The sequence below is a fragment of the Anabrus simplex genome, chromosome 1 (genome assembly GCF_040414725.1).
Source record: "Anabrus simplex isolate iqAnaSimp1 chromosome 1, ASM4041472v1, whole genome shotgun sequence".
Classification (NCBI taxonomy): Eukaryota; Metazoa; Arthropoda; class Insecta; order Orthoptera; family Tettigoniidae; genus Anabrus; species Anabrus simplex.
The window spans coordinates 898,499,366-898,619,430 of record NC_090265.1 but is presented as its reverse complement, the minus strand read 5'-3'; the positions used below and the strand labels follow the sequence as shown (position 1 = coordinate 898,619,430).

The following is a 120,065-nucleotide window of genomic DNA, read 5'->3' as shown; positions in this document are numbered from 1 at the left end:
ATTTTTCCCAACACAGTTATCAGCATGCATCCTTTTATCCTATTGTGTGAGAGACAATCTTGAGAGTGAAGGGCATGCTCACCAGTGCAGTTTACATGCGCAGAAGAATTTATCATATCCAGAGTCAAGGAGAAAGTTTAGAACCACAGATTCCCCTAAATTCTCAACACTCCTTTGCCCAAGAAACCAATATTGCACAGATTCTACCAAAGCACTTATTTCTCCTGTAATTAGATCCATCTAGACAACACTGACCACTTCCAGCTGTAAAGCACAGAGACTTCTCAAAATAAAGCCCTGCATAAGGACTTCTGCCTTCCACAAAGCACTTAACAAGATATTGCTGAACGTGTATTGGAAAAACAGCTCCTTAACAGGCAGGGCTGGAAAAACTTCCCAAGCAAAATGACCACAATGGGAAGCAATGATATTCACCTGGAGTACTTCTCCAATAAGGAGTGTTGCTTTGTGCATGGATGGAGCAGTTGCGTTTTGCACTTCGCTGCCGACACTGGCAAGTAGGTGTTGCGACGTATTCAAACTGTGTTATAAATTAAAGAAAGTGCTATGGAATCAGTACCTAAGTAGACAAATTTTTTGAGAAGACTTTGTGTAATTGTAACGTAAAGGCAATATTGGAATATTTAGAGTAACGTTCTTCTTCTTGTTTCCGAATTTGGCCGCCTATGGACCGCATTGAACTTAAGGCTTTCTCTTCTTCTTCTTCTTCTTCTCCTCCTCCCAGAACCTCTTCATTCTTTCACTTCTGATCTTCCTTTCTTTCTCAGATATGACCAGTTTGGGTCTACATTTTGGTGGTTTCTCCTGGAAGGTTTTGATGCTGTCCACTCGACTTCTAAATTCTTTTCTGTTGTGAACCATATCCACTGTAAGTTCACTTTCTATTGCGTCTCTTTTTTCCTCTTCCACCCACTTCGTCGAAGCTTTTAGTCCAGTGATGTACTTGAATATTTTCTTAGTTAGCCGTTTCTCATCCACTCTTTCTAGATGCCCATAGAATTTTAGCCTTCGCTTTCTCATGGTGACAGTGATTTTTTCGGTGTATTTATAGAGGTCATCATTTTTCCTATTCCTCCACTCCCCATCGGCATTTTTCTGTGGTCCTAAAATTTTCCTTAAGATTCTCCTCTCCTTTTTTTCGAGATCTTGAATTTATTTGCAGCCAATGTATATGTATTATATTAATTTTAGACTCTAAACAAATTGTATTGTACAATTCCTGTATATGAGCCTTTAGCTCGTTGAATTTAATTAATAAAGTACATTTCTAAAATGCTGCAGTCGAGAGCAGTCTCTCCATGATGATGTCACGTGCGTGAGCTCAACAACACTGAAAACTATGGATTCGACACTAACATCGATCGTTTTCGGTGTCTTACCCCCACAATATTTTTTCCAGATATTAAGTAATGTGTACCATGTTTGGTTAAGAGCTTGCTGGTACATGCACATGTTCATCTATAATCTCAGCCATTGTGTACATTCTTTTTCATCTTTTGTCCACCCCCATGCTGTTGGAGGATGAACATGGACTTTTAAACAGCATCTGAGTGTCACTGTTATTCTCAGCGACCCCAACAGCTATGGATTCTACATTAATTTGTGCTGTTATCTATTTTATAGGTCACCCTCTTCCCAACCCTGCCCCTAGGGCTGCTAGTGGTATCTTACCACCACAGTATTTTTACCATGTAGTTAGTCACAAACTTACATACTTAATTTCAGTCATTTTGGACAGTCTTTTTCACCTCTTCTCAATCTCCATTCGGACAGGGACTGAATAGTGACACTCCAGATGTCGTTGAAGTCCAAGTTCAGCTTCATCGGCATGTGAATGAGAAGGGGTGAAAAAGAAATTGTTCAGAATGACAGAGATTACGCCTGAATGTGTTTATGTTCCAGCATAGCTCTGAACCATTCCTGGCACACACATGAATTACCATCTGGAAAAATGACTCTGGGGGGAAGACACCTCTAGCACGCCTAGAGAAGAGCGTGAAGTATAAAAAAATAACTGAAAAATGACTAATATTAATGTCGAATCCATTGTTTTCGGGATCGGTGAGAGGCACTGTGACATGGATGCCATTTAAGTCATTGTTCAGGCGTAATCTCTGTCATTCCGAACAATTTATTTTTCACCCCTTCTCACTCACACGCCGATGAAGCTGAACTTGGAATTCAACGACATCTGGAGTGTCACTATTCATCTCTGCGACCCCCAAAACTATGGATTCTACATTAATATCAGTCGTTTTCTATTATTTTTATTCTTCACTCCATTTCCATCCCCCTAAAAATGGTACTTACCCCCTCAATATACTTTTTCCAGGTAGTAAGTCATATGTGTACCAGTTTTGGTTGACAGCTGTGCTGGAACATTATTATTTTTATACTTCACCTACTTTCCATTCCTGCACAAAGGGGTGTTACGGGTGTCTTACCCCTATAATATATATTTATTTTTTTCCTAATAGTAAGTCATAGTACCAAGTTTGGTTGACAGCTATGCTACTGTAGAATCTTGCTACTGTAGAATCCTTGAGTTGATGTTGCCATGGTTACGGCCGGTGTTTCTTCATTCGATTCCTAGAGCAGGGTTTGCGTGGTGCTAATATCTCCATAACGGTTGGGTTTAGGGCCTTAAAACATTGTTTTCGGGCCCATTACAGAGTTTTGTTCTTCAGGTCATGAGACTTACAATGACCTTTGTCTCATCCTTGTGCGACAAATCCAATATTTTGCCTATGTTAGCTATCTATGTTGATGTTCCAGAGGGCCCAGATACAGGGAATGGAGAAGGCTGCAGGGTCCTAAAAAGTAAGTATACAAAATCTGGGTCAGACTGGTGAAACAGTGTGGATTTATATAAGGAACAGACAGATAACCAACCATTCTGCTTTATATACAAGGTGGCGCAAAAGCCACTACACACTACACTTAAGTTCAACATGATACATAATATATTCCTACCAATGAATTGCAGTACACATCACTTCTTTTTATATTCAAACTGTCTCCCTTCTTCATCAATACACCATTGATGTCTACTCTGACACACATGCACACACAGCTGAATAATGTTGTCCAGATTGTGCAAGGCGTCCTCAATGTAACCAATCTGTTTTTCATAAGTTCATAGTTTCATTCCATAGACTTCGTCTTTAACCATATCCCAAAGGAAGAGATCCATTGGGGTAATATCGGGGATCTCTAGTGATAGGCAGTCTGAGACAGGGTCTGAGATTTCTCGAGACTAGTGCAGGCACTGTTTCTCGTGAGACATTTTGAGAGATCTTGAGAGCGTTGTCCCCGCTTTCTGTGACGAGCAGCGTTGTACGCCTACAAGTAAATGGAGCTGAATTTTGTTTGTGCCGAGTAAGCGAATAGCCAATCATGGGCCTTCTCCATTCCGTAAATATGTGTCAACAACTGGCTAGGACGTTCATTTGTACCGAGGTCTATTTTGACGCAGTATGACATAATTATAAAGGATACGCATTCCGGCATTGTATGCAGCGGTAAGTACACGAATGAGTAGGTTAAGTACAGAAACTGACAGTTACTGTAGGTACACTTACCTAGAGGCGGCGGTGGTGGTGGTGGTGATTATTATTTAGAGAGGAAGTACAACTAGGCAACCATTCTCTATATAACACTATTTAGAGGGAAAAAATGGAAGGGACCCGACACTTCGAAAAATGAAGATATCGGCCAAAGGAAGACAAGCGCCACAAAGGGCGTGAAAATGAAAGACTCCCCAGCCCTCGCAAACCTAATAGCATCAGGGTCGGAAAAGAACAAGAGTTGACCAAGAGAGGTCGGATAGGATAGATGAAAGTGAGGAGCCTGACAGAAGTAAGTGAAAGCAATGCCAAGACTCAGATAAGGACCCTGTGGTCGCCAACCCACGCTCCGTAGTTCAGAGCCCCTGAGGCACATTTAAGTCGCCTCTTACGACAGGCAGGGGATACCGTGGGTGTTATTCTACCGCCCCCACCCTCAGGGGGACACATACTTAGATACTAGAGGCATGCATTATTTGAACTCGAGACGGGGCAAGATGCTCCTTGCTGCATATGCGGCCACCATTACGTGTTAGTTGAATGTGTAATCTAAAATGCCTGAGTTTGCTCCAATTCTTTCGACAGGTAGGTGTACATCATTATCAGACCCCACATTCAATATCATATGACCACTGCTTGTGTTTACCGATATCTTGGTGGCGAAGTAAATAATTCCTTACAATGTTATAGAGTATTTGCGTCATAATTACTGTGTGGCGATGAGAAGAATACAAGAACGAGGAATGTGCCTACAAGCATGAACTTCCTGTTCTGCTCAGACAGCTCGGCTCTTATCTGCTACAGGAAAATACATACCCTTATCAGACCCCAGACTCTCACTCTGCAGTGTTCAGCGTCTTGCCTGATCTAATCAGATACGTGAACACTGATGAATATGGACGAATCTATCTGAATTTTTCACTTAGTTGGTTCATATATTACTTAGCTACAACTGGTATTGCTCGCACATATCAAATCACAGCATCAATAAGAACAAAAGTCTGCAATATTACTGACTAAAGCGTCTGCAAGCATTATTTCAGCATGCTATGAAAAACCCAGATTATTGTCTCAAAAAATTTACAGCGACAAAGTTGGAGATAAAGGTTCAAAGTTTATATTATATCAAATCTCATGTTGATAGTGCTATTAGTTCATGGGTAAGGGTATGTATTTTGAGCTGGGTGCCACTGCTTCTATGTGTTTGGGTTTCTAGCGAAAGAATTACTCTTAGCAATGATAAAGCATGCCAAATGTATGGTGAAACATAATTTAGGTACACACTTCGTGTTCCAGCAGGCCTATTTTGATTTGTGTCAGCTTTTTCATTTCACTGATGTCTCATTATCCTCTGCGTAACTCTCGTCCGTTAAGAAATCAATTGTTTTTAATCTCTTCAGCATCATATTTATCTATCATAGCAATGAATCCATATTAATTTTAATAAAAAACATTGTCATAAATTAGATTGGCCTACATGATATTATACTTTATGGAAGTATATATACAGTGTACTTATTCTTAATTTATTTCATTCAGGTTGTTTAATGAAATGATGTATTAATTCCTATTTATAATTCTTATAGCTTTTCTGGTGCAACATAAACAATGAAATTTAGTAGACATTGTAGCTATACCTATTTTGAAACTTCTCTTGAGATGGGAATAATAATAATAATAATAATAATAATAATAATAATAATAATAATAATAATAATAATAATTGTACCGGAAGGTACACCTCAACGCCACACATTCAAAATAAGTGCCTTAATAACTCCTCTATCGGTCAAAAAGTGAAACTGATAACATAACAAGTTGGAACTTTAATCAGATGTCACCACTGAAATATTAACTGTTTTGTTGTGAAGTTTCCTAAACTGACTAAATTTATCCTTGTTTTGTTTTGATATACATCAAGAAGCTTGAACATTTTTTCTACAGATGCTCTACTAAAAACTATGATCATGCACTCTGGTTCAAGGTGGAAGAACTTATAATTTAAAGAAGTTTCATATTCCTTGGTTTTCCATAACTGATCTATGTTCATTTATTTTTGGGTTGGCAATACTTCCTTTTCTTTCCGCCAGTTTTGAATCTAGCCAATCATGAATTTTTGTAATTAATTTTCAACCAATCCAGCATTTCTTGTTCACTGAATCTGCCAATAAAAATTAAGAGGGTGTGTCCTGATTAGTCTTGAATGTACTCGAACCTTCCCTAAGGGTATATAAACTGCGGCTTTTCATGTTTCCTTGTCAATTGATCGTCGTCTTTCTAAGTGCGTTAAGGCGTCGGCAGCCAGAACATCTACAAGGTAATGGCCACATAATTCCATCTTTCTTGCTGTATCCACAAATTTTTCCAAGGGGAAGGGCCGAAACTTTACTATGTAACCTACTTTTCTAAAATGTAACTGTTCTTTCGACTAATGTAAAAACTTCATAAAATTTTCAATTGTAAAGTGGGGATAGAGAGTGAGTTACCCTCTCGAGCTCCCCTCATCTTGGTTTGAGGTGTCTGCGATTTTGCAACCTTTTGTAATGGATTACAGTAATTTCTATGCGAGCCACCTCAGTAGTTTGTGAATAGCCCCTGTTTCATTGGCCTAGAGCCCTGTAGGTTTCTAAGTTTTCATTATCTTGGAGCGCAGTGTGCGCCTCCATTCATTTTGTGTTTGGGCCAGTTATCTAACTTGTTCTTTTTCCATGAAGGCCCAGTAGGTTGGGTATTAAATACCACTGTAAAAGTAAGTTCAATTTTCAAATGGTGGCTTGAGAGGCCAGAGATTGTAAATTCTGATGTAATGTTGCCTTGAGTGGGCAGTAAGAAACTGAGAGCCTGTTTGCTCTTTTTCAAAGTTTTTGTAAGTTTAACGAGTTCCTCTGGGAGGCTAGATATTGTATTTTGGGAGTAAGTGCTCTTGAATGAGGGGATTTCTGGCCTTAACTAAATAATTCCTTGTTTTTAATTAAAGTTTTGTGAACTGGATCCGGTATCTCTGGAATTGTAAAACTAGGGGCTTGAAGCCCATAATCTGTAAAATTCACAGTCTTGGATCTTCCTTGTCTTGTTTCAAGGTTGCTTTTGTACCCGACATGTTGTTATGTGGAAATTTGTTGAGTTGTCGGTTTTGAAGAAATATAACCTTCAGTTGAAGTTTTAAATTATTTTGTTATTGTAGATAGACCCATTCACCCCGGCACCTTCTTTAACCTCTTTCTGCTCCACAGGTAACCCCAGAACAAGTGGTAGCAGAGCGTGGTTGAATGGGTCTAAAGTAAGCCCTTTTGTCGGCTAGAATAAAAGCTATCTGAACTCTAGGAATTTTCTCGGTCGTTGAGAGTTTTGTTTCTAATTTGTAAATTTTTTATCATCATGTCTGGCCCTCGCAAAGTCCTCCATCCCGGGTAATTGCGCAAGGAGGAATTAATTTATGAATTACACATTAGAAATGTTCAGTCTGGAGGCACTGCCAAACTTAAAGAATCCCTAGAATTGCCCATTTGTATCCCAATTTTGGGAGAAAAGGAAATTGATGAGACTCTCTCCACTATCACTGACAACACCACCGAGATAGCATCTGTAGTAAGTTTTTTTGAAGTGAGTGATCCTTCTGCTAACCAACTTAAAAGAGTGCAGGCTAGACTGTTCCATTTTTATCACATGGTTAGGGACCTATTGTCTCTCAAATTAAAAGAAGATCATGCTAAGGAAGCGAGTAATTTAGTTGACCATCTATCAAAAATGTCAAATAGAGTCAATCAATTGTTGTCTGAGGCAGCTGCTCCCAAAACCGACCAAGCCACTGTGATAAACACTGCGAGTGAGGAAGATTCTTCCAAGATGGTAGAAAGTAGAAAATCTGTGGCAACGCAACAAACATCAGCCCCATTAGAAAATGAGCCTGATCATCATACACAAATTCCACCTTTCTTTTTAAATAATGCTGTGGTAGAGACTTCTCAACCTTCTAGGCCATTATCTATTATGTCACCTGGGTTGAGTCGTTTGCCTCATCCATTGGCTATGTTGCTTAAGGGAATTTCATTCTGTAAATTCTACTAACGATGTCATTTCCTTTCTAAGGTTCTTAGTTGCATTTCAAGATCACGCTCTAGTGTTTTCTCTCTCTCATTCCCAAATTCTTCAAATTATTTACCCTTACTCCATAGGTGTCCTCTCGGACAAAATAGTTAAAGCAATAGCTGAGGGATCGTCCATAGAAGATTTCCACGCCCATCTGCTAGCTAACTTCATTCTGGCTCGAGCCATGTCATCATTAATCCAAAGGTACTATTTCAAAGTATAGCGATTGGATTAAAATCTTGCAGACTTCATCCAAGATATTAAGTTTTACACCAGGGTATTCGCTCTTCATTTCCCTGAAGATCAAATTGAGCAGACAATTGTTGAAGGCATTTCCCCACCCTTAGGTCGTATCTGTGTTTCGCGTCGCGTCTTCAAAATTTTGCAGAATTAGAGGCTGTGGCGGTCTCAGCCGAAGGAGTTAGGTATGCCGACACTTTACGAGTCGCTAAGGAGCCCCCTCAATCTTCTAGTAGTCTTCAGCTTCCTCCTCGCCGAACTTTTACCACCTGCAAATGCTATGTTTGTGGGTCTACAGAACATCTCCGTAACAAGTGCCCATTGATCAAATCCAGTGGGACAAAGAATAGGGCAGGGTCATCTCAAGGATGTTTCAAATATGGTTCGTTTACCCACTTTGCCAAAAATTGCCCTAATGCCAACAGCACCCCCTCCTGCTCAACTTCTGGTGCAACCTCCGCGAACTCCAATAATATAAAGTGACTAGTGTCGTCGGATGAGTCGGCATGTTCATCTTCCCAGGGCTCAGTCCCTGTTAAACCCAACGAAAGCTTGGGTAAGTGTAAAAGCTCTTCTTATCTATCATTTGAAGGTCCTAAAGAATGCCTCAGGATTGCGGCGGAGACCCCCGCACTTGTACCTTTTCTTAAATTGTATTGAATAGTGAACCGGTCACTGCTCTATTAGACTCTGGGAGTGTTTGTTCTATTATTTTGGCTGAATGGTATTCCAAATTAAAGACTGTTTGTAAGTTTCCTGAATATTGTTCATCTTCGGTACAATGCATTTCGGCTAATTCCTCTCCATTTGAAGTTTTAGGTTTCATCCTTGCCAAAATTCGTATTTCTAAATTTACTTGGAAAATAAAAATTGTTTGTGGCTAAGCACTTGACTTGCCCCGTAATACTGGGAGCGGATTTCAGGTCTTCTACTGGTCTGGTGCTCGATATCCAGAGCAAGTCATGCACCTTCAAATTTGCTAATGATTGTAAAATTCCTTTTCTAAAATGTAATTCTGTGTCATGTTCATCTGTTTTGCCTACCCAGGAGGAGATGTTGTTAGACCTTAGACATCTACCTGAGGAGCAGGCTGAAAGTATTCGTAAATTGTGTCAGTCATTTCCTGATGTATTTTCCGATACTCTTGGTGTTACTGACCTTATCGAGTACAAGATTGAGGTTACGGATTCGATCCCAGTTGGGTTTCCACCTTACAGGCTGTCTCCACCCAAAATGAAGGCTCTTAAAGAGATCATCGACCAAATCCTAAAAGATGGTATAATTCGACCTTCTATGTCGGCGTATTCATCGCCCATTTTCCTGGTTCCGAAACCCCAAGGTGGCTTCAGACCTGTGATTGATTATAGGGCTCTAAATTATAAGGTGGTGTTACAATCTGTGCCTCTTCCTGACCTTCATTCTTGTTTTTCATGGTTTCGGAAAGCCAAGTTCTTTACCATCTTAGACCTTAATCAGGCGTACAACCAGATCCCTCTAGCGGAAGAATCGAAACATCTAACTGCTTTTGCCATGGGTTGGAACTTGTATGAGTACAACCACGTGCCTTTTGGGATCCCCATGGGGGCAGCTGTGCTCACTAGACTGCTAGATAGGGTCTTCTCTGACATCAAATTTGAATATTTGTATCACTATCTTGATGATGTCGTTGTATTTTCCGAGACCTTTGAAGAACACCTAGATCATCTAAAGGAGGTACTCAATTGCCTTCGTAAGGCCAGGTTGACTGTCAAGTTGTCCAAGGTAGCGTTTGCTAAACATTCTATGTCATTCCTAGGGCATATTGTCTCGCCCGATGGGGTTTCTATTGATCATTCTAGAACACAGGCCATCCGTGATTTCAAACCCCCTAAGGACATCAAAGGTATTGCCAAATTCATCAGCATGGTGAATTTCTTCAGAAAATTTATTCCTAACTTCGCTAACAGAGCGGTGCCCTTGAACTTACTCCATAGGAAAGGCGTCAAATTCGAGTGGGGACCGTCTCAACAAACCGCTTTTCAAGATCTGAAATTAGCTCTTTGTAATGCCCCGGTTCTTGCAATGCCTGATTTTTCTAAGAAATTCATTGTCCAAACTGACGCCTTATCATCGGCGGTGGCTGCTGTCCTTCTTCAGGAAACTGAACTCGGAAGATGACCCATAGCTTATGCGTCTAGGACATTATGGGCTCAAGAAGCCAAATATTCCATCTATGAACTTGAGGGTTTGGCAGTCTTATTTGCACTACAGAAGTTCCGACTCTATCTGGAACATGTTAAGTTTGACCTGGAAACAGATAATCAAGCCTTAAGCTGGGTATTAGCTAGGCCGCTTTGTACTGGTCGTATAGCCTGTTGGGCCATCAGGATTTCTGCATTCCAGTTTGATGTGAGACGTATCAGAGGATCTGAAAATGTTGTTGCGGATGGACTAAGCCGCATGTTTTCTCATGATGTGGAGACCACCAAACAGGAAGATAGCTCTTCTCTTCCTGTGCCCATACCTTCGGGTCTTAATGCCATTCTAACTGATGCCCCCATGCTGTTTCGGGATATTGAAAAATATCAACGTGAAGATCCTGTGCTGGCCCCTATTACTGAAACCCTTTCTTCTGGGGAACAGGTCATGCCTTATGTATTGAGGAACGGGGTTTTGTGTTGCCCGTCGAGGCATGATCAAAAGTGAAAGTAGTGGTTCCAGCCGTGCTTGTACCTATGATCTTCAAGTACTATCACGAGACCCCATTAGGGGGGAATTTAGGGACCTTCAAAACTCGGGAAAAGATCCGAGAGATGTTCATTTGGAAAGGTATGGATTGTGAAATTCGTGAATTGGTAAAAGCTTGTAAATCTTGTTTGCTTAGTAAACCCACCTTGTCCACTAACTTGGATCTATTATCATCTCACCAAGTGTTGCACCCCATGGAACGCCTCTACATAGACTATGTCGAACCCTTCCCCCAATCAAAGGGGAATGCCAACAAATTCATTCTAGTGTGTGTAGACAATTTCACTAGATTTTCATGGTTATTTCCGACTAAGCTGGCAACCACTCAGTCCACCATTTCTTGTTTAAATACCATATTTGCTTCTTTTGGTCCCTGTCAATATATAGTTTCTGATAATGCTAAAGCCTTTACATCCAACCTCTTCCGTAAATTCTGTTTTGATCTGTCTGTATCACATGTAACTACTTCAGCGTATTATCCTCAACCATCTCTGGCTGAGCGGGTCAATCGTGATCGTAGATCGGCTCTCATCGCATTTCATCATGAAGATCATTCCAGGTGGGATACGTCCCTGCATTGGTTGGCCTTTGCTTTAAATTCGGCGGTTCATGAGTCCCATAAGTTTACTCCAGCTTCTCTTATGTTTAAATTTGTTCCTACCATGCCACTCTCTAACCTTTGGTCACTTAATGATATTTTACCGGAGACAATAGATTCCGATAATATTAAGGATCTATGGAAGAAGGTTAAGCACAACTTGAAGGTTTCCCACGAAAAGGTTAGGGAAAGATATGATCGTGGACGGAGGCCCACCAATTTAAAAGTCGGAGATGGTTAGAAATTTTATTCCTGCGGGCAAACTTGCCCCCAAGATTTCATGGGCCATGCGTCATTTTAGATATTTTGACTCCTGTTACATTATTGGTAAGCAATCCAGCCACAGAGAGGATCTTTAGAGTGTACCTCTCCCAGGTGAAACCAGTATAATTGCAGTACTTTTTTATGCCACTAAAATTTGGCAGGAGTATAAGGTTATGTTTCTTCAATTTGAGGCCTTCTGCCCTAATGGGTTTATTAAAAATTGGTATATGACCTGTATGCACAATCTTCCCTTCTGTTTTGCCTGCTGTCAATCCCTGGTGGCCATTACCAAGCCCCCGTCTCTTGCATCCATGCACTATTGGCACACAAGCACTTTAAACGCCGCCCACCCCTCTGCATCACCAATAAAGAACGTACTCTCCTATTTCAAGCAACAACACTTCTCTGTCGCCTAGATCTTACAGTTTCAGTGCCCCATCAGCTGTCTGCCGCCGTACTGTAACATATTGTTAGGAATACGGGAGGACAAAGGGCCCACACTGCTCTAGTAAGGCCTCTTTTGAACGGCGCGCCGGAGTCCATCTTCCCGGCAAAGGCTGGAGTGCGGTGAACCTACCGCTAATTCATCGGGGGACTGCAAATCAACATCTCATCTGCGGCGACCATCACCACGACTACCCCTCTCATAGTAGCAGGAGGGTGTATCTGAGGGTACTTGGGGGTTCCGGGCGACCTCAGCTGGGTATCGGCAGTGGCGACAGGTCTTGCCGTCTAATCTAATCAGCATGTAATGAACTTCTACGACCTCAAGGACATGCTAAATTTGAATCTACACATTTTTTCCCTATTAATCTACTTCAAGAAACTTAGGAATTTTTTTTTCTCAATTGGAAATGTTTTCTCAAAATTCTCCTGTGTCACCCCAAGGAAGGACATTTGGTGGGGGGAGGTCTGTACTGGAAGGTACACCTCAACGCTGCGCATTCAAAATAAGCGCCTTAATGAACTCCTCTATCGGTCAAAAAGTGAAACTGATAACAAGTTGGAACTTTAATCAGATGATGTCACCACTGAAATATTAAGTAACTGTTTTGTTGTGAAGTTTCCTAAACTGACTGAATTTCTCCTTGTTTTGTTTTGATATACATCAAGAAGCTTGAACATTTTTCTACAGATGACTCTACTAAAAACTATGATCATGCACTCTGGTTCAAGGTGGAAGAACTTATAATTTAAAGAAGTTTCATATTCCTTGGTTTTCCATAACTGATCTATGTTCAATTATTTTTGGGTTGGCAATACTTTATTTTCTTTCCGTCAGTTTTGAATCTAGCCAATCACGATTTTTTGTAATTAATTTTCAACCAATCCAGCATTTCTTGTTCACTGAATCTGCCAATAAAAATTAAGAGGGTGTGTCCTGATTAGTCTTGAATGTACTCGAACCTTCCCTGAGGGTATATAAACTGCGGCTTTTCATGTTTCCTTGTCAATTGATCGTCGTCTTTCTAAGTGCATTAAGGCGTCAGCAGCCAGAACATCTACAAAGTAATGGCCACATAATTCCATCTTTCTTGCTGTATCCACAAATTTTTCCGAGGGGAAGGTCCCAATCTTTACTATGTAACCTACTTTTCTAAAATGTACCTGTTCTTTCGGCTAATTTAAAAACTTCATAAAATCTTTAATTGTAAAGTGGGGACAGAGAGTGAGTTATCTTCTCGAGCTCCCCTTTATCTTGGTTTGAGGTGTCTGATTTCTCAACCTTACAGTAATTTCTATGCGAGCCACACAGTAGTTTGGGAATAGCACGTTTCATCGGCCTAGAGCCCTTGGAGCGCAGTGTGCGCCTCCATTCATTTTGTGTTTGGGCCAGTTATCTAACTTGTTCTTTTTCCATGAAGGCCCAGTAGGTTGGGTATTAAATACCCCTGTAAAAGTAAGTTCAATTTGTAAATGGTGGCTTGAGGGCCAGAGATTGTAAATTCTGATGTAATGTTGCCTTGAGTGGGCAGTAAGAAACTGAGAGCCTGTTTGCTCTTTTTCAAAGTTTTTGTAAGTTTAACGAGTTCCTCTGGAAGGCTAGATATTGTATTTTGGGAGTAAGTGCTCTTGAATGAGGGGATTTCTGGCCTTAACTAAATAATTCCTTGTTTTTAATTAAAGTTTTGTGAACTGGATCCGGTATCTCTGGAATTGTAAAACTAGGGGCTTGAAGCCCATATCTGTAAAATTCACAGTCTTGGATCTTCCTTGTCTTGTTTCAAGGTTGCTTTTGTACCCGACATGTTGTTATGTGGAAATTTGTTGAGTTGTCGGTTTTGAAGAAATATAACCTTCAGTTGAAGTTTTAAATTATTTTGTTATTGTAGATAGACCCATTCACCCTGGCACCTTCTTTAACCTCTTTCTGCTCCACGGGTAACCTCGGAATAATAATAATAATAATAATAATAATACCGGGCGAGTTGGCCGTGTGCGTAGAGGCGCGCGGCTGTGAGCTTGCATCCGGGAGATAGTAGGTTCGAATCCCACTATCGGCAGCCCTGAAAATGGTTTTCCGTGGTTTCCCATTTTCACACCAGGCAAATGCTGGGGCTGTACCTTAATTAAGGCCACGGCCGCTTCCTTCCAATCCTAGGCCTTTCCTATCCCATCGTCGCCATAAGACCTATCTGTGTCGGCGCGACGTAAAGCCCCAGGCAAAAAAAAAATATAATAATAATAATAATAATAATAATAATAATAATAATAATAATAAATGTCCGGAAATTTCATCAAAATGAATCTTTCAAAGTTTAATAAAGCATGACAATTCTCTCTTTTCTCTCAGGACATCTTAAGATCACCTTTATAGGGCTTATCTAACAGTTTGAAAACGACTAAAAGGGTAGGGAACTGCACCTTGGTTGTATACATTCCAACTGACTTGAAATCAGCCCGCTGTTTCCTATTATAATATGTGCACACGTAAGCGTTTCATCAGTTCATACAAGTATCTTATAAACAATCATACGGTAATAATGAACCTTACACAAATAAACCAAAGACTAGAAGATTTCCCACAAACAATTGAACATACTATATATTATAAAGATAAAAGTACATGCAAAAACATGGTTCCTCTTCTTAATACATTTTTTCTAGTCCGTAATTAGAACACAATTTCCAAATGTTGCACATTTATATGTAAAGATATCCACTACGAAAAACCTCCCAGCTTCTACATCTAACATATCAAAACAATTAATTCTGAATTGTAATAATATGCCTCAGCGTTGTGATATCTGTCTCAGTACAATAACATAGTTTGTAAGTATCACTTTACAATACACACACACTCTGTGAATAATAAACCTTTTGCACTTTCTATCAGATATTTCAAATAAATAAGTGCAAATTATTAGAGTAGGGTACCGCAGTATAAAGGTTATCAATATGGTGCTCAGAAAAATGCTTTGAAGTTTATACAAACATATGAACGATTAAGTTAATTGAACAAACAGTTTGAGACTGAATAAATAGCATAAAATACCGTACTCCACACCAGACTATTTGTTGTATCATCAGGGAATGTAAGATTCGAGCCTATCACGGTGATGAAGATGACTTCCTGCTGATATCTCCAGATGCTGTACGTTGGATTGAAAAACTTGATATTCAATTTTGAAGCACAAATTACTTTGTTTCTCAGCTGTAAATATGTATATATATATATATATATATATTACTGATATTGTCTGTATAAGCCATACACTAAATAATAATACTGTACTGAGGAAGAAATTAAAATGAGATATACAGCTGTAATTAGCAGCCCGCAAGTTACTCTTTGTTACCAAGTGTGTAGCTTCCTCATCACATTGGTTTGTAATATTCCTGATCATTTCTCTAGCTTCTCTGTGAACTGTCTTTTCCTTCTTACGTACAACAGACATTACGCAGTGTTTACAAAACAGTTACACAGAAATAATAAGAGAAATGAAGAGCAAGAACAATAACAACGGATAAATAGCAACAACTGAGAAAGGAATACGAACGCAGAACAATGCAATAGCAACAGCTGGATTACAACGACAAGAGCAAAGGGCTGCCAGTAAAGCTACGTATTCCTAGAAGTGACTCCAGCTATAATCACTCAGCGATCTTCATGAAGGATTCCCATTTTGAGTTTGCATGTTATCAGTTTCCTATAAGCGATAATCGCTGAGCGACTATAGCGGGAGTCTCTTCTAGGAAAATGTACTTTAAAAGGTAAATATAAAGTTGCCTGGGTAGTAGCGAGGTTGCTATGGTAACGATTACGTCACTGGCTCTGCTGGCAAAAATCCCTTCACCCCATGCCTCACCGGGCAAGTGCATTCTTCTGATCTCCGAATAGGTACTTCGGTGTATGACGGTGCAATGTGTATTTGTGTCTAATTTTAACTTTAACACGATGTCCGAAACACAACATAAGTCGTGGATGTCGGTTATTTTGAAGAGATACCAACATAGCCCACTGTGTTATTTATTCAAAAGAAGTAAGTAGGAGTCAGTAGAAATACTTCTGGGATGAGCACTGCCCATCACTACCCTGTCAAAAGAATTGGAGCAAACTCAAGCATTTTAGATTACACATTCCACTCATGCATAATGGTGGTTCCATATGCAGCAAGGTGTATCTTGCCCCGTATCATGTTTGAATAATGCACGCCTCTAGAATCCAGGTAGGTGTACATCTTATTTATAGTTATTCACAAATTATGCAGGGTTATTCAGCTAAGATGTTCATCTCAAATAAGTCATGAAGCGCTTAAGTTTCACTTTCGTAAATAGTGTTAAGAGGGTCTTAGTTGAACATACAGTACTTTTTTCAGGCTTTTAGCAAAATTTATTGGCACACACATTTCTATATGAGAACGCTATTTCACGCAATAACTGCTGATATACTATCAAGCTTACGTTGCACAGGAGAATCGGTCTCGAGAGTCTCATAAGAGTCACAAGATCTGTAATGTCAGTCTCGAGAGAGAGCGTTGCCCATCACTAGGGGATCGTGGTGGGAATTCAATTGCAGCACGACGTCCAAGCACCCTTCCTTTGAAAACGTTATCAAGGTACGCCCTACAAGCTAATGCATAACGTGCAGGAGCTCCATCATGCTGGAAGTAGAATTGATCGAAGTTGTCCATATGCATGATTCCTGGTGTAACCCTTTTAAGTACTCATCTCTAGTGAGAGTTCCCTCAATAAAATAAGGTCCAATAACACCACATGTCGATAAGTGCCCCACACATTTACACCGGGTTGATTTAGCAGTTGCTCCAAAACAACATGCTGGTTTTCCGTGTACCAATACATGCAGTTATATTGATTTACATGTCCTGACAACAAGAATGTGACCTCTTCAGACCACAAAATGTTCAGATATAAATTCTGGTCAACTCGATACTGATCAAGCATAATTTCACAAAACTGTAGCTGCCTGTCTGGATCATCTTCCACCAAACCGTGTATCAGGCGTGGAATGTACACTTTCATGTTTGCCGATGTAATATCCTTTGGATTGACCCACGTGATATGTCTGGGAACTCTGCCGCTAATCGTCTTGTGCACTTCTTTGGACTAATTGTAACAGCCAAACGGATGTTACATTCATAACATCAGTTTGTGTTGTCCTAGGTCACCCATTTCAAGGTGTATCCAAAACTGAACTTTCAGTTTCCAGTTTATGAATTACATTTAAACAGCCTTACATGTTGGTGGATTTGACTCCAAATGTTCTCCCCATTCCTTCAGCACAGCACTTATACCGCTTTGGTAAGTAGTCTTCAAACCAAAACTTCTCTCTTCTTTCGTAAACAGAGTCTTGACAACACAACACAAATAACAGCAAACATCATTGTTAGCATGGTTACAATTCATTTGTTAACAAGACGTGTCATTTCCTGTTTCTTACCAGCCATTCCATATGTAGTACCAACCTAGATAACATTCCCCGAGTCTGTAGTGAATTTTGCGCATGTATTATGTTTAACTTAAGTGAAGTGTGTAGTGACTTTTGTGCCACAGGCTACATATAGATAGATGTATATGCCTTATACATATTAAAAAATATTTCTTGCAAATATTCAATTAAAAATAAATCCAAAGGGATTAGCATGTAGGTAGTATTTTCTGACTATGTACATTTTACATTTCTTCATTCAGAAGTGAGAATGTATTCAAATTGTGAATGCAATGAAACAGGTAAATGTCAATAAAATTATCCAACATAAATATTAGAATTTTTTCAAAAGTCTTGTGAGCAGTTTTTTCTTGCACATATTCAATTTAACTTCATCAATCCATTACTGGGTCCACTGGAACTGGTTTCGCACTTAGAGCTTTAGAAATCTCATCTTTTGACATCAATCCAAGATGGTTTAAAGTATGAAGAAGTTGTTGACGTGAATTCCCAACGAAAGCATTCGTTAGAAAAGTTGGGAATCCTCTGTAACCATCACCCATTGTGTATAAAGGAACACGAAGAAGACCCATAACCTGAAAAAATAAAAAATAAAAATTGTATAAGACATCATAAGACAAAGCAAATAAAAATTCATAAATATGTTTACCACAATGGAGTGCTTTCAACAGACCATATTTAGCCAGCATGAAATTTTGAATAGTATGTAAAATTCACAGCATATTATCTAACACTTGCTATGTGGAGGATGATCTTCAATGAGTGTAAACACCTGCACCCTGAGGAAACTGGGAAGCAGAAACAAGCATACTGAGCAATGAGAGGATTTTTTAACCTAAATTCAGTAAAAGCAATGTGTAATAATTATATATAATTGAGGCCCTCTCAGCGAGCAGTGTGCTTTATCCAAAAACTTTCCATTTGCCTCTCCATGAACACAGTCCTGAAATAGTGTTTGGTGACAATGGACCTAGCATCGGCAGTCTAGATAAGTACAGAAGTTTTTCATTATATTAATACATGTACATTTATTTTTGTCATTACTGGTTCATATTATTACTAAACTCTCTATCATTGACAAGTTTACGCAATGTAAACAATACTGTACATATGTATGTATGTATGCATGCTGGGTATTCAGCCCGAAGGCTGGTTGAATCCTCAACAGGTTCACCATTAGCTGTCATAGATGGCCTAGATGTCACTGAAGAGGCATACTAGGGAAATGAGGAGTGATGTATTTTCCTGTTGCTTTCCTCACTGAGCCTGAAGTTGCTATTGCACATCAGTCTGCCAAGCCCACAGATATATAAGCATGTTTTAAGTGATTTGATAAAATCCGAGGATGTTCTTGTAGAACGAAACATGTCATTCTTTGTGCAATAGTGTGTATTTTTACAGTGTGTATCTTTTTTTAACAGATATGTTTAAAGTGTTATAATTTATATTGTAAATGCAGTGTGTTTGACAGACTGAAAAGTTTTTTTTTACATTTAACTTCTGTAAGCTGTACTGGGGTAGAGGAGACTTGACTTTGAAAACACCATGGTGACAATTCAAGGATTCTGGCAAGCAGCTGTTCTTTGAATATGCAACCTCATTTCCTATAACTGAAAGTCATTCTGAACAAGGTCTGTCTGCTCTCAAACCTTTTCTCCAAAAGAACCAAGAAGTGCTTGAATCTCAATTCTTAAAAAACAGTAATTTGGAGAACATATAACTGTTCAGTAGTCCTATTTTTAGATTTTCGGCACTCTTTAATTCTATACTGTCTCCCAAAGAATACAAACAAGGAATGATCACAATGATTTTTACTTATAATAATATGATAGGAGGAAAGTATCAAAGAAGGGTCCAAAACCAGATTAATGCTGTAAGTGAGAAGATTAAACAATAACTGGGCAAGAGGATCAGTGTGGAGAAAAGTAAGAATGTGGTGGTGAGAGACAAGTGATGAAGTTGAATATTGGGGGGGGGGGGGGGGGGGGGGTGAGCAAGAAAGATTGAGTATTTTAAATAAATTCATAAAGAAAGAATACCAAAATAAAATATGGAATTATAAATTAAAGAAAAAAATAGGCTTGAAGGATCAGAGATACAAGAGATGGAGAGCAATATGAGACAATAGAATCTTGATCGGGACTTTGATGGATAAGAAATACCAGAGAGATAGACTAAAATGGAGTACACTTAGATTCAAAGTAGTGATGGGACATTCGATTCATTTTACTGAATCGATTCATTTGATTCCGTTCACTTTACTGAATCGATACAGTGATCCGATTCACGGCTCATTGGTCACCGCTCCTACTGCATCTGTGTAGTATGTGCTGGTAAGACAGCAGCAACAGCATTCAGTGCTCGGAGCTGCCATCTGGTCTTCATACTATGAACTCCTTTCTTAGAAAAAATGCTAGTTACTCTAATACATCGAAGGTTTTCTTTTTTTTCCTAGGGGCTTTACGTCGCGCCGACACAGATAGGTCTTATGGCGACGATCCGAAGGTTTTCGGCGACGCAGGGTGGGAAAGGTTAGGATTAGGAAGGCAACAGCCATGACCTGAATTAAGGTACAGTCCCAGCATTTCCTGGCGTGAAAATGGGGAAACTACGGAAAAACCATCTTAACGGCTGCCGACGGTGGGATTCGAACCCACCATCCCCCGAATGCAAGCGCATAGCCACGCGATATTAACCGCACGACAACTCGCTCAGTCATTTTTAAAAAAAAGTATTTTTCTATCAGCTGAGGATTTTTTTTAATAGTCATATTTTGTATAGGCTACCTGGGATGTACAGTAGCCCGCTGGTTTTCTGATTCAACATACTGTTATTGCGTCTGTCCACATATGATTGAAGTCTTGTGCAACGATGTGACATATGAACTGAGAGAATACTGAGCCGTTCTTCCCAATATAAAACAGGTACTTTTGAGTGGTCATGAGCATGACTCATAGTCATACGGCAGGCTAGAGTCAAGTTTAATTGTCAAATGTCAACTAAGTTATAATACTTTCATTAAACTAATAAATAGTATAACCTAATAGCCTACCTACTTACTAGCTACTTCAGAATTATGTTGTGACTACCTTTTTAACAATGCAAATAAATCCATCTATTATTTAAACCTCCCTGTAAGAAGAGGACAGTGAATGCAAATGGGTATTATTTTCAAATGAGCTGAGCTCGAGAGTCCATTATAGCATACGATTCTCAGTGTAGCATGGCTCACTGTATGTCTCGCTGCAGTGAGCCGATAAGGAGCCGTGTGTATCATGTGCCTCACTGAGCCGCGCTCGTTCACGATCCTTTCGATGTGCCATGATTCACTGTCTCGCTGCAGCGGAAGCTCGGCTCCCCGTCATTGTCCAGCGAGTGCGCCACTCAGCACTGTCCGCTAGGAGTAAGCTGAATCGTGTGCCGTGAGCTCGCCGTTCCTGTGAATCGATTCACTCGGACACTTGAATGAATCGATACACTGCTTCGAATCATACATTCAGTAGCCAACACTAATTCAAAGCAGTGTGCACGAAAATGGCTTGTCATATCCAGTCCATTGTAGATGGCATCAAAGAGAATATTCAAAAAGTTGCCAACATTGTTCACATGAATCAAAATATTGTCTCCAGGTTGTGGAAAAAGTAACAAGACACTCATTCAGTAGCAGATCGACATCGCATGGGCTGTCCGCACAAAATGAGGAGTTCAAGACTGGTATGTATGCATATCTGCATGTAGATACCCTACACGTACAGCTACTACTCCACACTACAAGATTTGAGACACCAAAATAGTTACTGTAAGTACCCAAACTGTACATAACAAACTCTATACTGTATTTAAGAAGAACCCTTAGGCATCCTGCACATCAATATCACAGGGTGACTCACGTTTGATTGGCTAGAGCACACCTGTCTTGGACACAAGATCAATGGTCCAGAAGATTATTCACTGATGAAATGTTAATTGGTTTACACCCTGATGATACCTTTCTGCGCATATGAAGAGCAATTACAATGAATCATTCTCAGGATTCTCAGCTTGGAGGTTCAGCACTATTCTGGACAGGCATCATGTTCAGCCACCACTGATTTATATTTACGGAAGCATGATGGCCGCAGTGTGCGAGCATTCTCCGATCCGTAGTAGGTGGTTTTGCACAGTGGGAGATGGGTTTACTCTACAGGAATATAACACTCGTCCACATTGTGCAGCTGCTGTGCATGGATATCAGGAGGTGCATAGGATCTGCAGAATGGACTGGCCAGTGTCTTCCTTAGATAACTCCATAGAGCATGTACGGGACCTTTCTGACAAGAGCAATTTCCAACTGTCAATATCCATCGCCAAAGATTCTGGCCCTAAAAATGCTGCCATCGAGGAGTGAGACCATTTGCCTCATGAAATGCTTAATGATTTGGTACTGAGCATGCCCCGATGCATCGAAGAGTGCCTGACTGTGGAGGACCATGAAATTCTTAACGTTAAATACTGAGCATGCCCCGATGCATCGAAGAGTGCCTGACTGTGGAGGACCAACATGTTATTGACTAATGTGACAATTGAAAACTGTCTTTAATTTGTGATGTTCTAACTGAGGAAGTTCCTTAATTTGTTTCTTTTAGTCACATACCAAGAGTTTTTCTTTTCATAGTGGGTCCAAAGTTACTGAGAATGTTTACATTTTATTTACAATTCTGAGTTTCACATTAAATAATATGATATCAGTTCCACCTCAACACAACAGCATCTAGTGTTTACAGTGCACTATGTCTTCTAGTATGAGCTAGAACAAATTTCTTACTTTCATTATCCTGTCTAAGTCCAATCCTTGGCTTTGATGATATGAAAGTGACAGAGGTATGAGCAATGCTAGTAATGCCATTCCCAATGCAGCTGGTCCTTGTTATGAATGGTGTGATAATGTCGTTCATAGAGTCAGTTGGTATGGGCATTTCAGTGGGCTTGGCAGGCTGAAATGTAATAGCAACTTCTGGCTCAGTGAGGAAAGCAATGGGAAACCACCTCACTCTCATTTCCCCAATATGCCTCTTCAGTGATGCCTGGGCGGCTTAAGGTGAAGCTGTTGAGGTTCAGACCAGCCTCCGGGCTGAGCACTCAACATATTTATAATAATGTTACCGGTATGCAATTCCATGTTAACTGCCAATGGAAAAAAAAATAAAGGGTAAATTTGTAATTAACTGGAGAGTAATCAGTTTTAGTCTTTTTCTTCTAAGTCTAGTAGTATTTGATGGGATCATTGCAAAAAACAGCCCTTGTCAAAATCAGCAATTTTTCAGGAGAATGATAGGAGTATTCCATAGCCTACAATAATTAGCTTATCCAGATAATATTTTCCACGTTGTTTCTTCCAAATGTGTGGCATATACTGTATACGTATAAGTAATGCATTTAGATTTAAATATTTAGGGAAAAATAGGAAAGAATTTTTGGGTGCATATGACATAGGCAATATTTGTCTAAAATATATTACTTTGATAGATTAATGGAATTATAGTTACATACCTAGTCTATTTATAAATACAGTATTAATCATTTTAACAACCCAATAAAACTTCAATTTTGATTAGTAAATAAGTATACTGATCCTAAACAACTATTCAAAATATTCAATTTAACCACTTTCAGTTCTGAGATGCTGACCTTCAGAGCCCTGTAAATTAGAGCCATGCACACATTTCACAATAAAATATTTGTAATCTCTCCCGAATATTTCTAGCTCCTCTGTGGATGGCTGATGTAATGAACATATACATTACCTTTAAACATTGCTTATCGTCTTGGAAGTCACAGCCCTTCCCACAAGATTTAGTTTCCTTGCCTTGAACTTTCAATTTCTTTATAACACTGTAAACCTCAGTTGGGTTGCCGGTTATTCCCTAAGCCATGTCTGAGCGAGTGGATGGGCCCATATGGTTTGCCCTTGCCCAGTGATGTCATGATCTCAGCTAGTCTGTGCTAAGCTACAGTACAGCATACACAGTGATTGCTTTTTACACAAAAGTAACAGACTGGTTCAGTGAATTTCAAGGCTTCTGAATTAAGTGCTGAACAGTGTATTTTTGTGTACTGTAGATTTTTACATGCAATTTGCACCAAAATATGAAGATTCATGTGACTGAATTGCATAAAGTGAACTATAATATCATCACAAACTACAATGCTTGTCTACAGGCTGAGGGACAGCATTATCAACATTTACTGTAATATGGTAAGTTTAACTGATTCTATGTGTTTTTTTCAATCTGAGTATCCATTCATTAAAGATGAATTTTCTATAGATGTAAGGGAACGGTGCATGGGTGACTGTGCTCGTTTACCGACATGCAGCATGCAGCAAGGACGGTAACCCTTCCCGGCCTCACCTGTAGCTTCCTTTCTTTCTAGTTTCTTCCTCTTTTGTTTTGGAAATGAAGTAGTTTAAACACAAAAATTTGTCATTATTTACAAAAGAATACAACAATAATTAACAATACAAAAGTTCCATTGTATGAGATAACAGTTGCTAACAGCGCTGTCTATGTTTGACAAAAAGAGCCCATATATCTGACAACAGCAGTTAAGAGATTTAAACAACAGAGACAAGGGTTATTATTGCAAAACTGGTGATCCATTCAAGAGTCAACAAACATGTTGTGGTTTTGAAGAATTACCTAATATAGGTCCTTAACCACAAAATAGCATACTAATTTGCATTAAAAACCGACAAGAGCTATGTTTGTTACAAACCCCTAGTTTGTAGTAGCACAAATTAATTTTGTCTAATACGGAACTCTATGGGACCTATTTGGTTTTAATAAACTAAGCCACACTGAACAGTGCCTCAAGATATTTTTTCAAATACAATGCAGCTAAATATTCAATATATCAAAAATATTAACAAGGATTTCTACATAGATAAAAGAAAGAGCGAAACAAATAGTTGTTGAATCCAAAAAGAAGTCATACGAAGATTTTGGTAATAACCTGGAAAGGCTAGGTCAAGCAGCAGGGAAACCTTTCTGGACAGTAATAAAGAATCTTAGGAAGGAAGGGGAAAAGGAAATGAACAGTGTTTTGAGTAATTCAGGTGAACTCATAATAGATTCCAGGGAATCACTGGAGAGGTGGAGGGAATATTTTGAACATCTTCTCAACGTGAAAGGAAATCTTCCTGGTGGTGTTGCGAACAGCCAAGCTCATGGGGAGGAGGAAAATGATGATGGTGAAATTACGCTTGAGGAAGTGGAAAGGATGGTAAATAAACTCCATTGTCATAAAGCAGCAGGAGTAGATGAAATTAGCCCTGAAATGGTGAAGTATAGTGGGAAGGCAGGGATGAAATGGCTTCATAGATTAGTAAGATTAGCGTGGAGTGTTGGTAAGATACCTTCAGATTGGACAAAAGCAGTAATTGCACCTATCTATAAGCAAGGAAACAGGAAGGATTGCAACAACTATCGAGGTATCTCATTGATTAGTATACCAGGCCAAGTATTCACTGGCAACTTGGAAGGAAAGGTGCGATCAGTAGTTGAGAGGAAGTTGGATGAAAACCAGTGTGATTTCAGACCACAGAGGGGCTGTCAGGATCAGAAAAATGCTACGAGAGGAATAGGCAGTTGTGTTTATGTTTCATAGATCTAGAGAAAGCGTATGGCAGGGTACTGAGGGAGAAGATGTTCGCTATACTGGGGAACTATGGAATTAAAGGTAGATTATTAACATCAATCAAAGGCATTTATGTTGACAATTGGGCTTCAGTGAGAATTGATGGTAGAATGAGTTCTTGGTTCAGAGTACTTACAGGGGTTAGACAAGGCTGTAATCTTTAATCTTTGCTGTTTGTAGTTTACATGGATCATCTGCTGAAAGGTATAAAATGGCAGGGAGGGATTCAGTTAGGTAGAAATGAAGTATGCAGTCTGGCCTATGCTGACGACTTGGTCTTAATGGCAGATTGTGCCCAAAGCCTGCAATCTAATATCTTGGAACTTGCAAATAGGTGCAATGAGTATGGTATGAAAATTAGCTTTTCAAAGACTAAATTGATATCAGTAGGTAAGAAATTCAACAGAACTGAATGTCAGATTGGTGATACAAAGCTAGAACAGGTTGAAAATTTCAAGTATTTAGGGTGTGTATTCTCCCAGGATGGTAATATAGCAAGTGAGATTGAATCAAGGTGTAGTAAAGCTAATGCAGTGAGCTCGCAGTTGCGATCAATAGTATTCTGTAAGAAGCAAGTCAGCTCCCAGACGAAACTATCTTTACATCGGTCTGTTTTCAGACCAACTTTGCTTTACGGGAGCGAAAGCTGGGTTGACTCAGGATATCTTATTCATAAGTTACAAGTAACAGACATGAAAATAGCGAGAATGATTGCTGGTACAAACAGTTGGGAACAATAGCAGGAGGGTACTCAGAATGTGGAGATAAAGGCTAATTTAGGAATGAACTCGATGGATGAAGCTGTACGCATAAACCGGCTTCGACAGTGGGAACATGTGGGGCGAATGGTGGAGGATAGGTTACCTCAGAGAATAATGGACTCTGTTATGGAGGGTAAGAGAAGTAGAGGGAGACCAAGACGACGATGGTTAGATTCAGTCTCTAACGATTTAAAAATAAGAGGTATAGAACTAAACGAGTCCACAGCACTAGTTGCAAATAGAGGATTGTGGCGACGTATAGTGAATTCACAGAGGCTTGCAGACTGAACGCTGAAAGGCATAACAGTCTATAATGATAATGTATGTATATATTAACTACTAACTACATAACATGACAAAAACATTACAAGAATGTATCTATATCCTCCCATAGTGAAAAGTAAAACACATGGTACTTAAAAAATACTTACAAACAGCATTAATAATAATTAAAACAATTAATATTCAAACATGTTACATTTTTCAAGCATATTATGTGAATTATACAGTACCTGATTCATTCAGCTTTAGAGCTAACATGCTGATATATATTTTAATGCAACAATAAGTAGTTAGTACTGTACTAGCAATACAGTGAGAGAGTAGGGGGGGAAAAAAGAACAAAAACACGCAAACACACACTCACTCTGCATCGCCAAAAATCTCAGGACACCGCACAGAACATGCTCTGTGCAATGTCCGACTATGCAGGAACAATGCGTCAACATCACAGACGTACAGTATTTTCTGTCAGAATGAGTCAATGTAGAGAATTGAGAGAGTTTGAACGGGGCATGATTGTAGGGACCCACAAGTTCAGACATTCCATCAGACATTTAATAGAAGTTACAAGTGTCCAGATCCACTGTTAGCGATGTTATTGTGAAGTGGAAACATCAGGGAAGCACTGAACCCAATCATCAGTCTGGTAAGCTTAAGAAATTAACTGATAGAGACCTCCGAACTCTAAAGCGAACTGTACAAACCAGTGATAAATTTACTGCACTGAATAAACAGGAGACAAAGAATCTGCCTTGTCAATACTAAGAAAAAAGTGATGTAATATACATTAATTACTCGTGCATGTTTCAAGAACATATTGTTTTCTTTTTCAGCGAAAGTATTTCACAATTTCAATGACTTGATTAAAATAAACAGATGTTCAATAATTATCATAAAATTACTTAAAACAATTGAAATATAGCTATTACATAATGTCTATATATTTTCATATTAAAAAACTTGAAGTAATAAAATGGTCCACTGAGATAACACGGAATACATGTTCTTCTAAGACTGCAAATGCAAATCAGCTGTGGTAACCAATGTAATAGGATTGTGACTTCTTAACTCTTATTGGAAGATATTTTGTCCTGAACCCTGATGGGGATGCAGGTCATAAATTCATTACTATTTAACTTTCTTCTCTTTTTTTAACGCACAAGTTTGCAAATTTAAACAATCCTTAGAATAAACAAGAGTGTTGGTTGCATTTATGCAACAACCTGGCAACAACTATTCACCATGCTTCAGGAAGAATGGAAACAAATTCCACCAAGAGCTTATCAGGACTTCTGCAAAGATTAAACACTCTGATAGTAGCAAAATAAGGTCCTACATGCTATTAGTTGCATTGTTGGTGTCTTTAGAACAAAGAGCAAGGGGTGTCCGGAGATTTTTGGCCATATAGTATGTGTAGTGTATATACAAGGTCATCGGAAACAACGTGAAAGTGGTAAACGAGCATTAGAGGGTCGGTTGTACAGAAATATAATTTGAAAAATATACAGTGTAACCTGGATAATTTGAACGCTTTTTATTCTAATTCATCAATAATTCAAACTCTTTATGTGGTCCCTTGAATTTCCTATTAACATAATGTTAAAATATTGTCTCTAGTTCAAATTTATATTGGATAATTTGAACTCAAAAACTCAAAAATTCTAAAAAGGTTTTTATTTCTGAATAGTTTTTGTTTACTTAAATAGTCTGGTTCTTTTTTTCGAACACCACGTTGGCACCGGTCACTGAATCTCTGGCTGGCACCGAATGTCTGTGCTCAACGTTCTCAAGGTCGCTTCAACGGTTAATCACACTGCACTCACAACAGTCAGTCTTCTTGCAGACGTGTAAGGTCGGCGTCTTCTCAAGTCTTTTCAATGTACTCGTCTAGTTTTGTGTTCTACTGAGTACTGTATGGTATCATGGCTCTTTCCAAGCCCTCGTGTGTTCAGTACAAATCGTTGACTCTAGCCAAAAAAAATTACAGTTATTGAAGAAGTGGAAAAAGGAGTTAAAAAGGGCATCAGACATCGCTAAAGAATTCGGGATATCGGCCAATAGTTGTCAACGTTTCTGATGAATACAGATAAAATTTTAAACAGTGCAGGAATTAGTACAAGAAAAAGAATGTGTAGATCAGAAAATCCAGACATTAATGAATGTACTTTATATTAAAGTGATTCAAGCAAGCGAGAGGTAAAATAATTCCCATCAGTGGGCCTGTATTGCATGCGAAAACAGAAGAGTTTGCTTCAGCCTTGGGGAAAATAAGTATTCAAGGCTTGATGGTTTTAAAGACAGAAATAAAATTTGGTTCAAAAATGTTTGTGGGGAAAGTGGATCCGTAGATAGGGTCACTGCAGATTCATGGAAAAACAATTTGGTACAGATGATTCATGATAGAGATCAAAAAGACATTTTTAACATTGAGGAAACGGGTTTGTTTTTGAAATGCACTCCAGACAAGACACTGGCATTTACTGTCAAGAACTGCAGTGGAGGGAAACTCAGTAAAGAGTGGGTTACACTTTTGTTAGGTGCTAATAAAGACGGTTCGAGAAACTACCATTTTTTTATTATAGGCAAGTCACGTAATCCATCGTGTTTCAAAAATGTGAAAACTAAACCTGTGGAGTACAAATCAAATAAGAAAGCCTGGATGACAAGTGAGATTTTTGAAAAATGCCTCTTGAAATTTGATAAGAAATTTAAAAAACAACAAAGAGCAATAATCCAATTTATTGACAACTGCACTGCACACAACTCGACTCCCCTTATGGAAAACATTAAAGGTGCAACTGAAGATGATGAAGTGGAGGAATCAGAACTTCCTGAAATGCCAGTCATAACAGCTATTCAAGCTTCAAACTACGTTCAGGAATTAAGGCAATTTGCTGAGGGGCAGCAAAATGTAAGTAAAGACATTTTTAAGGCCCTTAATTCACTTGAAGACCTCACTACTGTTCAGTGTATTAAATAAAATAAAAACAATAAAAATCTCCCACTTTTTTAAACAGCTATGAAAACACTAGATGTAAATGGTATGTGCTCTTTATTTTCATGTTTTATTGTACAGTACTGTTCAATTATTGTTGTGTTCAAAGTCCTGTAATTTTACACCATATACAGTATCTCATTATTACCATCCAATTTCAATAAATTGCCTTTTTTCTTGCTGTACTCAGTTTAGACCGAGGTGGTTTTTTTCCTCATTCGAATTTTCGATAAATCAAATTTTTATTGTGGTCCCTTCAGCTTTGAATTATCCAAGTAACGCTGTAATTTTACATCTTACGCCATTATCATTTTATCAGCTGCTGAAGTTAGCAAATTATATAGCTTCACGGTCAAATTCAAATGGGTTTTGCGAGGTGATGCGACAAAATCTGCACGTGGCTTAAGACTGAGAAATCAGCATCAAATACAAAAACACTGTGGGTTTCAGCCAGTGTCATCATAGGGTACTTGCTATGGCACAATCCTGTGAGCTCGGAGCTCCATGTTCAAATCTTTCCCTCGACAAAGATTTTGTTTCTTCGATTGGTGCTGTCGAGCTGGTCTAAGTCACTTGCAGATTTAGTAATTCCATCTTGCAAAGCCCATTTGAATTTTCCCACAAAACGATCTAATTGGCTAACTTCAGCAGCTGATAAAATGACAAGGGCACGATATATTGAATTATTGTTTCAAATTATTTATCAGTACGACCAACACTCTTAAGATCATATACTTGGTTCACATTTCCAACTACCCTGTATAATATACATTTTTTTCAAGAATCCTATAGCATCTACCAATTTTAAAAATGTATTACCTCTGAACCATAATCATCAGCTAAGAGTGAATTCTGCTCAATCTGCTTAAAATCCTCCAAAGAGACTTCACGAGCATAAAAATGGAGGCTTAACTGTTGTTTAGAATTCCAATGGGATACAATATAATGCTCTTCTTGAACTGGAACTTTCTCGATATCTAAATTTATTTCCTCTACTAGCTCACGGTTTAAACCATGAACTAGATCCTCTCCTTCATCTATCAATCCTCCAGGAAAACCAATATAGCCATCAAACCGCATCTGCATCTAGAAAGGAAAGATATCACCAATCATAAACAAAATATACATTTCATAACTGATGGTAATACCTTTTATTGATTTTCTGATCCTCTAAGCTGAAGCTCATATTGGGATAGTACAATAATACTCATTCTACCCGGTTCGCTGGAAGGAATTCACAATGATGATGATAACAATAATACAATTCAATAAGGCTTACAGTAAATATTGTCACATGTCAGCCCCGTGGTAGCCCCTTTCGGAACTTCCAGGAAGGGGCTAGTGAGTCAGATGACCAGGGATCTCCCAGCTGGCCTCTCCGTGTATTGTTCTCATTGGCTGGTTTACCTGTGAGTTTCTGGGAAATGCAATGAGAATGTTCCTTCTCTAGCCACGTCACGAATATTCTGGTACACATCATCCGAGCTATAAAAAGGGAGGCTAGCCACGGACAGTCAGTCAGTGTTGGTGCTGTACTTGTGGTCAGTGTGGGACTCGGTGCTGGAGTCAGTGTGAGACTCAGTGTGTTGGAGATCGGTGGCTGGGCTGAGGGCTGTCAGTAGTGTCCCATCGAGGCCTGAATGAGGAGTTGTGGTGGTTGTGTCAGAGTGTCAAGCGAGTAGCTGGACTGCAGACGACATACAGGACAGAAGACTGTATACTGTATACAGTGGATTGAGGACCGCCATGAGTCAGCAATTGAAGCAGTTATTGTGAGTGTGAGGGTAATAGGACCTGTGTTAATATTCGCTGTTTTGAGTATCACCCTGCTTTTGAATACCATTGAGCTGCTGCTGTTTAGTTGTTCACTGCATGTGACTGTGTGAATTACTGGACTATCTCTGGAGTCAAACCAAGGAATAGTTATCATGTGTTGCATAGGCAGTAGCACGTGTTCAAACCCAGCGGTCTGCAAACAGCTGCTGTATGGGGTGACTGGACTTGGAGAAGTGAAAGTAAGGATCACAGCCTTCCCCAGGTAATACTGACGGGCCGGACTGCCTGCTGTGTAAAAAGAAGAGACACTCGTAAATAGACAGCAATTAGTGAGTGTGGTCATTCATGGCTGAATAGAATTCTGTGTGTGCATTTATTGGGTCAACCTGAAATAAATTAGAGTAATAAAATAGACACTGTTTTATTCGTAACAATATTATGGTAAGAGGATTACAATCTTAATTGATGACTTGCATGATGAGAGGGCATGACACCTAAGTAGTATTGTCACTGCCTTCTCACCAAGGTGGCCGTGATTCAAATGCCGGCCAATACATGTGGTTACATCTCTGTGGTTTGAATATCACATAAAACTGGAGGTTCTGTGGTTATCCTCAAGATATCATCATTGAAAAGTACAACTTTCAACATCAAATTACTGTTGTCAGCTCCTAAGTACAGAGCATTGTTTATATGCTAATGTCGCCCACAATAAAAGATACACTTGTTGGGCTCCATTTCAAGAATTCTGTCATGTTCAGGATGGATGCTTTTTCTATAAATTGAACTTTTTGTCCAAAAATGCACACAGCCCAAATAGAGCAAAGTAGGCTTGACTGCAACAACTCTTAGCACTGTTAGTATGCAGAAGCAATATCAAATGAATACCTAATAGATGTCTAATAGGGTTTATATGGTATTAATTTTATGCATCCTATTTCATCATTGCACTAACACACAGAAATATCACCAATGTTGGAATGGGAAAGGACTAGGACTGGGTAGATAGCAGCAGTGTGTTTAGTCAATATACAGCTCTGTCATTTGTCTACTGTGAAAATAAGAAATCAGAGAAAACCATCTGTGGGGCCACAAGCAGTAAGTTCATATCCACCATCTCTTGAAGGCAAGCTAACAACTACATAACCCTCACTGCATAACCATCTTGCTTGGTTATGATTCCATTATTTATTGCCAAAGGGTTTTACATGGTCTTAACTAATGTGTCATCTATCCTAAAGAATAAGATATAGAGGTTACTGTCCTGTCTTTTCTAGGTTAGGGTAAGATAGTACTGAAACATACATTAAAGGTAAGAGTTCACACCAGCTTTGCACAGGCTCCAACTATTCTCATATGTTGCCATATCTTGGCAATTATCAGTATTATAATTTTAATTACCTATTTGCTATTTTGGTTCGTGGTCTGGGTTACTGTAGTCACGTCCCAGTTCATAAACCATGGGCAACACTTCAATGGCCTAATAAGAGATCCTGAGAGTCGGGATACCAGTTGCTATAGAAGAGGAGTGCGTATCTCAGACATACTCTGAGTCATGGCCCTCTTTGCGCTCAGGCGGCTAGGACAGTACAATTCTTTGGGACTCCCCAAACCATTAGAGGAGACATTCTCACTTGGACTATGTTTAAAAAGGGTACCATTCAACTACACAGAAATTACCGAGATCAAAATATTTGAACCGTGGACTGTGTGCGCCATTCTGTATCACATTACACGTTTGGACTGCACAACGTACTTTGCCAAGTTTCTCGGACATTATGTTCATTTTATCATTTTGTAGGTTATAAAAATTAATTAAAATAATTTAATGATGTAGTGTTTATTATAAAGAAACAAAATTATATAAAATGTATGCATGGAAAATATTTTAGAGAACACACAGACAGGAGTCAAGAAATTCAAACACGGAACTGCACTACATACAAATATGGAACAAAATAGTAAATAACTGTTCACAAGGAAATGAAGCAAATTTGGTTTTTGCCTTCAGCTTCTTGACTGCACTGTTCACAAGTAACTTGATGTTGACTGTGATTGCTCAATACATCTCCTTTGATCCCTGAAGCAAAAAAAAACACATAACTATTTTCCATATACATATAATGCTTTATACCTGCAGCAAATACATATATAATGTATCCATTCTATTAGTTACTAAAACTTTATCGAAGAAACATTGTTACAGAGGAAATAATGTATGATACTGCTTGGAACTGCAAACATAAGCCCAAATATATACTTACATTTCTGTGCACATTGTGGTGTTAGGACTGCTCTCAACAAGCTGAAAGGTGGACACTGTCTTCACGACTGTTCCCACGCTGAACCACAGAAACGCACAACACACCAATAATGCTATCTGATGCTTAAAAGAGTAAGCAAAGATTAGCAATGCACCTAATCAAGCTGGGCACACTTTAACAAATAATACAACTAAAAAATTGAAAAATGCAGTCCAAACACTGCCTACGCTCACAGTCCAGGGTTGATTAAGCAAGCCTCAGCCTTATGGGAGTGATGGATTCCCACTTATATCTGACAGGCCAGGGACTCCGTGAAAGCAACTTGGCGAAAGAAATGGAATTTGGTGGGGTTCTATCAATGTTAATGGAGCTTATGAAGAAGAAAGTAAAAATGATTGAGTCAGCAAAGATGTGTCTGGATGTGTTAGGAGTTAATGATATATGGGTAAGGGGAAGTACTGAGGAAGGAATAGGATTTATACTCTTAAAACAGATGTTAAAAAGAGAAGGGCAGTGTGTGGGGTAGAACTGTTCATCAGGAACACCATGATGCACAACATTCAAAATACAGCATAGTCGAGCAGCTCATTTCCTTACTTCCAAGTCTTCCTAGCCCAAAGTTCACAACATTTTCAAACACTATTTTAAATAGTTTTTAATGAGTTTGTACTAGTCAGTACAGGAATAAACAGCACCTATTATGGTCAAATTTATCAACACTACTCCTTTATTGGAAATTACCCATAACAAATCGCGCTACTTTCCGTTGGATCTTCTCCAATTCTCCAATTAAGTAATCCTGGTGTGGGCCCCATACACTAGAACCATACTCTAACTGGGATCTTACCAGAGACTTAATACACCCTCTCCTTTAAACCTTACAACAACACTAAATACCCCCATAAGCACATAAAGATATCTGTAACCCTTATTTACAACTCTGTTGATCTGATTACTCCAATGAAGATCTTTCCTTACATTAACACCTAAGTACTTACAGTGATCCCCATGAGGTACTTTCACCCCATCAACACAGTAATTAAAACTGAGAGGACTTTACTTCTTGTTGAAACTAACAACCTGGCTTTCCATACCATTGTCTGCTGTCCATCTCACAACATTGTCGAGGTCGTTTTTGTACAATCGCTCACAATCCTGTAACTAACTTACTACTTCATATAGTATAACATCATCTACAAGGAACCCTTATCTGCAATTGCAGTTCTTTACTCATATCATTTATATATATAAATCCAATAATACTACCCCACGAGTCACCCCTTGTAATCGTTGGAAGATTAGATAAGGCTTCACCTACTCAAATCCTCTGAGTTATATTTTCTCAAAATGTAGCCACTCATTCAACCATGCTTTTGTCTAGTGCAATAGCCGTCATTTTCATCAGCAGTCTCCCATAATCTACACTATCAAAAGCATTGGGTAGGTCAATAGCAATACAGACCATTTGACCTCCAGAATCTAAAATATCTGCTATATCTTGCTGGAATCCTACAAGATGAGCCTCAGTGGAATAACCTTTACTAAACCCGAACTGCCTTCCATCAAACCAGTTGATAATTTTGCAAATGTGTCTAATATAATAAAAAAGAATGGTTCCCCAATGCTTACAAACAAAACATGTCAAGCTGACAGGTATGGAACTACTGCTTTATGTTTAATCACCCTTCCCCTAGTACACTGGAGAAATTATTGCAACTCTCTATTCATTTGGTATAGATCCTTGTAATGAAAAGTAATCAAATATATATTTCAGATAAGGCACTATATCTCAACACATTGTCTTTAGTAAACCCCCAGAAATCTTATCAAGCCCAGTTGTCTTTCTAGCTTTCAACATTTGTATCTTTCTGTAAATATAATTATTAAGCCTCAAAGTGGCAGTCATTTATCCTGTAGTGGCAGGGATATTTTTCTGGCGTTGCAGACTTTTAGTATAAATTGTGCCAAAAATTGTTGGCATGTTTTACATACACAAAACAGTACACCCTTTTATACACAAGGAATAGGGAATAAGAAGAGAATACTAAAGCAGTTATTTATCATCGAAAAAAGTAGTACCAAAAAAATATTGAATTTGTTTATATTATTTACTTTTTGCAAAATGTTTGCTAGATATTAATATGTTTATATGTAGGAAAATTTAAAAAAATGAGATATACAAAAAGCCAGTTCATAATACATAATTACATATAGGTATACAGTAAACTTAGTAGTTTATAGTATTGTTCTGAGCTGGAAACGATATACAATTGTGCGCTACAACTTGTACATTTCATTCAATCACATGGGTCGGTCTTTCATTTTACTCCACAGTTGTCAGGCCTCCAGAGGTGCACCAGTTTATAACACCCCTAGTGAATTCCACCATTACATCCTGGACACCAGTATGTAGACTTCTACTTCTTTTCTTCCAAGCACACAACACATAGGTGACTGTTATCCTGTGGCAATTTTCTGAGGGCATGAGGGGGGTCTCCTGCATGACCTTTTGGCCCCACAACTGGAAGTGGGAATATTTCATTTAGCAATCCTCTAACTACTCTGACCATGAAGTATCGTCTTGGTAAAGGCTTATCAGTGTTCTTCATGTACAGGATTTATACATCACATAATGCAGTATCTACAAGATTTGAACAAATTTGCTTCCAGTATCTTCTGGTCAGTCTAGAATACGTGGCATGGTAAATGTGCTTATCTTTATTATCTACACCTCTCATAAAGATATTGTACTTGTGAATCGGTAGTGGTTTCGAACCTTCATTTCCCTTTCGGCTACTTACAACACTGAGCTCAGTGTGACATCCAGTTGTGTGACAATAAACTGGTTTCCATGTTTTCTACTCAAAACAGGAAATATTTCAATACTGCTGACATGAGTGCATATCAACACTTCAGGTTGATATCAGAAGGAAAACTGGCAACTAAATGTAGCTGAAACATATGCGGTGCTGGCCACTGAGTATGTATCAGCTAGCACAAGACTTATGATGTTATGATGATGCTACAGTATATTACATGTTACAAATCTCATTCTGTATTAACGGTTATCACTTTACAAATAAAAAAGTCTTATATTATCCTCCTTTTCAATACAAAAAACCATCTATATTAGATGGGATAATACCTATACATGTTTCAGCTTATCTAAAGGCCACCCTCAGTAGAAGCTCAAATATTACATTTATGAAATAAATGAAAATACTAATAAAATATGTGGAATTAAAAGACAATGATCATGATTAACATATTAAAAACATAATAAACACATGTTGAGATAGAAAAAATCCTCTCGCCTAAAAACTCATTTGGTTGACATGTATGTATGTATGTATGTATGTATGTATGTATGTTTAGTCATCAGCCCGAAGGCTGGTTGGATCCTCAACAGTTCCGCCATGAGCTGTCATAGATGGCCTAGGCATCACTGAAGAGGCGTACTAGGGAAATGAGAAGTGAGGTAGTTTCCCGTTGCTTTCCTCACCGAGCCTGAAGTTGCTATTACATATCAGTCTGCCAACCCCACCGAAATGCATGCACCAACCGACCCTATGAGCAACAGTTTCGCACCATTCATAGCAGGGACTGGAACTTGCTAATCCTTTTAAAAGTGGAAATTTGTGTTGCTCAGTGTAGTGAGACCATCAATAAGGGGATAATGAGTGTGCATCATCTTCAATGGGGAAAAAAGGAATGAATGGATGAAACAAAAAACCAAAAATATTGCGTGAAAAGAAAAGACTCAATCAACTTACTCATTAGAAGGTTGTCGTCTTGAGTGGTCATTTAATCTTCTTATATTATTATTATATTATATTATATTTGCCTTTATTTGTAGTGGCGAAGTTAGGACTCATGGTCCTCTCTTACACTTAACCACACTTCATTAACATTGTACATCTGAGAGCAATATTCATAATCTTATCTTAAAACTACCATTACAAACTAGAAACAAAATATGAAACAAAATAACATAAACTCTATAAATATTCTTAGTCATGTCTTAAACTATCATTACAGATTAAAAGTTGATTGACACTAAATACCCTAAGCACAGTAAACGTACATTCATACACACATTCACTCTACCAGATTCATTCAGCCTGGCGGCACACATCGAGGAGATGCTCACGGCAAGACAACTTGAAGGAATTTAAGGATTGTATGGCTCTAATGTTGTGAGGGAGAGAATTCCATATTCTAGCTCCATTTACAACAAAGGAACGGCTGAATGCTGCTGACCTGCTGAGAGGGATAGCAAGTGTACTGCCAGAGCGTGTGTTATGCTGGTGGAAAGAGGATAGGAAATTGAGTTGTGAAGATAAGTAGTATGGGATATTCTCTTTTATTACTCGAAAGATTAATACTGCCACGTGGAGGTTTCTATATTGTTCAAATTTTAGAAGGGAAAGTTGTCGATAATAAGGGGTAACATGAACATCATAGCGTAAGGAAAAAATAAATCTAATACACAAGTTCATAGCACGTTGTAATCGGTTTAGTTGTTCTCTCGTGGCATCAATTAGTACTACGTCACAGTAGGAAAATATAGGGATGATAAGAGTATTTATAAGCCTAATTCTCATGTTTTAGTGGCAGCATATTTTGATGATATTTTAATGCTATTTTTATACTTTCTCTCAAAGCATTGATACTTTGTCTATATATGAATTTTTCATCTAAACAGTGTTTGTGGCTGAAGAAACATGTACCACTTTTAACCAATAAGTTGCCATAAGCAATAAATGTATCAACAAGGTGGGAAAAAAAAAAAAAAAAAAAAAAACTTAGTTGTGAATCTGGTAGACCTTGTCGGTCTCATGTCTCTATTAACACCAAATGTGTGTGTAGCTGGCAGTGGGCCAGAGCTGATATGGTTTGGTGGGGAAGCTGAAGGGGGAAGGAGGAGGGGTAAGGTACGGGAAGGGGATGTTGAGGGAAAGGCGGGTCTAGTTCTGGAATGTCGACGGTTAAACTCATTTTTATTAACAAACTGTTGACAGATGAGCGAGACAAAGGTTTCCAGCAAAACATTTTTCTTATCATTGATTTCATTTGATGATGATGATGATGATGATGATGATGATGATGATGATGCTTGTTGTTTAAAGGGCCCTAACATCTAGGTCATTGGCCACTAATGGTACGAAATGTAATGGCAATTTAAAAGTCCAAAATCATCCACTGACCAGAATTCAAAACATGAGGACGAAGAATGATGGATGGATATGAATTTAAAACACTCAGTGGATCCGACCTGCAATGCTCCACATTCCCAGAAACTAACGTTAAACAATAGTATTACAGACCAAGGGACTGCTTCTAAAGCACAATACTGAATCGATGATGCTTGTACTGTAGTCTAAAGGGGTCCAAAATGCAAGTCATCTGCCCCTCATAATGGTACTTATCACTAGGAAAGCAGAACCATGGTATTTGACATGTTGCGATACTAATCAAAAGTAGTGTAGACTCGCGGTATTCTACACATTATGGTAACTACAGTACTCACAGGTAATGTTAACACAGACCTATGGTGTTCCCATATTGGGGCAACATTTACAGGCAACGCAAACCTATGGTGTTCATCATATACTGTAAGTGTACTAACCACAGGGACTCGTAGTATCCTGTGGTGTTCCTCACATAGTGGGTACTAATCACAGGTACTGTAAAAGCCGCAAGCACACACTGTCGCTACTAATCACAAACCTATTATGTACCTAACATAGTGGTACTAAGTGCAAGTAAAAGTGATCCACGGTGTTCCCTGCGTGATGTTACTAATTACAAGTAGTCTCATGGTTCTAATTCAATCATCCCTTGGATGCCCCTTTTAGTCTCCTCTTATGACAGGCAGGGGATAGCATTGGTGTATTCTTTGTCTGCGTCCCCCACCCACAGGGGGTTGATTTCAATTAAGTTGTGTGAGGAATTGTATTGTTCAATATCAATATTCTCAATTATATTAAGTTCGGGACCTTTCTGTTCATAATGTAAAATCTTTAAATCCTGGTCAATTGTTGTCTATTTATGATTTAGTTCCTTCCAATGTTCACTCATGGCTGAGTAGCAGGTATACTTCAAGGTGTTAAGATGTTCGGTGTATCTTATATTGAAACTACGGCTTGTCTGTCCTAGATGTACGTTGAAAAACAAGACCGGCACTTTAATTTGTATACTCCAGAGTTCATAAATTTGCTGTTATCATTGACGGTGTGGGAATTAAAAACTATTTTAGCATTGGTGTGAGTGGTTTTGAAAGCTGTTTTCAACTTGTGCTTTTTAAAAATATTAGAAATTGGATATATGTTGTTATTATTGAAGGTAAATGTGGTAAACTTCTCTTTAGGGGGAGGTTCTTTTTCCAAGGCGGTCTTGGGTTTACCCCTAAATTTATTAAGAATTTTGTTGACAAAGGCTTTATTGAAACCATTACTTTCAGCTATTTTATAAATGGTGTTGATTTCTGTTTTTTTAAAATTTTTATGAGATAAAGGAACAGTAAGTGCTCTGAAAATCATGCTGTTAAAAGCTGCCTTCTTCTGCATCCCAGGGTGTGGAGAAGTCTGGTGAATTGAGTTAAATGTGTGAGTGGGTTTCCTCTAAATATCATAGGAAAGGGTTTTATTATCATTGGGATTAATAGTTAAAGAGAGTTATTGTTTTCAAACTCTATCGTGAACTTTATATGAGGGTAAAAAGTATTAAGTAATTCAAGTACTGTATTGCTATCTATAGTATGAGAATCTAGAATAATGAAATTGTCATCGAAGTAGCGTGTCCAGTGTTTGATACCATTAATTTTTCCTATGATATGAACATGTTCAAGAAAATCGATGTAAATGTCAGCAAGGATTCCCGAGGCCAGTGACCCCATGGGAAGACTCTTCTGTTGGTATACAGTATTATTAAAAGTGAAGAAATTATTATTTAACATGAATCTGAGGATCTCAAGAAACTAGTCTATCTCACCTACACTCAATTTACTAAATTTGGAAAGATCAGTTTTTACTAATAATGGTTTTCTTAATAGGTACATTCGTGTACATATTAACAATATCAAAAGAGTGAAGGGTGTAATGTTTTGGTAAAGTAAGATCTTTAATTCTATTACAAAGTTCAAAGAAATTTTTAAGTGACATATTAGCCTGGAAAAAATAATGTATTTTGAGAAAGCCGTGAATGTACTGAGATAGTTTGTACATCGGACTATTTGTGAAATTAATAACGGACCTAATGAGGACTTCGGCCTTGTGAATCTTCGGTAATACTTTCGCCATAGGTAATTTGGGGTTCATGAATAATAATTTGCGTTTCTCAAGGTCATTAAACAAAAATAAGAGGTTTTTAATTAAAGATTTCAGTTTTCTTCGAATTCTGTTCATGGGATCTTTTTTTGACTACTTAAAATTATTGTGAGTAAAAAAGGAGTGTGTTTTGTTTACGTAGCCCCTTTTTTCCATTACTACAGTTGCGTTGCCTTTATCTGCCTTGGTTAATATTAAATCATTATCTTTAATTTTCCATTTGCCTTTATCTGCCTTAGTTAATATTAAATCATTATCTTTAATTTTCCTCTTGAGATTGCGTATAATGGTGACCTGTTTCTTAGTAGGTTTGCTAATATATTTCTGATTGAAAGAAGAAAGTAACTTCTATTTTACTTCATATCTAACCTCATCTTGAAAGTCTGTAGGCAACCTATTAACAGTTAATTCAAACTCAGCCAATGTAGAGATTAAATTGTTGTGATTGGAGGAAGTGCTCCAGTTAACAGTAATGAAATGTCAGACTACACATTTAAAATTAATACTAAAATGACACATTAAAACTGTTGTGACTGCTCTTGGATTATGCCAATGTTTTTATACTTGGTTATTGAACTTTTCTTTACCATTTTAGATTAAGATTTTACTTAAGATGTACCAATAGGTAATTTTTTATTGGTGGTTATATGCATGCATGTACTGTATTTCTAATTTGATCATAGCTGAAGATGACCTAATGTAGCAAGGTTGAAACTAGTACCAAATACAACCGGTGACAATAAAGTTCGGTAAATGAAGTCAGAACGGTTGATCCGGCAACACTGGCGACACACAACGCTGCATCTGCGTAGCAACAGGTTTTGACCACCTGCTACCAACGTTGCACAGTGCGTGTTTAGCGCGTTGGTTCTGAACTGGGAACAGGAACATGAACGATCAAAAGATCAATGTACAATATTATTTAAAGTTTGGCAAGACACTGAAAGAAACGCATGCGATGCTGATTCGTGTTTGTGAAGATCAAGCACTGTCCTTGAAGTGTGTGTACAAGTGGTTCACCCGTTTTCGAGGAGGCCGGGAAGGTGTTTCTTACAACCCCCGTAGCGGAAGATCAGCGACCGCAGTCAGTGACGAAAACATTGAGAAGGTGAGGACATTAATCATGAACAATCGGTGATTAACTGTGCGCATGATAGTGAATGAACTGCAGATTAACCGTGATTCCGTGCGACAAATTGCTACACAGAAGTTAGGGCAGAGGAAAATGTGTTCTTGTCTTCTGCCCCACCACTTGACTGACAATCAGAAGCAGGCACGTTTAGAGGCTTCACAGGATTTTGTCGAAACGATGGATGCAACACCAAATTTCTTGAAATGTATTGTCACTGAGGATGAAACCAGGTGTCTCAGGTACGACCCTGAAATGAAACGGCAAAGCATGGAATGGCGTTCTCCAGGATCCCCTCATCGGAAACAGGTCAGAGCCGAAAAGTCTTGCATCAAAACGATGCTAATCACCTTTTTCGATAGTCAAGGCATTATCCACAAGGAATTTCTACCTGAGGGTACGACGTTGAATGCTGCACGGTACAGTGAAATTCTGACCCGTTTCGTGAAACGTCTACGCAGGGTACGATCCAAGTATGCATAGCAAGGTTCATGGTTTTTTGTCCATGACAACGCTCGCCTACACACAGCCAATATCGTCAAACAGTTCATGACAAAAAAGGGGGTGGTGCAACTTGAACATCCCCCATACTTGCCAGATCTCAATCCTCCAGACTACTACCTATTCGCACGACTCAAACTCGCTTTGAAAGGAAAGAGATTTGACGATATTCCTGACATCTAATGAAATGTAATGAGGCTTTTGAACACCATCCCAAAGGAAGTCCTTTTTTCTTTTTCTTTTTTTTCTTTACATCGCACCGACACAGATAAGTCTTATGGCGATGATGAGATAGCAAAGGCCTAGGAATTGGTAGGAAGTGGCCGTGGCCTTAATTAAGGTACAGCCCCGGCATTTGCCTGGTGTGAAAATGGGAAACCACGGAAAACCATCTGCAGGGCTGCCGACAGTGGGGCTCGAACTCACTATCTCCTGATTACTGGATACTGGCCGCACTTAAGCGACTGCAGCTATCGAGCTCGGTAAAGGAAGTCTTCTTGCAAAGTTTCCAGGACATGTATCGCCAATCTCAGCAGGGTATAGTTATGGGAGGGGACTATTTCGAAGGACAGTAAGGTCACTAGCGTGCATTGTTCATTTATGTTGATAGTACAGGACTATTCACCAAACTTTATTGTCAGAGGTTGTATGTAAGTATAACATTAATCTAATGGTATTGAATAGGTGGACTTTTCTCTACCATTTGATAGTGACTTGTAATTAGCACATTTCGATAAATAATAATTTGATTGTGAAAACAAAATAAAGAGCATGTCAAAACGTCTGATATCAGGCACTGCCACTGGGCAAACAGATAAAACGCCTGATATCAGGTGTTTGCCAGTTGGAGGGTTAACATCATAGGAAAAATTCAGAATTTTGCCTGTATTAGTAACCTCCTCTACCTAGACATTATCCCTTTATTCATCTATCTCAACATACTGCTGCTGACTGTAAGTCCTCATATATACATTCTCCTTGTTCATTATGATCCCTGGAATGTCCTTTCTGGAACCTGTTTCTGCCTTCAAGAACCTAAATATACCTTTCCATTTTCCCCTAAAATTCATATGACTGCCAATTATGTCTGAAATCGTGTTATTCTTAGCTACCTTTTTGCTAAATTCACTTTCCTAGTAAGGTCCTTCAATCTCTCCTTACTTATACAACCATTCCTAATTCTATCTTTCTAACCTGCACTTCCTTCTTAATCTCTCTATTTCTCTGCTATAATTTATAATATAGTAAGTCTTCCCCATTCCTTGTTGTTGTTGTTGTTGTTGGAGTCATCACTCCATTGACTGGTTTGATGAAGCTCCCTATGCCATCCTATCCTGTGCTAACCTTTTTATTTCTACATAACTTTCGCATTTTACATCAGCTCTAAATTGCTTGTCATATTCATACCTTGGTCTACCCCTACCATTTTTAGCACCTACACTTCTCCAAAAAACCAACAGAACAAGTCCTGGGTGTCTTAAGGTGTGTCCTATAGTTCTATCTCTTCTTCTCATCAAATTTAGCCACATCGATCTCTCACCAATTCGATTCAGTATCTCTTTATTCATGATTTGATCTATCCATCTCACCTTCAGCATTCTTCTGTAACACCACATTTCAAAAGCTTCGATTCTTATTCTTTCTGAGCTAGTTATCGTCCATGTTTCACTTCAATACAATGTCACACTCCAGGTGAAAGTCTTCAAAAACATCTAATTCCTATATCAGTGTTCGAAGTGAGCAAATTTATTTTCTAAAGAGAGGCCTTCCTAGCTTGTGCTCAAGGCCAACAAGAAAGACAGGCCTTGGTGCGAGATTATCACGTGATCAAGCCAGTCTCCAATATGGCGAACGTTCATGTTGTCTTGTGTATGTCTATTGCTACAAGATCATATATATTTTAATATTCAAGTAAAATTTCAATTACATTCTATAAGTAATTTTGTTGAGAAGAAAGTTTCCTTTGCAAGTGTAACATTATTTGTTAATAAATATGTGTACGTGTGAACTTATGGTGTAGGTAAATTTAGTTATCATTTGCGCAGTATAAACATTTCAGAAGCACGTGCAAGATCTGTAACTTGAAAGGTACCATAAATGGGATGTTCAGCCAGGTGTCCGGATACTTTTGATCACATAGTGTATGTTTGTTCTTTCTGATGAGATATTTAGTAACACTCGTGTACACTTATCCGTGCAATATGTTATAAATTCCAATGAATTACTGTCTCAGTTAATGCTGAGATTGTGTGACCTAACCTGCAATGCAGCATGCCTCATCACTGTAGCGTGAGAGGGTGCAAGTACAATTACACCCCGGGAGAAGCAGCTACGCTTTCTCTTCCCAAGGATGAAATTTTTAAGGTTCAGTGGCTAAGAAAAATCCCAACCAATTTCAGTGGTTTAAAACCCTGTTTGTATGTATCAGACATTTTACAGAAAGTGATAGTATTAGAGTTGACAAGTGCATTGTTAAAAGTGAATTAAAGGAATTTCCTCAAAAAATTCCAAAACTAACAGAAGGTGCAATTCCTTGTGTTTTTCAAAATGTGCCAAAGTATCTCAGTGAAATAAGAAGTGTACCAAAAGGGTTAGCAGATGTAGAGGAAGAACAACTCCTCAATGTGGCAACTGCAGTGAGCCTCAAGGCAAAAAAAAAAAAAAAAAAAAAAAAAAAAATTATTACAGGTAAGCTGATTTCTAGTGCTGATGATGTTGTTTCTCATTATCATAAAAATCTGTCTGGAAAAGAATGGACAATACAAGTTCATGATGGAACAGTTTATTTGCTTTTAATAGATTTAACTGCAGTGCCAGGTCCACTATTTCAGCTTCTATAGTTATCGGTGGCAACCTCGCATGTAATGTGGTTATAACATAAAAGAAGTTTGAGTTAGATAAGATTCCCAAGCATTTACATAAATGTGGATGTACTTGATGAGCTTGGTGAGTTTATAAAAAGGAATACAGTAATAGGTGTTAACAGAGGCAATGTAATAGATCATTTGGTTAAAACATTATCTGAAATTGGTAGCAACTGTGAAACTTTAGATTTCCTGAAAGAGCAGTTGGTTTTATGGAAAACTTCTGCCAACAATAGGTGATATATAGGCCACATAATGTTACTTGTATGTTCTCTTTTCCTTCATTCAACAGCTGCTTATATCGCACTGTACGATAGCAAATTGCTACTTTTGCCCCACCCGAAGAACATTAGGAAACTGATAAGCGCGTTTTCTCTGATTGACTGGAGTACTGAAGGTAGCATCAATTACTTAAAGAGTTAATTGTGAACGTACATATTGATGAGGTACACTGAGTGGCCAAAAGTCATGGGAAGGCACTGAATGTGATGTTAATAATGAATTGCTCCTCCGCAAGCCCTCAAAATGGCAGCAATACGGCAAAGCATCGACTCTGCAAGGTGCTGGAATTGTTCAGAAGGGATCTGGAGCCACGCATCTTGCACTGCTACCCACAATTGGTCTTAAGCCACGCATCTTGCACTGCTACCCACAATTGGTCTTAAGTAGTTGGTGCGGAGTTCATGGGTCGTACACCAGCATCGACAGCGTTCCAAAAATGCTCGACTAGATTAAGATCGGGGGATCTGGAGGGCCAATCCAGGATCGTAATTCACTGGAGTGCCCCTTCAACCATCTGCGTGCCACCACAAAGCAGTGACATGGCGCACTGTCCTGCTGAAACATGGCATCTTCATCAGAGTACTCTGAGGCCAGAAAGGGATGCAGATGGTTTGAAAGAATGTCCACATAACTTTCACCTGTCAGCGCTCACTGCAGCCGGACAATGGGGCCTAACTGTGACCATGAGAACGCTGCCCAGACCAGGACTGAGCCACCTCCTGTATGGACACAACCATGCTGACGCACAGGATCCACAGCTTCATGGGGCATACGCCACACTCTCGCGCATCCATCAGCTCAATACACGCCGCCACTGTTCCATGGTCCATTGCCAATGTTCGTGGGCCCATGCACGTCACTGAGCTATTTTCAAGGTGTCAGAAAAGGAACATGAGTTGGTCATTGGCTGGTGAAGCGTATGCAGTGCAGTTGCCTCCTTACAGCCCTGGCACAAATGGGTTCCTGACTCCCAACATTTAACTGGGCAGTGATCTGACACACAGTAGCCCGTCGAGTTCCCAGTATGGCTCTGCAGAGGCAAGGTGATATCCGTTCGTTAAACACCTGTGGTCTTCCCGTGCTGCATTTTACGCAGGTGGTAGCATTCTCTCTGAGATATTGAAAATCTACCTTCGATACTGTTGACGTCGGAAATCAGAATTCGTATGTAATCTCTGTAATGCTGCAACCCATGCGCATTCGTACAAAGTTCAAAGTTGGTTAACTTGCGACCTGTTGCCATCATCACGACACTGGTGTCTGTGACAGACTGCTCAGCTACGCTGCAACGCTCACGGGTTATACAAGGTACATTTTATAATGGGACACCCCTTCCCGTGACCTCTGGACACTCAGCGTATATGTAAATCTTCGACTTAATTTTAAAGTAGGCACAATTTTCAGGTGCACTTAAGACAATCCAACCTGTGTAGCTAAAAGTGCATAAGTATGCACGTTATCTGGTGTGATTTCAAATTATAAAGATGTAGTGACAATTGTACCTGTTAGTCACATGACAGCGTTGCAATTGTGCAGTTTGTTTGTAAAGGTTATACAAGAAGTTGAGCGCATAGGATTCAGGGCAATAGTTTTAGTTTCTGACAATAACTGCATCTATAAGAAGGCTTTTGAGCACTTTTCTGTCAGTCAGTCCCAGCTGTAGTTCCTCATCCCTGTGAAAGTGACAGGAAACACTTTTTTATATTTCATGATGTGCACATATATAACTGTATTAGGAACAACTGGATAAGTAAAAGAAATGTGAGTGATTGGCTTACATTTCCAGATTTAATAATTTTGATGCAACTTCTGAAGCCAAAATCAAACATTTGGAAACAATCTATCAAAATGAAAAGAATGCACTTGTAAAGTTAGGACCAAAAAGAGAAGTAGGACAATGGAAAACTGGGGTAAGTTGGTAAGTTACATTTTGTTTTCTCGTGCAGTAACAATTGTGAAGGAAGTGTACTGTCTGAAATGAATTTAATTAATTAATCTAATCAATAAATGTAAAATTACTAATAAAGTAAAATTTCCAATCACGAAGAATTGCACTGATTATTTGATTAAAATTAAAATGTCTAGAGATACCTTTCAATCCTCACATTAAGCTGTTTATTTCCCTTGCATTTTCATGAAGATTCCTTTTTTTTCAGTCGCTTGTGATTCATAATGTAGCTGGGCGTGTAAGGTGCAGAGATTGCTGTTACAGTGTACGAATGCTTGTAAAATAAAACAAGCTAGTTTATTCATGTGAGCCAATCCAAGGATCATTTAAGTGCAGTTGTTTGGCAAAGACTGGATGGATCATGTGACTTTGATCACTCGTGCGTATGCCCGGGCCTGTCTTTCTTGTTGGCCTTGCTTGTGCTAGTCTGCATTTTACGTCCTCCTTACTTCTGCCATTGTTAATTATTTTACTACCCAAGTAACAATATTCATCTACTTCTTTAAGACTTCATTTCCTAATCTAATAATACCTGCATCACCTAACTTCATTCGACTGCACTCCATTACTTTTGTTTTGGACTTATTTATTTTCATCTTTTACTAATTCCCCAAGACTCTGTCCATACCATTCAGCATTTTCTCCAGATCTTCTGCAGTCTCAGATAAAATAACAATATCATTGGTAAATCTCAGGGTTTTGATTTCTTCTCCTTGGATTGTGATTCCCTTTCCAAATTCCTCTTTGATTTCCTTTACTGCCTGTGAAAAGGAGGGGAGACAAACTGGAGCCATGCCTCACTCCTTTTTGGATTGCCGCTTCTTTTTCAAAGCCCTTGATTCTTATTACTACAGACTGATTTTTATACAGATTGTACATAATTCTTCAATCTCAGTATCTAATCCTGATCATCTTCAGGATACAGACAGAAGCCAATTGGCGGAACCTGTGTGACGCCGTCGTCGTGGTCCAGGTTGAAGGCGTCCAGTATTCGGCGAGGGTGGCCTCCAAGGTTGGCACAGGTGCGTAGGCGACGTACTCCCTGGCCGTAGGTGAGGGGGCCCGCTCTATACAGTATGGCTTGGGTCCGACCAGGGAATCAGGGGCTGCACGGGTCATATATGACCTCAGTGCACGGACCCCATGTATTGAGCATCCTCACTTTTCACTCAAAAGCCCAGTGCAGGCGCTTGCTTCTATCCCTCCTCACCATCTTGCATGCAAGCTCGACCGTGTTCGGATTTCTATCAAATTCCTATTGCTCGCCATACTCGCCACCTGTATGGTATTCTTTACCAAGGGCGGCGGTATCGGTGGACCTGACTACTGATGGGGCATAGCCTAGCCCCATCCATCATGCAACGCTGGGCCGTAGCTGTGCAGGAAATTCTGTCCCAGGAGTTTGGCGTCCAGATGATCCCCTATCTGGACATCTGGCTCATCCACAGCCCCAATCTCTCATCCGACGTGATGCACCAGATTGACATCTTCCTCACTCACATTTTAGGGATTACCATCAATTATGCTAAGTCGGTCCTGCACCAGACCCCCATCTGCACCTATCTCGGGGTGTTCATTTATATCGCAGCTCAGGAAATCACCATGCATCATGTCACCCAGCAGCGTGCCCTCTCCCTTATGCACACGCTGCCCACCTTCTCCCATTATCAACTCCAACAGGCAGTGGGATACTTCTCCTGGCTCACCTGGGTCATGGGTTGGCCCGCCTTCCTGAGTAAACACACCCTTGCAGGTGAATTCTTCTGGGTTCGGCGCTTGCTCACCCCCGACTTCTGTCTCGAAGTCCAGGGCCATGCTTCCTGGCCACCGCAACGTAGACATCTACACCGACGCCACACCCTGGTCCATAGAGCCCTTTCAGCCCCAGATCGCACATTTGTGAGAGTTCGGCTTTATTTTTATAACTGCTAAACTAAGTCCCTTCTGTGCTTCAAACCAGACTACAATGATTGTGCGGGTTCCACACTACATCATTCAATTGTTTTTCGTTTTTCTACTTGTCTCCAGGAAGCAGCAGTGACTGGTAAACAATGGTGTTAAAAAAACTGACCATGTGCTCTCAAGGTAAGTGCTTTATATTTAAAAAAATACGATGTTATTGGGCTATATTTGGGAATGTGACATTTGTAGACATTACAACTATTGATTTTATGAGCATTAGTTAGTTGTAATAACAATAATATTAATTTATACTTGCATCAAAGTTCAACTAGCATGATTGTGGCAGTCAGGTTTTGCTTCAGGCCGGTGGGAATTCTAACCTCAAATTGAAATATCACTTTGTAAGCAGTACTTTTGAATTAATTCATATTTATAGAATAACTGTACAATATTTATGCCCAGTTCCATATTATTTACCCTTACAGGTTTATCTGAGGACCAGATATTACATTGTTTGGACAACTCTGATATTTGTGATTTGTCAAGTGATGAAGATTAAAAATTAAATAATTGAAGTTCAGCCAATTCAATACATAAAAGAAAGAAATGTAGTAATTACATTCTTATTTAAATGGGACCGGTTTCGACCCTAGTCCAGGTCATCGTCAGCCGTAAAAACAAGTAGGCGAAATCACACAATGTTTATGAATATTGGAGAAATGGGCCAGTTTCACACTCTGTCAGGCACAAAGTCACAACACTATCAAATAATATATGAAGATTATAAATAAACTTGAAGTCGCAGACGAATAGATTTGTAGAAGCAAATCGCCAGTTCCCGGTGATCAGCGCGGCACATTCAAGGTCATGCGCTGCGGTCTCGAACGCCAAAGTAGAGTGATGAAGATGACTGGGTAACCACGGCGTCAACACCTATTCATGAATATTTGCATTCTGACAATGCCACTGTAGTTGTAGAATGGAAAGACTCTCAAAGAGTTGTTGTTGCTTCTACTTGTGCTGGGATTGAACCCTTAGCCAAGATAAGGTGGTGGTCAAAAAATGAACACAAATATATTGAATTCGACTGCCCTTTTTTGATTAAGGATTACAATGAGCGCATGGGGGGAGAGGAGTAGATATTTGCAATCAACAATTAGAATGCTTCCGAACATGGTTCAGGACAAAGAAATGGACCTTGAAAATTATTCTCCACTTCCTTGATACGAGTACTGTTAATAGTTGGCTACAGTACCGGGAGGACTGTCGAGCAAACAAAGTTCCCAAAAGTAAGAATCTCGATCTTCTCAATTTTCGAATGGCAGTAGGGCAAGCATTGGTAGCATCTCCAGACAGAGAGAGAAGAAAAGAAGATGAGGATGAACAAGCTGAAGACCATCCTGCAAGAAAGAAGACAAAGATCTACACACCATCTCCTAAGCCTGTCTACGAAAAGAGATGTGACGGGTATGACTACTGGCCCAATGTTGATAACATAGCTTCACACGTTCTTGTCAGTGCGAAACTTGTAAAAGTAGAACCAGAACCCATTGCCTTAAATGTGATTTATGTCTGTGTATTTCAAAGGATAAACATAAGGAAAAGGTTGAAGAATGTTAGAAAGATATTTTTGTGTTTGTGTCTAGGGGGTGGTTTATCATTATCACTGCTGCATATTTTTCATGTAAATTTTACTTTTCAATCATTTCCAAACTTGTACGTAATGTTATTGCTTGTATTTTGACTGTCAACTTTGTAAATATGATGTAACACCTAACTAGGCTAAGCAGGTTAAGTAATATTAAATAAAACCTAATCAGCACAAACGTGCTAGTTAAGTTTTGAAAAAAGTATCAATTTTGGAATTTTTAAAAATATTTTTCCCTGATTCTGCATGACAAACAAAGGGTATAAACATGCATTGCACAGAAAAATTCAGGAAAAAAAAATCTCTCAGGGCTGAAAGGGATAGCAGAGGTGGCCCCTTCGATCCAGCAGGCGTGGGTGCAGGGCTTCGCATCCACAGCCTGGATCAACGTGGTGGAGACCGCAGCAGCCATCTTGGGCCCTCTACACTTTCTCCAAGACTCCTGGGACCTTCTTGTTAACTCTATTCATGTATATACAGAGAGCTCCGTCGCCCGGTACACTCTCCAGGCCAGGCGCGGAGCTGTTCTCCATGCGACCAACTTCGTACTTTTATTATATACAGAACTAATAAAGCTAGCAGCGCAGAGGGGGGTAACCCTCTCGCGATGCCCAACTGCCTCTGCCGATAACCCGGCGGATGCTCCTTCGCGGGAAGTGCTCTCTATGGTACACGCAAGCCTCCAAACAGGATAAAAGGGGGGGCTCGCCCAGGGAAGGAGGTCAGTCGGCGAAGGCAGGGCGATGAGACATCACCTTCCGGGTTGATCAGCCATGTCCTGTGAAGCAGTGAGGTCGATATGTGATCTGGTAAGCCAGCCTGGTGCAGGAGTGACTGCGGAGATAATGGAGGCTGTCGAAGTTTGCTTCGATCACGATTTCCCGGTAGAGGTTCCTTTGGCTTTCTTAAAATAAGTTTGAACACTTTGTTGCCTAGACATTTCACTCCCCTGCCACCAGCAGACTGCTCGCCAGGCCGCATCCACCCTGGGCTGAAGTACCTTTCTTCTGAAGCCAAACTGATCTTCTCCAAACTCAGTTTCATCTTGTCTCTAGATTCTTCTGTAAATAATATGTGTTAAAATTTTGCAGGCATGAGCCACTATACTAATGGTGTGGTCAATTTAAACTTGTCAGCACCGGCTTTCTTGGGAATAAGTATAACAACATTCTGCCAAAAAATCAGATGGCACTTCTCCTGTCTCATACTGTATGTCTTACACACTAAGTGGAACAACCTCGAAATTCTGGTTTTTCCTAAGGCAGTCAGTAATTCTGAAGGAATGTCATCAATTCCAATTTTCCAGTTGCCTTGTTTCTGTTTAGGTCTACCGGGTGAGTTGGCCGCGCGGCTGTGAGCTTGCATCCGGGAGATAGTGGGTTCGAATCCCACTGTCGGCAGCCCTGAAGATGGTTTTCCGTGGTTTCCCATTTTCACACCAGACAAATGCTGGGGCTGTACCTTAATTAAGGCCACGGCTGCTTCCTTCCAACTCCTAGGCCTTTCCTATCCCATCGTCACCACAAGACCTATCTGTATTGGTGCGACGTAAAGCCACTAGCAATAAAACCTATTTAGGTCCATCAAAGCTCTGTCAAATTCTGACATCAAAATTGGGTCTCCAATTTCATCAGCATTAACAGACTCTTCTTGTTCCAGAACTATGTCATCTATGCCTTTACCTTGATACAACTGTTGGATATGTTCCTGCCATCTTTCTGCCTTGTCTTCTTTCCCTTGAAGTGGTTTTCCATCTGAATTCTTAATATTCATACACCTAGTTTTCTTTTCTCCAAAGGTTTCCTTGATTTTCCTGTATGCAGCATCTACCTTTCCTAGGACCATATAACCTTCAACATCCTTGTACTTCTCCTTCAACCATTCTTCCTTATCTGTCCTCCTCTTTCATTTCTTTGTTCTAATCCAAATTCTCCTACTGTATTACCTTCTCTTCCTTGGCCTACCACTGCATTCCAGTCTCCCATTACAAGTATGTCACCTTTTACATATTGTATTAAATCTTCTCTCCACGGGCGAGTTGGCCATGCGATTAGGGGCACGTGGCTGTGAGCTTGCATCCGGGAGATAGTGGGTTTGAATCCCACTGTCGGCCGCCCTGAAGATGGTTTTCCACGGTTTCCCATTTTCATACCAGGCAAGTGCTGGGGCTGTACCTTAATTAAGGCCATGGCCACTTCCTTCCAACTCCTAGGCCTTTCTTATCCCATCGTCTCCATAAGACCTATCTGTGTCGGTGTGCGACATAAAGCCACTAGCAAAAAAAAACTCTCTCTTCATATATTTGATTTCTTCGTCATCTGCTGAACTAGTAGGCATATAGGCATATAGACCTGCACTACTGTGGTGGGCATTAGTTTAGTGCCTATCTTGACACAAATAATCCTTTCAGGTGGTTGTGATTTTTGTTTTAAGAGGAAGTAGGCACACAATTTTCATCCCTGTGCTTAATATGGCCATACCAGAGCAATTCTTGGACCTTTCTAGATATTTCAGTCACTTTAATGCTGCCTCATATAAAGGTGTTCTTGATGTGGTCTTTCCTCTTAACCCCACACATCCATCTCAGCATCTTCATTTCAGATACTTCCACCCGCTTACATTGTGTTTGCACTGTTGGCCAAGTTTCTGCACCATACAACATTGCAGGTCTCAATGCACATTTATAGGCTTTTCCCTTTGTTTGAATATTTAGTCTACTGTCACAAAGGATACCAAACAACTTTTTCCAGTTAGACCAAGCAGCCTGTATTCAGCGGCTAATTTCTAGATCTAGACTGCCATTGAAGGAATTGAAAAAATGACAGTCGCACTCACTGAAGATTAAAATCAAATGGGAGCAATTACTTCGTAATCACATGTAGTCGAAAGTACAATGGATCTGTGATACTGTTACATTTCAGTGGTACTGGTACTACACGTGCCCTTTGTTATTATATGTTATTATTAAAGTTTTAATAATACAGGGCTTAGTCCTTTAAAACTTATAAATCTTGCATTTGTGCAGGTGTTTAAAATATTGTGTTAGCCTTTGAACTTGAAATGCAATAAGAAACTCATGCATATTACATGTAGCTCTGTAAAAAATTTGGGCTAAGTTGATGAATTTGATTCATGGCTGAAGTCGCTTAACACATTATACCAGCAGTCTCCCATGAGGCTACAAAAGGAAACACATGCCTAAAATACAACTGTTTCTTCAATAATCGGCACAGGAGTTCAGGCTTCCAATATGTCAGCAAGAGAGGCTGTAAATGAACTTAAATCTGAAGTTAGAAATGTAGCAGTTGCAGTAGGCCTTACAATCAAGTAAAATTCAAAGAAGAGTGGTATAAGGAACTGCCTTGACTAGTGTTCGATAAAACTACAGGTATGGCTCAATTTTAAACTTTTTATTTATTTATTTTCCAAATTTTTCAGATCAGTCTTTGAAAGTAGTAACAGGTTGTACAGGACCATTTAAACTCGATAGATTTGTGTGCGTGCATATGAAAAGGGACCACATGTCAGGTATTGAGATAAAGGTACTGTCATGTTCCATAATATGTAACTAATATCATGTAATTGAATTGAATGCCTCCAAAAGAAACTAAGGCCTTAAATTAGCATGTAATGTTACAACATAAGATTTCAAGACTTTTCAGCAGAGCTGTTTAAAAATTTGGTTACTTTGTAACACAAATAACTTCTAAACTATTTGGAAGTTACGCTGGCGTTTATATTTTCATGTTCACCAGTTTTCTGACATGGAATTTTTTTAACGAAAATTACCAACAGATATTATTTACGGTCTAATTTTTTCACGGAGATCTACCTATAGACTCTGAGGTTTTATGACTTGCAGGTCACTGAAGACAACTAATTGCAACACTATTGCACTTTAAAAAATTATCGCATACCTTAATAATCGTTAATTACAGCCAGCATAAGACAGGAATATCAGTTATTCATGCTGAAGCTTGCGTTTTGGAACTTGTTTTGCCAGTCATGAGTAGAAATTGTTACATTTTCGGATTCTGTGCCAACAGCGACAGGAATAATAGAGCTAGAAACCTGACAAGTTTTACGGGCGACATTAATTACATTTTCAATCATTTCACTTTCACCGTCTGGCCCCGATGTCCTGTCTCTCCACAGTAGCTGCAGGTGGGTCAAGACCTCTTCTTTGGGGAGAATTTTGTTGGAGTTGGTGGTTTTCTCTTCTGAGCCTTACTTGTTTTTTTAGGTGTTACACTTTTTGAAGAAAACTAAAGTATTTGGAAGTTACGCTGGCATTTATATTTTCATGTTCACCAGTATTCTGACATAGAATTTTTTTAACGAAAATTACCAACAGATATTATTTACGGTCTAATTTTTTTACGGAGATCTACCTATAGACTCTGAGGTTTTATGACTTGCAGGTCACTGAAGACAACTAATTGCAACACTACTGCACTTTACAAAAATTATCGCATACCTTAATAATCATTAATTACAGCCAGCATAAGACAGGAATATCAGTTATTCATGCTGAAGCTTGTGTTTTGGAACTTGTTTTGCCAGTCATGAGTAGAAATTATTGGCAGAGGAGGAGAAACAGAAGCTGGCTCCGTAAGATTTTCACTTGAGGTGGTTGGTGGCGGCTTTGTTGGAGCAGGGAAAGATGTTACAGCAGGGCATAGTATATCTTTCTCATCTTCTGATACGAAGGGTCTAATTTTTTCATGGATATACATCTGTCTATCGATGCTAATTCCTTGAGGTTTGATGACTTGCGGAAGGTCAGTGAAGTCAGGCAGAGAATCTTCTGGAAGGATGGTGTAGGGTACTTCGTCAAAAACCATGGATTTCTTTGTCACCACTACACCAGCATGCTCTTTCATATACACAAAGGAATGTATCTGGGTTATTTGTGGAATGCTTTTCATTCCAGCACAGAACTTGTTTTGCCAGTCATGAGTAGGAATTGTTAGATTTTCGGATTCTGTGCCAACAGCAACAGGAATAATAGAGCTAGAAACCTGACAAGTTTTACGGGCGACATTAATTACATCTTCAATCATTTCACTTTCATTTTTCCGGAATGTTCTCTTGAAACAACCAAAATACACATCGGGTTGAAATTTCCTGTGTCCACTGGCAAAAATGAAATTTTTCAACTGCTGTTCTTTCCTGTCATAACTCTCCATATGAGGTATCTCATTAAGATATTTTTATTTTGCCCAGCACAGTTATCAGCATAGAATTCTAAATGCTCCTCACATACTGAAAATTTTTCCAAGAAATGATGTACAAGAGATAAGACAGTATTTACTCCTTTACCTGCAATACTCGCTTCTGGAATAATGTGCAAAAAAAATCTTGTTAAGTGGTTCACAAGATACATCAAAGAGACCCACTTTGTAGCCTGTAAGAAAGAAAATGGGTCCAACTTGTTGCAGATTGTATGGTAAGTGCACCTTTTGGGCGAAATCAAAACTATAATGAACTGTGCCTTATGGAGTTTCCAGTTGTCTAATCCCTTGTCTACAATTGTCTGTGGTGTTTTTATAAACAGTCCGCTCTACTTGGACGTGATTAAGATGTTGTATAGCCTTCCCCATCAGATTTCTTTTTCCCTTCTCATCCATAATTGACAGTTTCCCTATTACAGTTTAATTGCTTCTACAGGTCATACAAACATCAGTCTTGGGTTTCTGAACTACTATGTCACAGCAAAATGTACGCCAGATGGGATACCAGGACGAGAGTGATACAGGAATACTCTCTAATGATTTACAAATGTCAGAGTATAATGTATGAACGTACTTCTTAGACATGCTGTTTGGGAGAAGCATGAGATCACTTCTTCGTTTGGTAGGGATCCGGCCTGGCATGACAAATGCATTTTCTTCAGTGAAATTATTCATAAAGTCGACTGCATGTTTACGAACATCAAAAGGAATAGATTTTATATGAGAGGTCTTTAATACATTTCGGTGAATTTTTAGGCTGCACCCCTTCTTTCTTGAATTGTTCCCTTAAATTTTTTAGCCTTTTTTTTCTTTTCTATTTGTTTTACGTTGCACCGACACAGATATGTCTAATTAGAATAATAACAGTAAGTTATATTAAATTGACCACCTAATCAATACAATAAGTCATTGCCTTGGATGATTTACATTGATCTATTAACTAAAAATGGTACATATTTCGCCTAGTATGAAGGCATTATCAGCCATTGTCTTAATCTCGGAATAAAAATAAGCATTTGATTAACATATAATAAGATGAAATAAATTTAAAAAATCTTGAAGAGACTTAAACTAATTAACATTAAAAATAACAATGTTGGTTTAAAAAAATTTTTACAATGTGAAGAATAACAAAGGTGAAAGTATTAAAATGATTGACATTAAAAGGCTACTATTACAAGTAAATTTTTTTTTTTTTTTTTTTTTTTTTTTTTTTTGCTAGTTGCTTTACGTCGCACCGACACAGATAGGTCTTATGGCGACGATGGGACGGGAAAGGGCTAGGAGTTGGAAGGAAGCGGCCGTGGCCTTACTTAAGGTACAGCCCCAGCATTTGCCTGGTGTGAAAATGGGAAACCACGGAAAACCATTTACAAGTAAAATGGACAAGGAAACAGACTGTGATGAACAAGTAGTAAGATTGCTGTAAAATTAAATTGAGCGATTGGCAGTTACAATTAGACTCTGACAAGAATGACGATCAGTCATATTTATTCAAAAAGTAATATTGAGAAAATAATGTTGAAGGTTAGTGAAGAGATCACTACATTCGTTTCTAGGAGACAAAAGACGAAAGTCATAGGCATATTGTAGAAATGTAGAACACATTGATGAGAAGATAAAAGTTGTAGATTAAATTGGACCTCTGTGGACCATCTCAATTTGAAGCAATGTTAAAATGTTGTCAAGAATATGAGTTTAAGGAAACCAGAAACAAGGTACTAATTGTGTGAAAAGATTTTTTAAAAGTTTTATTTTATTTTTAATGTTTTGGATTGTATGTGCCACTATAATTTTACGGTTTTGGGGGACGCCAAGGTGCTGAAATTTTGTCCCTCAGGATTTCTTTTACATGCCAGTAAATCTAGCGACAGGAGGCTCACTTATTTGAGCACCTCCAAATACCACCGGACTGAGTCAGGATCAAATCAGCGAAGTTGGGCTCAGAAATCCAGCAGTTTACTGTCCGTGGTACTCAGCCTGGCAAACCTGTTTTCTTTTTTTTAAATTAGCATATAAGTAGGAAAACGCTAGAAATGAAATGACAGTTGTATTTGAGTCGGCCAGTTGGAAAACCCGTTATGTGCAAACAAATTTTTCAGGAAGCGCAAAAAACTGTCATTTGTTATGCAACAAAGATAGGAGGTTGAAATTTTGTAATTAAAAAGTAAGCGTTCATCTTCATCATACTGCAAAATCTCCACAAAATATAACTTATAAAACCCATGTTATTTGCAAAAAACATTTGGACATAATGAGTTTTGCAGCAGTTTTGTGGAGATAAGAGGTATGCGCAGCATTATATGGAATAGTGTGTGCAGATTTATGGTGAACATATTTTATTGCCTACGTTTGAAAGTATTACACTATGAAAATAGCATGAATGGAATCCATTTTAAGGTTAGGATATAATGTTTTGATATCTAATCTCCGCTCTTTGATTTTATGATTAGGCCTACATCAAGAAATCATAATTCATTCAAAACGTTTTATAAGTTCTTTAACATTTCGTACAGTTATATTAACAATCCATTATTGTCTTCCACAAAATCTCCCACATCAGTGTCATAGTCTGGCATTTCACGGTTTAAAGTTTGCCGCTGGTCAAACAGTGTCTTGTAGAACGTGAGGTCATCATTCCTTTTCGACACTTTCCCATAATGTTTGGTCAGCAGCGTGTTCAGGTCGTTCAGTTTTTCTTTCTCAAGAGGAACCCCTTCCTCCACTGGTACTGGCACATTAGCAGAAAAGGGTTTCTCACGCTTCACCACAATCACTCTTATAGTTTACTTCACTTCTTATCACACAATTGCCTGATTTTGTTAGTGTAAGTATATTCCTCTCACAGGGTTCTGGGATATAACGAGTTTTGCTGCATAACACATACTGGACATACCGTAACGACTTCTGCAGCAGTTCCGGTTAACTGTCACCTTTAAACGTATGGATTAAATGGACTTTGCTCAAGTATTACATTACTGGACTGTGTATTTTGATGAGCTGCATCAACGTTCAACACAATAGGGGAAAAGCAAACCAACTGCGGTATTCTACCAAAGAGAATGTATTCTACTGGCCATAACATACGCGAATTTAAAAAACTGGTACTGCATATGACGTTTCAAAATAAAACAATTCTGACGTAGGGAAACTTGGTCACATTAATACGTACCAGAACAGCGGCTCTTGGATGATAAATTCCGAACACTTTGTCGGTATGTCTTGAATAAATCATACAGTGACATGCTTGCGTACTTTTCTTATATTGAGGGAGATTCAAATCTTCCTTCGAAATTATCACATAATCCGAATTCAAACATGATCTGCCGAAACACTCCGTATCCGCTAAATGTCCCCAGGATCGGTCGCCCGTTTCAGACATGACAAATTGCTACGTCAAGTTCTGCAAAATACAAAGAGAATGTGTGGCACTACTGGTACTCGAGAAAGAAATCCTTTTATCACTCATTACACACACCGACATCAAGGTTACGCAACGTCGGCAAAAAACATGGTTATAATCGACAGATATCAAGGAAGAAAAAAAAGACATTATTTCTTTGACATGAGTCGTTTGTCGTTATTTTGTCTTTGGCAGACATGTTAGCCACTCTGACTCTATAGTTTTGTTTGTAGGACTAATTGAGGACCATTCAATTAGTTGAGGATTAATAATATAATTTGTTGAATTGTCTATTAGGGAAGTTGTGAGATAGATGATACGCTATGTATACAAGGGTAATGTACGTACATTCGAATTAAAAGAATGCGCGTTTGGTTTTTAGTTTAATTATAATGGGGTTGGCTCTACTTTTCAAACAATGCATGTGTGAATTGCGTAACGTGTTCTGGTGTTCTGTTTATAAGTTTCTATAGTGCATTTTTAGGCTTTTAAATTTTTCAGTTTCTCGTCATATGTTGTACGCCCGGGGCTTTTAAAATAATATGTCATGCTATAAAATTTATCTACAACAAGTACTAATCAAACTGCTTTCATTTATAGCTAGCGGTGATAATTTTTCATTACTTTGCTCTCAAAATTGACCTTGATAACCTTACTGTTTCCGTATTTTAGAAATTACTTCAGTATGGTAAGTGTTCGGATATTGTTCATCTTGGCTTTGAAGTTGCATTCATTTAAAGCAACTTTAATGAACAGTTTGTCTGAAGGTCAGGTCATTCATACCCCAGAAGACTGTGGCTGTAACTTGGTTAACAGGAAGTCTTCAGAAGAACAGACAGACTTACCAGTATTAGAAGAGAAATTAGATATGGCTAGAAGAAGTGAAAAGTACTCTTCAGCAGCTAATGTCTTGAGTAGCTTCCCAAGAACTAATCAAATGACTTTTATTGAAGGAGGAACTTTTCAGATGGGAACAAATGAACCTGTATTTGTTGCTGATGGGGAAGGGCCAGTTAGGGAAGTAATACTTGATAGTTTTTTCATGGATATTCATGAAGTGAGTAATTCGGAATTTGAGCTTTTCACTAACATCACAGGGTACATAACAGAAGCCGAATCATTTGGCGATTCATTTGTCTTTGAATCCCTTTTAAGCAAAGAAACGAAAGCGACAGTAACGCAAGCTGTAGCTGCTGCACCTTGGTGGGTACCAGTCAAGGGCTGTAATTGGCGCCACCCTGAAGGGCCAGATTCTAATATTAAAGGTATGAATTTTTCCTGAGCATTTTAAAACATTTATTTTCTTGAGATTCACAAGTTCCATAATAAAATGGTCTGTTGAGGCATTTTCCATAAATGAAACTAGGCCCTACTTATTTGAATTGTTGTAGGTCGAATGGACCATCCTGTTATTCATGTTTCCTGGAATGATGCTGTGAAGTACTGTGAATGGGCAGGAAAACGTTTGCCAACTGAAGCAGAGTGGGAATTTGCTTGTCGAGCTGGTCTTATTGGTCGTCTCTTTCCATGGGGCAATAAATTGACTCCTCGAGGAGAGCATTGGTACGTGTTAAGAAAAAAATTTGGCAGATTTTTCTCAAGTATCTACGTGATGTAAAATCACTGTATAATTTTTTTTCTTTTATCATTTGCTCAGTGCAAGAGATATCCATAAAATTACTTTCAGGAATAACCTGTTTTAGAATGCAGATATTCTAACACTGTACATAATTTTAGATAGGTCTTGGTGTTAAGGACCAAAGACTCAAACTGTCAGGTGCAAATCTTAGAGCACTTATTGGTTTTCCATTAACCTTTGTTCCCACTTCTACATCTGCTAGTGTTCTCTTAAATATTGCATCTGAGTAGAGATTGAACATTAAAGAACCGATCGAGTTGGCCGTGTGGGTCGCATAGCTGTGAATTTGCATTTGGCTGATATTGGGTTGCATTTGAATTGGAGGTACTAGTGGTGAGGGGAAGGGAGGGGAGTGTATTAGCTGTAGAAGAGGTGGGAACGCAAATTGATGTGAGGTTGAAGATTTTTAAGAATATATATGTTCCCACCTCCTCTACAGCTAATACACTCCCCTCCCTTCCTCTCACCACTAGCAACCAGTAAACCCATAGCCACACCCACTGTAACATCGCTCCCTCCAATGGCCTTACACCGATACAACACGCACAGTAATACACTCTCCTCCTTCCCTCCCACTAGCAGCAGCCCCCCTCCAACACAAACCTTCAGCTATAACACACGTTGTAAGAAGTCTACTGTTGCAAATACTTCTAACTCATAACGTTACAAGTTATCTTCGTCATCGTCAAATGGTAAGTGTACACGATTCTACTTCAATATTTTTAAAACATCTTTTCACACAATTAACTCTACGTTTCTTGTTTCCTTTTACAGATTCCACTATTATATGCCTTTTCAACTAGAATATCAACAAACTCACATTTTTGCAACATTTGAGCATTGCTTCAAATTTGAGATGGTCCATAGAGATCCAATTTAAAACTGTTCTTCAACTTCTATTCTACAACTTCATATCCTCGATGTGTTCTACAACCATATGCCTCTGATTTTCATCTTTTATCTTCAAGATTAACTTCGGATCTCTCGACCAACCTTCGACTTTTATTCTCTCTTCTTTATTTTGAATATATACGATTTTTTGCCATCATCTAATTGTAACCGCCAGACAGTCAACTTTATTTTTATAGCAATCTTACTACTTGTTGTATAACAGTCTGTTGTTTTATCCATTGTACTTATTATAGCAGCCTCCTAATGTTAATTTTGTTAATACTTCCACCATTGTAACTCATCACATTGTATATTTTAAACCATCATTGTTATTTTTAATATTATTTTACTTCAAATCTCTTCAAGATTTTTAATATTCATTTCATTATTATATGTTAATTAGATGCTTATTTTCAATCTAAGGTTAAGACAATGGCTGATGATGCATTCATACAAGGTGAAACATGTATCACTATTATTTAACAAATCTATGTAAATCATCCAAGACTAGACTGTGTATTGATTAGGTGGTCTATTTAATAAATAACTTACTGTTATTATTCCAATCAAATATCATCAATACGGACCAAAAATGATATTTATTATTACATGTAACATACCACTTAGTCGAGCAGCTCTCCTTCTTTCTCTCAATTCTACCCAGCCCAAACTTTGCAACATTTTAGTAACGCTACTCTTTTGTTGGAAATCACCCAGAACAAATCGAGCTGCTTATCTTTGGATTTTTTCCAGTTCTTGAATCAGGTAATCCTGGTGAGGGTCCCATACACTGGAACCATACTCTAGTTGGGGTCTTACCAGAGACTTACATGCCCTCTCCTTTACATCCTTACTACAACCCCTAAACACCCTCATAACCATGTGCAGAGATCTGTACCCTTTATTTACAATCCCATTTATGTGATTACCCCAATGAAGATCTTTCCGTATATTAACACCTAAATACTTACAATGATCCCCAAAAGGAACTTTCACCCCATCAACGCAGTAATTAAAACTGAGAGGACTTTTCCTATTTGTGAAACTCACAACCTGACTTTTAACCCCGTTTATCAACATACCATTGCCTGCTGTCCATCTCACATTTTCAAGGTCACGTTGCAGTTGCTCATAATCTTGTAACTTATTTATTACTCTACAGAGAATAACATCATCCGCAAAAAGCCTTACCTCTGATTCCACTCCTTTACTCATATCATTTATATATAAGAAAACATAAAGGTCCGATAATACTGCCTTGAGGAATTCCCCTCTTAATTATTACAGGGTCAGATAAAGCTTCACCTACTCTAATTCTCTGAGATCTATTTTCTAGAAATGTAGCAACCCATTCAATCACTATTTTGTCTAGTCCAATTGCACTCATTTTTACCAGTAGTCTCCCCTGATCCACCCTATCAAATGCTTTAGACAGGTGAATCGCGATACAGTCCATTTGACCTCCTGAATCCAAGATATCTGCTATATCTTGCTGGAATCCTACAAGTTGAGCTTCAGTGGAATAACCTTTCCTAAAATTGAACTGCCTTCTATCGAACCAGTTATTAATTTCACAAACATGTCTAATATAATCAGAAAGAATGCCTTCCCAAAGCTTATATACAATGCATGTCAAACTTACTGGCCTGTAATTTTCAGCTTTATGTCTATCACCCTTTCCTTTATACACAGGGGCTACTATAGCAACTCCCCATTCATTTGGTATAGTTCCTTCTTGCAAACAATAATCAAATAAGTACTTCAGATATAGTAATATATCCCAACTCATTGTCTGTAGTATATCCCCTGAAACCTTATCAATTCCAGCTGCTTTTCTAGTTTTCAACTTTTGTCACTTACTGTAAATGCCATTGTTGTCGTAGGTAAATTTCAATACTTCTTTAGTATTAGTCACCTCCACCCTCTGGACATTATCCTTGTAACCAACAATCTTTACATACTGCTGACTGAATACTTCTGCCTTTTGAAGATCCTCACATAGGCTACACACTCCCCTTGTTCATTAATTATTCCTGTAATGTCCTTCTTGGAACCTGTTTCTGCCTTAAAAATACCTATACATACCCTTCCATTTTTTCACTAAAATGTGTATGACTGCCAATTATGCTTGCCATCATGTTATCCTTAGCTGCCTACTTTGCTAGATTCAATTTTCTAGTAAGTTCCTTCAATTTCTCCTTACTTCCACAACCATTTCTAACTCTACTTCGTTACAACCTGCACCTCCTTAGTCTCTTTACATCTCTGTTATAATATAGTGGATCTTTACCATTCCTTACCTCCCTTAAAGGTACAAACCTGTTTTCAAATTCCTCAACAATTTCTTTAAACCCATCCCAGAGTCTGTTTACATTTTTATTTACCGTTTTCCACCGATCATAGTTACTTTTTAGAAACTGCCTCGTACCTGCTTTATCAGCCATATGGTACTGCCTAATAGTTCTACTTTTAAGACCTTCCTTTCTATCACATTTATTTGTAACTACAACAAAAACAGCTTCATGATCACTAATACCATCTATTACATCAGTTTCTCTATAGAGCTCATCTGGTTTATCAGCACCACATCCAGGATATTTTTCCCTCTGGTTGGTTCGATCACTTTCTGAATCAGCTGTCCTTCCCATATTAACTTATTTGCCATTTGTTGGTCATGCTTCCTGTCGTTCGCATTTCCTTCCCAATTGACATCTGGTAAATTCAGATCTCCTACTACAATCACATTTCTTTCCTTGTCGTTTCATACATAGCATATTATCTTATCAAATAATTCTGAATACGTGTCATTGCTACCCTTTCCCGGTCTGTACACTCCAAATATATTAAGTTGCCTATTATCTTTAGAAATGAGCCTTACACCTAGAATTTCATGTGTCTTATCTTTAACTTTTTCGTAGCTTACAAATTCTTCTTTCACCAGAATGAATACTCCCCCTCCCACCATTCCTATCCTATCTCTGCGATACACACTCCAGTTCCGTGAGAAAATTTCTGCATCCATTATATCATTTCTCCTATCACAACATCTGGTAAATATATATCTATTAAATTACTCATTTCTATTCCTTTCTTTACAATACTTCTACAGTTCAACACTAACAATTTTATGTCATCCCTACTTGATTTCCAGTTCCCTGTTCCCTTATCACCGCTCCCTAGGCCACCCTGTTTCCCTGAATGTACCTCCCTATTACCCTTCCAAACAAATTTCCTAACTTATACGTACCACTGCCGTTTAAGTGAAGGCCATCTGAGCGCAGATCCCTATCTCCTACCCACCCATTAGGATCTAGAAATTTCACTCCCAGTTTCCCACATACCCACTCCATAGTCTCATTTAAATCCCCAATCATCCTCCAGTCATTATCCCTCCTACACAGTATTCCACTAATAACAATCTCCGCTTTCTTAAACTTCACCCGTGCTACATTTACCAGATCTCACACATCTCCAACTATGTTGGTACTTATATCAGCTTGCCTTACGTTGTTGGTACCAACGTGAAACACTACCACCTTCTCCTTCCCCTCCTCCCTCTCTTCTACTTTCCTCAACATCTGCCTCAACCTAATTCGGGGATAACATTCTACCCTGGTTCCCTTTCTTCCACACACTTTCCCCATGTGTCTAATGATGGAATCCCCCATGACCAGAGCCTCAACCCTAGCCACCTCATTTGATCCCCTCTCCTCCTGGTCAGCCCTATCTTTCCTGATAGCTGCAGAAGCTACTTCCTCCTCCCTTTTCTCCTTCCCATGACCCTGTTCCACCTGTCTTTTCCTATCCTCTACTCTACATTTCCCTTTCCTGCCTTTTCCCTCCCTCCTACTTCCACACATCTCAGCAACAGTTCCCTGTCCCTCATCTTTCCTCTGTTGTTCTACCTGGAGTGACTCGTACTGATTTCGCACAGACACCTGTCATGAATTCTGATCCTGAATGGAGCCCTTAGCCTGCAATCTCCTTCCCCTTAGAACATTAGACCACCTGTCTTCTACAACTCCCCCCTTTCCTTCCCCCCCCTCTTGTACACCTACTGTAACCTGTACATTGTTTGAGGGAGTCCTATCTTTCTTCCTGTCTTCTGTGAGAATCCTAATTATCTCCCTCAAACACTCCAACTCCTCCCTCATACCCCTCAATGCCTCGCCACACCCACAGTTCGTACACTCGCGCTCCTAAGCCATTCTTTACGGAAAAAATGAAAATAAAATAACTTATTTGCAAAAAATAAATGAACGGAGGGATATATTGTCTGGGATAGTACTGAAAGATCACACAACAATAAGGTAATTAACATACGACTCTATTTTTTATCCTACAACCCCTAACAGGATAAAAATTGCTGTGACAATTCCAAACTGCAATTAAGCCTATCCTAATTACAACAACAGAATTTTAGTAAGAGTTTCTACGGATACCTCTACTACACCAGTACTACAGAAATATTTTACAATAATAAAATAAGCACACTAAATTCTGATAGGATATTAGGCTACTCGTATACTACTGTACAGTACTCTACAGTAATTTTTAAACTACTTTCAGACTATCCTAGTTAGAATACAGGTACCGTAGGTCACTACTAAGCACAAACAGAAATGAAATTTGCAAGAACTACTCTACTCAAAGATTACCAACAAAGCTAAATGCTAAGACAAATATAGCAGGCAAGATACAGCACTATCTAAATATACTGTATCTACACTACTATTTTCAGCTGAAGTGTGGTTATATGAACTTTTACCACTGGGGTATTAGTATTATTTTCCCTACTGCGCGGGACGAGAATAAAAGTGTCCTTAAATGCTGTGAATAAGAGGTTGTCTACTATAATTTCTGTCAAAACCACGCCGGGGGCTTGAAATGCAATATTATTGGGATATAGGAATTTGATTATTAACTTTTACTCTATGAATAAACGAAGGTGGAAAGTACAAAGTATGCAGGAACTAAGACTACAAATTATGGGAATAATGAATCAGCTGACTTTGTATTTATTTACACAACTATCATGTGCATGTAGCAACAATCGTCAACAATCCAAAAAATTGTTAAGTACCGTAATTATCCAGTGAAATTACCCTGAATTCTCTTTAACTTCTCTTTAAAGTGATGTTTACAGGCTTACAGGATTTGTTTGAATATAATCTATCTTCACCACAGCCTTCTGTTTCCAGCAGAGATTTTCAATAATTTGTATGTCTTTTCCATCGGTTCCAGTTTGATACAGTAACCGAATGAGCTCTGTGAAATAAGCATATACATCTTTATGTTGTTCCCAGTAACTTATTCCTCTAAAAAGGTTGTCATACAAAAGAGGGCCTTTCAAGTTCCAAATTCATTTCTGAATCCAGTTGATTTGGTACTCAATTTCGAGCACATTAGATTTTTATCTATAAGCCAGTGGTGAAGCTATTTGTTGCTGAATGGGTAGACACGAAATATTAAAGTTTCTTCTAGAGTAGTTCCAAACGTCAAGTTTTCTTGGTTGCAAAATGGTTAATCACACGGTCCTTCAATAGTTCATCACTCATCAATTCATTCACCGGCTTTTTCTTGATAGAAATAGTTCTAGAAATTGTTCATTTTATTACTCAAGCATGTTTTTATCCTCTTCAGAGTACTCATACTCCTTTCAGAGGAAGCCGTGGTCACAGGAAATGTTAATATTAAGCAAATCAATTTTGATACTTCAACATACACTGGTTTGCGGTCATATAATGTAAAAGCTTTTGAGGGGACAAATATTTTTCTATATCAGAATAAATGTTTATCATTTCATTTTCCAGTACTGTATTTCTGTATTTAAAAAAGGATTTTATGTTCATAAGATTGTTCAGTTTAAAAGCAGGGAATCTCTCTTTGTAAACCATGAAGCGAGTTGGATCCAAAAACTCAACAAGCTGAATGGTTTCAAAATCGTCAAACCGTATTTCCATTTGCATAATTAAGATGTGAAGGACTTCATTGTTAACATTTTTTTAGCGTTAGGAATGTCCTGTCATCTACATCTTGCTGTTTATTTTATGACATTTTTCAACGCAAGAGGATACTATGTTTTCTGATCGCATATCCTTGAGGATACCAGTGATTTTCCTAATTTCAGTATTGCACAGAATTACATCAGATGTGGTTTTATGTTGCAGTTGAACAAGGAGATGGTCTGTATAAATAAATAAATCAAAATTATTCCCTATAGAGACAGAGCAAATAAATGAATTAGGCCTTCCTGAGTATGTTAAGCATCCCAACAGCAGAATTGTACGAGTCACTGTCCCAACCCTTAGTATTTTGTGCAATATCTTCAAAAACTGTCTTAAATCATCATAGAGTGAGAATGTTGTTGTGTACTGCTTTGGAATGAAAACTTCAACGGGTAGTATATGCTTATGGAAGTCTGAATCCTTTGGATTCCAGAAGATGAGCTCTCTTTGAGGATCTACTAAAATATGAATGAAACGCTGTCAGCTTATGAATGTAGAGCTTGACTGATTTAATTGTTTCGGAGCAATGGAACAAGGTTTAATTGGTGGGCATAGCAGTGTAGAAACATTGCCCATCGGCAAATTTGTTTAACGTAATGCTGAATAACCCCATGCTTTCCTGCCATTGTGGAGCACGTCATATATTTGATATATGATTTTATCAATTACTCCTCACTTTCGCAGAATATCGACAATTAATTCTGATAAGCCCGATGCAGTCTTATCAATCGAAACATCATAGAAGCCTATGAATCTTTCTTTGGTATCCTGTTTTGAGCATAACCGGAATATCACACCAGTTTGAGATCTTATAAATCTAAGGTCTCATCTGCTTGAATACCAATGAAATCACAAGAATCTAACTCTGCTTTGATCATCTCCTGAATTATAGTAGTTACGCAAGGGGAAACTACCTCACTCCTCACTTCCCTAGTACGCCTCTTCAGTGATACCTAGGCCATCTATGACAGCTGATGGCAGAGCTGTTGAGGATCCAACCAGCCTTAAGGCTGAAGACTGAACATACATACAGACTCAATTAATTAATTCTGTATTTCACTTGATGTGCCTTTAAAGCCCAACGTGCCAGGCTGAGTGGCTCAGACGGTTGAGGCGCTGATCTTCTGACCGCAACTTGGCAGGTTCAATCCTGGCTCAGTGCAGTTATATTTGAAGGTGCTCAGATACATCAGCCTCGTGTCGGTAGATTTACTGGCACGCAGAAGAACTCCTGGGGGACTAAACTCCGGCACCTCGCTCTCTCCGAAAACCATAAAGTAGTTAATGGGATGTAAAGCAAATAACATTTATTATTATTATTATTATTATTATTATTATTATTATTATTATTATTATTATTATTATTATTATTATTAAAAGCCTGGCGTAGACTGGAGATGATCTCAAATGTACTGTTGCTGTTTGGAAAGAAGATCTAACAACTCTAGGTAATTGCTCCTGTTGATCTAGCCTTCCCCTTCAAAACGACCTCGAAATCCAAGCTCCTGTTTCCCAAGAAAACACACAATATCAAGGCTCTCAACAACAAGCTGATTTTGTTTTAAGATTTCGTTATGTTTAATAGCTTGAATTCTTGCACCTTCAGATTATTCTATTACACCGTGCCCCAGTAAACAGAATTTCTCTTCATTCTGAATATGTTTATTTCAATTTTGATGGTTCTCCGCTTTTCTAAGAGCGTTGCTATAACAGTTACCCACATTTAAAGTCCATTCCTTTTCACTATCAAACAAAACCCACATAGACCCTATAACAAAACCACAAATATCATGTATACCAAGAAAATTGAAGTTTTCTAGCTACTTTACCGTCAAAATAATATCTAAATTAGGCATACATCTTTTGTTTTGGGCTTCACACTTCTCTTTGTAAGTCCATTTTAAAGAGTTCAAAAGACTTGTTAAGTTCCCGAAAGTGCCTGCTTAACTCATTATTTAAACGCGAGTTTCAACCAGATGATGTCAGTCTTGTTTTACACAACAGAAACTCAGAATTTGAATTGGTTGTTTCCATGTCTGAAATGTCACCAATATTGCCAATAATGCACTGATGGCCTACTAACTCAAAAGAATAGTGTGCGCACTTACACAATTAACAATACGTACTTTATTGTCGCCTTTGCGCTAGGAATTTCTACATACTCAAATAGCAGAAGAGGCATGCCTCAATGGGCCCTAGACCTTGCAAAGAGAGGGGCGTGGGCGGTCACCTAATTTTCCTCCACTACCCCGTTTACAATCGTCAAGCTGGCGAAACGCCAGCAAAACATAAAGTCCTGGGTGAGTCAAATTATTTCCTGTCTCCCTACAGAACAAGTAGTCCGCTGTTGCCATCTAGCGGGCGATCAGCGAGGCACATAGCCTGCTGTCAACTATGTAGTACATATTAAATAGACATTATTGTAGATTTTTTTCTTTACGTCGCACCGACACAGATTGGTCTTTGCCTGGTGTGAAAATGGGAAACCACGGAAAACCACCTTCAGGGCTGCCGACAGTGGGGGTCGAACCCACTATCTCCTGGATGCAAGCTCACAGCTGCGCACCCCTAACCGCATGGCCAACTCACCCAGTATATTGTAGTTTTAGCACAGTAACAGCAGCAGATAAATTTGTTACTATATTTATATCATTTAATCGTATTTCTTAGGGTAGGCATTGCCTCAAATGACTCAAAGTAGTTTTGCCACTGCTATAAGTTACCTTTGTTATTTTTCAGTATATTATTACATCCTTTAGGTACACATTGTCACTTCTGTACATAATCTCAGTCTGTTTCAACTGCCTTACACTACCTCGAAACAAGCGTACGTATCCCTGCTAGGCAAAAGTATGATCCAGCAAGTCTGAGCCACTGTGTATCAGCTGTCATGATGAGCCATTATCTTCAGACCTTTTTCTGCAAAGCGAGTCCTTCAGTTTACCAAAGAGGTGGTACATAGGGTGCCAAATCAGGGTTGTAAGGCAGGTGTGGCAGTGTTTTCCATACTCGTTTTTGGATAGCACCCATAATTTTTTGCCAGTTGTGTGATTGAGCGTTGGCAGCAGCAGAACTTACTGCTTAAGTCGATGGGGTCGAATAGAGTATCATAGTGTGAAATTTCTTTATGGTTGCCACATATGCATCATAATATGCTGTGGCGAATAGAAATAGTATGTGGTATCAATAAATGATATATTTATAGGAATGACAAAAACGATGTAAATCACAGCACAGATAATGAAAAGTGATCGACTCACAGCACAAAGGATCATCAAGCCATATATATTTCGAGCTACTCAGCACCTAAGGAAGGCAGGTATCATTTCACTGGTGGGAACTTATCAGACCACGGAAGGGCATATGTCAGATACCGAAAACCATAAATCTCGTTAGGTTACGGCAACACAAAAATTAATGTGTTAGACATGACGTTTATCAATCAGCAGAGTCAGTGGAGCTTCAGCGGGCCGACCAAAAGGGCCATCCGTGGTAAGTGCAAAGTCAAAAAAAAAAAAAAAAAGAGAGAGAGAGAACAGAGGGGAGGGAGCACGCAACAAACAAGAATTAAAGAAAAGGTAATCAATTCAAGTAAGTTATATTTCAGCCATAAATGACTAGAACAGGCAGAGTGCAACAAACCAAGAATAGGAATCACACAGATATTAATAAGGGCTCGGCCCTTTTTACATTAGAATGCGATCAAGAGAGATCTTGATAAAAAATTCTTACGAACAACACCAAGAAGTTTCTGCAAAAACCCAAGTCCCGTAATCGGGAGAGAACCACAATTACTATATATATTTTTTTTGAAAATGACACTGATTAAGAATGAAGGGGGGTGGGGATATTAATACAATTTGACAATAGTGATTAAAGGCCACACTTACAATCAAATATCAAACCCAAAAAGGGGTAAGTAAAATAGAGAGTTAATACCGTGGAAAGAAAAGAAAGGAGACAGGCTGAGAAGGGAAGGAAAGCAGGGTGGGGGGGATTTTTCCAGGCTTCTTAAACCCTATCAGTTAGTAGTGTGAGCAGCCGCTCCGGCTTCAAGAAAAGTTCAGGATGTGGCAACACTTCTAACATTTGTCCAGATGTAGTTCACCATGTAAAGTTGAAGATTAATAAAGATATCAGTCTGAAGGACTCTGTTAGAATGAAAGCCAGAAGGGCATAGAATAATCAATAGTTCAGTCTTCAAGTCTTGATGGAAACACGAAAGATGAAAAAGTTATAACAGTTGCTCACCCAGTCTGTATGAAGATTTTCAGTGCAGCTTTTCTCAGAATAAAAATTTAAAACATCACAACGGACCAGGAGCCTGCGAAATATTCTGCTCTTTCCACTTAGGAATAATTTCACTCGATGTCTGACCCGCGAAATGAAGTAATAGCACGCTTATATAGGTGGTGAGGCGAGTCCAGAAATTACTCGAAGAAAAATACGTAAGCGTGACGTCACAGCGGAGCAGCAGCAGTGGAGTGGAACAGGCCAGTTAGTGAACAGCTGGGTGGGCAAGTAGATGGTGAGAATATGGAGGCAGTAGAATGCGACGGATGGCAGACAGTAAGAAGAAAAAATCTTGATGTAGTAGAGAGGCCGTAACAACGCAAATGATACCTTTCGTGGCTGAGCCATTCCTTATGACATTCCTGATGATAGTTGCAGAAGAAAGCAATCTTGAGGAAGATCAAGGAGGACCTTTCTGAAATAGATACAGGATGACATAATAGGAAGATCCCATAAAGAAATGAAAAGAGCTGACCGTGACCATGGAAAACGGCATCATTTCGTGATAACGGATCAGTCCCCGGACTGATTGCTAGGTGATGATGATGATGACATGCATTGGAATTAACGGTGGTTCCTTGAGACACGATGTCTACAAGCAGGAGTTCCTCCAAATTCCAGAAGCCATTACTTTTCCAGCTGTTGGTGCCACTTTGAATTATTTTCTTTGAGCAAATTCATGTGCACCACTCCATTGATTACCTCTTCATCTCTGGTTCGAAATGGTGCAGCTTTGTTTCATCTCTACCGAGCTCGATAGCTGCAGTCGCTTAAGTGCGGCCAGTATCCAATATTCGGTAGATAGTGGGTTCGAACCCCACTGTCGGCAGCTCTGAAAATGGTTTTCCGTGGTTTCCCATTTTCACACCAGGCAAATGCCGGGGCTGTACCTTAATTAAGGCCACGGCCACTTCCTTCCCAGTCCTAGCCCTTTCCTGTCCCATCGTCGCCATAAGACCTATCTGTGTCGGTGCGACGTAAAGCAAATAGCAAAAAAAAAAAAGTTTCATCTCTCGTCACAATTGTTGAAATGAAGTCACCAATATTATTCTCATATAGTGTCAAGAGTACTTTGTCATGTTTCTTTATACACAGCTGTCAACATCCTCGGAACTACCCTGAGGAAACCTTTTCCAACCCCATCTGTTTTGGTATTCTGCATACACTTGCTTCCTCAGGTACCAGTTGGTGTGACAGTTCGCTTGGAATTACACGTTCATTGCCCATTTTGCGGCGCAAGGTCTGCCACTGGGAGGAGAATCTTGATATGCCAATTGTTACCTGATTATCTGTAATCAGCATTGTCATCTCCATATAACTGTTTCAACATCTTGTGAATATTTCCCATTGGTTCATTTTCACAATAGAAACTATAACTGCACGTTGCTCATGACGGACATCAGCCGCAGCGACCATCTTGAACAAGTGCTATGACTGGAATACGTCTGGCAAATGTTTGCATTAAATTTAAGTACAATAAGAAAGGGTGCTTTTTATGTAGGCCTACTCCATAAATGGCAAAGGTGTAGGAAAAAATCAGCTCTGTAAGAAAATGTGGTGTATTAGTTTTGGAGTGACCCTCGTATTAATTCTCTCTAATGAATTGTTGTAACAGCATTCTGGAAACATGTTTGCAAGAAGATATTCAGATGGAGCTTATTGGATTTACTGAAATCCGCTATACCACAGAAAATTGTATAGCCTGCATACCTGATGGTTTGTTTGTATGCAATAAGGTGGAAGTTCCATAGATCTACCTGTTATATTGGAGTAGAAGATTAGTTAGCAATGAAGAGGAGTTTCATTTAATACATTCAGGTTTTGTACTTAAAATTTCTACCAATCACTCTGGTCTGGCGATTTATGAGGTTTTCCAAAACATTCTAGCCTATCTCTGCAACCAGCATTGCATTAGATTTGGCTGACTTTTTATTTTAATTTGGTATATAATATGAAAAGTAGCTTGCACAGGTTATTTTCATATTTCTTGAAACAATGACCATGATTTGCCTTAAATAAAAAAATCTTACATTGGGTGTGATACATAATTTTGGTTGCAAAAAGTAAAAGTAGGAGGTTAAATAGAAATGAATAACATCACAGTAAATATTTACTATTATTATGCTGTAAGGATTTTTATGGGTGAAAAAACTTCCCATAGTATTTACAAGCAAAATTTATTTTTTTGTGAGTAATTTCTACTACAGTTTCATGTGTTGTAAATATTTATGTGATTTGAAACATTTGAAATTGTACTATATCTGATGATATAGTTGTTGATTTAAAACTCCTTGAGAATCACTAATGTCGCACAAAATGTCCAAAATAAGACTTGTCCAGCACATCTCCATTTCACGCAGCTGTGTTTAGAGAATGATTACGAGAAAACCTGCAGGATGCAAACTCTCGTAAACTATCACACGGATATTGGCTAGGGAGCCAGTACTGACAATTAGCAAAATGTTATTCACACTAATGCTTCAAGGAACGTTATACAAGAATCTAAAGTCATGCATAGTTTGCCCCTGATTTTTAATACCTTGCTAAATTCTACCACTGGCTGTGCCTGTCGTTAGACCAGGAACGCAATTTCAGCCAGGACAGGCTGTGTTAAATATTGGGGTCCAATCGGCCTGCTTCTCCCATGATAATACATGGTATAGAGAAGATATGTGTTGCCAACATCACCATTCTGAAGCAGAAAAGAGTGCACTGGTATTAACATTGTACCAGTGGGATATTTTTATGTTGTGGTGTTGTCTTGATTTTGTAATGTAACTTATTCTGGGTAAACACCTATGGCGCTACGTGAGTGCCCAACAACATCAGTGTTAAGGACTGTCTTCTGTATGCCCTTAGCTTCATGGAAATGAAAGCCAATAGAAAAGTCACTACCCCCCCTGCAGGCACTCATCTGGCTGTGTGATTTAGCGATCCTGTGGCAAATATTTTCCGTATCAGAGCTAGGTGGTTTCTGGAGCTGGCAAAGTAAAAGAAATAAGAACCTAAACAGTCAGAATTGTCTCTTGGAATATGAGATTAATTACTGGTAAGAGTTTGGATCTGGAGGAAGCCATGAAACACAGACAAACTAATATTGTGTGTCCGGGAAACAAAATGGCAAAATCATGGCAGCAAAGCGAGATTTCTAGATTACAAAACCAAGCAAGGCTTTTGAACTTCACTATCATGGGGTTAAAAACAGCAGGAACAGTGTAGGCACAATTGTTTCAAGTAAAATGCATAAGAACATCAGCATTCACAAGGTGAGTGACCAGTTAATGGGTATCGTTGTAGTGATATAACAACAAATATGAAACACTGTCGGTGCATATTTTTTATTTACACAGAAAAGTGCATAGTGTGCAGGGGTATAAACTTAATCACTACAAAGTTTTGTCAAAGAACACGGACTCTTTGGGCACTCCAGCGCGTGGTAACGACCACAGAACTTCTCACACCGTCGACATACACAGTCATGGTTCGGATCGTGAAATCTAGGTACAACACATGCTTTATGATGGAAACCATGGACAGCTGCATGGATCACTGTATGTCTGAGGTCAGAGCAACTCTGACACCAATTGACTGTTGTCATTGCATCTGTTATATAGAAATCACTTCAAATTTTTGTCTTCTTTAATTTTAATTCATGTAAGAGCTCTTGATATGCCTTTGTTGATTGTAGAGTCATTGTATGCCGCAAGTCCTCAATGTAGAAAGGTTCTCAGGTCAGTTCATACACAAGTCTAGAGGGTGTGTATTCAGATACGCATAGGGCTCTTTTAAGGAAAGTTGCTTTCACCCTTTCTATGTCTTTTAGATATTTCTTTTTCAGGAAGGTCCAAATTGTTTCAATGCCGTAAGTTACAGTTGGAGTAACTTTGAGGCGGAAAAGTTTCAAGGCCGTTTTGATTGACAGTTGACTAAGGTGAGCTATGTCATTTATTGCTATGATTGCAGCCGGAGTCCTTTCCTTTATGTGAGCTGTAAATGTGGTTCCAGTTGTCTGAAAAGTCATTCCGAGATACTTGAATGTATTGACAATCCTTAAAGGCGAACCTTTGTAGTGTAATATGTCTGATGCTGCTCTTCTTCCTCCCCTTGTAAAAACCATGACTACTGTCTTCTGATCATTAATTTCTAAATTGTTTTTTCTTGACCAATTTGTCAGATTGGCAACTGCTTTTTTTAGTTCATCTCGATATGGCAATACCCCAAATCGGATGGAACACTGCTGAGGAGGAGGCTTTCTGGGTTGATGTGCAGATGCTGCTCAAGGGAATCCTCAGAGGGCATGTTGGACGATGACATTGTGAAGATAAGAGGTGGCACGGTAGCTGTAGTTTGAGAGAAAGAAACCAGGAGGGAGAAGAGATTATCCAGTTTGCCAAAGCTCATAATTTTATCATCCTGAATACGTGCTTCAAGAAACAACCTTGACACGTGGAACCAGCTGCAACCAACATTGATTCTAGTTGACTGAAAATTGCATGAAATACTATGCATAGCAAACAGACAGGTCAGTCAGAGTGGACAAGATCAACTGCTTCAAGTTCTGAAAGCCAGAAAGTGCACAGTTCGTGGACATAGTACTGAAATATTTTGACTGTTGTATTGAGGTTGCCAACAAATTGATTGTGGACCATCTGTGAGACACATTCAGGACCTACTGTTTGCTAAAGGCCAGAGAACAGCTTGATATTTCCAAGGGCCATCTAAACATCAGAAAAGAGGCATGGTTCTGAAATGACACTGTAAAGGAAACAGTTCGGGAGAAGAAACGGGTGTGTCATGCATGGACATTGTGTGGCCCATGCTTCATGGAGGAAAGAGCAAGCTGAAAAATGCGTATCCCCGAAGAAGTAGGCAGCAGCAAAAGCAGTGGCACAAGCTTGGAAACTCCAGAGGGTCAGAAGAGGCTCTACAAGATTGCAGCTCAAAGATGCAACAACATGAAGGACATCTTGGCATCAAAGTTCATCAATGATCAAGACAGGCTTGTTCTCAAGGACGCTGACATCAAAGAAGGCTTGAGAAACTGCTAAATGAAGAGTTCCCACAGAACAAAATTCCTGGTGTTACCCCAGTTAACTCAAGATGCTTTTGGTGATATCGCTTTTGAAGAAGTTGAGGAAGCGGTGTGCCAAATGAAGAATGGAAAAGCAGTAGGCCCCAGCAGAGTTGTGAAAGAGATATGGTCACTGGAATATTTGCATATTGTAATTTGTTCACCAAGATCAAAAATGGTGACCCAGTGCCAAACATGTTCTGGCAGAGTTTCTTGTTGCCATTTTACAAGAACAAAGGTGACTCAGAGTGTAAACTAAGAGAGGCATTAAACTCATGCCACAAGTAATCACATAAGCAAGTTCATTCAGATGAAGATACATGCTAACCCATGTGGATTTCTGCTGGGAAAGTCCACTGTAGATGCAATTCAGGCCATGAGGATTCTGATGGAACATAGAGATGCCATAGTGGACCTGCACTTATTTTACATTGGTCTTTAGAAGGCATTCGACAGATAACCAAGGGATGTAATTTGGGCAGCATTACAAACTCGTGCCTTGGGTTTTCCACATGTTGAAGCAATTGAAATGTGCTCTCAGAGGCCAACAATCCACATGGGACAATGACATGGAGGCATCATTTCAACAATGATTCCTGCAGCAGTTTGGAGACTTCTTCCACAGAGATATTCTTTGCATATATCACTATGCGATAGGTGCTTCAATAGGTTTGGCAATGACGTGTAGCTGAGGTTAGTGTACTTTTCTACCAGGTGTTTGGTTTTTAAATGACTTACTCACATAATTAAAAATCGTACCTGAATAGAATCCTGCGATGTCTTATCTGAATGCTGAATAAATTCTACAGTTATGCTTCTTCAGCATAATATTTAACAACACATTTTTAACCAGGAAATATGGTGTGTGAGCAAAGATAACAGATTCCTTTCTGGAAGCAATATTTAGGATGAAGAATTCTGACTTCTGTTAGTACTTTACCCTTTGTATGGTATGGAGGATTCGTTCTGTTGAGAACTGAATTTGCAACTAATGAGACAGTGAAATTACCAAAAAATGAAATGTTATTGTAGTCATCTTCTCTTCTTCCCAGGACCAATATATGGCAAGGTGATTTCCCTGGAGAGAACACAGGAGAAGATGGTTATGTATCTACTGCTCCAGTCACAGCTTTTCCTGTTAATGGATATGGGCTGCGAAATATGATAGGCAACGTATGGGAATGGACTGCTGACTGGTGGCATACATCCCACTCTACAGGGAGAACAAAAAATCCGGTAGGCCTAAATTTATATACTTGAATGGTATCACTGTTGATACTCAATGGTGGACTGATAAGAGGAATAGGTCCAATCTGTTTGCCAATAGTCAACTTCCTCAGTTAGTAACATCAACAGTTAGGTTATATTATAACCATATGTCATCTGCCTTCCAAACATGTTTCTCTTAATTTAAGACAACATCTCATATTTCTTCTTTCATTTTGTCACCGGTGGTGAGTTGATAGTCGGCGGAATCATTTTTGACTTGACAAAAGAAACTAAGGAACTAACATTTTTTGAAGAATTCGACTAAATTTTTGTTGTTGTAAAAATTATGTAAAAATTTGTGTGTTTTATTTTTGATGAAGTTGTATTTTAAAGTATTTTCAGGACTCACTGAAGAGACAATTATTTTCTTAATCATTGACATTGATATTGGAGATCTCCAGTAATATGTTTTTTTTGTAACCCATTTTTTGTATCACCCTGTAGTGCCACGTGGAGGCTTCGATTACGAAATCGCTGAGTTTCGCAATCGAAATCTCTAGAATGAATTTCCCACATTACCATATTTGGTGCTATAATTCTATTGGTGAAAATAACACTAATTGGTATTGGTCAAACTTCGGATCGAAACATAGGTAGCTTCCCTGACTGGCTGTTTGAGTATTTCCCAATTTCCGGCCTTTTGGCTCCTTAGCAAGAGCAAGGCTCTGTTCAGCGTCTTTGGTTTTCGTACGTCGTAACGATCGGACGCACCTTGTAAGGTGGTCCGCTCACCGGCTCCAGCCATCCCGGGGTAAGCATGTTTTCTATTTTCAAGTGTTAACGTAACCTGTAAATTCATTCGTTCGGAGTTTGCCTTAGACCCTGGTTTTCACCGCTTTTGATTTGTAATGCCGTAGTTCGTAAACTAGGCATACCCTTTATTTTGGAGGCAATTCATTTTATTAATCTTTTGTGAATATGTAAACTTTAATTTTTTTTCTTCCCAGTTGCCTCCAGTAATTCCGTATCAATTTAGTGCACACCTGTTGAGCTTTGCGTCCCTCACTGATGTGTATTAGGAGAGTACTGTTTCTCTATAGGCCTCTGCGCTAAATTTAATTTCTGTTGTTCCCTTCCCTTGTAACATTTTTCAACTTGCCTTATATGATGTTTGTAATTAGGTCATTGTTCCCTTTAAATTTTCATTCTAAATTTCAACATCGAAATTATGCTCACTTATTTAAATGTCATTGTAACTTTGTGTAAACATTCACTTTCCTGAGAGAAACATTGATAGGAACCTCATGGTTCGATTTGATTTTAAAAAATTAATAATGTTATCTAACCTTGTGCACTTCATACCTTGAATCAGTTCTATATGTTAAATAAATTAGACAAAGGGTTAATGTTCTCGCGTTTCTTTCCCTACAACGTCGCGTAAGGTCTCGTCCTCTAGGGTTTCCCGGCCTGCTTCCCATACTTCCTTTCTCTAGTTGTCATGTTGGTTATCCTGCGAAGCCACGTGTTTGTAAAAGGTAAAATGTTTTCCTGTTTGATCATCGGCTGATGTCGTTCTGTAAGGTTTGTTATTTTGCATTATCAAATAATTACGTGTTTTATATGTATCTTGTATTATGTGCTTCCTTCTGTTTAACTAGAGAAAGGAAGTATGGGAAGCAGGCCGGGAAACCCTAGAGGACGAGACCTTACGCGACGTTGTAGGGAAAGAAACGCGAGAACATTAACCCTTTGTCTAATTTATTTAACATATAGAATTGAATCAAGGTATGAAGTGCACAAGGTTAGATAACATTATTAATTTTAAAAAATCAAATCAAACCACGAGGTTCCTATCAATGTTTCTCTCAGGAAAGTGAATGTTTACACAAAGTTACAATGACATTTAAATAAGTGAGCATAATTTCGATGTTGTAATTTAGAATGAAAATTTAAAGGGAACAATGACCTAATTACAAACATCATATAAGGCAAGTTGAAAAATGTTACAAGGGAAGGGAACAACAGAAATTAAATTTAGCGCAGAGGCCTATAGAGAAACAGTCCTCTCCTAATACACATCAGTGAGGGACGCAAAGCTCAACAGGTGTGCACTAAATTGATACGGAATTACTGGAGGCAACTGGGAAGAAAAAAAATTAAAGTTTACATATTCACAAAAGATTAATAAAATGAATTGCCTCCAAAATAAAGGGTATGCCTAGTTTACGAACTACGGCATTACAAATCAAAAGCGGTGAAAACCAGGGTCTAAGGCAAACTCCGAACGAATGAATTTACAGGTTAAGTTAACACTTGAAAATAGAAAACATGCTTACCCCGGGATGGCTGGAGCCGGTGAGCGGACCACCTTACAAGGTACGTCCGATCGTTACGACGTACGAAAACCAAAGACGCTGAACAGAGCCTTGCTCTTGCTAAGGAGCCAAAAGGCTGGAAATTGGGAAATACTCAAACAGCCAATCAGGGAAGCTACCTATGTTTTGATCCGAAGTTTGACCAATACCAATTAGTGTTATTTTCACCAATAGAATTATAGCACCAAATATGGTAATGTGGGAAATTCATTCTAGAGATTTCGATTGCGAAACTCAGCGATTTCGTGATCGAAGCCTCCACGTGGCACTACAGGGTGATACAAAAAATGGGTTACAAAAAAACATATTACTGGAGATCTCCAGTATCAATGTCAATGATTAAGAAAATAATTGTCTCTTCAGTGAGTCCTGAAAATACTTTAAAATACAACTTCATCAAAAATAAAACACAAATTTTTACATAATTTTTACAACAACAAAAATTTAGTCGAATTCTTCAAAAAATGTTAGTTTCTTAGTTTCTTTTGTCAAGTCAAAAATGATTCCGCCGACTATCAACTCACCACCACTTTATTAACAACTAGCTGATGTACCCGTGCTTCGCAACGGGATTCTATACTGTATACATAATTCTAGGTTAAGTAGTGTACATATTGTGAGTAAGATTATATTAAATTGTATAGCTCTTAACGTTACCCCAGAAACGCGATGGAGAAGTCACCATACGTCTTATCTCATGTGACGCGTGGGATAGGGAATTTTTGTTGTAACGGCAGGCCATCTTGCCTACTGTCAGTCACAAGTTGGGGAGTTTTATTTATGATGGCATACCCACTTGCCTACTACCAGTCAGTTGAGTTGGGCAGTTTTCATTAGAATGGCAGACATTCACTCTCCACCTGCCTTTTTACATCCTCAGAAAGACTGTCTTTGTGGTTTTCCCAACTGAAATCAACATAGGTCATTACAATGAAGTCAGTAGAACTCTCCCTATATTCAAGATCGTCGTTACTCTTTAACGAGTCCATTATTTGATGTTCTACATTACATACAATTTTCTAGTTTTATTGCTAGCGCGTGAATATTGACTAGCTTAACTTGTACTTTCTTTCTGGCATCAAGATTGTGCCTCTCCTATGGAATTCGCGTCATATGTCAACCTTAGTTTGTTCGTTGTTATGTGCCTTTTGACTGGTTCAACTTGGACTCACGATAATTCAATGAACTCTATTTTAACTCTTGTTTTTACGTATTTCGAAGGAATTCCATCCTCACAATAATTAATCCACACTTCACGCATTGATGTATATTTTAATGTCCACAATGTCTATTGTCATACTTTAACAACCCCATGATTGTTTTTAATTTCACAGATTGCCGTCGTTAATGCATTTCATGACAAATACTTGTTTTTAACTTGCACATATTTTGTTACAATCTCAAGTCTGTTATATTGTGTTGATAGTTGATTATCACTTTTTTATTATGACATGGTTACTCTTTTGATATGAGGATACTATTTTGATCATTTTTAAGCTCAGGGCCCTGACCTAGTCTTTGTGCATTAACGGCTGATGATGTTCGCTATGCCAAACGAAACATGTCCCATTATTTAATACACTTCATGATTATACAATAATTCAATGAGTGTATTGTAACGTATTGAATAGGTGGTTGTAAATAAAAGAATTTTATAATTTTAACATACCACTTAGTCGAGCAGCTCATGTCCTCTCTCCTAAGTCTTCCCAGCCCAAACTTTACAACATTTCTGTAATGGTTACTCTTTTGTTAGAAATCACTGAGCTGCTTTTCTTTGGATTTTTTCCAGTTCTTGAATCAAGTAATCCTGGTGAGGGTCCCATGTGCTGGAACCATATTCTAGTTGGGGTCTTACCAGAGACTTCAGTGCCCTATCCTTTACATCCTTGCTACAACCCCTAAATACCCTCATAACCATGTGCAGAGATCTGTACCCTTTACTGTATTTACAATCACATTTATGTGATTACCCCAATAAGATCTTTCCTGGGCCGATGACCTCGATGTTAGGCCCCTTTAAACAACAATCATCATCATCATCATCAAGATCTTTTCTTATATTAACACCTCGTTACTTACAATGATCCCCAAAAGGAACTTTCACCCCATCAACACAGTAATTAAAACTGAGAGGACTTATCCTATTTGTGAAACTCACAACCTGACTTTTAACCCCGTTTTATCATCATACCATTGCCTACTGTCCATCTCACAACAGTATCAAGGTCATTTTGCAATTGCTTACAATCTTGTAACTTATTTGTAACTCTGTACAGAATAACATCATCTGCAAAAAGCCTTATCTCTGATTCCACTTCTTTACACATATCATTAATATATATAAGAAAACATAAAGGTCCAATAATACTGCTTTGAGGAATTCCCCTCTTAATTATTACAGGGACAGATAAGCTTTGCCTACTCTAATTCTCTGAGTTCTGTTTTCTAGAAATATAGCCACCTATTCAGTCACTCTTTTGTCTATTCCAATTGCACTCATTTTTGCCAGTAGTCTCCCATGGTCTACCCTAGCAATTGTCTTAGATAGGTCAGTCGCGATACAGTCCATTTGACCTCCTGAATCCAGGATATCTGCTATATCTTGCTGGAATCCTACAAGTTGAGCTTCTGTGGAATAACCTTTCCTAAATCCAAACTGCCTTCTGTCAAACCGGTTACTAATTTTGCAAACATGCCTAGTATATCAGAAAGAATACCTTCCCAAAGCTTACATGCAATGCATGTCAAACTGACTGGCCTGTAATTTTCAGCTTTATATCTATCACCCTTTCCTTTATGTATCGGGGCTACTATAGCAACTCTCCATTCATTTGGTATAGCTCCTTCATGCAAATAATAATCAAATAAGTACTTCATATATGGTACTATATCCTGACCCGTTGTCTTTAGTATATCCCCAGAAATCTTTTCAATTCCAGCTGCTTTTCTAGTTTTCAACTTTTGTATCTTACTGTAAATGTCATTGTTACAGTATTATGGTTAAGTTTGAATACTTCTTCAGTATTGGTCACCTCCTCTATGTGGACATTATCCTTATAACCAGCTATCTTTACATATTGCTGACTGAATACTTCTGCCTTTTGAAGATCCTCGCATACACACTCCCTTTGTTCATTAATGATTCCTGGCATGTCCTTTTTGGAACCTGTTTCTGTCTTAAAGTACCTATACATACTCTTCCATTTTTCACTAAAATTTGTATTACTGCCCATTATTACTACGTAACAATAGTCCTAATTTTAAGACCTTTCTTTCTTTCACATTTATTTTTAACTACAACAAAAACAGCTTCGTGATCACTAATACCATCTATTACTTCGGTTTCTCTATAGAGCTCATCTGGTTTTACCAGCAGCACATCCACAATATTCTTCCTTCTAGTTGGTTCCATCACTTTCTGAATCAGCTGCCCTTCCCATATTAACTTACTTGCCATTTGTTGGTCACGCTTCCTGTCGTTTGCATTACCTTACCAATTGATATTTGGTAAACTGAGATCACCCGCTACTATCATGTTCCTTTCCATATCATTTCCCACATAGCTGATTATCTTATCAAATAATTCTGAATCAAAGTCAGCACTACCCTTTCCTGGTCTGTACATTCCAAAGACATCAAGTTGCCTATTATCTTAGAGATGAGCCATACACCTAGAACTTCATGTTTATCATCTTTAACTGTGTCGTAGCTTACAAATTCTTCTTTCACCAGAATGAACACTCCCCCTCGTACCATTCCTATCCTGTCTCTACGATACACACTCCAGTTCTGTGAGAATATTTGTGCATCCATTATATTATTTCTCAGCTATGATTCAATTCCTATTTCAATATCTGGTGAGTACATATCTATTAAATTACTTACAGTAATTCTATTCCTTTCTTTACAATACTTCTACAGTTGAGCACTAACATTTTTATGTCATCCCTACTTGACTTACAGTTCCCTATACCCTTATTACCGCTCCCTAGGCCACCCCATTTCCCTGAATGTACCTTCCTATAACCCTTCTAAACAAATTTCCTAACTTATATGTACCACTGCGGTTTAAGTGAAGGCCATCTGAGCGCAGATCCCTATTTTCTATCCTTGTCACTACATCAAGGGCTTTGCGGCAGTGACTTTCAAATTCGTCTAAAATACTGCCGGTGGGTTCTGCAGCAAGGCCATGACATAATGCGTAGAGTACTGTTTACCAGTGAAGCCAAGTTTACAACCCATGGGGCCGTCAACTTACACAATATGCCTTATTGGGCAATGGAAAACCCACATTGGCTTCGTCAGGTAGATGATCATCATCAGTGGAGCATCAATGTATGGTGTGGTATTGTAGGACAACACATCATTGGCCCGTATTTCATTGATGGCACTCCTATCGGGCGAAAGTACAAACACTTCTTGAGATGTACCTTACCTGTACTAATGGGAGGCCTACCTCTGAATTTGCGTTAAATAATCAGCACGATGGATGTCCTGCGCATAATGCCATAGTGGCAAGAAATACACTAAACCAACAATTCCCAAATCGATGGATAGGATCCAGCGCGATTGCCAGACTTCACTTCATTAGAGTTTTTTCTTTGGAGACATGTGAAAAATGTGGCGTATCGGCAGGTTCCAACAACAATGGACATCATGAAAGACCGTATTACTGCTGCATGTGCTGCAATAACACCAGAAACACTGATAGCAGTGAGTCGATCAGTGTTGGAGCGTGCACAGCGATGTTGCCACGTAAATGACAATCTCTTCGAACATGCTTTGTAGAGTTTCTGCCGTACTACTGTACAAACATTATATCATCACTTCACCCTGTGCAAAATTTCAGTTGTTATGTAGTAATTAAAAATGTTCAGTAACATGTCCTGTACTTGTCATGAAACATTATGTAATTGTCGTATAACTACATACAGTAAACCAGCATTTCCCCCCTCTGCTAGATCCTTGGTCAGCCATTGATTATGTAATACCCTGACCTGTGATACCGTATTCAATTTCGTTACCGTTATGTCCATTCTAGTGCTGTACAGTAGTAGAGATCAATAGAACACGAACGAGTAAACCCTTTCTTTATTGTCCATTGTGTGTGACTGGAAATCGGTTGTTCCAAGCCCTCTTCATAATAGTGCAAATAACATTAAGTACAGCGCTTGTCGCATCGTAGTACATCCATCACATCGCGATTAAGAGGAACGTGAGGTTCGCGTTTGGATCTCGGGATGTGCAACTGCTTTTATTATAAGCTATACATTTTTTGTTCCATATTGAAGTGCAATTATAAGAAGTAAATTGATAAGAGGGGTCCACTTTTTCAATACAATATATCAAGTAAATAATATTACATCAGTCTTGAGACTAGTTTCAGCTACTTAGTGGTCATCTTCAGCTGAATAAAAATTAAACAGATGTGATAACTTAAACATATGTATACCAGACAAGGACAATGTTGCAGGAATAATTATATTATTAAAATACATATACTGTAATAACAAAATTATGGTTGTGATCATCTTGTCATAATATGATGTCTTTAAGTTGACTTAGGACCTCAGGCAAAGAAGTAAATCTGGAAATGATAGCCAGAATTAAGAATGAATAAACATACAGAAAATAAATTAAAAAGGCAAAAAAATATCTGAAACTCACCTCTATAGTGAAACGTGAAATGTACAGTATATCTAATGTCTGATGTAGAACAACCACTGACATGCTAGGGGAAGCAGGCAGGCCATTTAAACAAAGGATTGGATAGTCAGTGCTTGTTCCCTATTCAGCTGAGTGGCAACGTGTGTTAATGTGCTATGGCTATAGAGCCAAGCTCTGCATTTGGGAGACTGGTGGGGTCAATCCAAACCATCAGTTGTCCTGAGAATGATGTTCTGTGCTTTCCCATTTTCACTCTGAGGCAAATGCCAGGACATTTCTATTCCAGTTTCTTCCACTTCATTGCCCGATTTCATTCACCATCATTCAGCTCTTCTTTATTGGCTCCTCAGTTGAAGTTGGCATCAGGAAGGGTATCCTTGTATCAGGAAACGGGTCTAAGGTGTAAGATATACATACAACTACCTTATGTACTATACCCATCTGTGAGGTTCCTGATTTGCTGGTACTTCAGGGTTAATAACAAGAGAATCATCTGCAGGTGTGGAATTCGTATGGGTTAGGACGGGCATGTTCATTAATCAACTTGGCGCATGCCATCAATGGATGTTAAGACTGTAATATGATTCCTTGGTGTTAATAAACCACATCTGTTGACTTGCTAGGAACCAAACCCCATGGCACTTAATGCCCTTGAAAGGGCTCTGGCCTGCCCAGCGACTGCTGCTCAGCCCGAAGACCTGCAGATTACGAGGAGCCGTGTGGTCAGCACGATGCATCCTCTCGGCCGTTATTCTGGGCTTTCGAGACTGGGGCCTCCATCTCACCAGCTCCTCGATTCTAATCACGTAGGCTGAGTGGACCTCGAACCCGCCCTCAGGTCGAGAGAAAAATCCCTGACCAGGCCGGGAATCGAACCCGGGGCCTCCGGGCAAGAGGCAGGCATGCTACCCCTACACCACGGGACTGGTGACTTGCTATGAAGGACTTGATTATTCGTTTAAAAAAAAATTTTAAAAACTAGTATGAAATGAAAAGAAAGTTTTAATAATAAATAATTATATATATTCTATCTCATGAATCGCTACATAACAAAGGTTACATGATTAAATATTTTCACATTTGGTATAGATGATATTTTGAAGAAATATAAGTCACTCGTCTCATATGACATTCCTATCAGCTTTGAAAGTTATGAAGTAGTCAATTATACTCAGCTTAATTAAGTTCCATTCGTTTATTTAAGTTTACATATCCCTGCCATTCATCAGCAAGTATAACCCAAGATGTAAGACATGAAATTAAACTTAATATTTTAAAGTGTTTAGCCATTTAGGTACAAATGCGACATGTGAAATTTATTATTTTCTGTTATGATGAAAGAAATCTTCTCTTAATTCTCGGTTCCCCTTTATACATAACTTGAATTTTCACGACCACATTGTAATCTAAAGCGACTTTCAACCCATTAGGTCGTGTTACGTACATTTAGTACGTGTTGAAGAGATGTTAAGTACAGAACAAAAATGGCCAACCAGACACCAGTGAGATCCGAACCCACAACCTCCCGATTTTGCGTCGGTTGCTCTACCAATTGAGCTATGGTGGCAACCGACACGAAATCGGGAGGTTGTGGGTTCGGATCTCACTGGTGTCTGGTTGGCCATTTTTGTTCTGTACTTAACATCTCTTCAACACGTACTAAATGTACGTAACACGACCTAATAGGTTGAAAGTCGCTTTCGATTATCTTTAAATATAATTCAACTGCTGTACATTAAATACACTGCAGTCCAAAAAAGTATCCCCACCCTCGTTTTGCTCTGTAATGAACAGGTAAGCTACATTTAATACAACATTGGTGGTGATAATAAGTTTTATTGAATGAAATTAACATTTGGTACAATGAAATTAATTTACCTCACAAATAATTCAATGTACTTCCCACAGGCTTTCTTGAGAGACTGAATCCTCCTTGGCATTGAGTGAACCAAACTTTCACACAAAATAGGCTCAATTTCATGGTACCCCAGACATGAACGATCTTCTTATTCCTGCAACATTGTCCTTGTCTGGTATACATATGTTTTAGTTATTACATCTGTTTAATTTTTATTCAGCTGAAGATGGCCACTAAGTAGCTGAAACTAGTCTCTATCAGCTCAGTTTTGGATGCACAGGAATACCGACTAAGCTTATTTGACATTATTGACCAGAGATTCTCAATTGGGTTCAAGTCTGGGGAGTTTGCTGGTCACCATAGTCACTGAAAATCAAACATTGTTGTGCAACCCTTGATCGGTGGCAACTGGCCTTGTCGTCTTGAAAAATAAACGGTCCAAGGTTTTTACCTCTGAAATGATCCTTAGCTTTCTTCATTACTTCCTTTTTAATGATTTTGCAGTATTCTACACCATTGACTGTACCGGTACCTGTACATATCTTGATCCTTCCAATTCCTTTTGAACAAACAGCACCTCACACCATAACACTTTCAGAAAACTTTTTAGTTTGAATAAAACACTCCTTGTTCAATTCGTCCCCTGTCTGAAACCAATCAATCATCAATCACTATTGATCTGCATTTAGGGCAGTCGTCCAGGTGGCAGATTCCCTATCTGTTGTTTTTCTAGCCTTTTCTTAAATGATTGGAAAGAAATTGGAAATTTATTGAACATCTCCCTTGGTAAGTTATTCCAATCCCGAACTCCCCTTCCTATAAACTAATATTTGCCCCAATTTGTCCTCTTGAATTCCAACTTTATCTTCATATTGTGATCTTTCCTACTTTTAAAGACACCATCCAAACTTATTCGTCTACTGATGTCCTCCCATGCCATCTGTCCACTGACAGCTCGGAACATACTACTTAGTCGAGCAGCTCGTCTCCTTTCTACCAAGTCTTCCCAGCCCAAACTTTGCAACATTTTTGTAACGCTACTCTTTTGTCGGAAATCGCCCAGAACAAATCGAGCTGCTTTTCTTTGGATTTTTTCCAGTTCCTGAATCAAGTAATCCTGGTAAGGGTCCCATACACTGGAACCATACTCAAGTTGAGGTCTCACCAGAGACAAATATGCTCTCTCCTTTACATCCTTACTACAACCCTTAAATACTCTCATAACCATGTGCAGAGATCTGTACCCTTTATTTACAATCATATTTATGTGATTACCCCAATGAAGATCTCTCCTTATATTTATACCTAGGTATTTACAATGATCCCCAAAGGGAACTCTCACCCCATCAACGCAGTAATTAAAACTGAGAGGACTTTTCCTATGTGTGAAACTCACAACCTGACTTTTATCCCAATTAATCATCTGTCCATCTCACAACATTATCGAGGTCATTTTGCAGTTGCTCACAATCTTGTAACTTATTTATTACTCTGTTCAGAATAACATCATCCGCAAAAAGCCTTATCTCTGATTCCACTTCTTTACACAAGCCTGAATCACTATCATACACATTAAACTTCTTTACGTCAGAAAATATCACCCTGTCCCACTCTTCTGCAGTTCAGTCCTCGTACATGTTTACAAACTGAATTCTGTCTGTGATGTGTTTCTTAGTCAGCATACCTTCTTGGGAGTCGTCTTCTTGATATTCATCTCTGAAAGTCATCTGAACACTGTTTGATGTGAAATACTCTGCCGAAAGTCTAGTTAAAGTTTGGAAGCAATCTGACATGAACTCATCTTCCTTTCTCACTTTGCCAGTAGTTTTATTGACCTGCATTGTCGGGGACTTGTGCTCTTCTTACGACCACATCAGTGTCGTAAGCTTGACACTCCAGACTCGCTCTGCTTTTTTAAAAATGTTTCCCACTGTTTTGTGGTCAATGAACAATTTTCTCACAATTTCTTGATTTGATATTCCTTCGTTTTTGAAGGCTAAAACCATTCCCTGCTTTCTTGGTGAAATATCCTTCTTTCTTCCCATAACCTAACCTAAAATGGAAATTTTGTGCAGAAACTGTTTACAAGTATTTGAAACCATAGCGACGTAAGAACAATGCTTTTTAACAACAATTAACATTTTAAAAGTTTTGCTCTATACTCACGGTCAATTGTTGTCACTCTTGACCAAGAAAATAAGTCCTTCAAGTTCTTTCCACACTACAGCAATTGCTAGCAGACACAAAATGGCACAAGAGAGTACTTGTATGCTATCTAGCGGTATAATGATAAGTTACAGGCAAAGGCTCTCTTTTAATCAACTAAACTGGTCTTGTCAACCAAATTTTTTTATTGTGTTGAGTTCACTGTGTATACCGTATTTACTCTTGTATTAGACCCCCTCGCGTATTAGACCCCCCACCCTGGCTTTTCGAGACGAAGAAAATGAAAACAATAAATCTTGCCTATAAGACCTCCCAGCATAATTCGTCAGAGAACGACGACGATTCCGCTTCGAAGCGGGTACAAGTCTTATTGCAACTCTGATAACATCACACACATTTGCGAATAATTTCGTCCGTACGACCTACGCAATGAAAAACTCGTTGAATCCATGCGGTACATCTGTGTTTCGTAGTTAAGAAATGTCCGCCTCTGTAGCATAGCTCTACTGCAGATCTGATGACGTCGCAAAAATAGATGAATAGACCTAGCTTCGTGTCCAACCCGCGCATTGCAAGCGTGCATCAGTCATGCTATATGTCTGTGTTTTGTAGTTAAAATTGTCCGCCAGCGTAATGGTTAGCACAATTAGTTGCTGTTTTCAGCGGTCTGACTTCGATTCCCCATACCGTACTGCCAGAGATTTACGAATGGCAGGAAGGTTGATATGCGGTAAAAACTGTACATGTAACTCCCCTCCACTGGGGGGTGTGTCTAAAAAAGAGCTGTACCACCTCGGGATGAGGAAACGAGTTTACTTTAGTTGAGAAATATTCGCGGTTGTTGCTATTTATACAGCAGGCGACATCATTAACAAAGTGGTCGTTTAATATCTCGTAACTCGGGCCAGTATAGGTATATATTTGGAGAGAAGTAAGTTTAAAAATGATAAAAGCTATCCACTTAAAACGATTGTTTTACTCGCCAACCTACCTAACAAATAATAATAATAATAATAATAATAAGTTTATGTCCCCACGTACTTTGAACGATTTTCGGAGATGCCAAACAAAACATACTAGGGTATGCGTTAATTAAAAAAAAGACAACGAACGTACAAAATTAAACATTAAACATTATGATAATAATAAATGTGGTATATTTTCCTGTTATTTATTTTTATTTTGTCCGTCGAACTTTTGGCACTATCAATGCGATAATATACCTAATCTAAAAAATGTGGTCTGTCTTATCTCATGGACAGCTGTTTACGCAAATCCTGCTGTGATAAATGTAGAGAACAAGCATGAAATATACTTAAAAATAAGGGTCTGTGTTTCAACAGCCGCAGTTATCAAAGGCATGTTTCCAGTTACTATGTATTACATTTGGAAGTACAACTCGTAACATACGCTAGTTATCAGCTGATGGTTTGGCATGCCTTCTACAGCACAGCTTCGTTTGGAAGGAGTGGTTTCTGCTACATATACACCAACTGGGAATATCAGAGACCAGCTGGGAATACACTAGATTTACACTGTTTAGTCTCTATAGTCGGGAACAAAATTATTTTTAAAAGGTTCAAAAAGACGGGACCTCGTATGCTCTTGATTGCAGTGCATGGCTCAAAGAGAATGAAGCATGGCTGATGCGACTGACGAGAGATAGCAGTGAAGATGACGTCACTTAGAATGCCGACACGCCAGTAGCAAGGCAGGGAAGTTGGCGGTGCAAGGCGATAATTCAGATGAAAGCAGTGATCAGGTTTACTGTGTGGTAGCCCTGCTGCTGAACTGACAGAGACAAATGACTGGCCATTAAGTTCTTTTGTATCAATACTTAATTATATGATAACACGATACCCTTATCCCTTTCTTCTACGGGATCGAGTATGAAGTGAGACGAATCTTTGTAGCGAGTTTTTACGGCCGTATGCCCTTCCTGACGTCAACCTCACCAGAGGAATCGATGAGATGTAACGAATAACGTGATATGAGTAACTAAAACAGACTTTTAAATGTTCTGTAGGCCTAAAAGTCGTGTTCACCAATTATTATCTTTTTACGTTTAGAAATACTGCCTTCCGACGAAAATAGGCAGTATAACTTAAATACATTCTAAGTCTGTTAAATAATAGTATAGAATGTTTTCACGTACAATTTATAGCTCTTTATAACCTAGAAATCATGTGTTCGCTGCACAAAATTTTGAGGTAATCGCATATTGGACCCCTCTTTATTATTTTTGGCTGTAAACGTGGGGGAAAAAAGGGGGTCTAATACGCGAGTAAATACAATATATTTTTAAATCCAGCATACTAAATTCTCTTAAGAAAAAATATTTGAAATAATTTGATAAATGCTTTTGACTAGTATACAGTAGAGTGGTACAAATCTGAATAATCAAGTAAAACTCTTAAGTACATCAAAGTGAAACATGAAAATCTTAGGATACAACTAAGTGGGCATATCTTTTTGGACCGCAGTGTAAAATAAATCCTAATACTCGGGATTAGTATGAGTAAAAGGTATTTGTCCATAACTGTGGGCATATATCAGAGTTAGTGTCTGTTCTCCATGTTAGGAGCGGCTACGAAAGGCGTCTGCTATCCATGTTAGGGGCGACCTAAATTCCTGCTGGCAGTAGCTCTGAAATATCCGACGCCAGGCTGTGGATCATGTCTACGTCAATTTTGTCGGATAATGCTAGGACGTCCCCCAGAAGGGACGTATGTTGGCCTCGCCTGGCCGCCATGACAAATGGACAAGGTTTCTGTTTCAAAGGCGAAACCAGCTAAAGAAGCTAGCTCAACGCAAACAACATTTATGCATCACCACGCTCAACATTGGGAATCGTACTGGACACAGTCGCGAACTAGCAGTGATGCTGTAAGAATGGAAAGTGGACATTGCATGTGTGCAAGTAACACCTCGGAAAGGCCAGAAATCTTGTGACATCGGAGATGGCTATAAACTGATCTACCATGGTACATCCAACAGGAATGGTGTTGCCATCATCTTCTGCACCAGCCTGCGAGATCGAGTTCCTGAGGTTCAGCGCTATTCAGACCGCCTTATGTCAGTTACCATCGACACTCTGTCTTCTCGACTCCGTGTCTTCTCTGCATATGCACTACAATCTGGCTGTAGTGACGTAGAAAAGGAACAGTTTTGTCAGGAACTCCAAGACAATGTTTCAGCGTGTCCTCAAGATGAGTTTCTACTTCTCTGTAGTGATCTTAATGGTCATGTTGGTCACACCAAGGATGGTTATTGACGTCCGAAACGGGGGAGGAGCTTACCGTCAGCTGTTTCCAATATGGCGGCGAGATAGTGACGGGATGTAAACACGACAGTGATCGGGTGTGCGTCTGTAGGATTTATTAAGTGTTCAAAATGTCTTTGGTGTCGTATGCGCAACTGTTGAGAGTTGTCGGAGATTTCATGCGTCCATTAGTGGAAGGGGAAGAAATATTCAAGCGTAATTACTTGATATGTGTAGGTAAAAAGTTTGAAACAGAAGATGAAACTGGTTGTGTTTACAATCATCCCACATCGATTCAAAACAGCACAAAGTTAATGTTGTCTTGAACAAGGGGGTGAAAATGTGAAGTGCAAGTGTATATGTAAAGCGGGTTTGTCAGAGAAATGTTACCGCTGACACGCTAATTCACCTTAACAGTTAAGCTACTGTAATTTTCCACTATTAGAGGTTATGGAGTAATTTCTTAGCCAGGTGACAGGGGAGTTACCTGTTTTGTAAACTGTAATCTTGGGGAAGAAAGAAAATAATAATTCTATTAAGTAAATGTTGTAAAGCAAATAAATCTAGGCTTTATACAGGCTTGTGTTGGAACAGCCCACATAAACTTAAATGTTCTTCCATTTTTACCATCAGCACAAAAGTTAGAACTTAGAACCGACAATAATAAGTATAAAAAAATTATAAGTACCTACAGAATATGCAGAGCAAAGTTGGAAAATTATAATTTAAGAGTACTATAACCTCTACAGTCACAGCTGTTTGGGGTTGAAGAATACTTGCTTCGTTCAATTCTACCAAATAATTAGGTTATGGCTTCTAATTTATGATGACCGGGCGAGTTGGCCGTGCGGTTAGGAGCGTGCGGCTGTGAGCTCGCATCGGGGAGATAGTGGGTTCGAACCCCACTGTCGGCAGCCCTGAAGATGGTTTTCCGTGGTATCCCATTTTCTCACCAGGCAAATGCTGGGGCTGTACCTTAATTAAGGCCACGGCCGCTTCCTTCCCATTCCTAGACCTTTCCCGTCACATCGTCGCCATAAGACCTCTCTGTGTCGGTGTAACGTAAAACAAATAGCAAAAAAAGCTAATTTATGACGGCAAAATACTACATATTTTCTTTCATTGATAGAAGTATTATATAGGCAGTTTAAATTCAGTGCTTAATTACTATCAGTTAAAGATATTACTCACATGTAGATAGTTAATTTACTGTCTGCTGTTACACATATGAAGAAGTTTACAAAGAGCGGATAACATTCTATGTGCGGCACAGAAGTATTAGGCTACAAGTTTATCAGTATTTTTGATGTAGCTAAATCTTTGTGAATACAAATTAGAGATAATAACTATCAATGAGTACAATAAACAGTACCGGTACCTACGCTGTGGAAAGAAGTCGTTTTCACGAGAATGCAGACTGCGCACTGTCATGTATCGCGCAACGCGTTTTCCAATTGACAGCGCAAAAACCCATCTTTCTCTCTGAACTTTTGGTACAGGAAAGTAGTGACCAGATTTTGCATCCGTTTTATACGATTTGCAACCTTATACAGAGCAGTACCTCCTCAAATTTGACAATTTTCTTTCTGTTTCCATCACGACGTCAATGTTTCGCCATGTAAATATACCTCACCAGTCACTATGTTGCAGCTTCAACATTCTACCGCGTGGCTGCGCCATCCAACTTTTCTGACGTCAATAGCTGCCATGGTGGTAATGGCTACGGTATCCCAAATGATGATGGTACTCAAATTTTGGATTTTGCTCAGGCAAATTACTTCGTTATTGATAACACATTTTTCAAAAAGCGCATCAACCACCTCATCACCTACCCTAATGGTGACTATAGCAGCCAAATTGACTGTATCCTTGTTTGATGTTGTGATCTCAGACTAGTATGAGATGTGAAGGTCATAACCATCTGACTGTGTAGCCCCTCAACATAAGCTGCTCACGGCAGGCTTACGGATCTGTAAACATCGTAGAAGTGGAGAGATAAATGCCCCCAAAAAGATCAAGTGGTGGAAGCTTAAAGACCAAATGGAGACCCTAGCAAGCCGTGTAAATTTTCCTCCCATTGACCTAAATGCGGTTGACAACGCGTGGACCACATTCTGCAAGTCTGTCACTGCAACCGCCACAGCAGCCTTGGGTACAACAAAACCTAGTTCCCACAGTATTGACAAGCAAACGTAGTTATGGACAGCCCAAGTTCAAAAAAAGGTGCATGAAAAGAAGGCATATAGAAACTGGGTTTCACAAAAAACTCCAGAGAACAAGGAAAGGTATGTCATAGCCAAACGTGAGGCCAAGAAAGAGGTTGCTGAAGCTAGACGCAGTCACTATAATTACTGTCCCCATTGCTCTTTGTTCTCGTCATGGACTCAGTTACATGGGACATGCAGAGGAGTGTCCCTTGGACTCTCTTATACGCAGAAGATGTTGCACATTCTGATACCACAAGAAGTGGATTGCAGCGTCAAATTGAAGATTGGAACAGCTGTCTCTCACAGTACAGTCTTAGACTAAACAAAAGAAGACCAAATACCTGGAAACCATCCCAAGCAATGGCTCAATTCAAGTTGATGGAGAGGCCTTAACAAAGACCGTAAGCTTCAGGTATCTAGGATCTCGCGTACAGACTGATGGTGGAATACGTGATGAAATGCGAAGTAAGATAAAGGCAGCATGGATGAGATGGAGGGAAGACACAGGCATACTCTGCAACAGAAGGATGTCACTACATCTGAAGTCCAAAATATACTGCATGGTAGTACGTCCTGTTGCTTTATATAGTGTTGAATGTAGCTGACAAAGCTACAGAGTGCCAACTACACACTGCATACTCCGTTGGTCGATGGGCATCACACTCCTGCATTATGTCAAAATCAACACCGTCTGCTAGCAAATGGGCATTGCACCCATCACTGAGAAGGCATGGAAAAAACGTCTCCAATGGTATGGTCACGTCCTGCGTGCTGCACCTGGAACAGTTGCTAATTTCACCCACACCTTTGAAATTGATGGGCAGTGACCCTGCCGATGTCCAAAGCAGCCCTGGCATGACACAGTGAATGCTGATATGAAGCCTCTAGACTTAAGACCATATGATGCCCAAGGCCGTGCAAAATGGCGAGCCAAGATTAGAACAGCAGACCCTGCATCAGTGGGAAAAAGGTAGGAAGTAGAAGAAGTATAAAATAAATTCCTTTAGTATAACTCCAATAGTCAATGGACAACCTAATTTTAATGTACGATGGTGATCCCTTTTGTAAAAGAAACTAAAATTGAAAATGACATTGCAATGATTCTTCCATTACCAACATGAATCTAATATTGTAATGAGATGGCAATATTGAAAATATGACATCAAAGTATAATTATGCACTAGATATGGAAGTAAACAACCAATACAACAAAGACCCATACATGTATTTACTTATTAAGACAAAACTCTCTGTCATGATAAATGCCACAAACACATTGGATACATCAACCAAATCTACACAGATATCTTGGAATAAATCCTTCCTACATTAAACGGTCTAGAAAGCCAAAAATAAAACCGAGAGGACTCGCCCAAAAACCTCATAATCTGCAGGCCTTCAGCTGAGCAGTAGTCACTTGCTACTATCTGCGTCTCAAGAGAAGTTGAGGCAGCTTGTAGGTACGGCATGAGTAACAGATACTACAATAAGCTACAAACATTAGTCATGATAAACAGTGCAAGTTCTCTGAAAGAGATGTGTGTTCATTATTAAACTGTTCATTATGCAGTACTTACAGTAATTGTGTAACTAAAGCACAATTGCTCTGAAACTTCACAGCAGCACCTTAGTTCACAAGAATCATCGTGGACGGAACCGATATTTAATGTCAAGCCTTGAGACTTGAGATAGGCACATACGCAGCAGCCATGCCTACCCTCCGCACCCCTTACCCCGCATGCACGCGACTTATCGTCAGACGACCATAGTAGGCAGTGGTCCTCCGGGGGCTGTTGCACCATGGGGGAGGGTTAACTACATTACAACATGTCTATCTTATGCAAAGTTATATTACATACATACCTGTATACATACATACATCTTCATTATAGGCTGTTGAGCCTTTCAGTGCTCAGTCTGTAAGCCTCTGTGAATTTATTAACTACTGCCAATTTTGCTTTTCCAGCTTATTTCCACTGATTTCCTCGAGGGTCATCCTTGCTATTCCTTATCTTGTAGGCTTGTATCCCTGTAATGAAATTTCCTGAAATACTGACAAACTGTATGTGTTCCTGTATTCCCTGAGGCTTTAACTGTATTGCATACTAAATTATAATTCAGTTAACTCATGAAGTATAATCACCTGCAGCTCGCTCCTTCCTAAACGTAATGTAGATCACTCTCACCATTAATTGCTTGGCAATATATTAAGAGTGCCTTTAACTGTTATACAAAACCCTGCTGCCAGGTTGGTATGCCAGCATTGTACGCATGGTGATTTAGGCACATCATTGTGTTATTTTCTGTTCACTGACAAGATAATCTGATTACTGTTAACTATTCCAATGAATACCTTATGTATTTCACTGTTTTCTAAGTAATTTCTATTTCACTGTTTTCTAAGTAATTTCCAAAGAGCTTCTGAATGACGTTCTAAATTAAGCTATATAGATATAACAGGATGTTTCATCTTTTACAGAGGGGCCCAGAATCTGGAAGTGATAAAGTGAAGAAGGGTGGTTCATACTTATGTCACAAAAGCTACTGTTATCGGTATCGTTGTGCAGCCAGGAGTCAGAATACCCCGGACAGCTCGGCAGGAAACTTGGGCTTCCGTTGTGCCTCCTCCGTCCTCCCTGAATATCTCCAGCATTCTTCTAGTAGCGGGTCCATACCAGTCTCTAGTGGTAGACAAAACTAAATATACAAAATGTTTTGATTGTTACTCTCCCTAAATTCTTCCAAATTAAAGTTGTGAGAGAAATTTGATCTTGCTGCTTTAATCATCACTAGTGAAATGAAAATATAGGACTTATTATGTAATCTGTGATATATGTGGAGTATTTATAATTTAAACAAAATGTTTTTCCTGTGGAGATGGTGGGCAGAGGAGGAGGGATTCAGGATATCTTCACAGTATTTTATACTTAATGTGTCTGATGTGAATAAAAGGGGAGAGTGTAGTATAATCTGCCTCAACATTAAGCACCATGGGAGAACTAATCCCTCAAGGGAGCAATTAATGTTGAAATAATTACTGTCATTTTTGTTCTGTTGCTCTCATTTTTCTTTTCAAAAATAGGCATGTTCTAATATCTTTCTTTTGAATTTATATCCATAAAACTGAGAGCTAAGAACTACTTTGATCATTCCGTTTTGCATGTTACAGAGACTTGGTATGGCTCCAGGTATGAGAGTTCAAGTATTATTTTTTGACTAGTTTATTTTTTGTCATGTATTTATATATACACATTTAATGAGAAGAGAGTTGGAGTTTTATTTTATGAAGTTGGTTTCTTAATTAGATGTTATCGGGTAAGTAATATACCAAGGAGTAAGAGGGTTTAACTGTCATAATATTTTAATAAAGTAGGTTTCAGATTTACTAAAACAGACGACCCACACAGACAGAAACGTCAAATGATGATGATGATGATGATATCTTTATAATAGTCATGAGTATATTATTTCATTATTGAAGTCAAATTTACCATTGGTGGATATAGTTGTTGTTCGTTTATTTATTTATTTATTTATTTATTTATTTATTTATTTATTTATTTATTTATTTATTTATTTATTTATTTATTTATTTATCTTGAAAGTTATCTATGTTGATGTTTATAGATACTAAACATTGCATAAGAGTAACTAATATTGCAATTTATTGTTTATATTAAGAGAACTATCTTCTTTTGAATGTTTCATTCTATATTTTTGTTATTTCAATGGGTCTTTTCTGCTATTTTACAGGCAGTGAAGAATCAGCTTGAAATCTTCAACTTTGATTTTTCACACTCATTTCTGGTGTAAACTGAATGAAACTTAGGGCCATATGCCACCACAGAAGTGGAAGTCATTTCTATTTTTTTTTTTTTTTTTTGACTTCCTAACAGGGAACTGAACCCATGCCCTTTCACATGAACAGGACACACATATCTTGCATTGTCTAGGCAGCCCCTGGTATATCATATCATTTAATTAAAAACAAAATGACATGTTTCGTTCTGGAAAGAACATCATCAGATTCTAGCAAATCACAATTTTTTAAATATGTATATTTTTTAAGGAATTGATGAATATTATGAATGAGTGTAACTACATTTGTTAAAATTCTGTGTACGCCTTCCTAATAATTGTTGAAATGTGTGAACTTACCTCAATGATGTACTCGCGTTGAGTTGCCAAAGTGTATTTGAATAAATAAATGGAAGATTGATAGGGTCTCAACAAAATTTCAGTAGAAAACACTACACTGCATGCACCCAGTAAGACATACAAAGCGCATACCTTGCCGAAATTTAAAGTGATAGCATGAAAGGTTCTTATGTTGTTGATACACTAAGAAAATATTTCTACAATTTAATTACTAGAAATACTTTACTTTTTAAAATCATATTTCAGTATTGGTTCTGCCTGCCATAAAAGTATTCCATTATTTCTAACAAACTAAAAGAAATCCATGCTTGAGTAATCAAAATTGGTTACAATTTGCAGTTCAGATTTGATCAGATGTGTTGTGCTTCTGTTTTGAACATCTGTCCACTTGTTCATTAGAGAAAATACTCTCTCTGTATGAGCATTACTATCTGGTATGCTGAGAACAAAAATATTTTTTTAAGTTTTTCCAAATTTTTAACATTATCGGTTTTGTTTTAAAGTATTGAACACTGAAACCCATTTCTGGCAAATATTACCCTCTAGGGAGATTGCACATTTTAAAGAATCTTTGGAACAGAAAAATTCTTCATACAGTTCATCCTCATTTACACACTCTAAATTAAGACATTTGTCAGCTTTTACTGAATCACTAAATTCTACTTCCTTTTTCAGACACATTGGTAACAAACATTTAAATTTGTCAGATGTTTCAAAACTGTTAATTTAGTATGAATGCAAAGAATCATAGAATTGAATGAAATTTTTTCAGCATTCCTTTTAAGGTTTGAACTTAGGAGAGTATTACATGTAACAAGCTTTAACAGCTTCATTTCTATGCAGAGTACCTAAAATTTGATGAGTGGAGCTACCAAAAATATGTCTTCCTTTCTCTGCTTAACTTTACTAATTAACAACTGCACACATTTCTGGGATTCCGTAATACTGAGATCTGAATTCTCCCAACCATTTTGAAGAAACAAAGGAAAATATTACCACTATACAAAAAAAAATTAAGTAAGCAAGCTTCAACAACAGTTTCAATTTCTGGACATTCATCTTCACTGAAATACCTTTTTTAAATATTTTTGGAGACAATCGTCCATTCTTTTAAATTAACCTTTTAATGGGCTCTCAGTTTTTCAGCAGTCTTTCTACAGCAGGTGTAAGAGACTGCTACCTAATTGGAATATGACAAAGATTTCTGACCACTCGACATTCATAAACTGCAATTCAAAATATTATGTTAACACATGTATTCGTTTGGCAGAACAGGAAAAGTGACTGTATATTTTCAGCACTAACACTTTAGCATCAACCTCTAAACTATCTAATGCATGTTTCCTGGCATTATGTACAATATGATTGGAACAGTTGGCTTTAAGTATTTTTTCATTGTCATCCTGCAATAATGTCATAACTGAACAATGCTTCCCATAGTAAACATTAGCACCATCAGCACAATATGAAGATACATTGTCCAGACTTAAATTGTATGATTTAAGAGCACTTATCAATAAATTGTGCATATCAGTTGCAGTCTCATTCGCTTGTTCATTGAAATCTAATAGTTTGTTATGAATTCCTTTGAAGGAGTCAAAATATCTCATTACCACAGAAAACATTTTCCTGTTAAAATAATTCAAAGCGTCTGTTGCTAAAAAAAAAAAAATCACATTTTTGAGGATCACTCAAACTTCTAAAAATTCACTCACACTCCGTGGCACTAAGACTTTTCACAATCATTTCGGCCTTTGTTCGCCCACAATATATTTATATTTTTTGAGATATCTGAATCGTTAAATACGTCCTTGGAAAGTTTCATACTGCAATCCATGCTGTTGTAGCTTAGGTTGTCTTTAACCCTTTGGCCTACCATTACTTGTGAAAGGAAATATTCCCCTACATACCATTTATTTTTCAGGCACTTTAACATAAATTTGACTAATCACATACATAAGAATAAGAATACACATAGCAAAATGAGCTTTTAGTTCATCTATAGTAACAGGAAACCAATGTTTTTGTTCGTAAGTATTACTGGTTTCAAGGGAAGCAGATAAATTAGCAAGAAATATAGAGGCATAGGCATTGATTTCCTTTGTAACGTGATCCCAGAACTGTGGGGTTAGAAATTCATTCACTACATCCATTGCTTTTGGATTATTCCCCAACTTCCTCCTCACTATAGAGTGAATTTCAGAAACTGGTTGCACTTTACAGAAACAATTCCAATCCCAATTCCACCCGCTCTTGTTGCATTCTGGCACTATCACCTCGGAACTGAAATCGAAATCAATTTCATGACTATCAGTTGAAGAAGAAGAAGTATTTTCACTCTCCAGAGAATCATTTCCACTTTTAACATTACTATTTTCATGCCAGTTACGAATAGCGTCATCCATGCCACGCTTGGATGCCGCCATGATTGTTTACAACTAGTGACAAACTGAGGTGCTTTTTATTTTCTGTATTTCAGTTCAGAGTTACTGTTTACACAGAGAAAATAGCTTCAGGTATCATCTGACATCAATCGGGTAGGCTGCGAAACAAACTGAATAAATATCTCTGACCAGCTAACTACGATAATGAACTTATAAATATTCCGTGCACCAGGACGGAAAGTTCCGTCAAAGTGTGGCAATGGGTTAACAGTATGGAAGACTAATGAAAGTTCAGCAGCAATGCTTGGATGCTTCTTGTGTTTAAATTTGGATTTGAAGAGTTGAAGAAACTAATTATCTTAAGGAGTTTTCAGTGTCTTTCTTTACGGCTGTGGCCTATAGAATAAAAAGTTTCAATTACATAACTACAAAATTTTGCCTCTTAAATTTATTAACTAAGCCTGCCTTTTATTTTCATGTGCTGCACACAGTCATTACTTCCACCATGTGTGGTTCTCAATTCACATTTGCAGATTGAAGAACTTGCTTTGTATGAATTAGATTTCACTGGTTGAATCCATGAATAAACATCTTCCCACTTAAGATTATACATATATAAATACTTTCATTTCTTTTTTTTATCATCTGAATTACAACTTTGTTACTCATTTTCACTTGCGAGTTCAGTTTTTGGAAGTTGAAAACAAATGAACGAGTAAATGGAAACAAAGCTTAATTCTCGCTTTTGCCGCTAAAAAATTGTGATTGTGGGGCAGATGTAAATGCTTAAAATAAAGATTGTTTTACACAATGAAAAATAAGGGAGAGAAAGGGTCCAAATAGGTCGAAATACAGGAGCCCACGAGACTATAGGAAATTAGGGCCAAAAACAGAAGGGTGAAAACCCTTTCTTCGTGTGTTTCCTCTCTCCTCACTGGTCCTAATTTAAACTCTTTTTTTACACTTGCTTATAACAAATCAATGTTTAAAAAGAAAGTAATAATGATTAAAAAAGAAGTATGATATAATAGAATGTGATGGTCTTCCAAGAACGAAACATGTAATTCTGTTTTTAATTAAATGGTATCTTTTCAGGTATAATCTAGTTTTTTTTTTCTTTTTCAGGTATTTTATAATTTTATTTATCCTGCATTAGTTTCAACAGACTGAATAACCTCACAGTTGTAGATTAACTAAGTTGAAACTGAAAAGATAAAATTTCTGCTATAACAAACTATTTCCAACTTTATATTGCGTTATATGTGGAATTATAAATTGAACATGTTAGTTTCATAAATCAATGGTTGCCAAGTTAAGGATTTTGAGATTAATTGGAGGTATTTTTGAGCGTAATAATTTTGGTGAATGAACTAAAATTCAGAATAAAGGAAGTCCAGAGTTTATTATAGTCTGCCCGTACGTTATAAGTAGAGATTTTTTTTTTTTCAATCCACAATAAAAACAAAGGGGGGTAATAATGCAGCAATTGACATTTTCTTTCAATATCTATGCGTAATAGGTCAAAATACGTGCAAATGAAATCCCAAAATAAAACGCATGTTTATAATCTTCTTCTATATATATATAATTGGATGTTGGTATATTTGAGATTAATAGACTCAAATACTACTGGACCGATTTCGCTGAAAATTTCACAATTTGTTCTTATTACGTCTGAGAGGGTTTATGAAGTGGTTTGAACAATATCGGATAGGTAGTTTTATGATTATGAGTTACTTTATGTAATTTTATTAAATAGCAAAGCCGCACCAAGAATGGATCGACTTGATGGATAGATTGTTGCTAGGCGACAGCAGCTTACGCTATATCATAATAGTCCGGTAAGAAATGCTGTATATAGGAGGATGGGAATGTGGTGCCATGGTTTATAAAGTACCATCCCTTGCTAGGAGGTTCATGACCATGGCTGTTATTTGGAAATAGCAATCCAACATGCCATGATCGAGACGTACTTTAGTTGCAAGTGACTAATCTCATGTTTTAATCCGTATTGAAATCTGTTGATATACAATAATAAAGTTTTATTATGAATCCACCTGTTCAATACATTATAATGTTGTTACATTTAAAATAACTTCATTAGTTAAAAAGTTATATATGGGACATGTTTCGCTCCCTTACAGAGCATCATCAGCCAAATCTGAATCTCAAATAATTGTTATTTACGTAAATAAAGACTTACGAACTATTAGAACATTTTTGACAAACTTAAAACTTATTCTATTAGAAAAATCATAAAATATAAAATCTTTGTATACATGGCTTAATTACATGTGCTTAATAGGAAGATACATTAAAATTATGGAAGAGAGAGTACTAAAATATAAAATAAATAATATATATATTATGTCCAAAATCCTAGAAAGACGTGAAAATCAATCTTAGGAGCTAAATTTGAGGATTTTCTTGGCAATGAGATCTGGTAAAAAAGTTATTTATCCCTTGTGGATAAGAGTCTATAAGATTCAAATTTATTGTCAATTTGATGATTGAACTTATAACAGGATAAATGTTGGTCTTCAAGAAATTTAAATGCTTGTTGTCATGTGACCTCGGCGAATGCTGTTGAAAAGATATGTTCTTATAGATGTCGAGGACAGTTCGTTGAACTAATGGATTTGATAAGGATGATTGAAAGGGACGTAAATCAACGTTTGTATTGAAAGCTGCTGCTTGGTTTATCTTGTTGAATGTCTGCATTTCATGTTCCACTTTGACTATTTCTTTACTGACCCCATCATCACAAACAGTTTCATCTTCTTCAACCTTTATGTTGGTCAGACTGCCAGCAGCAGAGAACTGTTGATTTGATTCAAGATTACAGGACTCTGGCTCACATTTGATGAAGTGTGTCTCAACCATACTTTCTTGGGGAGCTACAGGAAATCGCCACGCTTTGCCACTAGTGGGTGCCGTTCCCGACAAGTTTAAAGTAGGCACTGCACCAGATTTGAGCACCTTGCTTGGCTGTAACCCTAAAAGTTCTGATTTCAAATCACGCACATAATCTTCATCCGTAAAATGGGCACTACACACGGTTGCATATTTAAGGTTTATGTTATCGCTTCGTTTACAAGCATCAATCCACCGTTTGCGAACTGTTGGGTCTTTCGGAAATATGTGGTAGACGATGTTCATACCCTTTGTTTTTCGGTTATGATGTCCACACGTAGCCACAGAACTGTTGATTTGATTCAAGATTACAGGACTCTGGCTCACATTTGATGAAGTGTGTCTCAACCATACTTTCTTGGGGAGCTACAGGAAATCGCCACGCTTTGCCACTAGTGGGTGTCGTTCCCGACAAGTTTAAAGTAGCCTAAATCCGTTGTGCTGTGGCTACGTGTGGACATCATAACCGAAAAACAAAGGGTATGAACATCGTCTACCACATATTTCCGAAAGACCCAACAGTTCGCAAACGGTGGATTGATGCTTGTAAACGAAGCGATAACATAAACCTTAAATATGCAACCGTGTGTAGTGCCCATTTTACGGATGAAGATTATGTGCGTGATTTGAAATCAGAACTTTTAGGGTTACAGCCAAGCAAGGTGCTCAAATCTGGTGCAGTGCCTACTTTAAACTTGTCGGGAACGGCACCCACTAGTGGCAAAGCGTGGCGATTTCCTGTAGCTCCCCAAGAAAGTATGGTTGAGACACACTTCATCAAATGTGAGCCAGAGTCCTGTAATCTTGAATCAAATCAACAGTTCTCTGCTGCTGGCAGTCTGACCAACATAAAGGTTGAAGAAGATGAAACTGTTTGTGATGATGGGGTCAGTAAAGAAATAGTCAAAGTGGAACATGAAATGCAGACATTCAACAAGATAAACCAAGCAGCAGCTTTCAATACAAACGTTGATTTATGTCCCTTTCAATCATCCTTATCAAATCCATTAGTTCAACGAACTGTCCTCGACATCTATAAGAACATATCTTTTCAACAGCATTCGCCGAGGTCACATGACAACAAGCATTTAAATTTCTTGAAGACCAACATTTATCCTGTTATAAGTTCAATCATCAAATTGACAATAAATTTGAATCTTATAGACTCTTATCCACAAGGGATAAATAACTTTTTTACCAGATCTCATTGCCAAGAAAATCCTCAAATTTAGCTCCTAAGATTGATTTTCACGTCTTTCTAGGATTTTGGACATAATATATATATTATTTATTTTATATTTTAGTACTCTCTCTTCCATAATTTTAATGTATCTTCCTATTAAGCACATGTAATTAAGCCATGTATACAAAGATTTTATATTTTATGATTTTTCTAATAGAATAAGTTTTAAGTTTGTCAAAAATGTTCTAATAGTTCTTAAGTCTTTATTTACGTAAATACCAATTATTTGAGATTCAGATTTGGCTGATGATGCTCTGTAAGGGAGCGAAACATGTCCCATATATAACTTTTTAACTAATGAAGTTATTTTAAATGTAACAACATTATAATGTATTGAACAGGTGGATTCATAATAAAAATTTATTATTGTATACGTACTTTAGTACCAACTTTGATAGGTCTGCGCAGTTTGAAGAATGTAGCTGTGTATTTGATGTGTAAAATATTTAAGGAACTGTGAAAAATATAGAATATCCACAGTGGAATGGCAGTAGTAACGTATATTTTTCAAATAACACCATTTTCCGATGTTTTAGGTCTCTCTTAAATTCAAATGTGTGTTGTTTAATTTCAATTAAATTATTTTAAGACATTTTTAACATACACTTGGCCAGAAGTCAGTGCTAAATATTTGTTTTGGTACGTGAAAGGAACTGCTATTTGAACGTGTCGAGTGCCAGACTGAAATTCCTGGGATTGCTGTCTAAGTGCCGTGAGCTGATAACATCAAGTTACTACCTGATGCCAATACATACACAGGCTTAACCAAGCAAGTGAAGCTGAAACGAGGATATATTTATAATATTTTAGGTTAACTTATTATATATATTAGGTTAAGTAGTGCAACCCTGTAGGGGGTCGTATTAGTCATTACGAATTGTAAACGTAGTACATGCGCCCCCATATGGGGTCGCACTTATACAGTAGTTAATGTCCTAACGCTCGACCTTACTAACGGTTTCCTTTGAAGGGACACGATATATGTCGTTGATTATGAGAGACATGTTAGCTTGTTCTTACTATGAGCTTGCTGCTCTTGAAATGTTATTCAGATTCGTAGGATGGATGAGAAAGCAAATTTCAGCTAAATGACAAACATGATCTCAAATTTTATTCATTCGACACAAGATTTTACATGAATGGAAAATAAATCATTCATACATAACTAGAGGACCCATGCTGCCCCGCAGCATTCGTTATAAATACGTCAAATTACGTGTCTGGATATGAAATTGCTCCATGCGTTGCCCGGGTACTTTTTTTAATGTTTACATTTAAGATTTATATTACCCGTATCTATGGGAAAAGAAGCTTTCGGAAAGGTGATTGATTTAAGAAAGAGGTTTGCAAAGTGTTTTGTGTGGCGTGTACAGTCATATGGAGCTGAAACATGGACATTAAGATACAAACAGGGTATTTGGAAGGTTTTGAAATATGGTTGTGGAGAAGAATGGAAAAAGTGAAGTGGGCAGATAAATTGAGAAGTAATGAAGTGCTAAGAAAAGTAGGAAAGAAGAGACACTTGATGAAAGTGATAACAAAACGTTATCTGCAGGTGTTCAGAGATACCTATAAATTACCATTAATTTTGCCGATATATGTGATGAATGGAAAATTCTAAATTCCCATGGAGCGAATTAGATATTTTTCACCAATAGAGCATGTCAAAAACATATCGATGTAAGGCTTTTCAGGCGTTTGCTCTACATCGATATATATGTGATGAAATCCAAGAACTAAAAATTCTTCCTATTTTTGATTTCTAAAACTTGGCAGGTATGTACGTATATCCATGCATTCCTTTTTACTGCTTTTAACGTTCTGGAAGTCGCAGTAGCGCTCTGGGTTTTTGAAGGTCTTCTTGACCTTGATTTTTGTTGTAGAGCTGTGTTGATGGTTCGGCTTTAATTTTCAGCGTAGGATGGTGATCCAAGTGACTTCCTGTCTTACTTCTTGTTCTTGAGTTTCTGCCCCGTGTCAGTGATGTGCTGTGTACAGTTCATGGTGAACTTGGGAAGTCGGTATTTAGTGAGCCGGGTTCTTTATCCTGTTCACATGGCTGGCTAGGGATAGGATTGCATTTTGCTAAGGTCTGTTTTTCCTGTGTTATACTGTTTTCATGTACTATTATCCATAGCTGCCTCCAAGGACCTAGTAAGTCTGACCATGAATTTCTTATATTTTTTCCATGTTTTCATTTTTTGTTTGCATTGTTTGCAAAGCCATGTAACTTTGCAGTTAGCTCCTTTGAGAGCATTAAACTCACCTTTGGTCATGCCCATGCATTTTCTACGTTCCCATGTCACTCATCCTTTGCTTTCGACTGATTTTCTGTTGCGTCAAAGCTATTCTTACAAGTTTGGCATAGCTCCACTTGGTCACTCTGTACCGCTGCCTCCAACATCTTGTCAGTGAGGCAGTCTAACTGGCCGTGACTGGGCTATGTCGATGGCTGCACTGTTAGTCTCGTTTTGCTGTCTTATGTTCTTTGCAACAGCATCCTAACCTGCAGAGTGGTGCACAAAATGTTACACATCGAAAATGGTTTATAAAATGTCTAAATCTGGGCTCAGAACCCTGTCCTTTTGTGAATGGAAACCTTATTTCATTGCATGGTTCGAGATACAGAAGCACGTCACGCACGGGTACTGGCTGCCGGTTATACGACCTGGTGGACAAAGGGAGGTTGACACATGAGCAGAAGGTGAAAACAGTGTTATTTTATGTAAAAACAGAGAGTGTAGCTTGGACTCAGGAAAGGTTTTGTGTTTATTTTGGTACCTGGTGGGCTTTCTGCTGGCAGACGGTGTATAGACTGGCCAGTCGATTTGAAACCGAAGGTAATATCATGGAGAGAAAATGGCCCTCTCTCAAACTGGTCCGTTTGCCAGAGAACATGGCTGCTCTGAGAGCGGCTGTGGCTCAGAGCCCCTCCAAATCCACCAGAACTGCCTGTGTTCACATGGGCATCTTTCGTTGGTCTATTCAAAGAATACTGCTCTCTGAGCTTGACCTTTTCCCATACAAAATGAGAACAGCTCATAAAGTAATGGTGCATGACAAGCAACACGAGTACAGTTTGCTGCATGGGCAATTGCAGAAGGTGATCCCGTACTATACAACACATGTATGTTTATCTCAACAGCGCTATAAACAAACAGAATGTCCGGTTTTGAGTGAAAGAACAGCCTGATTTGTGCATGAGGTTGAAAGTTGTGGTGTGAGAGAGAGAGAGAGAGAGAGAGAGAGAGAGAGAGTGTGTGTGTGTGTGTGCGCGTGCGCGCGCGCTGCAATGTCCAGTCATGAAATTATTGGATTGGGCAAATCTTTTTCAGTGACACAGTCAACAGTGTGTGTTACATGGACAAGTTGCAAAACAGTTTCATTCCACAACTCTTTGCAACAATACTGCCAATAGAGACAGTGGTTCATGCAAGATGGAGTCGTCCGCACACAGCAAGTGGTGTTCTGGACTTCCTGCATGAACATTTTGGGCCCCGTGCAATGTGCAGTCGATATTCCGAATGTTTTCAGTGCGGCTCAATATGGCTACTACATAGCCCCGATAGTACCTGCGACGTCTTCCTATGGGGATATTTAAAGGAGATTATATACTGATACAAACCAGAAAATTTACTGCAGTTGCAAGCAGCCATTCAGGCATTTTTCCGTGGATTGAGTGAGGACATGTCATAGAGTAGTCTCAGTCGTGCTGGTTCGTCACGAAGCTGTTGTACGCCGAGGAAATGGGCACATTGAACATGTCCTGCTTACTGACTAATCATGCATAATTCAGTGGTTGTTGTAATGCCATTTTTTATGAAATATGTTGTATCTTTTTTTTTTTTTTTTTTGCTAGTTGCTTTACGTCGCACCGACACAGATAGGTCTTATGGCGACGATGGGACAGGGAAGGGCTAGGAGTGGGAAAAAAGCGGCCGTGGCCTTAATTAAGGTACAGCCCCAGCATTTGCCTGGTGTGAAAGTGGGAAACCACGGAAAACCATTTTCAGGGCTGCCGACAGTGGGATTCGAACCTACTATCTCCCGAATACTGGATACTGGCCACACTTAAGCGACTGCAGCTATCGAGCTCGGTAAATATGTTGTATCTTAAATATTCTATAAACAGTGTACGACATTTTGTGGGCCACCCTTTATAATACTACTTGGCCAAACTTGTCTCCCTCAGAAAGCCAACAAAATAAACTGTTCCAGTTATAAATCGACAGCACGATGTACTAAATGAACTCCCTTTCTAATCAAATATACATATTTTGGATTACATATGATAGCATCAAATAAAACATACAGATATTCACCCAACCACCGTATTGTTTTTCTCTTGTCTGTGGAAAAAAAATAAGGTCATGGAAGGCAGGAATGCTGTTGCAGTTTGAGTGATGAACTCTTGAAATAATGAGCAAAACCTACCTGTGTCTAAAAGTAGAAAAAAATGTGACCTGAGCATAATTATGGTATATCCATGGTATATTTATTAAGTTATATAGAATTTTGTTCTCAAATTCAATTCTTTGGAAATCGTCATCATTTTCATTTCCTGTTTCCAGCTTTCCAGGTCGGGTTGTGAATCAAGGACCTCTATCGCTGCCTGTCTCTCCACCACTCTTCTCCTTTTTTAAGTACATTTTCTGGTTTCCCTCCCCTCTTCTCTGTGCACTCCCACACTGTATCTGTCCACCTCTTTCGGGGTCTTCCTCATGGTCTCTTTCCTGTTAACTTCTCTGAAAAAGCTTATTTTTGCACTCTCTCTCTTCTCCTATTTTCATCATATGCCTCTACCACTTTAGCTTTGTTGTTTCTATTCTGTCTTGAAGTTCAAGATTCCTGTCCTTTTCCTTATCTCTTCATTTCTAATTCTGTCCTTTCTGGTCTTGCTCTCGATACCTCTTAGGAATTTCATCTCCGCTGCCTGTATTCTGCTCTCCTCCCGTTTTGTTGTAGTCCATGATCCACCTGCATAGGTTAGTATGGGTTCATAATAGGTTGAATATAATACTTTCTTACATTTCTTCGGGACATCTTGGTTCCACAAAATACCCCTTACACTCTGGTAGAAACTGTTTGCTTGTTGTATTCTTTTCCCAATTTCCTTGGTTATCTTTCCATCTTCTGAGATCACACTTCCCAAGTACTTGAAACTTTTAACCACTTCCAGAATTTTACCATTCAGTTTTACCTTTCCTCTTCCTTCCTTCCTTCCTTCCTTCCTTCCTTCCTTCCCCTTGTCATCACTATTCGTTTACTTTTCTCTGTGCTTACTTTCATCCCAAATTTTTCTCTCTCTTGATTCCATACATCTACTTGTTTTTGCACTTCTGTTTCATCCTCACCCCATTATCATCTGCAAACATGGCTTTTGTTGCCTGTCTTCCTGATCTTTGTTTAATGTTCTTATGAATTTCATCTATGACTATGATGGATAGTATGGAGGATAGTAGACTTCCCTTTCAGAGACCAGTTTCAACTTTAAACCATTTTGTTTCTCCTATACTAGTCTTCACACTACTAACACAATTTTTGTACATAGCTTTTATCATTTGCACTTCCACTCTGTTAACTTCTTTATGTGTCCCATACCAATTGGGCACTCTGTCATAAGCCTTCTCAATGTCAATAAATGTCATCACTGTCTTTTCCAAACTCAAGTCTCTTCTCCATCATATGTCTTAATGTAAAGATCAGGTCAACATTGATCTGTCTTTCCTAAAACCATACTGTTCTTCTTCTATTTCTCCTTCTAGCTTCCTCAGTCTTCCTTCTAATACTCTTTCAAATATCTTAGCTACAAGGGCAATAAGAGTGATCCCTCTGTAGTTATTGCATTCCTTTTTATCACCTTTTTTTAATATCAGGATAATTAAACCCTTTCCCCACTCTTCTGGGATCTCTTTCTTCCTCCAGATTATTCTAAATAACAGCTACTTTAGCCCTATTGGTCCTGCTGGTTTCATCATTTCCGTAGTTACCTCATCCACTCCTGCTGCTTTACTGCCCTTCAGTATTTCTTATTAGTGTATATTCTGTACTTAAGAAATGCACACAGGGGTTGTAGTGAAACTTTGTAAATTTTATGAAATCAGATTGACAACCGTGGTAATTTGTGTATTTCATAATCTTTGAAAATATGGTGATGATATTCCTAAACTAACTTGGGTTAGTTCAAAGGAATAATCGTGCAGGACTCTGATTAGCGCAGTGGTTTAGTTGCTGGCTTTCAACCTGGAGGGCCGAGGTTTGGATCCCGGTTGATCTTGGGTTCAAATTTTCACAAAAAATAACACATAGCCTTAGGAAAAATTAAAATTGTGCATTTTGGCCAAGTGTGAAGATTGAAAACAGTCTCTCCATTTTATTATAATTTAATTGAAAAGAAGACTTCTCTTCCTCTGAAAACATAAAAACAAATACCATTATTAGATTTCTCTTAGCAGTAGCACAGAATTGCAATAGCCTATATCCAATGTTAAAAATGTCACTATCATCATCATCATCATCATCATCATCATCATCATCATCTAGTTTGTCACCCAGGTGCTCATAAAGTAATTGTTTTAGCCAATTTTCATGTCACTTTTGTTTGGCTAGTAAACTTTGTATGGCATAATTGTACTTAATCCAGAATAACATTTTAAAATGTGTGAATACAGTGATTCGCTTATTGAATTGTTGTTAATGAATGATCTCTGTGTTCATTAATGTGTTGGTGACAATAACGAAAGACTATTTGTATTTTCCAAAGTGGTAATATCTGTTTCAATGTATTTTAAGTCTGTATGTCATTTTGTATGCACTCCTTCCCATAATGATTCTGTTGAATTTTGTGCTGTTTAAATCCCTCATTGTATTGTTTCTATGTTGTATGATATATATTACATTATAGTTTATTTCTTATTAGTGTATATTCTGTACTTAAGAAAGGCACACAGAGGTTGTAGTGAAACTTTGTAAATTTTATGAAATCAGGTTGACAACCATGGAAATTTATGTATTTCGTCATCCATCTAATGTTTCAGTTAGGTGTTGAAGGATCAGCGTACATTGACTCCTTTCTTTGAAATAACAGTGGGTGAAATATATAGATCCTTATGCATCAATTTTGATAGGGAGATGATACTTTCAGTTGATGCTTATGGGCAAAAGAAAATTTTATGTAAAGCCTTTTTTATCCCCACATAGGTTATTTATCCTAATGTGTTTAGTTGCTTTATTTATGTTTCAGCGTAGGAAAATCACTTCAGATCTGAAGATGAGACTGAGCTAGGTAAGAGTAAAAAAGAGAACTTATGATCTGTAGTTTGGGATATGACAAAAATAAAACAGCTCTAACTACATACAGAAGTCAGTCAATTAGTAAAGGACCAGAAAATCCAGTTCGTGCTTCTTGTGGTATCTTTAAAAATGAGATCATTCCATTTTTAATCTCAGAAGCCTTTTTGTATGATTAGGTTATCTCTTTAGTTGGCTGTTAAGGAATTTGTGAGTTAGGTTCAGTATCTAACTCACATTTGTGGAAGGAAGACAAGGTTTATTCTAAACAAACCTCACATTTAGGGGTCTCTTTCAATGAGAATACAAAATTGTAGTGCATATACCAAATATTTGAGATGGGGAAAGAAAGGAATGAGAAAAAGAATACTATTTAGTAGTAGTGGTGGTGGTGGTGGTGGTGGTGGTGGTGGTGGTGGTGGTGGTGGTAGTAGTAGTAGTAGTAGTAGTAGTAGTAGCAGTAGTAGTAGTAGTAGTTGTTGTTGCTTCATTTAAGATACTTGGGACATTGTGGTCAACAAACCTGTGTACCTAGAATTCATGAAGTGATAACCTGCTTGCATGGAGTTCTGTAGTGACGTGAATATTTGTGATTGATGCTTGGTTTGAAAAGGAAGCAACAGGAGCCTATATATACACCATTCTGGCAATTGCTTGACTGCCTAGTGAGGGAAGTCAAATAAAATCACTTCTACAATGGCCAAAAGTGAGATTTTAGATCCACTTCAGTTTTGTGTTGTGTTTCATGGCCGAGAGTCCTTGTTCCAGACCCTCAATCTGGAACTGTGGCTGAGTTTGCAGTCGATGTATGGTTATCAGGGTGGGGGCTTCCTTGCTAACAAAAAGAAAATGGCAGTGGATCCTCAAGAAAAAAGTGAGATGTCTGTGAAAATTTCCATTGGAAACAAGTGGTTCTTTGGTAAGACACACTTTATGGTTGGTTTTGCATGAAGAAGTGGATCTTCTGTATGGATTGGGAGGTATGTTAAGCTTTCATGAAACCAAGTGTTCTCAGGTTTTCTGGTACAAGTTTTTCTGGCCCCATATGAGTGCTAATGTGTTAAACAGTTTCTCAGTTGTTGTTGAAACTATAATATTTCACAGCTACACTTCTCAGGTTCAGAAACTAATTGACAACAATCGTCTTTGAAGTGTTCAGTGTTGCCTTCTGAGTGTTAACCAGTGATAAGAAATTTTATGGATCCTCTCTCTTGATTCCTGCATAATATCAGATAAGTTTGCAAGCTTATTACGAAGTGTCATCTGAAATGTAGTAATTTTTTTTTTTTCCTTTATTTTGTTTAGTGAGAACACTTTTTTGTTGAATGAAGTCCAAAGACCTGAATGCACAACATATTAATCCCTATGCTACCAAATAAAATTTGGAGCTTTACTGTGAAAAATTTTCGATTAAACAACGAAAAAATTTTACCTCAAATAACTTGATTTTCTTCTTAAATGAGATTTTTAAAAAATGATCAAAAAGTAATATTTTGAGAATAATATTGACATTCTGCAGAAATACACTGTAAAAGTACAAAATGAGGAAAAACCACAAAATTGACTTCTCTGGTAAATTAAGAGTACCGGTAACTGATTGTTCTTGTTTACAGAATTACTCTACAAAACTAGGAAGTACTAACGTAATATAAATATCTGACATTAAGAAAAATACGCTGTATATGCACTGTAAAACAGACAGTACCAATTATACAAAAATTATACAGTATAATATGGAATCAAATGATAAAAAATGATCAAACAACTCAAATAATGTGATGTTATTCTCAAATGAATATGAAAAATCATGGAAAATTAATATTTTGAGAATAATATGCACACTGCATAATTACACTGTAAAAACTTGAAAAATTGTTAAGTTATTTTCTTGTAAATTGAAGGTAGTGATTTATTTGACCAAAGTCAAACCCATCAGCACTGAAGATCAGTACAATATTGGCACAGCAGTACTTTTTGGAACACTTCCAAGTGTGATATTTCTCAAATCATGGCACAGTACACAAGGGTGGATTGTCTGGACATTGTTTACAAAAGTAGCTTGTTTGCTTACGTCAGCAAGCCCCTTTCCATTTCTTTTTTTACACTGAGCTGGCAATATAGAACACATAACACAATTAGGTTTGTGTTTCTCATCTTTAAATTGTGTTGGAAAGTGCCTGTCTGTCAGTCTGGCTGCCAGAGTAGGGGTTGAGTGTTTTCTACCCCTTTTGTTCGGTACCTGGCGCTCATAATTTTCCAGGAGACTGTAAATAATGTTCCCCCAAAATTTTCTGTGGGATAACCTTTTTACTGGGTTCTGAATGTTGTATGCAATACAACATACGGCTATCAAATGGATAAGTCGAACAGTAATGATTAAACTGATCGACACCTCCCATGATTTTGTTACACATTACCTGAATGTTTGATTTTTAACACTTTGTGTTTTCCCTTCTTCCGATTCATCTCCACCTGTTGTACCCCAGCATTGCACACTAGTAGACAGCATGTTTACTCCCCTAGTATCTTGCCATGTGCAGGCCAGCATCTTTTCATCTTGTGTTATCTACAATCTTGGCAAGTCTCCCCCTCTTCAATTTCACCACCTTCATACTCTGTAGGAGGTCCTTCCTATTGACCCTAACAATGCTACATGCACCAGTGCCTGAATGCAGTAAGTTGGTACAAAGCTCTACACTTGTATAAAAATTGTCTGTGTACACAACATGTCCCTTATGTTGTAGACCAGACATCAGTTCCTTTACTACGTGTGAAGACAGCCCATCACCTGGTGCTACTTGTGACTCACATTTGCCAGTGTATATGTTGTATTTCAGCAAATAACCTGTACGTGAGTCGCATAGTGACCAAAGTTTCACTCCCCACTTAGATGATGGTTTACTGGGTAGGTATTGCTTGAGTTATAGCTGACCTTTAAATTTTAGCATGCTCTCATTGAGGGAGAGATTTCGCCAACACTCAAAAGTATCACTGTAGCAGTCCCTGGAGAAGTCCATAATTGGTCTGATCTTGAAAAAGTAATCATATCTGTCAAGACCTTTTGTTACTTGTTAAGCATTATTGTTGAAATGCAAAAATTGCCTCATAAGCTGGTACTGATTTTGTGAGAATATTTCAGAAAGTCCAGGAGTAGTACTCAGCCAAAACTGTCTTGAAAATAGGATTCGATGGAAGCTTTGCGATACATTCCCATATTTATTTCTACAGCAATGAGCACCTTGATATTCTCTGGTCGTAAGTCAGTCCATTTACAGCAGCAGCTGTGCGGAGAAATCTCACAGTTGTGTCCATTTTCAATAAGAAATAATCATTGGTCTTACAAGTGCTATGTTCATAAATTGCTTCAGGGAATAATTTGGTAAAACACTCAAATGGTAAAAGCCCTTCGATGTTTTTTACACCGGTAAACCCGCAAAAATTAGGTACATTAATCAAAGCAATATCTGACCCTTTCATCACGACTTGGACTTCTTTCCACGCACTAGACACAACGAACCTAGGATTATCCGTAGCCTCACCAGACTCACTCTGTCTCATTACTGCCGTCATCACTATCACCGATTTCTAGCTCTGAAACACTATTCACGTTGCATGGAAAATTGTCGTCGTCTTCCTCCGTGTCATTCTAAAGATGCTTTTGGAAAGCCACTTAGTAATGCCGTCCCCGGGTTTCCTTTTCTTCGGCTGCACACTCATTATGTCTAGAAGTCATCTTATGCCATGTAAATGACAATTTTAAACCTAATGTGTGATTAAAATGTACCCACTTTCACACACAAACAACGTATGAACAATACACTAGCAGGCGGTAAGAACGGCGTGATACGCACTATTTAAAACTGACCTCATTTGGTCCGCCATTAGCCAGCAGCATACCGTAGAGCAGTGCAAATGCTATCTTCCCTCCTTTTTGACTCAAGTCAGACGTGGCATCATGTGGTAATAACATTCTGAAGCCATTATGTCTAGAAGTCATCTTATGCCGTGTAAGTGACAATTTTAAACCTAATGTGTGGTTAAATTGTACCCACTTTCACACACAAACGATGTATGAACAATACACTAGCAGGCGTTGGAATACGGCAGTGAGCAGAATGCAATTGTCATTTGACTGAAGTCGAACATGGCAGCATGGAGGTTAAAGTGAATGACAACTATTATCTTCATTTATAGATCCAGGATCCTTATGTTGATTAGCAAGTTGTAGTAATTGTTTTAAGTAAGCACTCAGATGGCAAAAAAATTCTCCTTTTAAGTGGGAAGCCCAAATCATTGTAGAGTACACCTTGTTGTCTTCAGTGTCCTGCATCACGTACACGCAAATGTAAATGCCCGCCAAGCGAGTGACCGTGACAGGGCAACCCTACCTTCCAGCTATGCTTCAAACAGCCCCCCTCCCCTTCGTGTGTCACGTCCCAGCCGTGTTCCTGTCCACGTTCGGTGAGTGATAACCCTCTTACGTAATGTAGTGCGCCTGAGAGGCGTATAGTTACCATCAATTGGTGTGATTCTTTCTAGTTTATTTCATTTGAGTTTTTATCAAATTTGTTGTAGGTTATTTTTCTTTTACTTGAGTTACTTCTGGAACAAGAATTTACTTTCAACAAGCTAGTAAGACTGTCTTGAGAGTCTAGTTTTTTTTTTTTTTTTTTTTTTACTGGTATTTATTTTTATGTACCACTTGTGCCTTGTATATCTTGTGTTGGAAATAGAATAATTAATTCAAGTTTCAGAAAGAAAATATAATTGATTTAACCTCTATACTTAGTGATGTAGTTAACATGAAGAACGTTGGAGAAAAGAAAGGAGACAGTACAGACGTTGTTTTGCGCCGTGTAGGCCTACGCCTTGGAGGCGTATAGTTACCAATAAGCGTTAAATTTCCTTGTTACCATTCTAGGGTTAACACAGTGTGTGTGTTCACCTGTCACAATTTCTGATCCACTTTCAAAAGACTTTTGAAGTATAGAAAAACACACTTCACTCTGGATACCACCACTGGAGACGTGTTGATAGACTGAAAATATTTAGTGTTTCAGTCGATAAACCAGTTTGCTTGCATTGTCATCATCATCATTTCCCTTTATCCAACTGTAGCCAGGTAGGGGGAAATATGGTTCCTCTCCACTTTTGGTCTTTCCACCACTCCTCAAACACTGTTTCCCAGTCCAGGTTTTTTTCTATAATACTGCGTTGGATTGTCCTTCCATCTCAGTCATGGTCGTCCATGATCTCTCCTTCCTTGCATTTGCATTTCCATCAACTTTTTTGGCATTCTTTCATCACTCATTCACTTTATGTGCCCAAACCATCTTAGTCGGCTCTTCTCTAATCTATCATTCATTTTTTCCACTCCAATATCTTCCTGGATTTTCTCATTCCTTACTTTGTCTCTTCTACTCTTTTGTATCATACTCCTCAAGATCTTCGTTTCAGCTGCCTGTATTAAACTCTCATCCTTCTTTGTCATTGTTCAAGTTTCTGCTCCATAAGTTGTTATGGGTACGTAATATAGTACGCAAACCTTTTCTTGAGCCCTGAGCTCCATAGTGCTGAATAGGATCTAGGGCTCAAGAAAAGGTTCACGTACTATACATCTTGTACATAGTTTCCTTTGCTTCCATTGGCACATCTTTGTCTCATAACATGTTTCTTACACTATGATAGAAACAGCTTCCAGCTTGAATCCTCTTACTAATCTCAGCATCCAGTCGAGCATTCTCCATTAATTCACTCCCCAGGTATTTGAACGTTCCACTACTTCCAAGGGCTTGTCTGCAAGTCTAATCTGACCTTTCCCTTCTTTCTTCCCTCTAGTCATAACAAGAGTTTTACTCTTTTCTATACTTATTTTCATTTTCTATACTTATTTTCAATCCACATTCTTTGATCTTCCCATTCACCACATCCAACTGTTCTTGAACCTTCATGTCCTCTTCTCCCCAAATCACAATATCACCTGCAAATAACATGATGTTAATTTCTCTTTCTCCATATGTT

At 38.5% G+C, this 120,065-nt stretch overlaps 2 protein-coding genes and 1 long non-coding RNA gene across 4 annotated transcripts; 1 reads left to right on the top strand and 2 right to left on the bottom strand.

Moving 5' to 3' along the window:
- Positions 1-2,857: 2,857 nt before the first annotated feature.
- Positions 2,858-13,299, bottom strand: LOC136857729 (uncharacterized). The gene is made up of 2 exons (XR_010858557.2): positions 13,258-13,299; positions 2,858-6,160 (listed from the first exon to the last, which is right to left on the bottom strand). It is a non-coding gene; the product is annotated as an uncharacterized lncRNA (long non-coding RNA).
- A 4,305-nt stretch (positions 13,300-17,604) lies between these two features.
- On the bottom strand, positions 17,605-59,524 carry LOC136857728 (U8 snoRNA-decapping enzyme). The gene is made up of 3 exons (XM_067136606.2): positions 59,177-59,524; positions 29,948-30,214; positions 17,605-17,991 (listed from the first exon to the last, which is right to left on the bottom strand). Exons 1-3 carry the CDS (start codon positions 59,384-59,386, stop codon positions 17,791-17,793), a joined length of 678 nt encoding a protein of 225 aa, XP_066992707.1. The 5' UTR covers positions 59,387-59,524; the 3' UTR covers positions 17,605-17,790.
- Positions 59,525-59,746: 222 nt separating this feature from the next.
- Positions 59,747-102,865, top strand: LOC136858751 (formylglycine-generating enzyme). 2 transcript variants are annotated; one of them, XM_068227924.1, is made up of 4 exons: positions 59,747-60,672; positions 60,799-60,970; positions 78,362-78,545; positions 102,694-102,865. In XM_068227924.1, exons 1-4 carry the CDS (start codon positions 60,093-60,095, stop codon positions 102,739-102,741), a joined length of 984 nt encoding a protein of 327 aa, XP_068084025.1. In that variant the 5' UTR covers positions 59,747-60,092; the 3' UTR covers positions 102,742-102,865. The 2 variants fall into 2 exon arrangements, with proteins under 2 accessions (XP_068084025.1, XP_066994617.1); XM_067138516.2 differs by lacking the exon at positions 102,694-102,865 and adding an exon at positions 98,536-99,545.
- The last annotated feature ends 17,200 nt before the right edge of the window (positions 102,866-120,065 follow it).

What these genes read in the sequence shown, in the direction of transcription:
- LOC136858751 (XM_067138516.2), top strand. Translation starts at nt 60,093, where the DNA reads ATGGTAAGTGTTCGGATATTGTTCATCTTGGCTTTGAAGTTGCATTCA. An exon ending in GCCAGATTCTAATATTAAAG is followed by an intron (nt 60,673 to 60,798) that starts GTATGAATTTTT and finishes GAATTGTTGTAG; the next exon opens with GTCGAATGGACCATCCTGTT. An exon ending in CAGGGAGAACAAAAAATCCG is followed by an intron (nt 78,546 to 98,535) that starts GTAGGCCTAAAT and finishes CATCTTTTACAG; the next exon opens with AGGGGCCCAGAATCTGGAAG.
- LOC136857728 (XM_067136606.2), bottom strand. Translation starts at nt 59,386, where the DNA reads ATGTCTGAAACGGGCGACCGATCCTGGGGACATTTAGCGGATACGGAG. An exon ending in ATCCAAGAGCCGCTGTTCTG is followed by an intron (nt 30,215 to 59,176) that starts GTACGTATTAAT and finishes TTTCCTTTCTAG; the next exon opens with ATGCAGATGCGGTTTGATGG. An exon ending in CTGATGATTATGGTTCAGAG is followed by an intron (nt 17,992 to 29,947) that starts GTAATACATTTT and finishes TTATTTTTTCAG; the next exon opens with GTTATGGGTCTTCTTCGTGT.